The 134,000-nt window shown below is 49.0% G+C and overlaps 1 protein-coding gene across 1 annotated transcript; it reads right to left on the bottom strand.

The window, feature by feature from the left end:
- Positions 1-33,390: 33,390 nt before the first annotated feature.
- LOC134996873 (aldo-keto reductase family 1 member D1-like) lies at positions 33,391-83,115 on the bottom strand. Its single transcript, XM_063951232.1, has 3 exons — positions 82,911-83,115; positions 35,256-35,423; positions 33,391-34,169 (listed from the first exon to the last, which is right to left on the bottom strand). The coding sequence occupies exons 1-3, from the start codon at positions 83,001-83,003 to the stop codon at positions 34,041-34,043; spliced, it is 390 nt and encodes a 129-aa protein (XP_063807302.1). The 5' UTR covers positions 83,004-83,115; the 3' UTR covers positions 33,391-34,040.
- Positions 83,116-134,000: the final 50,885 nt, after the last annotated feature.

Here is a 134,000-nt window from a genome sequence, read left to right as displayed (position 1 = left end):
CCCATGAAATGATGCTACTTTCCTCTAACATGAGCCTACTTTCCCCTAACATGATGCTACGATTCTCCCTGACATGAGCTACTTTTCCCTAACATGAGGCTACTCTCCCCTAACATGAGGCTACTTCCCCCTAGCATGAGGCTAATTTCCCCTAACATGATGCTACTTACCCCCCCCCCACACACACACACACACCCCATCAAAATGAGGCTACTTCCACAAACATAATGTTACTATCCCCTAACATGAGGTTAATTTCACCTAAAATGATGCTACTTCCCCATAACATGATGTCACTTTCCTCCTAACATGATGCTACTTCCCCTTAACATGAGGCTAATTTCCCCTAACATGAGGCTACCTTCCCCTAGCATGAGGCTACTATCCCTCAACATGACGCTGCTTCCCCCTAACATGAGGCTACTTCCCGCTAACATGAGGTTACCTTCCCCTAATATGAGGTTATTTTCCCCTAACATGATGCTACCTTACCTAACATGATGCTACTTTCCCTTAACATGAGGCTACTTTCCTCTAACATGATGTAACTTTCCCCTAACATGAGGCTAATTTCCCCTAAGATGATGCTACTTCCCCCTAACATGATGCTACTTTCCCCTAACAAGAGGCTACCTTCCTCTAACTTGATGCTACTTCCCCTTAACATGAGGCTACTTTTCACTAACATGAGGCTACTTTTCACTAACATGAGGCAATTTTCCCCTAACATGAGGCTATTTTCCCCTAACATGATGCTACTTCGCCCTAACATGAAGCTACTTTCCCCTAGCATGATGCTACTTCCACTAGCATGAGGTTACTTTCCCCTGACATGAGGCAACTTTCCCCTAACATGAGGCTACTGTCCTCTAGTATGAGATTACTTTCCCCTAACATGATGCTACTTCCCTCTAACATGATGCTACTTCCCTCTAACATGATGCTACTTCCCTCTAACATGATGCTACTTTCCCCTAACATGAGGTTACTTCCCTCTAACATGAGGCTACTTCCCCATAACATGATGCTACTTCCTCATAAGGTGAGGATACTTTCCACTAAAATGATGCTAACTTCCCCTAACATGAGACTACTTCCCCCTAACATGATGCTATGATTCCCCCTGACATGATGCTACTTCCCCCTAACATGATGATATTTCCCCATAACATGAGGCTACTTTCCCCTAACATGAGTCTGCTTTCCACAAACATGATGCTACATTTCCCATAAAATGTTGCTACCTTACCCTAACATGAGGCTACTTCCCCCTAACATGAGGCTACTTCCCCCTAACATGAGGCTACTTCCCCCTAACATGAGGCTACTTTCACCTAACATGAGGCTACATTCCCCTAACATAAGGAAACTTCCCCCTAACATGTTGCTACGTCCCCCTAACATGAGGCTACGTCCCCCTAACATGAGGCTACATTCCCCTAATATGAGGCTACTTCCCCCTAACATAATGCTACATTCCCCTAATATAATGCTACTTCCCCCTAACATGATGCTACCTTCCCCTAACATGATGCTAGTTCCCCTAACGTGATGCAAATATCCCCTAACATGAGGCTACTTCCCCCTAACATGAGGCTACTTCCCCCTAACATGAGGCTACTTTCACCTAACATGAGGCTACATTCCCCTAACATAAGGAAACTTCCCCCTAACATGTTGCTACGTCCCCCTAACATGAGGCTACGTCCCCCTAACATGAGGCTACATTCCCCTAACATGAGACAACTTTCCCCTAACATGATGCTACGATTCCCCCTGACATGATGCTACTTCCCCCTAACATGATGCTACTTCCCCCTAACATGATGCTAGTTCCCCTAACGTGATGCAAATATCCCCTAACATGAGGCTAATTTCCCCTAACATGCTACGATCCCCCGACATGATGTTACTTTACCCTAAAATGATGCTAGTTCCACCTAACATGATGCTACGATTCCAACTGACATGAAGCTACTTTCTCCTAACATGAGGCTACTTCCCCGTAACATGACGCTACGATTCTCCCTGATATGATGCTGCTTTCCCTAACATGAGGCTACTCTCCCATAACATGAAGCTACTTCCCCTGCTCAAAATGAGGCTACTTCCCCAAACATGTTACTTTCCCATAACATGAGGCTAATTTCACCTAACATGATGCCACATCCCCATAACATGAGGATACTTTCCTCTAACATGATGCTACTTTCCTCTAACCTGATGCAACTTTCCTCTAACCTGATGCAACTTTCCTCCACCATGATGCTACTTTCCACTAACATGATGCTACTTCCCCCTAACATGATGCTACTTTCCACTAACATGAGGCTAATTTCACCTAACATGATGCCACATCCCCATAACATGAGGCTACTTTCCCCTAACATGAGGCTATTTTCCCTAACATGATGCTACTTTCCTCTAACATGATGCTACTTTCCTCTAACATGATGCTACTTTCCTCTAACCTGATGCTACTTTCCTCTAACATGAGGCTACTTTCCTCTAACATGATGCTACTTCCCCTTAACATGGGGCTAATTTCCCCTAACATGAGGCTACTATCCACAAACATGATGCTATTTCCCCTTAACATGAGGTTACTTCCCGCTACCATGAGGCTACCTTCCCCTCGCATGAGGCTGCTATCCCTCAACATGACGCTGCTTCCCCCTAACATGAGGCTACTTCCCGCTAACATGAGGTTACCTTCCCCTAATATGAGGTTATTTTCCCCTAACATGATGCTACCTTACCTAACATGATACTACTTTCCCCTAACATGAGGCTACTTTCCTCTAACATGATATAACTTTCCCCTAACATGAGGCTAATTTCCCCTAAGATGATGCTACTTCCCCCTAACGTGATGCTACTTTCCCCTAACAAGAGGCTACCTTCCACTAACATGAGGCTACTTTCCTCTAACTTGATGCTACTTCCCCTTAACATGAGGCTACTTTTCACTAACATGAGGCTACTTTTCACTAACATGAGGCTACTGTCCCCTAACATGGGGCTACTGTCTACTAATATGAGGATACTTTCCACAAACATGAGGCTACTTTCCTCTCGTATGAGGTTACATTCCCCTAACATGATGCTACTTCCCTCTAACATGATGCTACTTTCCTCTAACATGATGCTACTTTCCCCTAACATGAGGTTACTTCCCTCTAACATGAGGCTACTTCCCCATAACATGATGCTACTTCCTCCTAAGGTGAGGATACTTTCCACTAAAATGATGCTAACTTCCCCTAACATGAGACTACTTCCCCCTAACATGATGCTATGATTCCCCCTGACATGATGCTACTTCCCCCTAACATGATGCTATTTCCCCATAACATGAGGCTACTTTCCCCTAACATGAGTCTGCTTTCCACAAACATGATGCTACATTTCCCATAAAATGTTGCTACCTTACCCTAACATGAGGCTACTTCCCCCTAACATGAGGCTACTTCCCCCTAACATGAGGCTACGTCCCCCTAACATGAGGCTACATTCCCCTAATATGAGGCTACTTCCCCCTAACATAATGCTACATTCCCCTAATATGATGCTACTTCCCCCTAACATGATGCTACTTCCCCCTAACATGATGCTAGTTCCCCTAACGTAATGCAAATATCCCCTAACATGAGGCTACTTCCCCCTAACATGAGGCTACTTCCCCCTAACATGAGGCTACTTTCACCTAACATGAGGCTACATTCCCCTAACATAAGGAAACTTCCCCCTAACATGTTGCTACATCCCCCTAACATGAGGCTACATCCCCCTAACATGAGGCTACATTCCCCTAACATAAGGAAACTTCCCCCTAACATGTTGCTACGTCCCCCTAACATGAGGCTACGTCCCCCTAACATGAGGCTACATTCCCCTAATATGAGGCTACTTCCCCCTAACATAATGCTACATTCCCCTAATATGATGCTACTTCCCCCTAACATGATGCTACTTTCCCCTAACATGATGCTACTTCCCCCTAACATGATGCTAGTTCCCCTAACGTGATGCAAATATCCCCTAACATGAGGCTACTTCCCCCTAACATGAGGCTACTTCCCCCTAACATGAGGCTACTTTCACCTAACATGAGGCTACATTCCCCTAACATAAGGAAACTTCCCCCTAACATGTTGCTACGTCCCCCTAACATGAGGCTACGTCCCCCTAACATGAGGCTACATTCCCCTAATATGAGGCTACTTCCCCCTAACATAATGCTACATTCCCCTAATATGATGCTACTTCCCCCTAACATGATGCTGCTTCCCCCTAACATGATGCTAGTTCCCCTAACGTAATGCAAATATCCCCTAACATGAGGCTAATTTCCCCTAACATGCTACGATCCCCCCTGACATGATGTTACTTTCCCCTAAAATGATGCTAGTTCCACCTAACATGATGCTACGATTCCAACTGACATGATGCTACTTTCTCCTAACATGAGGCTACTTCCCCGTAACATGACGCTACGATTCTCCCTGATATGATGCTACTCTCCCATAACATGAAGCTACTTCCCCTGCTCAAAATGAGGCTACTTCCCCAAACATGTTACTTTCCCATAACATGAGGCTAATTTCACCTAACATGATGCCACATCCCCATAACATGAGGATACTTTCCTCTAACCTGATGCTACTTTCCTCTAACCTGATGCAACTTTCCTCTAACCTGATGCAACTTTCCTCCACCATGATGCTACTTTCCACTAACATGATGCTACTTCCCCCTAACATGATGCTACTTTCCACTAACATGAGGCTAATTTCACCTAACATGATGCAACATCCCCATAACATGAGGCTACTTTCCCCTAACATGAGGCTACTTTCCTCTAACATGATGCTACTTTCCTCTAACATTATGCTACTTTCCTCTAACCTGATGCTACTTTCCTCTAACATGAGGCTACTTTCCTCTAACATGATGATACTTTCCTCTAACATGATGCTACTTTCCTCTAACATGATGCTACTTTCCTCTAACATGAGGCTACTTTCCTCTAACATGATGCTACTTTCCTCTAACCTGATGCTACTTTCCTCTAAGATGAGGCTACTTTCCTCTAACATGAGGCTACTTTCCTCTAACATGATGATACTTTCCTCCACCATGATGCTACTTTCCTCCACCATGATGCTACTTTCCACTAACATGATGCTACTTCCCCCTAACATGATGCTACTTTCCACTAACATGAGGCTAATTTCACCTAACATGATGCCACATCCCCATAACATGAGGCTACTTTCCCCTAACATGATGCTACTTTCCTCTAACCTGATGCCACTTTACTCTAACATGAGGCTACTTTCCTCTAACATGAGGCTACTTTCCTCTAACATGATGATACTTTCCCCTAACATGATGCTACTTTCCTCTAACATGATGCTACTTTCCTCTAACATGATGCTACTTTCCTCTAACATGATGCTACTTCCCTCTAACATGATGCTGCTTTCCTCCACCATGATGCTACTTCCCACTAACATGAGGCTAATTTCCCCTAAGATGATGCTACTTTCCTCTAACATGATGTTACTTCCCCTAACAGGAGGCTACTGTCCCCTTAACATGAGGCTACATTCCCCTGACATGAGGCTACTTTTCACTAACATGAGGCTACTTTCCCCTAACATGATGCTACTTCTCCGTAACATGAAGCTACTTTCCCCCAACATGAGGCAACCTTCCCCTAACATGAGGCAACCTTCCCCTAACATGAGGCTACTGTCCCCTAACATGAGGCTACTGTCCACTAATATGAGGCTACTTTCCAAAAATCTGAGGCTACTTTCCTCTAATATAAGGCTACTTCCCTCTAACATGATGCTACTTTCCCCTAACATGAGGTTACTTCCCTCTAACATGAGGCTACTTCCCCATAACATGATGCTACTTTCCCCTAAGGTGAGGTTACATTCCCCTAAAATGATGCTACTTTCACCTAACATGATGCTACGTCCCCCTAACATGAGGCTACGTCCCCCTAACATGAGGCTACGTCCCCCTAACATGAGGCTACATTCCCCTAACATGAGGCTACTTCCCCCTAACATGATGCTACATTTCCCTAATATGCTACTTTCCTCCTAACTTGATGCTACTTACCCCTAACATGATGCTACTTCCCCTAATGTGATGCAAATATCCCCTAACATGAGGCTAATTTCCCCTAACATAATGCTACTTCCTCCTAACATGATGCTACATTACCCTAACATGAGGCTACTTCCCCCTAACATGAGGCTACTTCCCCCTAACATGATGCTACATTTCCCTAATATGCTACTTTCCTCCTAACATGAGGCTACTTTCCTCCTAACATGAAGCTACTTCCCTTAACATGAAGCTACTTCCCCTTAACATGAAGCTACTTTCCTATAATATGAGGCTACTTTCCTCTAAGATGAGGCTACTTTCCCATAACATGATGCTACGATCCCCCTAACAAGATGCTACTTTCCCCTAAAATGAGGCTACTTTCCCCTAACATGAGGCTAATTTTCCCTAACATGATGCTACTTCCCCCTAACATGATGCTATTTCATCCTAACATGAGGCTAATTTCCCCTAACATGAGGCTACTTCCCCCTAACATGAGGCTAATTTCCCCTAACATAATGCTACTTTCCCCTAACATGATGCTACTTTCCTCCTAACATGATGCTACTTCCCCCTAACATGATGCTACTTTCCCACAACATGATGCTACTTTCCCATAACATGAGGCTACTTTCCCCTAACATGAGGCTACTTTCCTCTAACCTGATGCTACTTTCCTCTAACCTGATGCTACTTTCCTCTAACCTGATGCTACTTTCCTCTAACATGATGCTACTTTCCTCTAACATGATGCTACTTCCCACTAACATGAGGTTAATTTCCCCTAAGATGATGCTACTTCCCCTTAACAGGAGGCTACCGTCCCCTTACATGAGGCTACTTCCCCTTAACATGAGGCTACTTCCCCTTAACATGAGGCTGCATTCCCCTGACATGAGGCTACATTCCCCTGACATGAGGCTACTTTTCACTAACATGAGGCTACTTTACCCTAACATGAGGCTACATTTCCCTAATATGCTACTTTCCTCCTAACATGAGGCTACTTTCCTCCTAACATGAAGCTACTTCCCTTAACATGAAGCTACTTCCCCTTAACATGAAGCTACTTTCCTATAATATGAGGCTACTTTCCTCTAAGATGAGGCTACTTTCCCATAACATGATGCTACGATCCCCCTAACAAGATGCTACTTTCCCCTAAAATGAGGCTACTTTCCCCTAACATGAGGCTAATTTTCCCTAACATGATGCTACTTCCCCCTAACATGATGCTATTTCATCCTAACATGAGGCTAATTTCCCCTAACATGAGGCTACTTCCCCCTAACATGAGGCTAATTTCCCCTAACATAATGCTACTTTCCCCTAACATGATGCTACTTTCCTCCTAACATGATGCTACTTCCCCCTAACATGATGCTACTTTCCCACAACATGATGCTACTTTCCCATAACATGAGGCTACTTTCCCCTAACATGAGGCTACTTTCCTCTAACCTGATGCTACTTTCCTCTAACCTGATGCTACTTTCCTCTAACCTGATGCTACTTTCCTCTAACATGATGCTACTTTCCTCTAACATGATGCTACTTCCCACTAACATGAGGTTAATTTCCCCTAAGATGATGCTACTTCCCCTTAACAGGAGGCTACCGTCCCCTTACATGAGGCTACTTCCCCTTAACATGAGGCTACTTCCCCTTAACATGAGGCTGCATTCCCCTGACATGAGGCTACATTCCCCTGACATGAGGCTACTTTTCACTAACATGAGGCTACTTTACCCTAACATGAGGCTAATTTCCTCTAACATGAGGCTATTTTCCCCTAACATGATGCTACTTCTCCGTAACATGAAGATACTTTCTCCCAACATGAGGCAACCTTCCCCTATCATGAGGCAACCTTCCCCTAACATGAGGCAACCTTCCCCTAACATGAGGCAACCTTCCCCTAACATGAGGCTACTGTCCCCTAACATGAGGCTACTGTCCACTAATATGAGGCTACTTTCCACAAACCTGAGGCTACTTTCCTCTAATATAAGGCTACTTTCCCCTAACATGATGCTACTTCCCTCTAACATGATGCTACTTTCCCCTAACATGAGGTTACTTCCCTCTAACATGAGGCTACTTTCCCCTAAGGTGAGGTTACATTTCCCTAAAATGATGCTACCTTCCCCTAACATGAGACTACTTTCCCCTAACATGAGGCTAATTTCCCCTAACATGAGGCTACTTCCCCCTAACATGAGGCTAATTTCCCCTAACATAATGCTACTTTCCCCTAACATGATGCTACTTTCCTCCTAACATGATGCTACTTCCCCATAACATGATGCTACTTTCCACTAACATGAGGCTAATTTCACCTAACATGATGCAACATCCCCATAACATGAGGCTACTTTCCCCTAACATGAGGCTACTTTCCTCTAACATGAAGCTACTTTCCTCTAACATTATGCTACTTTCCTCTAACCTGATGCTACTTTCCTCTAACATGAGGCTACTTTCCTCTAACATGATGATACTTTCCTCTAACATGATGATACTTTCCTCTAACATGATGCTACTTTCCTCTAACATGATGCTACTTTCCTCTAACATGAGGCTACTTTCCTCTAACATGAGGCTACTTTCCTCTAACATGATGATACTTTCCTCCACCATGATGCTACTTTCCTCCACCATGATGCTACTTTCCACTAACATGATGCTACTTCCCCCTAACATGATGCTACTTTCCACTAACATGAGGCTAATTTCACCTAACATGATGCCACATCCCCATAACATGAGGCTACTTTCCCCTAACATGATGCTACTTTCCTCTAACCTGATGCCACTTTCCTCTAACATGAGGCTACTTTCCTCTAACATGATGATACTTTCCCCTAACATGATGCTATTTTCCTCTAACATGATGCTACTTTCCTCTAACATGATGCTACTTTCCTCTAACATGATGCTACTTCCCTCTAACATGATGCTGCTTTCCTCCACCATGATGCTTCTTCCCACTAACATGAGGCTAATTTCCCCTAAGATGATGCTACTTTCCTCTAACATGATGTTACTTCCCCTAACAGGAGGCTACTGTCCCCTTAACATGAGGCTACATTCCCCTGACATGAGGCTACTTTTCACTAACATGAGGCTACTTTCCCCTAACATGATGCTACTTCTCCGTAACATGAAGCTACTTTCCCCCAACATGAGGCAACCTTCCCCTAACATGAGGCAACCTTCCCCTAACATGAGGCAACCTTCCCCTAACATGAGGCTACTGTCCCCTAACATGAGGCTACTGTCCACTAATATGAGGCTACTTTCCAAAAATCTGAGGCTACTTTCCTCTAATATAAGGCTACTTCCCTCTAACATGATGCTACTTTCCCCTAACATGAGGTTACTTCCCTCTAACATGAGGCTACTTCCCCATAACATGATGCTACTTTCCCCTAAGGTGAGGTTACATTCCCCTAAAATGATGCTACTTTCACCTAACATGATGCTACGTCCCCCTAACATGAGGCTACGTCCCCCTAACATGAGGCTACGTCCCCCTAACATGAGGCTACATTCCCCTAACATGAGGCTACTTCCCCCTAACATGATGCTACATTTCCCTAATATGCTACTTTCCTCCTAACTTGATGCTACTTACCCCTAACATGATGCTACTTCCCCTAATGTGATGCAAATATCCCCTAACATGAGGCTAATTTCCCCTAACATAATGCTACTTCCTCCTAACATGATGCTACATTACCCTAACATGAGGCTACTTCCCCCTAACATGAGGCTACTTCCCCCTAACATGATGCTACATTTCCCTAATATGCTACTTTCCTCCTAACATGAGGCTACTTTCCTCCTAACATGAAGCTACTTCCCTTAACATGAAGCTACTTCCCGTTAACATGAAGCTACTTTCCTATAATATGAGGCTACTTTCCTCTAAGATGAGGCTACTTTCCCATAACATGATGCTACGATCCCCCTAACAAGATGCTACTTTCCCCTAAAATGAGGCTACTTTCCCCTAACATGAGGCTAATTTTCCCTAACATGATGCTACTTCCCCCTAACATGATGCTATTTCATCCTAACATGAGGCTAATTTCCCCTAACATGAGGCTACTTCCCCCTAACATGAGGCTAATTTCCCCTAACATAATGCTACTTTCCCCTAACATGATGCTACTTTCCTCCTAACATGATGCTACTTCCCCCTAACATGATGCTACTTTCCCACAACATGATGCTACTTTCCCATAACACGAGGCTACTTTCCCCTAACATGAGGCTACTTTCCTCTAACCTGATGCTACTTTCCTCTAACCTGATGCTACTTTCCTCTAACATGATGCTACTTTCCTCTAACATGATGCTACTTCCCACTAACATGAGGTTAATTTCCCCTAAGATGATGCTACTTCCCCCTAACATGGGGTTACTTCCCCTTAACAGGAGGCTACCGTCCCCTTACATGAGGCTACTTCCCCTTAACATGAGGCTACTTCCCCTTAACATGAGGCTGCATTCCCCTGACATGAGGCTACATTCCCCTGACATGAGGCTACTTTTCACTAACATGAGGCTACTTTACCCTAACATGAGGCTAATTTCCTCTAACATGAGGCTATTTTCCCCTAACATGATGCTACTTCTCCGTAACATGAAGATACTTTCTCCCAACATGAGGCAACCTTCCCCTATCATGAGGCAACCTTCCCCTAACATGAGGCAACCTTCCCCTAACATGAGGCAACCTTCCCCTAACATGAGGCTACTGTCCCCTAACATGAGGCTACTGTCCACTAATATGAGGCTACTTTCCACAAACCTGAGGCTACTTTCCTCTAATATAAGGCTACTTTCCCCTAACATGATGCTACTTCCCTCTAACATGATGCTACTTTCCCCTAACATGAGGTTACTTCCCTCTAACATGAGGCTACTTTCCCCTAAGGTGAGGTTACATTTCCCTAAAATTATGCTACCTTCCCCTAACATGAGACTACTTTCCCCTAACATGAGGCTAATTTCCCCTAACATGAGGCTACTTCCCCCTAACATGAGGCTAATTTCCCCTAACATAATGCTACTTTCCCCTAACATGATGCTACTTTCCTCCTAACATGATGCTACTTCCCCCTAACATGATGCTACTTTCCCACAACATGATGCTACTTTCCCATAACATGAGGCTACTTTCCCCTAACATGAGGCTACTTTCCTCTAACCTGATGCTACTTTCCTCTAACCTGAAGCTACTTTCCTCTAACATGATGCTACTTTCCTCTAACATGATGCTACTTCCCACTAACATGAGGTTAATTTCCCCTAAGATGATGCTACTTCCCCCTAACATGGGGTTACTTCCCCTTAACAGGAGGCTACCGTCCCCTTACATGAGGCTACTTCCCCTTAACATGAGGCTACTTCCCCTTAACATGAGGCTGCATTCCCCTGACATGAGGCTACACTCCCCTGACATGAGGCTACTTTTCACTAACATGAGGCTACTTTACCCTAACATGAGGCTATTTTCCCCTAACATGATGCTACTTCTCCGTAACATGAAGATACTTTCTCCCAACATGAGGCAACCTTCCCCTATCATAAGGCAACCTTCCCCTAACATGAGGCAACCTTCCCCTAACATGAGGCAACCTTCCCCTAACATGAGGCTACTGTCCCCTAACATGAGGCTACTGTCCCCTAATATGAGGCTACTGTCCACTAATATGAGGCTACTTTCCACAAACCTGAGGCTACTTTCCTCTAATATAAGGCTACTTTCCCCTAACATGATGCTACTTCCCTCTAACAAGATGCTACTTTCCCCTAACATGAGGTTACTTCCCTCTAACATGAGGCTACTTTCCCCTAAGGTGAGGTTACATTTCCCTAAAATGATGCTACCTTCCCCTAACATGAGACTACTTTCCCCTAACATGATGTTACGATTCCCCTTGACATGATGCTACTTCCCCCTAACATGATGCTATTTCCCCTAACATGAGTCTACCTTCCACAAACATGAGTCTACCTTCCACAAACATGAGGCTACTTTCCCCTAACATGAGGCTACGTTCCCCTAACATGAGGCTACTTCCCCTAACATGAGGCTACTTTCCTCTAACATGATGGTACTTTCCCCTAACATGATGTAACATTTCCCATAACATGTTGCTACCTTACCCTAACATGAGGCTACTTTCCTCCAACATGAGGCTACTTCCCCCTAACGTGATGCTACTTCCACCTAATATGAGGCTACTTCCACCTAATATGAGGCTACTTTCACCTAACATGAGGCTACATTCCCCTAACATGAGGCTACGTCCCCCTAACATGAGGCTACGTCCCCCTAACATGAGGCTACGTCCCCCTAACATGAGGCTACATTCCCCTAACATGAGGCTACTTCCCCCTAACATGATGCTACATTCCCCTAACATGATGCTACTTTCCTCCTAACATGATGCTACTTCCCCCTAACATGATGCTACTTCCCCTAATGTGATGCAAATATCCCCTAACATGAGGCTAATTTCCCCTAACATAATGCTACTTCCTCCTAACATGATGCTACATTACCCTAACATGAGGCTACTTCCCCCTAACATGAAGCTACATTCCCCTAACATGAGGCTACTTCCCCCTAACATGATGCTACATTTCCCTAATATGCTACTTTCCTCCTAACATGAGGCTACTTTCCTCCTAACATGATGCTACTTCCCTTAACATGAAGCTACTTCCCCTTAACATGAGGCTACTTTCCTCTAAGATGAGGCTACTTTCCCATAACATGATGCTACGATCCCCCTAACAAGATGCTACCTTCCCCTAACATGAGGCTAATTTTCCCTAACATGATGTTACTTTCCTCCTAACATGATGTTACTTTCCTCCTAACATGATGCTATTTCATCCTAACATGAGGCTAATTTCCCCTAACATGAGGCTAATTTCCCCTAACATGAGGCTACTTCCCCCTAACATGAGGCTAATTTCCCCTAACATAATGCTACTTTCCTCCTAACATGATGCTACTTCCCCCTAACATGATGCTACTTCCCCCTAACATGAGGCTACTTTCCCCTAACATGGTGCTACTTCCCCCTAATATGAGGCTACTATCCCCTAACATGATGCTACTTCCCCCTAACATGAGGCTAATTTCCCCTATCATGAGGCTACTTCCCCCTAAGATGGTGCTACTTCCCCCTAACATGAGGCTACTTTCCCCTAACATTAGGCTACCTTCCCCTAACATGATGCTACTTTCCTCTAACATGATGCTACTTTCCTCTAACATGATGCTACCTTCCCCTAACATGATGCTACTTCCCCCTAACATGATGCTACTTCCCCCTAACATGAGGCTACTTCCCCCTAACATGATGCTACTTTCCTCTAACATGATGCTACTTTCCCCTAAAATGAGGCTACTTCCCCCTAACATGATGCTAATTGCCCTTAACATGATGCTACATTCCCCTAACATGAGGCTACATTCCCCTAACATGAGGCTACATTCCCTCCTAATATGAGGCTACATTCCCTCCTAACATGAGGCTACATTCCCTCCTAACATGAGGTTACTTTCCTCCTAACATGAGGTTACTTTCCTCCTAACATGAGGTTACTTTCCTCCTAACATGAGGCTACTTCCCCCTACCATGAGGCTACTTCCCCCTACCATGAGGCTACTTCCCCCTACCATGAGGCTACATTCCCCTAACATGATGCTACGATTCCCCCTGACATGATGCTACTTCCCCCTAACATGATGCTGCTTTCCCCTAACATGATGCCACTTTCCCCTAACATAGAGCTATTTTCCCCTAACATGAGGCTACTTTCCCCTAACATGCTACGATCCCCCCTGACATGATGTCACTTTTCCCTAACATGATGCTACTTCCACCTAACACGATGCTACGATTCCAACTGACATGATGCTACTTTCCCCTAACATGAGGCTACTTCCCCGTAACATGATGCTACGATTCTCCCTGATATGATGCTACTTTCCCTAACATGAGGCTACTCTCCCATAACATGAGGCTACTTCCCCTCCTCAAAATGAGGCTACTTCCCCAAACATGTTACTTTTTCATAACATGAGGCTAAATTTCACCTAACATGATGCTACATCCCCATAACATGATGCTACTACCCCTTAACATAAGGCTAATTTCCTCTAACATGATGCAAATATCCCCTAACATGAGAATAATTTTCCCTCACATGATGCTACTTCCCCTAATATGATGCTACTTTCCTCCTAACATGATGCTACTTTCCTCCTAACATGATGCTACATTTCCCCTAACATGATGCTACATTTCCCCTAACATGGTGCTACTTCCCCCTAACATGAGGCTACTTTCCTCTAACATGATGCTACTTTCCTCTAACATGATGCTACTTCCCCCTAACACAATGCGACATTTTCCCCTACCATGATGCGACATTTTCCCCTACCATGATGCTACATTTTCCCCTAACATGAGGCTACTTCCCCCTAACATGTGGATACTTCCTCCTAACATGAGGCTAATTTCCCCTAACATGAGGCTAATTTCCCCTAACATGATGCTACTTCCCCCTACCATGATGCTACATTTTCACCTAACATGATGCTACATTTTCCCCTACCATGATGCTACATTTTCCCCTAACATGAGGCTACTTCCCCCTAACATGAGGCTACTTCCCCCTAACATGATGCTACTTCCCCCTAACATGATGCTACTTCCCCCTAACATGATGCTACTTCCCCCTAATATGAGGCTAATTTCCCCTAACATGATGCTACTTCCCCCTAACATGAAGCTAATTTCTAGAGATAAGAGGATTCGGTTCTCTGAGAACCGAACTCGCCCGAACTTCACCACCCGAGCTCGGATCCGAGTCAGGCTCAAGTTTTCCCGCCTGACTCGGAAACCAGAACGAGGCAAAACGTCATCATTCCGCTGTCAGATTCTCGCTGGGTTTCGATTCCATTTAAGGAGCCGCGCGTCGCCGCGATTTTCACTCCGGCATAGGAGAGTGTAGAGAGAGGACGAGAGAGGACGTGTCTCCGTCCTCAGTGTCATTCATCAGTTCAGGGGTAGTGTCTTGTGCTGTATCAGTCCAGTCACAGTGGTTGTGTCCTCTGCTACCATATGTCAAGTGCTGCTGTATAAATCCAGTCCAGTGGTGCTATCTTGTGCTGCATCAGTCCAGAGGTGGTGTCTTGTGCTGCATCAGTCCAGTCACAGTGGTGGTGTCCTCTGCTGCCATATGTCCAGTGCTGCTGTCTAAGTCCAGTCCAGTGGTGCTGTCTTGTGCTGCATCCGTTCAGTTTTGGTGTCTTGTGCTACATCAGTCCAGTCACAGTGGTGGTGTCCACTGCTGCCATATGTCCAGTGCTGCTGTATACGTCCAGTCCATTGCAGTGGTGCTGTATTGTGCTGCATAAGTACAGTGGTTATGCTGCTGTATATGTTCAGTGGTACTGCCATATATGTCCAGTGATACTGCCATATATGTCCATTGATACTGCCGTATATGTCCAGCGGTACTGTCGTATAAGTCCAGTGGTACTGGCGTATAAGTCCAGTGATCCTGCCGCATAAATCCAGTAGTACTGGCATATAAATCCAGTCCAGTGATACTGCCGTATATGTCCAATGGTACTGCTGTATAAGTCCAATGGTACTGCCGTATAATTCCAGTGGTACTGGCGTATAAATCCAGTGATCCTGCTGTATAATTCCAGTGGTACTGGCGTATAAATCCAGTCCAGTGATACTGCCGTATATGTCCAATAGTACTGCCATATTAGTCCAGGGGTACTGCCATATAATTCCAGTGATCCTGCTGTATAATTCCAGTGGTACTGGCGTATAAGTCCAGTGAACCTGCCGGACAATTCCAGTAGTGCTGGCGTATAAGTCCAGTCCAGCGATACTGCCGTATATGTCCAGTGGAACTGCCGTATAAGTCCAGTGGTACTAGCGTATAAGTCCAGTGATCCTGCCGTATAATTCCAGTAGTACTGGCGTATAAATCCAGTCCAGTGATACTGCCGTATATATGTCCAGTGGTACTGCCGTATAATTCCAGTGATCCTGCCGTATAATTCTAGTGGTACTGGCGTATAAATCCAGTGATCCTGCTGTATAATTCCAGTGGTACTGGCGTATTAATCCAGTCCAGTGATACTGCCGTATATGTCCAATAGTACTGCCATATAAGTCCAGGGGTACTGCCATATAATTCCAGTGATCCTGCCGGACAATTCCAGTAGTGCTGCCGGATAATTCCAGTAGTGCTGGCGTATAAATCCAGTCCAGTGATACTGCCGTATATGTCCAGTGGTACTGCCGTTTAATTCCAGTGATCCTGCCATATAATTCCACTGGTACTGGCGTATAAATCCAGTGATCCTTCTGTATAATTCCAGTGGAACTGGCGTATAAATCCAGTCCAGTGATACTGCCGTATATGTCCAGTAGTACTGCCGTATAAATCCAGTGATCCTGCCGTATAATTCTAGTGGTACTGGCGTATAAATCCATTGATCCTGACGTATAACTCCAGTGATCCTGCCATATAATTCCAGTGGTACTGGCATATAAATCCAGTGATCCTGTTGTATAATTCCAGTGGTACTGACGTATAAATCCAGTCCAGTGATACTGCCGCTTATGTCCAGTAGTACTGCCGTTGAAGTCAAGTGGTACTGCCGTATAAATCCATTGATCCTGCCATATAATTCCAGTGGTACTGGCGTATAAGTCCAGTCCAGTGGTACTGCCGTATAATTCCAGTGATCCTGCCGTATAATTCCAGTGGTACTGGCGTATAAATCCAGTGATCCTGCTGTATAATTCCAGTGGTACTGGCATATAAATCCGGTGATCCTGCCGTATAACTCCAGTGGTACTGGCGTATAAGTCCAGTGATCCTGCTGTATAATTCCAGTGATACTGGCGTATAAATCCAGTGATCCTGCTGTATAATTCCAGTGGTACTGGTGTATAAATCCAGTGATCCTGTCATATAAATCCATTGATCCTGCCTTATAATTCCAGTGGCATTGGCGTATAAATCCAGTGATCCTGCTGTATAATTCCAGTGGTACTGGCGTATAAATCCAGTGATCCTGCTGTATAATTCCAGTGGTACTGGCGTATAAATCCAGTCCAGTGATACTGCCGTATATGTCCAATAGTACTGCCATATTAGTCCAGGGGTACTGCCATATAATTCCAGTGATCCTGCTGCATAATTCCAGTGGTACTGGCGTATAAGTCCAGTGAACCTGCCGGACAATTCCAGTAGGGCTGGCGTATAAGTCCAGTCCAGCGATACTGCCGTATATGTCCAGTGGAACTGCCGTATAAGTCCAGTGGTACTAGCGTATAAGTCCAGTGATCCTGCCGTATAATTCCAGTAGTACTGGCGTATAAATCCAGTCCAGTGATACTGCCGTATATGTCCAGTGGTACTGCCGTATAATTCCAGTGATCCTGCCGTATAATTCCAGTGGTACTGGCGTATAAATCCAGTGATCCTGCTGTATAATTCCAGTGGTACTGGCGTATTAATCCAGTCCAGTGATACTGCCGTATATGTCCAATAGTACTGCCATATAAGTCCAAGGGTACTGCCATATAATTCCAGTGATCCTGCCGGATAATTCCAGTAGTGCTGGCGTATAAGTCCAGTCCAGCGATACTGCCGTATATGTCCAGTGGAACTGCCGTATAAATCCAGTGATCCTGCCGGATAATTCCAGTAGTGCTGGCGTATAAATCCAGTCCAGTGATACTGCCGTATATGTCCAGTGGTACTGCCGTTTAATTCCAGTGATCCTGCCATATAATTCCACTGGTACTGGCGTATAAATCCAGTGATCCTTCTGTATAATTCCAGTGGAACTGGCGTATAAATCCAGTCCAGTGATACTGCCGTATATGTCCAGTAGTACTGCCGTATAAATCCAGTGATCCTGCCGTATAATTCTAGTGGTACTGGCGTATAAATCCATTGATTCTGACGTATAACTCCAGTGATCCTGCCATATAATTCCAGTGGTACTGGCATATAAATCCAGTGATCCTGTTGTATAATTCCAGTGGTACTGACGTATAAATCCAGTCCAGTGATACTGCCGCTTATGTCCAGTAGTACTGCCGTTGAAGTCAAGTAGTACTGCCGTATAAATCCATTGATCCTGCCATATAATTCCAGTGGTACTGGCGTATAAGTCCAGTCCAGTGGTACTGCCGTATAATTCCAGTGACCCTGCCGTATAATTCCAGTGGTACTAGCGTATAAATCCAGTGATCCTGCCGTATAACTCCAGTGGTACTGGCGTATAAGTCCAGTGATCCTGCTGTATAATTCCAGTGATACTGGCGTATAAATCCAGTGATCCTGCTGTATAATTCCAGTGGTACTGGCGTATAAATCCAGTGATCCTGTCATATAAATCCATTGATCCTGCCTTATAATTCCAGTGGCATTGGCGTATAAATCCAGTGATCCTGCTGTATAATTCCAGTGGTACTGGCGTATAAATCCAGTGATCCTGGCGTATAATTCCAGTGGTACTGGCGTATTAATCCAGTCCAATGATACTGCCGTATATGTCCAATAGTACTGCCATATAAGTCCAGGGGTACTGCCATATAATTCCAGTGATCCTGCCGGATAATTCCAGTAGTGCTGGCGTATAAATCCAGTCCAGCGATACTGCCGTATATGTCCAGTGGAACTGCCGTATAAATCCAGTGGTACTAGCGTATAAATCCAGTGATCCTGCCGGATAATTCCAGTAGTGCTGGCGTATAAATCAAGTCCAGTGATACTGCCGTATATGTCCAGTGGTACTGCCGTTTAATTCCAGTGATCCTGCCATATAATTCCACTGGTACTGGCGTATAAATCCAGTGATCCTTCTGTATAATTCCAGTGGAACTGGCGTATAAATCCAGTCCAGTGATACTGCCGTATATGTCCAGTAGTACTGCCGTATAAATCCAGTGATCCTGCCGTATAATTCTAGTGGTACTGGCGTATAAATCCATTGATCCTGACGTATAACTCCAGTGATCCTGCCATATAATTCCAGTGGTACTGGCATATAAATCCAGTGATCCTGTTGTATAATTCCAGTGGTACTGACGTATAAATCCAGTCCAGTGATACTGCCGCTTATGTCCAGTAGTACTGCCGTTGAAGTCAAGTGGTACTGCCGTATTACTGGCGTATAAATCCAGTGATCCTGGCGTATAATTCCAGTGGTACTGGCGTATAAATCCAGTTATCTTGCCGTATAATTCCATTGGCACTGGTGTATAACTCCAGTCCAGTGATACTGCCATATATGTCCAGTGATATTGCCGTATAAATCCAGTGGTACTACCATATAATTCCAGTGATCCTGCCGTATAATTCCAGTGGTACTGGTATATAAATCCAATGATACTGCCATATATGTCCAGTGGTACTGCTGTATAAATCCAGAGGTACTGCCGTATAATTCCAGTGATCCTGCCGTATAATTCCAGTGGTACTGGCGTATAATTCCAGTGATCCTGCCGTATAATTCCAGTGGTACTGGCGTATAAATCCAGTGATCCTGCTGTATAATTCCAGTAGTACTGGCGTATAAATCCAGTGATTCTGCCGTATAATTCCAGTGATCCTGCCGTATAATTCCAGTGGTACTGGCGTATAAATCCAGTGATCCTGCCGTATAATTCCAGTGGTACTGGCGTATAAATCCAGTGATCATGCCATATAATTCCAGTGGTACTGGCGTATAAATCCAGTGATCCTGTCATATAAGTCCATTGATCCTGCCTTATAATTCCAGTGGCATTGGCGTATAAATCCAGTGATCCTGCCGTATAATTCCAGTGGTACTGGCGTATAAGTCCAGTGATCCTGGCGTATAATTCCAGTGGTACTGGCGTATAAATCCAGTTATCTTGCCGTATAATTCCATTGGCACTGGTGTATAACTCCAGTCCAGTGATACTGACATATATGTCCAGTGATACTGCCGTATAAATCCAGTGGTACTGCCATATTATTCCAGTGATCCTGCCGTATAATTCCAGTGGTACTGGCGTATAAATCCAGTGATCCTGCCGTATAATTCCAGTGGTACTGGCGTATAAATCCAGTGACCCTGCCATAGAATTCCAGTGGTATTGGCGTATAAATCCAGTGATCCTGCCGTATAATTCCAGTGGTACTGGCGTATAAATCCAGTGATCCTGGCGTATAATTCCAGTGGTACTGGCGTATAAATCCACTGATCCTGCCATATAATTCCAGTGGTACTGGTATATAAATCCAGTGATACTGCCGTATATGTCCAGTGGTACTGCCGTATAAATTTAGAGGTACTGCCGTATAATTCCAGTGATCCTGCCGTATAATTCCAGTGGTACTGGCGTATAATTCCAGTGGTACTGGCGTATAAATCCAGTGATCCTGCTGTATAATTCCAGTAGTACTGGCGTATAATTCCAGTGATCCTGCCGTATAATTCCAGTGATTCTGCCGTATAATTCCAGTGATTCTGCCGTATAATTCCAGTGATCCTGCCGTATAATTCCAGTGGTACTGGCGTATAAATCCAGTGATCCTGGCGTATAATTCTAGTGGAACTGGCGTATAAATCCAGTGATCCTGCCGTATAATTCCAGTGGTACTGCCGTATAATTCAGTGATCCTGCCATATAATTCCAGTGGTACTAGCGTATAATTCCAGTGATCCTGCCGTATAATTTCAGTGGTACTGGCGCATAAATCCAGTTATTCTGCTGTATAATTCCAGTAGTACTGGCGTATAAATCCAGTGATCCTGCCGTATAAATCCAGTGATTCTGCCATATAAATCCCGTGATCCTGCCGTATAATTCCAGTGGTACTGGCGCATAAATCCAGTGATCCTGCCATATAAATCCAGTGATCCTTCTGTATAATTCCAGTGGAACTGGCGTATAAATCCAGTCCAGTGATACTGCCGTATATGTCCAGTAGTACTGGCGTATAAATCCAGTGATCCTGCCGTATAATTCTAGTGGTACTGGCGTATAAATCCATTGATCCTGACGTATAACTCCAGTGATCCTGCCATATAATTCCAGTGGTACTGGCATATAAATCCAGTGATCCTGTTGTATAATTCCAGTGGTACTGACGTATAAATCCAGTCCAGTGATACTGCCGCTTATGTCCAGTAGTACTGCCGTTGAAGTCAAGTGGTACTGCCGTATAAATCCATTGATCCTGCCATATAATTCCAGTGGTACTGGCGTATAAATCCAGTCCAGTGATACTGCCGTATAATTCCAGTGATCCTGCCGTATAATTCCAGTGGTACTGGCGTATAAATCCAGTGATCCTGCTGTATAATTCCAGTGGTACTGGCATATAAATCCGGTGATCCTGCCGTATAACTCCAGTGGTACTGGCGTATAAGTCCAGTGATCCTGCTGTATAATTCCAGTGATACTGGCGTATAAATCCAGTGATCCTGCTGTATAATTCCAGTGGTACTGGCGTATAAATCCAGTGATCCTGTCATATAAATCCATTGATCCTGCCTTATAATTCCAGTGGCATTGGCATATAAATCCAGTGATCCTGCTGTATAATTCCAGTGGTACTGGCGTATAAATCCAGTGATCCTGGCGTATAATTCCAGTGGTACTGGCGTATAAATCCAGTTATCTTGCCGTATAATTCCATTGGCACTGGTGTATAACTCCAGTCCAGTGATACTGCCATATATGTCCAGTGATACTGCCGTATAAATCCAGTGGTACTACCATATAATTCCAGTGATCCTGCCGTATTATTCCAGTGGTACTGGTATATAAATCCAATGATACTGCCATATATGTCCAGTGGTACTGCTGTATAAATCCAGAGGTACTGCCGTATAATTCCAGTGATCCTGCCGTATAATTCCAGTGGTACTGGCGTATAATTCCAGTGATCCTGCCGTATAATTCCAGTGGTACTGGCGTATAAATCCAGTGATCCTGCTGTATAATTCCAGTAGTACTGGCGTATAAATCCAGTGATTCTGCCGTATAATTCCAGTGATCCTGCCGTATAATTCCAGTGGTACTGGCGTATAAATCCAGTGATCCTGCCGTATAATTCCAGTGGTACTGGCGTATAAATCCAGTGATCATGCCATATAATTCCAGTGGTACTGGCGTATAAATCCAGTGATCCTGTCATATAAGTCCATTGATCCTGCCTTATAATTCCAGTGGCATTGGCGTATAAATCCAGTGATCCTGCCGTATAATTCCAGTGGTACTGGCGTATAAGTCCAGTGATCCTGGCGTATAATTCCAGTGGTACTGGCGTATAAATCCAGTTATCTTGCCGTATAATTCCATTGGCACTGGTGTATAACTCCAGTCCAGTGATACTGACATATATGTCCAGTGATACTGCCGTATAAATCCAGTGGTACTGCCATATTATTCCAGTGATCCTGCCGTATAATTCCAGTGGTACTGGCGTATAAATCCAGTGATCCTGCCGTATAATTCCAGTGGTACTGGCGTATAAATCCAGTGACCCTGCCATAGAATTCCAGTGGTATTGGCGTATAAATCCAGTGATCCTGCCGTATAATTCCAGTGGTACTGGCGTATAAATCCAGTGATCCTGGCGTATAAGTCCAGTGGTACTGGCGTATAAATCCACTGATCCTGCCATATAATTCCAGTGGTACTGGTATATAAATCCAGTGATACTGCCGTATATGTCCAGTGGTACTGCCGTATAAATTTAGAGGTACTGCCGTATAATTCCAGTGATCCTGCCGTATAATTCCAGTGGTACTGGCGTATAATTCCAGTGGTACTGGCGTATAAATCCAGTGATCCTGCTGTATAATTCCAGTAGTACTGGCGTATAATTCCAGTGATCCTGCCGTATAATTCCAGTGATTCTGCCGTATAATTCCAGTGATTCTGCCGTATAATTCCAGTGATCCTGCCGTATAATTCCAGTGGTACTGGCGTATAAATCCAGTGATCCTGGCGTATAATTCTAGTGGAACTGGCGTATAAATCCAGTGATCCTGGCGTATAATTCCAGTGGTACTGCCGTATAATTCAGTGATCCTGCCATATAATTCCAGTGGTACTGGCGTATAATTCCAGTGATCCTGCCGTATAATTCCAGTGGTACTGGCGTATAAATCCAGTGATCCTGCTGTATAATTCCAGTAGTACTGGCGTATAAATCCAGTGATTCTGCCGTATAATTCCAGTGATCCTGCCGTATAATTCCAGTGGTACTGGCGTATAAATCCAGTGATCCTGCCGTATAATTCCAGTGGTACTGGCGTATAAATCCAGTGATCATGCCATATAATTCCAGTGGTACTGGCGTATAAATCCAGTGATCCTGTCATATAAGTCCATTGATCCTGCCTTATAATTCCAGTGGCATTGGCGTATAAATCCAGTGATCCTGCCGTATAATTCCAGTGGTACTGGCGTATAAGTCCAGTGATCCTGGCGTATAATTCCAGTGGTACTGGCGTATAAATCCAGTTATCTTGCCGTATAATTCCATTGGCACTGGTGTATAACTCCAGTCCAGTGATACTGACATATATGTCCAGTGATACTGCCGTATAAATCCAGTGGTACTGCCATATTATTCCAGTGATCCTGCCGTATAATTCCAGTGGTACTGGCGTATAAATCCAGTGATCCTGCCGTATAATTCCAGTGGTACTGGCGTATAAATCCAGTGACCCTGCCATAGAATTCCAGTGGTATTGGCGTATAAATCCAGTGATCCTGCCGTATAATTCCAGTGGTACTGGCGTATAAATCCAGTGATCCTGGCGTATAAGTCCAGTGGTACTGGCGTATAAATCCACTGATCCTGCCATATAATTCCAGTGGTACTGGTATATAAATCCAGTGATACTGCCGTATATGTCCAGTGGTACTGCCGTATAAATTTAGAGGTACTGCCGTATAATTCCAGTGATCCTGCCGTATAATTCCAGTGGTACTGGCGTATAATTCCAGTGGTACTGGCGTATAAATCCAGTGATCCTGCTGTATAATTCCAGTAGTACTGGCGTATAATTCCAGTGATCCTGCCGTATAATTCCAGTGATTCTGCCGTATAATTCCAGTGATTCTGCCGTATAATTCCAGTGATCCTGCCGTATAATTCCAGTGGTACTGGCGTATAAATCCAGTGATCCTGGCGTATAATTCTAGTGGAACTGGCGTATAAATCCAGTGATCCTGGCGTATAATTCCAGTGGTACTGCCGTATAATTCAGTGATCCTGCCATATAATTCCAGTGGTACTAGCGTATAATTCCAGTGATCCTGCCGTATAATTTCAGTGGTACTGGCGCATAAATCCAGTTATTCTGCTGTATAATTCCAGTAGTACTGGCGTATAAATCCAGTGATCCTGCCGTATAAATCCAGTGATTCTGCCATATAAATCCCGTGATCCTGCCGTATAATTCCAGTGGTACTGGCGCATAAATCCAGTGATCCTGCCATATAAATCCAGTGATCCTGCCGTATAATTCCAGTGGTATTGGCGTATAAATCCAGTGATCCTGGCATATAATTCCAGTGGTACTGGTGTATAAATCCACTGATCCTGCCGTATAATTCCAGTGGTACTGACGTATAAATCCAGTGATCCTACCGTATAATTCCAGTGGTACTGGCGTATAAATCCAGTGATCCTGCTGTATAATTCCATTAGTACTGCTGTATAAGTCCAGTGATTCTGCCGTATAAATCCAGTGATTCTGCCGTATAAATCCAGTGATCCTGCTGTATAATTCCAGTGGTACTGGCGTATAAATCCAGTGATCCTGGCGTATAATTCCAGTGGTACTGGCGTATAAATCCAGTGATCCTACCATTTAATTCCAGTGGTACTGCCATATAATTCAGTGATCCTGGCGTATAATTCCAGTGGTACTGGCGTATAAATCCAGTGATCCTGCCGTATAAATCCAGTAATTCTGCCGTATAAATCCAGTGATTCTGCCGTATAAATCCAGTGATCCTGCCGTATAATTCCAGTGGTACTGACGTATAAATCCAGTGATCCTGCCGTATAATTCCAGTGGTACTGGCGTATAGGTCCATTGATCCTGCCGTATAATTCCAGTGGTACTGGCGTATAAATCCAGTAATCCCGCCGTATAATTCCAGTGGTACTGGCGTATAAATCCAATTATCATGCCGTATAATTTCAGTGGTACTGGCATATAAATCCAGTGATCCTGCTGTATAATTCCAGTGGTATTGGCGTATAAATCCAGTGATCTTGCCGTATAATTCCAGTGGTACTGGCGTATAAATCCAGTGATCCTGGCATATAATTCCAGTGGTACTGGCGTATAAATCCACTGATCCTGCCGTATAATTCCAGTGGTACTGGCGTATAAATCCACTGATCCTACCGTATAATTCCAGTGGTACTGGCGTATAAATCCAGTGATCCTGCTGTATAATTCCATTAGTACTGCCGTATAAGTCCAGTGATTCTGCCGTATAAATCCAGTGATTCTGTCGTATAAATCCAGTGATCCTGGCGTATAATTCCAGTGGTACTGGCGTATAAATCCAGTGATCCTGGCGTATAATTCCAGTGGTACTGGCGTATAAATCCAGTGATCCTGCCATTTAATTCCAGTGGTACTGCCATATAATTCGGTGATCCTGCCGTATAATTCCAGTGGTACTGGCGTATAAATCCAGTTATCCTGCTGTATAATTCCAGTAGTACTGGCGTATAAATCCAGTGATCCTGCCGTATAAATCCAGTAATTCTGCCGTATAAATCCAGTGATTCTGCCGTATAAATCCAGTGATCCTGCCGTATAATTCCAGTGGTACTGACGTATAAATCCAGTGATCCTGCCATATAATTCCAGTGGTACTGGCGTATAGGTCCATTGATCCTGCCGTATAATTCCAGTGGTACTGGCGTATAAATCCAATTATCCTGCCGTATAATTTCAGTGGTACTGGCATATAAATCCAGTGATCCTGCTGTATAATTCCATTAGTACTGCTGTATAAATCCAGTGATTCTGCCGTATAAATCCAGTGATTCTGCCGTATAAATCCAGTGATCCTGCCGTATAATTCCAGTGGTACTGGCGTATAAATCCAGTGATCCTGGCGTATAATTCCAGTGGTACTGGCGTATAAATCCAATGATCCTGCCATATAATTCCAGTGGTACTGCCATATAATTCAGTGATCCTGCCGTATAATTCCAGTGGTACTGCCGTATAAATCCAGTGATTCTGCCGAATAAATCCAGTGATTCTGCCGTATAAATCCAGTGATCCTGCCGTATAATTCCAGTGGTGCTGACGTATAAATCCAGTGATCCTGCCGTATAATTCCAGTGGTACTGGCGTATAGGTCCATTGATCCTGCCGTATAATTCCAATGATACTGGCGTATAAATCCAGTAATCCCGCCGTATAATTCCAGTGGTACTGGCGTATAAATCCACTGATCCTACCGTATAATTCCAGTGGTACTGGCGTATAAATCCAGTGATCCTGCTGTATAATTCCATTAGTACTGCCGTATAAGTCCAGTGATTCTGCCGTATAAATCCAGTGATTCTGTCGTATAAATCCAGTGATCCTGCCGTATAATTCCAGTGGTACTGGCGTATAAATCCAGTGATCCTGGCGTATAATTCCAGTGGTACTGGCGTATAAATCCAGTGATCCTGCCATTTAATTCCAGTGGTACTGCCATATAATTCAGTGATCCTGCCGTATAATTCCAGTGGTACTGGCGTATAAATCCAGTTATCCTGCTGTATAATTCCAGTAGTACTGGCGTATAAATCCAGTGATCCTGCCGTATAAATCCAGTAATTCTGCCGTATAAATCCAGTGATTCTGCCGTATAAATCCAGTGATCCTGCCGTATAATTCCAGTGGTACTGACGTATAAATCCAGTGATCCTGCCATATAATTCCAGTGGTACTGGCGTATAGGTCCATTGATCCTGCCGTATAATTCCAGTGGTACTGGCGTATAAATCCAATTATCCTGCCGTATAATTTCAGTGGTACTGGCATATAAATCCAGTGATCCTGCTGTATAATTCCATTAGTACTGCCGTATAAATCCAGTGATTCTGCCGTATAAATCCAGTGATTCTGCCGTATAAATCCAGTGATCCTGCCGTATAATTCCAGTGGTACTGGCGTATAAATCCAGTGATCCTGGCGTATAATTCCAGTGGTACTGGCGTATAAATCCAATGATCCTGCCATATAATTCCAGTGGTACTGCCATATAATTCAGTGATCCTGCCGTATAATTCCAGTGGTACTGCCGTATAAATCCAGTGATTCTGCCGTATAAATCCAGTGATTCTGCCGTATAAATCCAGTGATCCTGCCGTATAATTCCAGTGGTACTGACGTATAAATCCAGTGATCCTGCCGTATAATTCCAGTGGTACTGGCGTATAGGTCCATTGATCCTGCCGTATAATTCCAATGATACTGGCGTATAAATCCAGTAATCCCGCCGTATAATTCCAGTGGTACTGGCGTATAAATCCAATTATCCTGCCGTATAATTCCAGTGGTACTGGCATATAAATCCAGTGATCCTGCCGTATAATTCCAGTGGTACTGCCGTATAAATCCAGCCCAGTGGTGCTGCCATATAAGTTCAGTGGTGCTGTCCTGTGCTGAATATTATTTACTCCAAATAAAGCGGTTATTAATATTTAATCCAAATAATTTTCACAGGGTTTGCCCTGTGTGGTGTAGAGGTACACTCTCCTGTACCGCATATTGTTATATAACTCCCGAAAAAATAATAGAGAACAAAAATTTGGAGGATAAAACAGGGAAAGATCAAGAACCACTTCCTCCTAGTGCTGAATCTGCTGCCACTAGTCATGACATAGACGATGAAATGCCATCAACGTCGTCTGCCAAGGCCGATGCCCAATGTGATAGTAGAGGGCATGTAAAATCCAAAAAGCCAAAGTTCAGTAAAAAGACCCAAAAAAAGAAATTTAAATGGTCTGAGGAGAAACGTAAACTTGCCAATATGCCATTTACGACACGGAGTGGCAAAGAACGGCTAAGGCCATGGCCTATGTTCATGACTAGTGGTTCAGCTTCACATGACGATGGAAGCCCTCATTCTCCAGCTAGAAAAATGATAAGAGTTAAGCTGGAAAAAGCACAGCAACGAACTGTGCGTTCTAAGATGGTATCACAAATCTCCAAGGAGAGTCCAAGTGGTCGGCGGGAAGAGGTGGCTCCTTCCACCATTTGCACGCCCTCTGCAAGTGCTGGAAGGAGCACCCACAGTCCAGTTTTTGATATTCAAATTGAAGATGTCACTGTTGTAGTACACCAGGATGAGGATATGGGTGTTGCTGGCGCTGAGGAGGAAGTTGACGAGGAGGATTCTGATGGTGATGTGGTTTGTTTAAATCAGGCACCAGGGGAGACACCTGTTGTCCATGGGATGAATAAGCCCATTGTGATGCCTGGGCAAAATACCAAAAAAGCCACCTCTTCGGTGTGGAATTATTTCTCCACAAATCCGGACAACAGGTGTCAAGCCATGTGTTGCCTCTGTGAATCTGTAATAAGTAGGGCTAAGGATGTTAACCACCTAGGAACATCCTTCCTTAAACGTCACCTGCAGCGCATTCATCAGAAGTCAGTGTCAAGTTGTGAAACTTTGGATAAGAGCGTAAGCAGTCCACTGACACCTAAATTCCTTCTTCCTCTTGTACCCAAACTCCTGCAAGCCACACCACCAACTCCCTCAACGTCAACTTCCTCCTCAGTCAGGAACGTCAGTAGTCCTGCAGGCCATGTCACTGGCAAGACTGAGTAGTCCTCTCCTAACCGGGATTCCTCCGGAGGATCCTTGAGTGGTACGCTTACTGCTGCTGTTGTTGCCGCTGCTGCTGTTGGGAGTCGATCGTCATCCTAGAGGGGAAGTCGGAAGACCACTTGTACTACTTCAACTAAGCAATTGACTGTCCAACAGTCATTTGTGAGGAAGATGAAATATGACAGCAGTCAAACTTCATTCGCTTTGCCAGGATTCAATCTGTCAATCTGTTGAAATCAGAGCACTACATTTTGGCCACCGTGCTCGATCCTAGGTTTAAAGCCTACGTTGTTTCTTTCTTTCCGGCAGACACAAGTCTGCAGAGGCTCAAAGACCTGCTGGTGAGAAAATTGTCAACTCAAGCGGAACGTGACCTGTCAACAGCTCCTCCTTCACTTTCTCCAGCAGCTGGGGCTGCGAGGAAAAGGATAAGGTTTCCTAGCCCACCCACTGGTGGTGATGCAGGGCAGTTAGGAGCGAGTGCTGACATCTGGTTCGGACTGAAGGACCTGCCACCGATTACTGACATGTCTATTGTCACTGCATATGATTCTGTCACCATTGAAAGAATGGTGGAGGATTATATGAGTGACAGCATCCAAGTAGGCACGTCAGACAGTCCGTATGTATACTGGCAGGAAAAAGAGGCAATTTGGAGGCCCTTGCACAAACTGGCTTTATTTTACCTAAGTTGCTCCCCCTCCAGTGTGTACTCCGAAAGAGTGTTTAGTGCAGCCGCTCACCTTGTCAGCGATCGGCGTAGGAGGTTACTTCCACAAAGGGGGTCATTCCGAGTTGATCGTAGCTGTGCTAAATTTAGCACAGCTACGATCAGGCACTCAGACATGCGGGAGGATGCCCAGCGCAGGGCTAGTCCGCCCCGCATGTCAGTGACTGCCCCTTTCCCCCGCAGAAATGCGAAAGCATCGCACAGCGGTGATGCTTTTGCATTTGAGTAACTCCTCTTCGCTGTCCGGGTCACAGTGGCTTTGTGTGACATCACGCAGCCGCCGCGGCCCGCCCCCCCCCAATGGTCCGGCCACGTCTGCGTTGGCCGGACGCACCCCCTTAACGGCAGCTTAACGCCGCCGTCCAGCCCCCTCCCACCCAGCGACCGCCCTATCAATCAGGCAGAGGCGATCACTACGGTACAACGGCCTTCGGCCGTCCAGCATGCGCCGACGCACTGCGGCGCCGGCGCATGCGCAGATCCAACCCGATCACTGAGCTGCGATAAACTGTAGCGAGCGATTGGGTTTGGAATGACCCCCAAAATGTGGAGAAGATGATGTTCATCAAAATGAATTATAAATTCCTCCCGGAAGACCTTTACCAACAATTGCCTCCAGAAAGTACACAGGGACCTGTGATGGTGGATTCCAGTGGGGACGAATTAATACTCTGTGAGGAGGAGGATGTACACAGTGAAAGGGGTGATGAATCGGAGGATGATTATGAGGTGGACATCTTGCCTCTGTAGAGCCAGTTTGTGCAAGGACAGATAGATTGCTTCTTTTTTTGGTGGGGGCCCAAAAAAACAGTCATTTCAGAGAGTCGTGTGGCAGACCCTGTCGCTGAAATGATGGGTTTGTTAAAGTGTGCATGTCCTGTTTATACAACATAAGGGTGGGTGGGAGGGCCCAAGGACAATTCCATCTTGCACCTCTTTTTCTTCTTTGCATCATGTGCTGTTTGGGGACTAGTTTTTTAAAGTGCAATCCTGTCTGACACTGCCGTACAACTCCAGGGGTACTGCCGTATAAGTCCAGAGGTACTGCCGTGTAAGTCCAGTCCAGTGGTGCTGTCTTGTGCTGCATCAGTCCAGTGGTGGTGTCCTGTGCTGCCATAAGTCCAGTGGTGGTGTCCTGTACTGTATATTATTTACTCCAAATAAAAGGGTTATATACATATTACTTATATTATTATCCAAATCACTTTTACAGGGTTTGCCCTGTGTGGTGTAGGGGTACGCTCGCCTGTGCTGCATATTATTATAATAGCTCCAAATAAAAGGGTTATTATTATCCAAATAAATTTTACAAGCTTTGCCGTGTGTGTGTGTGTGTGTGTGTGTGTGTGTGTGTGTGTGTGTGGTTTAGGAGTACGCTCTCCTGTGCCACCAATATTGTGCGTGTATTACATCTGGGCAAATTCCAGCATGTCCCATGATGTTTGTGCCGCAAACTTGTGTCACTTAGCTTAGTCATACAACTACCTCATTGCACCTCTTTTTCTTCTTTGCATCATGTGCTGTTTAGGGCCTAGTTTTTTTAAAGTGCCATGCTGTCTGCAACTGCAGTGCCACTCCTAGATGGGCCAGGTGTTTGTGCCGCTCACTTGTGTCGCTTAGCTTAGTCATACAGCTACCTCATTGCACCACTTTTACTTCTTTGCATGATGTGCTGTTTGGTGCCTAGTTTTTTTAAGTGCCATCCTGTCTGCCACCGTAGTGCCACTCCTAGATGGGCCAGGTGTTTGTGCCGCAAACTTGTGTCACTTAGCTTAGTCATACAACTACCTCATTGCACCTCTTTTTCTTCTTTGCATCATGTGCTGTTTAGGGCCTAGTTTTTTTAAAGTGCCATGCTGTCTGCAACTGCAGTGCCACTCCTAGATGGGCCAGGTGTTTGTGCCGCTCACTTGTGTCGCTTAGCTTAGTCATACAGCTACCTCATTGCACCACTTTTACTTCTTTGCATGATGTGCTGTTTGGTGCCTAGTTTTTTTAAGTGCCATCCTGTCTGCCACCGTAGTGCCACTCCTAGATGGGCCATGTGTTTGAGCCGCACATCTCGGTGCAACTTTTAGGCCTAAAAACAATATTGTGAGGTGTGAGGTCTTCAGAATAGACTGGAAATGAGTGGAAATGAATGTTATTGAGGTTAATAATACCGTAGGATCAAAATTACCCCCAAATTCTGTGATTTTAGCTGTTTTTATGGGGGTTTTTTTTCAATAAATCATCCAGATCCAAAACCAAAACACGAAAGAGGGGTTTTGGCAAAACATATCCAAAACACGAAAAGTGCCCGCCGCACATCTCTACTAATTTCCCCTAACATGAGGCTACTTCCCCCTAACATGAGGCTACTTTCCCCTAACATGAGGCTACTTCCCCCTAACATGAGGCTACTTCCCCCTAACATGAGGCTAATTTCACCTAACATGATGCTACTTCCCCCTAACATGAGGCTACTTCCCCCTAACATGATGCTACTTCCCCCTAACATGAGGCTACTTTCCCCTAACATGAAGCTACTTTCCCCTAACATGAGGCTACTTCCCCCTAACATGAGGCTACTTCCCCCTAACATGAGGCTAATTTCACCTAACATGATGCTACTTCCCCCTAACATGAGGCTACTTTCCCATAACATGAGGCTACTTTCCCATAACATGAGGCTACTTCCCCCTAACATGAGGTTACTTTCCCCTAACATGAGATTACCTTCCCCCAAATATGAGGCTACTTCCCCCTAACATGATGCTACTTTCCCCTAACATGAGGTTACTTCCCCCAAATATGAGGCTACTTCCCCCTAACATGATGCTACTTCCTCCTAACATGAGGCTACTTTCCCCTAACTTTCCCCTAACATGATGCTACTTCCCCCTAACATGATGCTGCTTCCCCCTAACATGAGGCTACTTTCCCCTAACATGAGGCTACTTTCCCCTAACATGAGGCTACTTCCCCCTAACATGAGGCTACTTCCCCCTAACATGAGGCTAATTTCACCTAACATGATGCTACTTCCCCCTAACATGAGGCTACTTCCCCCTAACATGAGGTTACTTTCCCCTAACATGAGATTACCTTCCCCCAAATATGAGGCTACTTCCCCCTAACATGATGCTACTTTCCCCTAACATGAGGTTACTTCCCCCAAATATGAGCCTATTTCCCCCTAACATGATGCTACTTCCTCCTAACATGAGGCTACTTCCCCCTAACATGATGCTACTTTCCCCTAACATGAGGTTACTTCCCCCAAATATGAGGCTACTTCCCCCTAACATGATGCTACTTCCTCCTAACATGAGGCTACTTTCCCCTAACTTCCCCTAACATGATGCTACTTCCCCCTAACATGATGCTACTTCCCCCTAACATGATGCTACTTCCCCCTAACATGAGGTTACTTTCCCCTAACATGAGGTTACTTTCCCCTAACATGAGGTTACCTTCCCCCAAATATGAGGCTACTTCCCCTTAACATGATGCTACTTCCCCTAACATGAGGCTACTTTCACCTAATATGATGCTACATTTACTCAAATATTTGAATACATTTTGCGCAATTTAAATTATTCTTTTTCATGCATTTTTCATATAGATAAACAGACATGTTTTCAGAGAACCCAGACAATACGATCGACCAATTACATGGTGCATTGATGTATCCAATACTGTGGCGTGATACAGAGGAGTCTTTTGCATGATTTTAGCAAGGCTTGGTAAGGACACATCTGTATCTGCATAAAACACAATCACCCCTTTACAATATCACAGGGATTACTGGCGATAAGGAAAGGAATATCAGGTTTTTGGGCATTTATCGCAATTTCAGTAAATATGCCCCTACAAGGCTTTCTCGTGACAGACACACATCGTAGCAGTGCAGGAATAGTTGTTACAGATCTCTTAGCTCTTTGTCTAGAAGTGTTGTGAGGTTCTAAAGGGGTGCTTCACTTTGGAACGGTTGCTGCCTTCTCTTTACCGTAGGACCTATCCCAAAAAAGGTCCAAAGGAATTCACAGAGAAAATGGGGAATGGCGAAGAGGGTGGCGCTACCATAACTGGGGGGTGAAGAAAGGGTGGGGACCCAAAAAAAGGTTGTTTATATTTATCTAAAAAGATCAGTATAGAGTCTTCTTATCCAAGGGTGATCTTCTTTACTCAATCAATTTGACTCGGTAGAACGTTCCTATTATCCGTGAAGGTACCTGCCCCGTATTCCCCATTTTCTCTTAGCTCTTTACCTTAAAGGCCATTGGCATCTCCACTACATACAAATCCACATAATCCAGTCCTAATGTCTTTAAGGTCTTCTCCAACATTGGTCTGACCAGTTCCGGTGGGTGGCACGTGTTACACAGCTAGGAGCAGGGATAAAACAATAAATCATCAGTGAATATTGTTTCTCAAATTCAAAAGTTCTGTTTCACAAACCCAATATATATATAACTTTTTCCCCCCACAATATTTTTAATCAAACTTTATTCGGACAAGTGAATAACTGTTGGTGGTCTACATCACGCAGGTTCCAGTGAACATTTCATAAGTGAAAGGGGAAATGTTTTGGAAGAACTTTCAGAAACCTCTCGGCTATTTATGTCTGTGTACGGGAGCCAGGCGATGGAACCAAGAGGTGTCTGGTAGGCCCCTAAGGTTCCTGGAAATAAAGGAGAATCTGCCACAGCTTCTTAGGACCAGGAGTCCTTCCAACCAGAAATGGGTTGTGTTCTCTAATCTTGGGAGAGGTCACAACATAGAGCTATCTGCCAGGAGAATATTCAGTTACTCATCCGTTTACTGAAAGGTTTTCTCAAGTTCCAAATAACAGGAGTAATTCCTGGGGGAAAGGGGAGTCACCTTGGCCAAGGACAACGCTACTTATTTTATTTTTAACGTCACTATTAATTTGGAGATATATGAAATCACCAGTTTGTATTATCAGTGTCACATTGAATTATATGCATGGAGAAGGCTTGCAAGGATGTGGCCAACAATCTGGCCTACGGTAAATACAGCGGCTGGTTAGTTCTAGATTTATATTAATGTGGCAGGCAAGCAAGGCAGTACTTACTTTATATTAGCTTGGTGGCTTTTTCCAGAAACCAGTAATGGAAAGTAAGGTTAACGTGCCTAAATGCTTTGTGCCATTTATTCTGGTTATTCATTTAGTTCTCTACATAGGGGCCAGAAGAGCAACAACTTAGAAAGAAGGTGGGAGAGGTGAAATCGGGGGCAAAAAGAGAGGTCGTTTGAAGGTAGTAAGTTGCATTTGTGGTCTCTGTGGTCAGCAGAGAGATCCATTGTATGGGTCAACCAATACTCATGTGAATGCAACCTAGAAATTCTCTAGCCATCAGCATGATTCAACCAACAAAATGGCCACCTCCATAGTGTACACCTGGATTGCAGTCTCGACAACATGGAAAATGTGAGCTTTTTGTGCTTACTTTCCCACAGTAGAAGATATCTTCTCGTTTCACTTTCCCCTCTGCAATCTTCTCTCTGATGGCCTCTCCCACCTCATGCTCGTTATAATATAGGAAGGACCCATCGATGTGACGGTAGCCAATGTCTATGGCCAGTTTTACAGATTCTAGGCAGGTTCCTTTAGTGATCTACAAGATACAAAACAGAGGATATTATTAAGACAAAAAAAAAATCCGTAAATACATTTTAAAAAAACCTCACAAATAAAACAACCCCAAAAAAGTCAGGTCCCATTTTTATTCCAGATACTTTATTTGCCAATGACTCACAGAACTGAGGCCTTGGCTTCTATTCCCACAAAAGGTCCTGTGTGGAATTTATATACAGTACTCCGCCCTTTCTTGTATGGGTTTCCTCTGGGTACTTCGATTTCCTCAAACACACCAAACATATACTGGTAGGTTTATTGGCTTATAACAAAAATTTACTCTAGTGTATATGTGTGTGTACGTGTGGTGGGGAATATAGATTGTAAGCTCCACTGGGACAGGGACTGGTGTGAATGGCCAAATATACTCTGTAAAGCGCTGCGGAATATGTGTGTGCTATATAAATAATTGAGAACCCACTGCCTACAGGGGATTGGAGGAAACCACCCACTGGGCTGAGCCACTTTTCATACAGGTTCTCTCTTCCTTAGGAACCAGGGTCGCCACTGAGGCATGAGGTCTCACTTTCTGCCTCACACCTCAGTGATGCCACTAGTTCCCAATGAATTGATAGGCTACATCTTCAAGGCCATTGGCTCAGTCAGCAACCTGGCTTCCTCCAATGTGTTGGCATATTTTTGTTTTGTTCAGAGACAAATACGCAGAGGGATTCTAAGCGGCAGAATTACCAGTCTTACTTATGGCAATAACACGGCGCGGTGATGTCTATTAAGTGCCGTGGCAGAATGTACAGTACGATGCTGCAATACCCCTTTTGTGATCACCACCTCGGTATAACGATAGATCAAATGCAGTCAAATAAACGCTTTATTATTTGAATAAATCTCTTTTAGTCTCTACAGATTTTTAACAAAATATAAATAATAAATTAAATTACATCTGTTTTTAAACTTTTAAAATCTAATTTATATTTTAAATATAAATTTCTACTTCAGTATGTCAATAAGATAAAAACCCAAATCTATATCATGTGTGCGCTCATCTATTAAGATAACACAGATATGTTTTGTTAAATTACTGAGGTAAAGTCATTGATTTTTTTTTTAAATTGCCGCAATATATGATGGTAAAAGAACGTTATTGCCATTTTTGGGGTCCTAAGAATAAAATAACATTGCCACTGGAAATGAGTGTTAAAAATTTGGTCAATCTATAGAGATGTAAATTTGAGACGTGTTGATGTAAGTAAATATGAATCCATGGTTCTTGGCGTTAGCCGAGGAGCACCCGTAGCAGATATGGTAAACAGTGACAGGACCATTTTTGTAGTTTATTAAATTCTACCCGCCTGGAGGTGCAATCCACATTTTGATCCGATTGTCCGTTTAGGAGTTATCATTCTCGCAACGCAAGCCGCGCATTGGTAATAACATCATTATGTCAAGCCCCCTTTTCATCGCCTTAGGGGAGGTTTATCAAAATTCTAATTATGTAGTTTTCCTATTTCCCACCAGCAGAATACCTATGTTACATTTCATCTTCCTAACATATCGGGAAGTAAGAGAATTAGTGAGTGAGTGAGTGAGTGAGTGAGGGCTTTTACTTTTATATATATAGATATATCTATTAATGCAGTGAGTCGGCACTCCAACCGGTTTCAGTGTAATATAACATTTCCTCAGAGCACGAATCATTCACCAAAGTTTATATAAGTAGAATTATGCTATTTGAAAAACTTACTATAGGCATACCTCCCAACTGTCCCTATTTCAGCAGGATAGTCCCATTTTTCAGACACTGTCCCGTTGTCCCACCCGTGGGCCAAAGTGTCCCGCAGACGGTGGGGGAAGGGGGGGAGGGATTTGGGGGAACATTTACCATCGCTGCTATACACAGCTATGTAGCGGGTTATCCCAGCTGCCCAACTGCTCGGCTAGTGCTGCGCACGCCCCAAAAATAACGAAAGAGAGGGACATGCTGTGAGGCCACGTGCCCAGTGAGGTCACGCCCGGTCCAGCTGATGCCACGCCTCCTTTCCAGGGGGTCCCAATTCTTTTCATCAATTGGCGGGAGTTTGTATGTTCTCCCTGTGCCTGTGTGGGTTTCCTCAGAGTGCTCTGCTGTCCTCCCACATTCCAACAACTCCTGATGTGTCCGCAGACTGTAAGCTCCACTGGGGCATGGACCAATGCGATACTGTCTGCGCTGCATAACGTGTGTGCGCTATATATAAATAACTGGTAATAAATAGCTCGTCTCCTCCAGCAACTGCCAAGTCCCAGGCTGGCGCAGATCTGCGGTTTCCATTGCAAAACGCGATCCAACCGCAAAAGTTTAAAAAAAATGCGGGCGAATGCGCAGCACCCATCCTGCGCATGCACCCACATTTTCTGCGGGGGCTGCAGAAAATGTGATCACCACTGCCTGTCAATCAGGCAGAGGTGTTCATGGGATGGGGGGGAGGATGGCGATCGCAATTTTTGTTTCATCAAGGGGGGGGGGGTGTAGCGGCAGTCAGCATGCTGGGTGGTCTCGCCCTGCGACGGGCGGCCCCCCAGCATGCAAACAAAAGGCCAGCGTTCTGTAGTGTATATCTCTATAGTCGCTGGAGACGGCTATATATGGGGATAGCAGTGCCGGCGTTCTGCAGTGTATATCTCTATAGTCGCTGGAGACGGCTATATATGGGGATAGCAGTGCCGGCGTTCTGCAGTGTATATCTCTATAGTCACTGGAGACGGCTATATATGGGGACTGCAGTGCTGGCGTTCTGCAGTGTATATCTCTATAGTCGCTGGAGACGGCTATATATGGGGACTGCAGTGCCGGCGTTCTGCAGTGTATATCTCTATACTCGCTGGAAACGGCTATATATGGGGATAGCAGTGCCGGCGTTCTGCAGTGTATATCTCTATAGTTGCTGGAGACGGCTATATATGGGGATAGCAGTGCCGGCGGTCTGCAGTGTATATCTCTATAGTCGCTGGAGACGGCTATATATGGGGATAGCAGTGCCGGCGTTCTGCAGTGTATATCTCTATAGTCGCTGGAGACGGCTATATATGGGGATAGCAGTGCCGGCGTTCTGCAGTGTATATCTCTATAGTCGCTGGAGACGGCTATATATGGGGATAGCAGTGCCGGCGTTCTGCAGTGTATATCTCTATAGTCGCTGGAGACGGCTATATATGGGGATAGCAGTGCCGGCGGTCTGCAGTGTATATCTCTATAGTCGCTGGAGACGGCTATATATGGGGACAGCAGTGCCGGCGTTCTGCAGTGTATATCTCTATAGTCGCTGGAGACGGCTATATATGGGGATAGCAGTGCCGGCGTTCTGCAGTGTATATCTCTATAGTCGCTGGAGACGGCTATATATGGGGATAGCAGTGCCGGCGGTCTGCAGTGCATATCTCTATAGTCTCTGGAGACGGCTATATATGGGGATAGCAGTGCCGGCGTTCTGCAGTGTATATCTCTATAGTCGCTGGAGACGGCTATATATGGGGACTGCAGTGCCGGCGTTCTGCAGTATATATCTCTATAGTCGCTGGAGACGGCTATATATGGGGACTGCAGTGCCGGCGTTCTGCAGTGTATATCTCTATAGGCGCTGGAGACGGCTATATATGGGGATAGCAGTGCCGGCGTTCTGCAGTGTATATCTCTATAGTCGCTGGAGACGGCTATATATGGGGATAGCAGTGCCGGCGGTCTGCAGTGTATATCTCTATAGTCGCTGGAGACGGCTATATATGGGGATAGCAGTGCCGGCGTTCTGCAGTGTATATCTCTATAGTCGCTGGAGACGGCTATATATGGGGATAGCAGTGCCGGCGGTCTGCAGTGCATATCTCTATAGTCGCTGGAGACGCCTATATATGGGGATAGCAGTGCCGGCGTTCTGCAGTGTATATCTCTATAGTCGCTGGAGACGGCTATATATGGGGACTGCAGTGCCGGCGTTCTGCAGTGTATATCTCTATAGTCGCTGGAGACGGCTATATATGGGGACTGCAGTGCCGGCGTTCTGCAGTGTATATCTCTATAGGCGCAGGAGACGGCTATATATGGGGATAGCAGTGCCGGCGTTCTGCAGTGTATATCTCTACAGTCGCTGGAGACGGCTATATATGGGGATAGCAGTGCCGGCGGTCTGTGGTGTATATCTCTATAGTCGCTGGAGACGGCTATATATGGGGATAGCGGCGAATCTCTGAAAACCACACAGAACAGCGACCCTTGATTTGCCCTAAATTATTGCCAATAATTGCACAAAACTAGCCGGCTATTACATTTACCCCTATATGTGGCCAGACTAAAGGATAAGTAGTTTCTCAGTGTAATGTGAGAGATTCATGTAAATTAGTAACATTACATAGTACGCTCCAGACAGAGACGACACAACTCTGTACATCTGCAGCACATGAGGGGAAACCGGCAGGAGAACATTCCGCCGATGATTGCATCTATAGGGAACAAGGGTCATACCCGGCATCTGCGCTCACCTACAGACATTCTGCTCGGGGAGGAAATAAAAGGCTATTTGGACAAAAACATAGAATACAACTGCAAAGCCGCAGATTGTGCAAATGATTTACAGCTGAACTGTTACCCCGACAGAACGTTGAGAATTTCCCTGTACGAGAAAGGGGCCAGCGCCAATTTCCATTACCATGGACAAGAAACTAAATGTACGTCTGTGCACACTTTCCATCCTCACTCACTATGATCGGAAGGCCGGGAAAGGTACCAATGTTCCTGACATAACAAAATATCCAGAATTCACAACAACTCCCAATGGTGCCTAACCTTCCCCAGGGGGTGCCTAAACCTAACCTTCCTCCTCGCAGCCTAAACCTAACCCCCCCTTCCCGCAGCCTAACCCTAATCCTCCCCGGAGGTGCCTAACCCTAACTCTCGTTACCCGTAGTCTAACCCTAGCCCTCCCCCGCTGCCTAACCCTCCCCCCCCCCCCCCAGCATGGAGCTGTGAGCTGGAGATTTCAAATTGACTATAATTACATGTCAGATGAACAGTCAGCTGCCCGAGCTCTTACTGCCCCTCACTTTCTCTATCCACACCAAGGTACCTTTCCCAGCAATTTCACACGGTGACATTTAAACTTTGTTGAAACAATGTTGCTGCACTGTGCAAACAGTTCACCTTTACTGCAGGAGAGCAGCTGTAAGTGTAACATTTTGGTTTTTAACCATATATCAGCTGGACAAAAAAAATAAGATTTTACTTACCGGTAAATCTATTTCTCGTAGTCCATAGTGGATGCTGGGGACTCCGTAAGGACCATGGGGAATAGACGGGCTCCGCAGGAGACATGGGCACTTTAAGAAAGAATTTAGATTCTGGTGTGCTCTGGCTCCTCCCTCTATGTCCCTCCTCCAGACCTCAGTTAGAGAAACTGTGCCCGGAAGAGCTGACAGTACAAGGAAAGGATTTTGGTAATCCAGGGCAAGATTCATACCAGCCACACCAATAACACCGTATAACTTGAGATAAACATACCCAGTCAACAGTATGAACAACAACAGAGCAACAGGTCCAACCCTGATGCAACCATAACATAACCCTTATTGAAGCAATAACTATATACAAGCATTGCAGAAGAAGTCCGCACTTGGGACGGGCGCCCAGCATCTACTACGGACTACGAGAAATAGATTTACCGGTAAGTAAAATCTTATTTTCTCTAACGTCCTAGTGGATGCTGGGGACTCCGTAAGGACCATGGGGATTATACCAAAGCTCCCAAACGGGCGGGAGAGTGCGGATGACTCTGCAACACCGATTGAGCAAACACAAGGTCTTCCTCAGCCAGGGTATCAAACTTGTAGAACTTTGCAAAAGTGTTTGAACCTGACCAAGTAGCCGCTCGGCAAAGCTGTAATGCTGAGACCCCTCGGGCAGCCACCCAAGAAGAGCCCACCTTCCTAGTGGAATGGGCCTTAACTGATTTTGGCAGCGGCAATCCAGCCGCAGAATGAGCCTGCTGAATCATGTTACAGATGCAGCGAGCAATAGTTTGCTTTGAAGCAGGAGCACCAAGCTTGTTGGAAGCATACAGGATAAACAAAGACTCTGTTTTCCTGACCCTAGCCGTTCTAGCTACATAAACCTTCAAAGCCCTGACCACACCAAGCAACTCGGAATCCTCCAAGTCAGTAGTAGCCACAGGCACCACAATAGGTTGGTTTATATGAAAGGATGAAACCACTTTCGGCAGAAATTGTGGACGGGCCCGCAATTCTGCTCTATCCGCATGGAAAACCAGATACGGGCTTTTATGTGACAAAGCCGCCAACTCTGACACACGCCTAGCCGAAGCCAAGGCTAATAGCATGACCACCTTCCACGTGAGATATTTCAACTCCACCGTTTTGAGTGGTTCAAACCAGTGGGATTTCAGGAAACTCAACACCACGTTAAGATCCCAAGGTGCCACTGGAGGCACAAAAGGGGGATGAATATGCAGCACTCCCTTTACAAACGTCTGAACGTCAGGTAGAGAAGTCAACTCCTTTTGAAAGAAAATGGATAGGGACGAAATCTGGACCCAATTTTAGGCCCAAATTCACTCCTGACTGTAGGAAGTGAAGGAAACGGCCCAGCTGGAATTCCTCCGTAGGGGCATTCCTGGCCTCACACAAAGCAACATATTTTCGACATATACGGTGATAATGTTGAGCTGTCACGTCCTTCCTAGCCTTTATTAGCGTAGGAATGACCTCCTCCGGAAATGCCTTTCTCCGCTAGGATCCGGCGTTCAACCGCCATGCCGTCAAACGCAGCCGCGGTAAGTCTTGGAACAGACAGGGCCCCTGTTGCAACCAGTCCTGTCTTAGAGGAAAAGGCCACGGTTCCTCTGTGAGCATTTCTTGCAGATCTGGATACCAAGTCCTTCGTGGCCAATCTGGAACAATGAGTATCGTTCTCACTCCTCTTTTTCTTATTATTCTCAGCACCTTGGGTATGAGAGGAAGAGGAGGAAATACATAGACCGACTGGAACACCCACGGTGTCACCAGGGCGTCTACAGCTATCGCCTGAGGGTCTCTTGACCTGGCGCAATACCTCTGTAGTTTTTTTGTTGAGGCGGGATGCCATCATGTCCACCTGTGGCAGTTCCCACCGACATGCAGTCTGTGCGAAGACTTCCTGATGAAGTCCCCACTCTCCCGGGTGGAGGTCGTGTCCCGGGATGAACACTGCTGACAGTGCGCTTACGTGATTTTCCGCCCCGCGAAGAATTCTGGCGGCTTCCGCCATCGCTTCCCTGCTCCTTGTGCCGCCTTGTCGGTTTACATGAGCCACTGCGGTGATGGTGTCTGACTGAATCAGAACCGGTTGGTCACGAAGCAGGGTCTCCGCTTGACGTAGGGCGTTGTATACGGCCCTTAGTTCTAGGATGTTGATGTGTAGGCAAGTCTCCTGACTTGACCACAGACCTTGGAAATTTCTTCCCTGTGTGACTGCTCCCCACCCTCGGAGGCTTGCATCCGTGGTCACCAGGACCCAGTCCTGAATGCAGAATCTGCGGCCCTCGAGAAGGTGAGCACTCTGCAGCCACCACAGGAGAGACACCCTGGCCCTGGGGGACAGGGTGATTAACCGATGCATCTGAAGATGTGACCCGGACCACTTGTCCAGTAAGTCCCATTGAAAGGTCCTCGCATGGAACCTGCCGAAGGGAATGGCCTCGTATGATGCCACCATCCTTCCCAGGACTCGAGTGCAGTGATGCACTGACACCTGTTTTGGTTTTAATAGGTTCCTGACCAGTGTCATGAGCTCCTGAGCTCTCTCTATCGGGAGATAAACCCTTTTCTGGTCTGTGTCTAGGATCATGCCTAGGAAAGGCAGATGAGCCGTAGGAACCAACTGCGACTTTGGAATATTTAGAATCCAGCCGTGTTGCCGTTACACTTCCAGAGAAAGTGCTACGCTGATCAGCAACTGCTCTCTTGATCCCGCTTTTATGAGGAGATCGTCCAAGTATGGGATAATTGCGACCCCTTGCTTCCGCAGGAGTACCATAATTTCTGCCATTACCTTGGTAAATATTCTCGGTGCCGTGGAGAGACCAAACGGCAACGTCTGAAATTGGTAATGACAATCCTGTACCACAAATCTGAGGTACGCCTGATGAGGTGGATAAATGGGGACATGAAGGTATGCATCCTTTATGTCCAGAGACACCATAAAATCCCCCCCTTTCAGGCTTGCGACGACCGCTCTCAGCGATTCCATCTTGAACTTGAACCTTTTCAGGTATATGTTCAGGGATTTTAAATTCAATATGGGTCTGACTGAACCGTCCGGTTTCGGGACTACAACATGGTCGAATAATAACCCCCTCCTTGTTGAAGGAGGGGAACCTTGACCACCACCTGTTGAAGATACAATTTGTGAATTGCAGTTAACACTATTTCCCTCTCGTGGGGGGAAGCCGGCAGGGCCGTCGGTGAGGGGGCATCTCCTCGAAGTCCAGCTTGTATCCCTGAGACACAATATCTATTGCCCAGGGATCCAACAGGGAGTGAACCCACTTGTGGCTGAAATTTCGAAGGCGTGCCCTCACCGGGCCTAGCTCCGCCTGTGGAGCCCCAGCGACATGCAGTGGATTTTGTAGAGGCCGGGGAGGACTTCTGTTCCTGGGAACTAGCTGTGTTGTGCAGCTTCTTTCCTCTACCCCTGCCTCTGTCAAGAAAGGACGCACCTCGGACTTTCTTGTTTCTTTGTGATCGAAAGGACTGCATTTGATAATGTCGTGCTTTCCTAGGCAGTGCAGGAATATAAGGCAAAAGATCAGAATTACCCGCCATACCTGTGGAGACCAGGTCCGAGATCCCTTCTCCACATAATCCTCAGCCTTGTAAGGTAATCCTTCCATATGCCTCTCAAGTCGGCATCACCTGTCCATTGCATGTTCCACAGGACACGTCAAGCAGAAATCGACATAGCGTTGACTCTAGAACCCAGTAGACTAATGTCTCTTTGGGCATGTTTTATATATATATCTAAGACAGCATCTTTTATATATATATCTATATATATACATATATATACATACTAGGGTCTCAATCTCTGCTGATAAGGTATCTGTCCACGCTGCTACAGCGCTATAAACCCATGCCGACACAATCGCCGGTCTGAGTAGTGTACCAGAATGTGTGTAAATGGACTTCAAAGTACTTTTACTGCATGCTATCTGCAGGATCCCTGAGGATAGCTGTTAAGTCAGCGCTACCTTTTGGGCAAACGTGACACCCTAGGGGGAGATTCCCATCGTATCCTGGCCCTAGTAGGGAAAGGATACTCCCTGAGAATTCTTTGTGGGAAACTGCAGTCTCTTGTCTGGAGATTCCCGCTCTTTTTCTTCATGAGAGGAGGGAAATTTACCTCAGCTTTCTTCCCCTTAAACATGTGTACCCTTGTGTCAGGGACAGATGAGTCATCAGTGATATGCAAAACATTTTTTTATTACAATAATCATATATTGAATACTTTCCAGCCATTTTGGCTGTAACTTTGCATTATCGTAGTCGACACTGGAGTCAGACTCCGTGTCGATATCAGTGTCTATTATTTTGGATAGTGATCATTGAGAGACTCTGAAGGTCTCTGCGACATAGGGACAGACATGGGTAGATTCCCTGTCTGTTCTCTAATCTTTTGTGCAATAAATTTACCTTAGCACTTAATTTCACATATCCAAACAGGTGTCGGCGTTGTCGACGGAGACACCACTCACACACACATTTGCTCCATCTCCTCCTTAGGGGAGCCTTTTACCTCAGACATGTCGACACACACGTACCGACACACCACACACTCAGGGAATGCTCATCTGAAGACAATTCCCCCACAAGGCCCTTTGGAGAGACAGAGAGAGAGTATGCCAGCACACACCCCAGCGCTATAAACCCAGGAATAACACAGTAACTTAATGTTAACCCAGTAGCTGCTGTTTATATTGATTTTTGCGCCTAATTATGTGCCCCCCCTCTCTTTTTACCCTCTTCTACCGTGTATCTGCAGGGGAGAGCCTGGGGAGCTTCCTCTCAGCGGAGCTGTGGAGAAAAAATGGCGCAGGTGAGTGCTGAGGAAGAAGCCCCGCCCCCTCGACGGCGGGCTTCTGTCCCGCTTAAATATACATTTTCTTGGCGGGGGCTCACACATATATACAGTGCCCAACTGTATATATGTGTACTTTTGCCAAAAGAGGTCCATATGCTGCCCAGGGCGCCCCCCCCTGCGCCCTGCACCCTTACAGTGACCGGAATTTGTGAGGTGTGTGGGAGCAATGGCGCACAGCTGCAGTGCTGTGCGTTACCTCAGTGAAGAACGGAGTCTTCTGCCGCCGATTTCGAAGTCTTCTTGCTTCTCATACTCACCCGGCTTCTGTCTTCCGGCTCTGCGAGGGGGACGGCGGCGCGGCTCTGGGATCGGACGACGAGGGTGAGATCCTGTGTACGATCCCTCTGGAGCTAATGGTGTCCAGTAGCCTAAGAAGCAGGACCTAGCTTCAGAGAGTAGGGCTGCTTCTCTCCCCTCAGTCCCACGATGCAGGGAGTCTGTTGCCAGCAGAGCTCCCTGAAAATAAAAAACCTAACAAAATACTTTCTCACAGCAAGCTCAGGAGAGCTCACTGAACAGCACCCAGCTCGTCCGGGCACAGTCTCAAACTGAGGTCTGGAGGAGGGACATAGAGGGAGGAGCCAGAGCCCACCAGAATCTAAATTCTTTCTTAAAGTGCCCATGTCTCCTGCGGAGCCCGTCTATTCCCCATGGTCCTTACGGAGTCCCCAGCATCCACTAGGACGTTAGAGAAATAAAAATGTTTCCCAAACATTTTATGCTCAATTGGATGCGATCGTTTTTAATGTGGCTGAACATCAACTTTTATTGCAGCATAAACCGGACTGTACTCTGGAGAGATGGAGACTCATTTACATGTCAATAGAATGTAGAATGGACTGAGGAGGATTAACAAAAAAAAAAGGAAAATAGGTAAACGGATGGCGGGCAGAGCAACGTGTTCTGACCACGGCGAGAGAGGGGATTCGGGTGATGCACTGATAACGTGGAACAATAATCCGCAGGGATTTACTGAAGCCCATTATTCAGACTGTGTCCTACTTCCAGCCTATTCTCTCGGCCTAATGCGCCCACTCTGCCCTAAGCTTACACCAATGTGTTTACTAGCGAGGGAAGCAGACGGGGATCAGCGTGCTGTAGGAGTACCGCACATCTCTATACAGAGCATCTTAGTGAGCTCCACTTAAGGCTAAATAAATCGTTTTGGATGTATCATCATTAAAGAGTAAGGGGGACCATTAATCAAACAAAATTTGCGGCTTTGTCCCCGAAAAAGGAGAGTTACGGTAGACTTACCATTGTTAACTCTCTTTCTGCGAGGTACATTGGGTTCCACAGGGAAACATCAGGGTGTAGAGTGGATCTTGATCCAGAGGCACCAACAGGCTAAAGCTTTAGGCTATCCCAAGATGCATTGCGGCCTCCACTATATCCCCGCCTCCAGGCACTGGAGCTCAGTTTCGTTAACCAGTCCAATGTAGGAGCAGGTAAAAGAGAAGGCAGATGTTAGTCACATAGAACCACATTCTCACGACAGGAGAAAGGACCAGCGGCTAATGCCATACAAGCCCATAGAAGCTAGGTGCGTCAGGGTGGGCACCCTGTGGAACCCAGTGTACCTCGCAGAAAGAGAGTTAACAATGGTAAGTCTACCATAAATCTCCCTTTCTGCAGCAGGTTACATTGGTTTCCACAGGGAAACATCGGGGATGTACTAAAGCAGTTCCTCATGGGAGGGGACGCGCCTTAGCGGGTATGAAAGCCCGGCATCCAAAGGAAGCATCCTGGGAGGCGGAAGTATCGAAGGCATAGAACCTAATAAACGTGTTCACAGAAGACCACGTAGCTGCCTTGCACAATTGTTCTGCGTACACAGCGAGCCGCCCAAGAAGGACCAACAGACCAAGTAGAATGGGCATTAATAGCAGCAGGAGCTGGGAGTCCAGCCTGCGCATAAGCTTGTGCAATCACCATTCTAATCCATCTGGCCAAGGTTTGCTTATTCGCAAGCCAGCCACGTTTGTGAAAACCAAACAAGACAAAAAGGGAATCTGACCTCCTGATAGAGGCAGTCCTATCCACATATATACAGAGAGCCCGTACCACATCCAAAGACCGCTCTTTGGAGGACAAATCAGAAGAGATAAAGGGCGGATCCACAAACTCTTGGTTAAGGTGAAAAGATGACACCACCTTAGGTAAATAACCTGGGCGCATTCTAAGAACTGCCTGGTCACGATGAAATATTAGAAAGGGTGGACTACAAGACAATGCGCCTAAGTTCGACACCCTTCTAGCAGAGGCAATAGCCAGTAAAAGCAAGACCTTGGCCATGAGCCATTTAAGATCCACTGTCTCAAGAGGTTCGAATGGAGACTCTTGCAGGGCATTCAGGACAACAGACAGATCCCATGGAGCCACAGGAGGGACATAACGAGGCTTAATTCGTAAGACACCCTGAGTAAATGTATGACCGTCAGGTATAGACGCAATGTTTCTCTGACACCACACCGACAAGGCAGATATATGAACCTTGAGGGAGGCCAGACGAAAGCCTAAGTCCAGGCCTCTTTGCAGAAAAGCCAGATTCTGGAAGTTCCGAATCTGTATGCATCATAATTCTTATCAGCACACCAGGTGAAGTAAGAATTCCAGACCCTGTAATAAATCTGAGCTGAAGCCAGTTTACAGGCTTTTAACATAGTTTGGATGACCACCTCAGAGAATCCTTTGGCCCTCAGGAGTGATGCTTCCAAAGCCACGCTGTCAAAGCCAGCCTGGCCAGGTCCGGATAAAAACAAGGGCCCTGTACGAGGTGGTCTGGGCCCTGAGGAAGTAGAAGAGAAAGCTCTGTCGATAGACCCTGCAGGTCTGAGAACCATGCCGTCTGGGCCACGCTGGAGCGACTAGAAGTAGAAATCCTCCTTCTTGTTTGAACTTCTGCAGGACCCTGGGCAGGAGTGACACTGGAGGGAACACGTAGGGCAGCCGAAAGTTCCATGGAATTGCCAGTGCGTCCACGAATGCCACGAACGCTGCTTGGGGATCCCTGGTCCTTGATCCGAAGACCGGATTATGTTGAGACGCCATCTGGTCTACGTCTGGTAGGCCCCACTTGTCCACTAGGAGTTGAAAGACTTCTGGATGAAGACTCCACTCTCCGGTGTGCACGTCCTGGCGACTGAGGAAGTCCGCATCCCAGTTTAGGATGCCCGGAATGAACACTGCCGATATTGCTAACAGATGGCATTCCGCCCAACTAAGGATTTTTGACACTTCCATCATAGCCATGCGACTTCGAGTGCCGCCTTGATGGTTTATGTATGCCACCGTAGTGGCATTGTCTAACCGTACTTGGACTGGCCTGTTCTGTACTAGCGAGGGCGAGAGTCAATGCATTTAACACCGCCCGCAACGCCAAAATGTTTATTGGGAGGAGTGACTCCTCTTTGGTCCAGCGACCCTGAAAAGAGTGTTGCTCCAACACCGCACCCCATCCCCTCAGACTGGCGTCCGTTGTCAACAGGACCCAGTCGGGGATCCAGTAGGGATGGCCCCTGCTCAATTGCTGGTCCTGTAGCCACCAGGTCAGCGACAGACAAACCTCTGAAGTCAAAGTGATCATGTGAGATCTGATCCAATGAGGTAGGCCTTCCCACTTGGAAAGGATTACCCTCGCAGAGGGCGAGAATGAAATTGAGCGTACTCTACCATGTTGAATGCCGACACCATCAGGCCAAGTACTTGCATCGCCGAGTGTATCGACACTCTGGGGTGACAAAGGAAGCATCTTATCCTGTCTTGAAGTCTCAGGACTTTTCCTGGAGACAGAAACAGTCGTTGACTGTGTGTATCCAGGAGTGCCCCCAGGTGCACCATGCTCTGAGCAGGCACCAGCAAGGATTTTTTCCAATTGATGAGCCACCCATGTGCTTGTAGGAAGCTTACCGTCAGTTGTAGATGACTGAGGAGGACATCGTGGGAGTTTGCCAGAACCAGCAAGTTGTCCAGATATGGCAGGATCCTGACTCCCTGGCAACGGAGATGGGCTGTCATTACGGCCATGACCTTGGTGATGATCCGAGGAGACGTAGCCAGCCCAAATGGCAGAGCCTGGAACTTATAGTGGAGGTTTCCAATAGCAAACTGCAAATACTGCTGATGCAACATGGCAATAGGTATATGCAGGTACACATCCTGTATATCCAGGGATACCATATAGTCTCCGAGTTCCATAGCCAGTATAATTGAGCGCAGTGTTTCCATACGGAACTTGGACACTCTCACAAACTTGTTCAGTGATTTGAGGTTAAGTATAGGCCGGAAAGACCCATTGGGTTTCGTAACTAGAAACAGGGTCGAGTAGTAACCTCTGCCTCTCTGGGGCAGAGGAACTGGCACTACCACTCCTGTATTCAGGAGAGAACTCACAACCTTTTGCAAAGCTAGCGCCTTTAACGGATCCAAAGGGATAACCGTGGTGCAAAACTGGCGAGGAGGACGTCTCTTGAAGGAGACCGTGAGAGACAACTTCTCGCACCTATGCGTCTGAAGTGGTCATTAACCAGACCTGGGTGAACTGCAGAAGTCGGCCTCCCACCCTATCCGACCCCAGGGGGAGGCCCGCCCCGTCATGCGGCAGGCTTGTCTTGTTTAGAAGCAGGCTGATGGGCCGTCCAGGACTGCTTTACCTTGGGCTTAGTGGTTTGGGAGCACGAAATTGTCTTGGGTATGCCTTACCTTTTGCTTTCCCTTGAGGCCGAAAGGAATGAAAAATGGTAACTTTAGCCTTCTGTGCAGAAGGATTAGTATTTGGGAGAAAGGCAGTCTTAGCAGCCGCCAATTTAGACACAATTTTATTTAGGTCTTCCCCAAACAAAATGTTCCCCTTAAAGGGGAGTATCTCCAAGGTATTTTTGGAGTCTAGGTCCACTGACGATGACCTCAACCACAGAATACAGCGAGCCAGGACAGACGTAGTCGACGCCTTGGCTGCCAACACACCCGCCTCAGAGGATGCCTCCTGAATGTAATAGGCAGCGGTGGTAATATGAGACAGGTATTGTCTGGCATTGTCAGATATAACCTCGGGCAGCTCTTCCTCTAATGCCTGAACCCATGCTTCAATTTCTTTTGCAGCCCAAGAGGCCTCAATAGTGGGTCTATGTACTGCACCTGTAAGGGAGTAAATAGATTTCAGGCATCCCTCCACACGCTTATCTATCGGTTCCTTCGGTAAAGAGACAGTGGTGACAGGCAGAGTGGTTGACACCACTAGGCGGGTGACATGAGAATCCACCGGCTGTGACTTTTCCTACTTGTTACATGACTCTGCAGGGAGAGGATAGCGAGCCAAGGCCCGTTTAGACAGAGGGAATTTCTTCCCTGGTTTAAACCAGGGCTCCTGCCTCATGTCCACCCAATGGTGTTCTGTGATTGAGGTCAAGTGCCAGCTCCCCTATGCTGGACTTCCACCCCAGGTACTAGCGAGCCTTATTAAATGGGGCATTAGTACACCAGACCTGTGCTCTATTGCCCTGGTGGTCTAGTGGGGTCCTTGCTCGGTGACGGTGTCCACTCCAGTGCCGCGACCTAGGGAGTCTCCCTAGGTCGCGGACGGATTGCGATTTAATAGTGGGTCCCTCCTGGAGGACCCTCTTACCTCCTCCCCGTAGCAGCCACGCGAACCATGAGAGCGACTGCGACCGTGTGCTAAAGCCGAAGAGTCTCCGCCGCAAGTACCCGGGAACAGGCCGTGGGAGTATGCAACGCCGCTTGGGAGGTGATGGAATTGCAGCGGTGAAGTGTCACCATGTAATACAGCGCTGACAGCCCAGTTTTGAAGAAATTTTCTGTCAGAAAAAGCTTTTTCAGGGCTGCCCAGTGCAGCCCACCTGTTAAGTGACCTGCTGCTGCAGACACCAACTGAAACTGAGCTCACAGTGCCTGGAGGCGGGGTTATAGAATAGGCCCCAATGCATCCTGAGACAGCCTAAAGCTTTAGCCTGTTGGTGACTCTGGATCAAGATCCACTCCCGATGTTTCCCTGTGGAAACCACTGTAACCTGCTGCAGAAACACCCGTTTTTCGGGAGGTTAGCCGCAATATTAAGTATCCCTGGAATGTATGAAGGGGGGATTGCAGCAGATGCCTGCTTTGTCTTGCCCCTGTATTGCCGCCCGCACCCGCATCCCCCGTATGTTTCTAAGGGGAATGCGATGCTGCCCGACGTATCATTATTGGGAATGCGATATTGGGATATCGGGATATTGTTCCCCGCAGCTACCATAGTCTTTTGATTGCAGTAGCCCGTTGTAGCCTGCGTAGATCTGGCAGGAACCCTACGATGGAAATGAAGCCAGAAATGACAGACACATGACCGCACATTCACAGAGGCCTGGACACTACACTCGGCTTCTTTCGAATCCCCTGTCCCTGCATGTGCCAGGTGATAAACGATACTGTAGGTTCACGTATTGCAATGCGATTCTGGGCTGTAAGATCCCGCGCAGATCGCAGTCAATTTGTGATTCATGATAAATGAGTCCCCCCTTTAAGAATTTATATAAGGTATTTGTAGCTCAGCCTAACGCTGGCCGGTATCCGTTCACATGGTCGACCATGTTATGGTCGACAGTCATTAGGTCGACCACTATTGGTCGGCATTGACATGGTCGACATGGACACATGGTCGACACATGAAAATGGTCGACACATAAAAGGTCGACATATGAAAAGGTCGACATGAGTTTTTTTAACTTTTTTTTCTTTTGGGGAACTTTTCCATACTTTACGATCCACATGGACTACGATTGGAACGGTAAAGTGTGCCGAGCGAAGCGGTAGCGGAGCGAAGGCACCATGCGAGGGGACGCGGAGCACTAATTGGGGTTCCCAGTCACTTTACGCAAAAAAACGACACCAAAAAAAGTTAAAAAACTCAAGTCGACCTTTTCATATGTCAACCTTTCATGTGTCGACCATTTTCATGTGTCGACCATGTGTCCATGTCGACCATGTCAATGTCGACCAATAGTGGTCGACCTAATGACTGTCGACCATAACATGGTCGACCATTCATACCGGAACCACGCTGGCCATACACTAGGTCAATATCGTGTATGAATACATGATATCGACCCATCATTCGATCCATCGCATGCACATCGTGCATGTTTTGGGTGCAAATACAAAGAAATGCGCGACCTCGTGGGTTGTACATCGTATCAACTGATGATATATGTGCTGCACATATACAATAAGCCGATCCCAGCCGCTGGCAATTGGACTGAACAATTGTACCGTACAATCTATTGCACGCCAGGGAGCTGGCGGGATGGAAGGGGGGGTGTTTGTAGGACGGCTTGCATCTAATGCGAGATGTCCTAGTGTATAGGCGGTATAACTTTGCACTGCTTTGTGGTTGTGCAGCCTGATTCTGTGGTGGACAGAGCTAATGCATTGGGCGCCACGTATGCATTAATTCTGTGCATGCATCCCAATGGTTACCGATGGTCTTTGGATGCAGCAGCGGATCAGAGAAGCCGGCATAGTTTAGCACAGCTGCTGAGTACAACGACTGCGCTAATGCGTAAATCTCTGAATCGGGCCCGAATGACTGTAGTTGTATGATTGAGTCTGAATCTAATGGTGCAGATCGCTGTGTTATTTGCTCCTCATTCTGAATGTAACCGGCTTACACGTTCCCAGCAGAATTCTGTTCTACAAGATGTGTGAAGTGACAGCAGCTGGGACTGAATATTTATTACAATGCAAAAAAAAAACTATGAATATCTGCGTGAATGGACAATGTATTACAATACTGAATGTTTGTGTGATCAGGCGCCAATAAACCCTAACAAAGTGTCCCCACGCGTCCATGATGTGTGATCACCAGGCTGCAGTGAGAATGGATATATCAATGTGATGGTGATGTCTACAGATAGTAACAGAAAACGCCAGCACCCAGCATCTAGGAATAAGCCCCGCTGTTGAGGAGAGGCAAGAGAGAGAATGCATCAGCGGGGGAGAATGTATCTGAGGGGGTGACTAGAGAGAGAATGTATATGAGGGGGAGGCTAGAGAGAGAACATATATGAGGGGGGATTATAGAAAGAATGTATATGAGGGGGAGGTTAGGGAGATAATGTATTTGAGGGTAAGGCTAGAGAGAGAATGTATATGATGAGAGGCTATAGAGAGAGAATGTATATGAGGGAGAGGCTAGAGATAGAATGTATATGAGGGAGAGGCTAGAGAGAGAATGTATATGAGGGGGAGGCTAGAGAGAGAATGTATATGAGAGAGAGACTAGAGGGAGAATGTATATAAGGGGGAGGGTAGAGAGGGAATGTATAACTTTCCTGCATACGGGTGGTGTAATAGAAAGCTAAGATCTGCTCTTGGAGTTCCACTGAAAAAAAAAAAAGTTATACAAATAGATAAGCAGCTATACCAGTGATCTGACCATAACCTGCTGTATGGGGCAAAGCAAGAAAAGCCGACAGCAAAGACCATAGGGTTTTCTATCCTTTAACCACTTGCCTGGCATGGTGGTATCAGATGCGACCATGCCTGCAAGTGCTTTTTCTGACCTGGACGCACAGGATGCGACCAGTCAGATAAACTGTTAGCAGCGGCAGGGAAACTTTCCTCCTCTGCTGCTATGAGAGGGACCGGAAGGTCCCTCTGCCTTCCAGCACCCAGCCCCCAGTGTTGCCCTGCTGCCGATCATTACTGATTCGTCAGCACGGCAGGACCCCCCACCCCCAGCGGCTGCAGACAATAGCAGCCACTGGTAGGTGTAAATCATTGCTCCCAAGATCCCCCTTGTGTACATGGCAGCTGTCCGGGCTCTAGAAACTAAAGGCGCGATGGTCGCAATGTTACGGATGTTCCGATGGTCGTGATGTTTCCAATCCATGTTCCGATGTTTGACAAAATGTATTTTAAACATTTTTTATTTCTTTTTTACTAAAATCATTTTGAATAGGGTTAAATTCACGTTCTTCAACTAATTCACTCATTAAAAAAAAAAACGACAATTTCTGATCGTTTTTTTTTTGGGGGGGGGGAATCGTCAGTTAAGTGGTTAATTAAGCAGGCCCTCAATGCAAGCAAATATACCAACGACAGAGGCGCAGAGGAGCCGTCGGCGCTTACACAGATTCCTACTTTGCTTGTTGTCTGACAGACACATGTAATAGCCCCGGGCAAGAGGACAGTGTTGCATAACAGGTGAATATAGGGGAGTACACACGGAGAGGTACGTGCTTAAATTCTAAGCAATCTAAGCACATCGCTCATTTCACTGCTGGGTGTAATGAGCGCCCCCCTCCCCCCTGTCACCCCTCCCCTTGCTCAGCACACATCACGCTGTGCTGAGTGGGGGGAGAGATGTGTGCTGAGCAGTCTGTGATAGCTCGCTCAGCACACATCTCCCCCGTGTGTACGGCCCTTTAGGGTAGAACTGTAATCGCCGACACAAAGTGTACCTACAGCCAAGCCTGTAGTTATTGATAGACACGTCAATCAATAAAAAGCTGTGCCACTGAGCTACAGATTTACTATTCTCCCTATTTATCCTCACTGATCACCATTCTGTTTAGTCTTAAAATGATTTAAGAATATATCACCCAATTCCCTATAACCGTATTCCCTATCCAGGGTCCTCAAGGCACACTAAAGAGGCCTGCACACTGAGCGATGTTTTCGACCATCGATATTATCGATGGTCGATTTTACCTACACGCTGGACGATATCGATGGTGAATTTGGACGATATGATAGTACATAGGCCCTCATTCCGAGTTATTCGCTCGCTAGCCGCTTTTCGCAGCATTACACACGCTAAGCCGCCGCCCTCTGGGAGTGTATCTTAGCTTAGCAGAATTGCGAACGAAGTATTCGCAATATTGCGAAAAGATTTTTCTGTGCAGTTTCTGAGTAGCTCGAGACTTACTCTTCCAGTGCGATCAGTTCAGTGCTAGTCGTTCCTGGTTTGACGTCACAAACACACCCAGCGTTCGCCCAGACACTCCCCCGTTTCTTCAACCACTCCCGCGTTTTTCACAGAAACGGTAGCGTTTTTTCACACACTCCCATAAAACGTCCAGTTTCCGCCCAGAAACACCCACTTCCTGTCAATCACACTCCGATCACCAGAACGAAGAAAAAACCTTGTAATGCCGTGAGTAAAAATAAGAATTTACTCACCGGTAATTCTATTTCTCATAGTCCGTAGTGGATGCTGGGGACTCCGTAAGGACCATGGGGATTAGCGGCTCCGCAGGAGACTGGGCACAACTACAAAGAAAGCTTTTAGACTACTGGTGTGCACTGGCTCCTCCCACTAAGACCCTCCTCCAGACCTCAGTTAGGATACTGTGCCCGGAAGAGCTGACACAATTAGGAAGGATTTTGAATCCCGGGTAAGACTCATACCAGCCACACCAATCACACCGTATAACTCGTGATACAATACCCAGTTAACAGCATGATAACAACTGAGCCTCTCAACAGATAGCTCAACAATAACCCTTTAGTTAAGCAATAACTATATACAAGTATTGCAGACAATCCGCACTTGGGATGGGCGCCCAGCATCCACTACGGACTATGAGAAATAGAATTACCGGTGAGTAAATTCTTATTTTCTCTAACGTCCTAAGTGGATGCTGGGGACTCCGTAAGGACCATGGGGATTATACCAAAGCTCCCAAACGGGCGGGAGAGTGCGGATGACTCTGCAGCACCGAATGAGAGAACTCAAGGTCCTCCTCAGCCAGGGTATCAAATTTGTAGAATTTAGCAAACGTGTTTGCCCCTGACCAAGTAGCAGCTCGGCAAAGTTGAAGAGCCGAGACCCCTCGGGCAGCCGCCCAAGAAGAGCCCACTTTCCTTGTGGAATGGGCTTTTACTGATTTAGGATGCGGCAGTCCAGCCGCAGAATTTGCAAGCTGAATCGTACTACAGATCCAGCGAGCAATAGTCTGCTTAGAAGCAGGTGCACCCAACTTGTTGGGCGCATACAGGATAAAAAGCGAGTCAGTTTTCCTGACTCCAGCTGTCCTGGAAACATAAATTTTTAGGGCCCTGACTACATCCAACAACTTGGAAGCCTCCAAGTCATTCGTAGCCGCAGGCACCACGATAGGTTGGTTCAGATGAAAAGCTGATACCACTTTGGGAAGAAACTGGGGACGAGTCCTCAATTCTGCCCTATCCATATGGAAAATCAGATAAGGGCTTTTACATGACAAAGCCGCCAATTCTGAAACCCGCCTGGCCGAAGCCAAGGCCAACAACATGACCACTTTCCACGTGAGATATTTTAAATCCACGGTTTTCAGTGGATCAAACCAATGTGACTTTAGGAAATCCAACACCACGTTGAGATCCCAAAGTGACACTGGAGGCACAAAAGGGGGCTGAATATGCAGCACTCCCTTAAAAAAAGTCTGAACTTCAGGTAGTGAAGCCAATTCTCTCTGGAAGAAAATCGACAGAGCCGAAATCTGGACCTTAATGGAACCCAATTTAAGGCCCATAGTCACCCCTGACTGTAGGAAGTGCAGGAACCGGCCCAGCTGAAATTCTTCCGTTTGGGCCTTCCTGGCCTCACACCACGCAACATATTTTCGCCATATGCGGTGATAATGGTTCGCGGTTACTTCTTTCCTAGCTTTTATCAGCGTAGGAATGACTTCCTCCGGAATGCCCTTTTCCTTCAGGATCCGGTGTTCAACCGTCATGCCGTCAAACGCAGCCGCGGTAAGTCTTGGAACAGACAGGGCCCCTGCTGCAGCAGGTCCTGTCTGAGCGGTAGAGGCCATGGGTCCTCTGACATCATTTCTTGAAGTTCCGGATACCACGCTCTTCTTGGCCAATCCGGAACAATGAGTATAGTTCTTACTCATCTTCTCCTTATTATCCTCAGTACCTTTGGTATGAGAGGAAGAGGAGGGAACACATAAACCGATCGGTACACCCACGGTGTTACCAGAGCGTCCACAGCTATCACCTGCGGGTCTCTTGACCTGGCGCAATATTTTTCTAGCTTTTTGTTTAGGCGGGACGCCATCATGTCCACCTGTGGTTTTTCCCACTGGTTTACAATCATTTGAAAGACTTCTGGATGAAGTCCCCACTCTCCCGGGTGGAGGTCGTGCCTGCTGAGGAAGTCTGCTTCCCAATTGTCCACTCCCGGAATGAACACTGCTGACAGTGCTAATACGTGATTTTTCGCCCATCGGAGAATCCTTGTGGCTTCTGCCATTGCCGTCCTGCTTCTCGTGCCGCCCTGTCGATTTACATGGGCGACCGCCGTGATGTTGTCTGACTGGATCAGTACCGGCTGGTTTTGAAGCAGGGGTTTTGCCTGACTTAGGGCATTGTAAATGGCCCTTAGTTCCAGAATATTTATGTGCAGGGAAGTCTCCTGACTTGACCATAGTCCTTGGAAGTTTCTTCCCTGTGTGACTGCTCCCCAGCCTCGAAGGCTGGCATCCGTGGTCACCAGGACCCAGTCCTGTATGCCGAATCTGCGGCCCTCTTGAAGATGAGCACTCTGCAGCCACCACAGCAGAGACACCCTTGTCCTCGGAGACAGGGTTATCAGACGATGCATCTGAAGATGCGATCCGGACCACTTGTCCAACAGGTCCCACTGAAAGGTTCTTGCATGAAACCTGCCGAATGGAATCGCTTCGTAGGAAGCTACCATTTTTCCCAGGATCCGCGTGCAGTGATGCACCGACACCTGTTTTGGTTTTAGGAGGCCTCTGACTAGAGATGACAGCTCCTTGGCCTTCTACTCCGGGAGAAACAATTTTCTCTGTTCTGTGTCCAGAACCATCCCTAGGAACAGCAGGCGTGTCGTAGGGACCAGCTGTGACTTTGGAATGTTTAGAATCCAGCCGTGCTGTTGTAGCACTTCCCGAGATAGTGCTACCCCTACCAACAACTGCTCTCTGGACCTCGCCTTTATCAGGAGATCGTCCAAGTACGGGATAATTAAAACTCCCTTCCTTCGCAGGAGTATCATCATTTCCGCCATTACCTTGGTAAAGACCCTCGGAGCCGTGGAGAGACCGAACGGCAACGTCTGGAATTGGTAATGACAATCTTGTACCACAAACCTGAGGTACTCCTGGTGAGGATGGTAAATGGGGACATGTAGGTAAGCATCCTTGATGTCCAGCGATACCATGTAATCTCCCTCGTCCAGGCTCGCAATAACCGCCCTGAGCGATTCCATCTTGAACTTGAATTTTTTGATATATGTGTTCAAGGATTTCAAATTTAAAATGGGTCTCACCGAACTGTCCGGTTTCGGTACCACAAACATTGTGGAATAGTAACCCCTTCCTTGTTGAAGTAGGGGCACCTCTACTATCACTTGTTGTGAATACAGCTTTTGAATTGCCTGTAACACTGCCTCCCTGCCTGAGGGAGTGGTTGGCAAGGCAGATTTGAGGAAACGGCGGGGGGGAGACGTCTCGAATTCCAGTTTGTACCCCTGAGATACTATTTGAAGGATCCAGGGATCCACCCGTGAGCGAGCCCACTGCTTGCTGAAATGCTTGAGACGGGCCCCCACCGTACCTGGCTCTGCCTGTGGAGCCCCAGCGTCATGCTGTGGACTTAGAGGAAGCGGGGGAGGACTTTTGCTCCTGGGAACTGGCTGTATGCTGCAGCTTTTTCCCTCTACCTCTGCCTCTGGGCAGAAAGGACGCGCCTTTAACCCGCTTGCCCCTATTGGGCCGAAAGGACTGTACCTGATAATACGGTGCTTTCTTAGGTTGTGAGGGAACATGGGGCAAAAATGTAGACTTCCCAGCTGTTGCTGTGGAAACGAGGTCCGAGAGACCATCCCCGAACAATTCCTCACCCTTATAAGGCAGAACTTCCATGTGTCGTTTGGAATCTGCATCACCTGTGCACTGCCGAGTCCATAACCCTCTCCTGGCAGAAATGGACATTGCACTAATTTTGGATGCCAGCCGGCAAATATCCCTCTGTGCATCCCTCATGTATAAAAGTGCGTCTTTTATATGCTCTACGTTCAGCAAAATAGTGTCCCTGTCTAGGGTATCTATATTTTCTGACAGGGAATCTGACCACGCAGCAGCAGCGCTGCACATCCAGGCTGAAGCTATAGCCGGTCTCAGTATCACACCTGTGTGTGTATATATAGATTTCAGGATAGCCTCCTGCTTTCTATCAGCAGATTCCTTCAGGGCGGCCGTATCCGGAGACGGTAGTGCCACCTTCTTCGACAAGCGTGTGAGCGCTTTATCCACCCTAAGGGATGTTTCCCAGCGTGACCTATCCTCTGGCGGGAAAGGGTACGCCATTAGTAACCTCTTAGAAATTACCATCTTTTTATCAGGGGAAGCCCACGCTTCTTCACACACTTCATTTAACTCTTCAGATGGAGGAAAAGCTACTGGTAGTTTTTTCTCTCCAAACATTATACCCTTTTTTGTGGTCCCGGGGGTAACATCAGAAATGTGCAACACATTTTTCATTGCCTCAATCATGTAACGTGTGGCCCTACTGGAAGTCACATTAGTCTCTTCGTCGTCGACACTGGAGTCAGTATCCGTGTCGACATCTGTGTCAACCATCTGAGGTAGCGGGCGTTTTAGAGCCCCTGATGGTTTTTGAGACGCCTGGGCAGGCACAGGCTGAGAAGCCGGCTGTCCCACATTAGGTATGTCGTCAAACCTTTTATGTAAGGAGTCGACACTATCACGTAATTCCTTCCACAGCACCATCCACTCAGGTGTCGACCCCGCAGGGGGTGACATCACATTTACAGGCATCTGCTCCGCCTCCACATAAGCCTCCTCATCAAACATGTCGACACAGCCGTACCGACACACCGCAAACACACAGGGAATGCTCTGACAGAGGACAGGACCCCACAAAGCCCTTTGGGGAGACAGAGAGAGAGTATGCCAGCACACACCAGAGCGCTATATAACACTGGGATCCCACTATCAATGAGTGTTTTCCCTATAGCTGATTTTTTATATATATTACATATATATATATATCTATACTGCGCCTAAATTTAGTGCCCCCCCTCTCTTTTTTACCCTTCTGTAGTTTCTCAGACTGCAGGGGAGAGCCAGGGAGCTTCCTTCCAGCGGAACTGTGAGGGAAAAATGGCGCCAGTGTGCTGAGGGAGAAGCCCCGCCCCCTTTTCGGCGGACTTTCTCCCGCTTTTTCTGTGATACTGGCAGGGGTAATTTTACATCTATATAGCCTCTGGGACTATATATGATGCATATTTTGCCAGCCAAGGTGTTATCTATTGCCCTCAGGGCGCCCCCCCCCAGCGCCCTGCACCCATCAGTGACCGAAGTATGAGGTGTACATGAGGAGCAATGGCGCACAGCTGCAGTGCTGTGCACTACCTTGGTGAAGACTGAAGTCTTCTGCCGCCGATTTTCCGGACCTTCTTCGTGCTTCTGGCTCTGTATACCCAATTTAAGGCCCATAGTCACCCCTGACTGTAGGAAGTGCAGGAACCGGCCCAGCTGAAATTCTTCCGTTTGGGCCTTCCTGGCCTCACACCACGCAACATATTTTCGCCATATGCGGTGATAATGGTTCGCGGTTACTTCTTTCCTAGCTTTTATCAGCGTAGGAATGACTTCCTCCGGAATGCCCTTTTCCTTCAGGATCCGGTGTTCAACCGTCATGCCGTCAAACGCAGCCGCGGTAAGTCTTGGAACAGACAGGGCCCCTGCTGCAGCAGGTCCTGTCTGAGCGGTAGAGGACATGGGTCCTCTGACATCATTTCTTGAAGTTCCGGATACCACGCTCTTCTTGGCCAATCCCGAACAATGAGTATAGTTCTTACTCATCTTCTCCTTATTATCCTCAGTACCTTTGGTATGAGAGGAAGAGGAGGGAACACATAAACCGATCGGTACACCCACGGTGTTACCAGAGCGTCCACAGCTATCACCTGCGGGTCTCTTGACCTGGCGCAATATTTTTCTAGCTTTTTGTTTAGGCGGGACGCCATCATGTCCACCTGTGGTTTTTCCCACTGGTTTACAATCATTTGAAAGACTTCTGGATGAAGTCCCCACTCTCCCGGGTGGAGGTCGTGCCTGCTGAGGAAGTCTGCTTCCCAGTTGTCCACTCCCGGAATGAACACTGCTGACAGTGCTAACACGTGATTTTTCGCCCATCGGAGAATCCTTGCGGCTTCTGCCATTGCCGTCCTGCTTCTCGTGCCGCCCTGTCGATTTACATGGGCGACCGCCGTGATGTTGTCTGACTGGATCAGTACCGGCTGGTTTTGAAGCAGGGGTTTTGCCTGACTTAGGTGGCCCTTAGTTCCAGAATATTTATGTGCAGGGAAGTCTCCTGACTTGACCATAGTCCTTGGAAGTTTCTTCCCTGTGTGACTGCTCCCCAGCCTCGAAGGCTGGCATCCGTGGTCACCAGGACCCAGTCCTGTATGCCGAATCTGCGGCCCTCTTGAAGATGAGCACTCTGCAGCCACCACAGCAGAGACACCCTTGTCCTCGGAGACAGGGTTATCAGACGATGCATCTGAAGATGCGATCCGGACCACTTGTCCAACAGGTCCCACTGAAAGGTTCTTGCATGAAACCTGCCGAATGGAATCGCTTCGTAGGAAGCTACCATTTTTCCCAGGATCCGCGTGCAGTGATGCACCGACACCTGTTTTGGTTTTAGGAGGCCTCTGACTAGAGATGACAGCTCCTTGGCCTTCTACTCCGGGAGAAACAATTTTCTCTGTTCTGTGTCCAGAACCATCCCTAGGAACAGCAGGCGTGTCGTAGGGACCAGCTGTGACTTTGGAATGTTTAGAATCCAGCCGTGCTGTTGTAGCACTTCCCGAGATAGTGCTACCCCTACCAACAACTGCTCTCTGGACCTCGCCTTTATCAGGAGATCGTCCAAGTACGGGATAATTAAAACTCCCTTCCTTCGCAGGAGTATCATCATTTCCGCCATTACCTTGGTAAAGACCCTCGGAGCCGTGGAGAGACCGAACGGCAACGTCTGGAATTGGTAATGACAATCTTGTACCACAAACCTGAGGTACTCCTGGTGAGGATGGTAAATGGGGACATGTAGGTAAGCATCCTTGATGTCCAGCGATACCATGTAATCTCCCTCGTCCAGGCTCGCAATAACCGCCCTGAGCGATTCCATCTTGAACTTGAATTTTTTGATATATGTGTTCAAGGATTTCAAATTTAAAATGGGTCTCACCGAACTGTCCGGTTTCGGTACCACAAACATTGTGGAATAGTAACCCCTTCCTTGTTGAAGTAGGGGCACCTCTACTATCACTTGTTGTGAATACAGCTTTTGAATTGCCTGTAACACTGCCTCCCTGCCTGAGGGAGTGGTTGGCAAGGCAGATTTGAGGAAACGGCGGGGGGGAGACGTCTCGAATTCCAGTTTGTACCCCTGAGATACTATTTGAAGGATCCAGGGATCCACCCGTGAGCGAGCCCACTGCTTGCTGAAATGCTTGAGACGGGCCCCCACCGTACCTGGCTCTGCCTGTGGAGCCCCAGCGTCATGCTGTGGACTTAGAGGAAGCGGGGGAGGACTTTTGCTCCTGGGAACTGGCTGTATGCTGCAGCTTTTTCCCTCTACCTCTGCCTCTGGGCAGAAAGGACGCGCCTTTAACCCGCTTGCCCCTATTGGGCCGAAAGGACTGTACCTGATAATACGGTGCTTTCTTAGGTTGTGAGGGAACATGGGGCAAAAATGTAGACTTCCCAGCTGTTGCTGTGGAAACGAGGTCCGAGAGACCATCCCCGAACAATTCCTCACCCTTATAAGGCAGAACTTCCATGTGTCGTTTGGAATCTGCATCACCTGTGCACTGCCGAGTCCATAACCCTCTCCTGGCAGAAATGGACATTGCACTAATTTTGGATGCCAGCCGGCAAATATCCCTCAGTGCATCCCTCATGTATAAAAGTGCGTCTTTTATATGCTCTACGTTCAGCAAAATAGTGTCCCTGTCTAGGGTATCTATATTTTCTGACAGGGAATCTGACCACGCAGCAGCAGCGCTGCACATCCAGGCTGAAGCTATAGCCGGTCTCAGTATCACACCTGTGTGTGTATATATAGATTTCAGGATAGCCTCCTGCTTTCTATCAGCAGATTCCTTCAGGGCGGCCGTATCCGGAGACGGTAGTGCCACCTTCTTCGACAAGCGTGTGAGCGCTTTATCCACCCTAAGGGATGTTTCCCAGCGTGACCTATCCTCTGGCGGGAAAGGGTACGCCATTAGTAACCTCTTAGAAATTACCATCTTTTTATCAGGGGAAGCCCACGCTTCTTCACACACTTCATTTAACTCTTCAGATGGAGGAAAAGCTACTGGTAGTTTTTTCTCTCCAAACATTATACCCTTTTTTGTGGTCCCGGGGGTAACATCAGAAATGTGCAACACATTTTTCATTGCCTCAATCATGTAACGTGTGGCCCTACTGGAAGTCACATTAGTCTCTTCGTCGTCGACACTGGAGTCAGTATCCGTGTCGACATCTGTGTCAACCATCTGAGGTAGCGGGCGTTTTAGAGCCCCTGATGGTTTTTGAGACGCCTGGGCAGGCACAGGCTGAGAAGCCGGCTGTCCCACATTAGGTATGTCGTCAAACCTTTTATGTAAGGAGTCGACACTATCACGTAATTCCTTCCACAGCACCATCCACTCAGGTGTCGACCCCGCAGGGGGTGACATCACATTTACAGGCATCTGCTCCGCCTCCACATAAGCCTCCTCATCAAACATGTCGACACAGCCGTACCGACACACCGCAAACACACAGGGAATGCTCTGACAGAGGACAGGACCCCACAAAGCCCTTTGGGGAGACAGAGAGAGAGTATGCCAGCACACACCAGAGCGCTATATAACACTGGGATCCCACTATCAATGAGTGTTTTCCCTATAGCTGATTTTTTATATATATTACATATATATATATATCTATACTGCGCCTAAATTTAGTGCCCCCCCCCTCTCTTTTTTACCCTTCTGTAGTTTCTCAGACTGCAGGGGAGAGCCAGGGAGCTTCCTTCCAGCGGAACTGTGAGGGAAAAATGGCGCCAGTGTGCTGAGGGAGAAGCCCCGCCCCCTTTTCGGCGGACTTTCTCCCGCTTTTTCTGTGATACTGGCAGGGGTAATTTTACATCTATATAGCCTCTGGGACTATATATGATGTATATTTTGCCAGCCAAGGTGTTATCTATTGCCCTCAGGGCGCCCCCCCCCAGCGCCCTGCACCCATCAGTGACCGAAGTATGAGGTGTACATGAGGAGCAATGGCGCACAGCTGCAGTGCTGTGCGCTACCTTGGTGAAGACTGAAGTCTTCTGCCGCCGATTTTCCGGACCTTCTTCGTGCTTCTGGCTCTGTATACCCAATTTAAGGCCCATAGTCACCCCTGACTGTAGGCAGTGCAGGAACCGGCCCAGCTGAAATTCTTCCGTTTGGGCCTTCCTGGCCTCACACCACGCAACATATTTTCGCCATATGCGGTGATAATGGTTCGCGGTTACTTCTTTCCTAGCTTTTATCAGCGTAGGAATGACTTCCTCCGGAATGCCCTTTTCCTTCAGGATCCGGTGTTCAACCGTCATGCCGTCAAACGCAGCCGCGGTAAGTCTTGGAACAGACAGGGCCCCTGCTGCAGCAGGTCCTGTCTGAGCGGTAGAGGCCATGGGTCCTCTGACATCATTTCTTGAAGTTCCGGATACCACGCTCTTCTTGGCCAATCCGGAAAAATGAGTATAGTTCTTACTCATCTTCTCCTTATTATCCTCAGTACCTTTGGTATGAGAGGAAGAGGAGGGAACACATAAACCGATCGGTACACCCACGGTGTTACCAGAGCGTCCACAGCTATCACCTGCGGGTCTCTTGACCTGGCGCAATATTTTTCTAGCTTTTTGTTTAGGCGGGACGCCATCATGTCCACCTGTGGTTTTTCCCACTGGTTTACAATCATTTGAAAGACTTCTGGATGAAGTCCCCACTCTCCCGGGTGGAGGTCGTGCCTGCTGAGGAAGTCTGCTTCCCAGTTGTCCACTCCCGGAATGAACACTGCTGACAGTGCTAACACGTGATTTTTCGCCCATCGGAGAATCCTTGTGGCTTCTGCCATTGCCGTCCTGCTTCTCGTGCCGCCCTGTCGATTTACATGGGCGACCGCCGTGATGTTGTCTGACTGGATCAGTACCGGCTGGTTTTGAAGCAGGGGTTTTGCCTGACTTAGGGCATTGTAAATGGCCCTTAGTTCCAGAATATTTATGTGCAGGGAAGTCTCCTGACTTGACCATAGTCCTTGGAAGTTTCTTCCCTGTGTGACTGCTCCCCAGCCTCGAAGGCTGGCATCCGTGGTCACCAGGACCCAGTCCTGTATGCCGAATCTGCGGCCCTCTTGAAGATGAGCACTCTGCAGCCACCACAGCAGAGACACCCTTGTCCTCGGAGACAGGGTTATCAGACGATGCATCTGAAGATGCGATCCGGACCACTTGTCCAACAGGTCCCACTGAAAGGTTCTTGCATGAAACCTGCCGAATGGAATCGCTTCGTAGGAAGCTACCATTTTTCCCAGGATCCGCGTGCAGTGATGCACCGACACCTGTTTTGGTTTTAGGAGGCCTCTGACTAGAGATGACAGCTCCTTGGCCTTCTACTCCGGGAGAAACAATTTTCTCTGTTCTGTGTCCAGAACCATCCCTAGGAACAGCAGGCGTGTCGTAGGGACCAGCTGTGACTTTGGAATGTTTAGAATCCAGCCGTGCTGTTGTAGCACTTCCCGAGATAGTGCTACCCCTACCAACAACTGCTCTCTGGACCTCGCCTTTATCAGGAGATCGTCCAAGTACGGGATAATTAAAACTCCCTTCCTTCGCAGGAGTATCATCATTTCCGCCATTACCTTGGTAAAGACCCTCGGAGCCGTGGAGAGACCGAACGGCAACGTCTGGAATTGGTAATGACAATCTTGTACCACAAACCTGAGGTACTCCTGGTGAGGATGGTAAATGGGGACATGTAGGTAAGCATCCTTGATGTCCAGCGATACCATGTAATCTCCCTCGTCCAGGCTCGCAATAACCGCCCTGAGCGATTCCATCTTGAACTTGAATTTTTTGATATATGTGTTCAAGGATTTCAAATTTAAAATGGGTCTCACCGAACTGTCCGGTTTCGGTACCACAAACATTGTGGAATAGTAACCCCTTCCTTGTTGAAGTAGGGGCACCTCTACTATCACTTGTTGTGAATACAGCTTTTGAATTGCCTGTAACACTGCCTCCCTGCCTGAGGGAGTGGTTGGCAAGGCAGATTTGAGGAAACGGCGGGGGGGAGACGTCTCGAATTCCAGTTTGTACCCCTGAGATACTATTTGAAGGATCCAGGGATCCACCCGTGAGCGAGCCCACTGCTTGCTGAAATGCTTGAGACGGGCCCCCACCGTACCTGGCTCTGCCTGTGGAGCCCCAGCGTCATGCTGTGGACTTAGAGGAAGCGGGGGAGGACTTTTGCTCCTGGGAACTGGCTGTATGCTGCAGCTTTTTCCCTCTACCTCTGCCTCTGGGCAGAAAGGACGCGCCTTTAACCCGCCTGCCCCTATTGGGCCGAAAGGACTGTACCTGATAATACGGTGCTTTCTTAGGTTGTGAGGGAACATGGGGCAAAAATGTAGACTTCCCAGCTGTTGCTGTGGAAACGAGGTCCGAGAGACCATCCCCGAACAATTCCTCACCCTTATAAGGCAGAACTTCCATGTGTCGTTTGGAATCTGCATCACCTGTGCACTGCCGAGTCCATAACCCTCTCCTGGCAGAAATGGACATTGCACTAATTTTGGATGCCAGCCGGCAAATATCCCTCTGTGCATCCCTCATGTATAAAAGTGCGTCTTTTATATGCTCTACGTTCAGCAAAATAGTGTCCCTGTCTAGGGTATCTATATTTTCTGACAGGGAATCTGACCACGCAGCAGCAGCGCTGCACATCCAGGCTGAAGCTATAGCCGGTCTCAGTATCACACCTGTGTGTGTATATATAGATTTCAGGATAGCCTCCTGCTTTCTATCAGCAGATTCCTTCAGGGCGGCCGTATCCGGAGACGGTAGTGCCACCTTCTTCGACAAGCGTGTGAGCGCTTTATCCACCCTAAGGGATGTTTCCCAGCGTGACCTATCCTCTGGCGGGAAAGGGTACGCCATTAGTAACCTCTTAGAAATTACCATCTTTTTATCAGGGGAAGCCCACGCTTCTTCACACACTTCATTTAACTCTTCAGATGGAGGAAAAGCTACTGGTAGTTTTTTCTCTCCAAACATTATACCCTTTTTTGTGGTCCCGGGGGTAACATCAGAAATGTGCAACACATTTTTCATTGCCTCAATCATGTAACGTGTGGCCCTACTGGAAGTCACATTAGTCTCTTCGTCGTCGACACTGGAGTCAGTATCCGTGTCGACATCTGTGTCAACCATCTGAGGTAGCGGGCGTTTTAGAGCCCCTGATGGTTTTTGAGACGCCTGGGCAGGCACAGGCTGAGAACCCGGCTGTCCCACATTAGGTATGTCGTCAAACCTTTTATGTAAGGAGTCGACACTATCACGTAATTCCTTCCACAGCACCATCCACTCAGGTGTCGACCCCGCAGGGGGTGACATCACATTTACAGGCATCTGCTCCGCCTCCACATAAGCCTCCTCATCAAACATGTCGACACAGCCGTACCGACACACCGCAAACACACAGGGAATGCTCTGACAGAGGACAGGACCCCACAAAGCCCTTTGGGGAGACAGAGAGAGAGTATGCCAGCACACACCAGAGCGCTATATAACACTGGGATCCCACTATCAATGAGTGTTTTCCCTATAGCTGATTTTTTATATATATTACATATATATATATCTATACTGCGCCTAAATTTAGTGCCCCCCCTCTCTTTTTTACCCTTCTGTAGTTTCTCAGACTGCAGGGGAGAGCCAGGGAGCTTCCTTCCAGCGGAACTGTGAGGGAAAAATGGCGCCAGTGTGCTGAGGGAGAAGCCCCGCCCCCTTTTCGGCGGACTTTCTCCCGCTTTTTCTGTGATACTGGCAGGGGTAATTTTACATCTATATAGCCTCTGGGACTATATATGATGTATATTTTGCCAGCCAAGGTGTTATCTATTGCCCTCAGGGCGCCCCCCCCCCCAGCGCCCTGCACCCATCAGTGACCGGAGTGTGAGGTGTACATGAGGAGCAATGGCGCACAGCTGCAGTGCTGTGCGCTACCTTGGTGAAGACTGAAGTCTTCTGCCGCCGATTTTCCGGACCTTCTTCGTGCTTCTGGCTCTGTAAGGGGGACGGCGGCGCGGCTTCGGGAACGAACACCAAGGTCGGGTCCTGCGGTCGATCCCTCTGGAGCTAATGGTGTCCAGTAGCCTAAGAAGCCCAAGCTACCACCTGTTAGGTAGGTTCGCTTCTTCTCCCCTTAGTCCCTCGCTGCAGTGAGCCTGTTGCCAGCAGATCTCACTGTAAAATAAAAAACCTAACATATACTTTCTTTCTAGGAGCTCAGGAGAGCCCCTAGTGTGCATCCAGCTCAGCCGGGCACAAGAATCTAACTGAAGTCTGGAGGAGGGTCATAGTGGGAGGAGCCAGTGCACACCAGTAGTCTAAAAGCTTTCTTTGTAGTTGTGCCCAGTCTCCTGCGAGCCGCTAATCCCCATGGTCCTTACGGAGTCCCCAGCATCCACTTAGGACGTTAGAGAAATACCAAACTTCTTAGCAAATTTACATGGCGCAGTCGCAGTGCGAACATTGCGCATGCGCAATTAGCGGAAAATCGCTGCGATGCAAAGAAAATTACCGAGCGAACAACTCGGAATGAGGGCCATACATCTGTATCGTCCAAATTGACTGGCATGTATCAACGATGATCGATCAACGAAGAACGACTGCGGGCACGCGCATTGCTCATCGTTGATGAATCCACACTGAAAGATATGAACGATTTATATCGTTCATATCTTTCAAGATATCGCCCAGTGTGTAGGCCTTATAACAGTCCATGTCTTGGCGATATCCATGCTTGAGCACATATGCTTAAATCAAAATAACTGAGGTACTAATTAATTCACCTGTGTTCAAGTATGGTTACCCATGAAGCCTGGATGGCTAGTGTGCTTGAGGACAGTGGTTGGGAATCGCTGCTCTATAAGGTTCCTATGAAACGATTCTGCGTGCACAGCCTTAGGGGGGTATCCAATTAGCGATGAAACAACATCGGGTGCGAAGAAAATGCAGTTTGTTGCACTTTTTCCCCGATGTATCAGCAATATTTTTTTTACAGGCTTTCCAATTTGGATTGCCCATAAAAAATAGCTTTCCTGCCAAAAACACACAGGTTCAGTGAAACCTGTGTTTTCGCGAAGACATTGCCCCGTATTCGCATGAAAATGGGGCTGTTTCCGGGGATTTGGTTTTGCCTACCTAAAGGCAGGTGAAACAAAATCCCTGATAAGCCGTTTCTCACACCGGTTTATCGGGGCTAATTGGATAGCCCCCGGTGTGACAATTAGCTGCTGTTGTGCTGACTGTAGAGTCATTATATTTTCTCAGCCTGGCACTGCATTTGAAGGAAGTACAGCCGCTACTGTGCCCGCCACAAGATGGTGCAAACGCCATTACTGGGCCCTCCTCCAACTTTTACAATACTGCCCTCCAAAATCCGTGTTCTGCCCCGCCACTATTAAACCATTTTTCTGATGCAGAAAATACTTTTGCGCTGCGCATGCTCCGTAACCGAACGTACGGGTGACGCCAAGTGGTACATATTTCGATCACATCTACTGACTACTGAAGAGGCTGGGATGCCGGCCAGGCTCAGTGAGGGCGCGCAGATGTACCTGCAGGCAATGCAGAACTTGGTAGAAGCAAAACTATGGGGTCTATTTATTAAGCCTCGGAGTAAAGAGATAAAGTGGAGAGAGATAAAGTGCCAGCCAATCAGCTCCTAACTGCCAAGTTACAGGCTGTGTTTGAAAAATTACAGGAGCTGGTTGGCTGGTACTTTATCTCCTTCTACGTTCTCTCGCCAAGGCTTAATAAATGGACAGCATGGAGAGAGATAAAGTACCAACCAACCAGCTCCTAACTGATAATTTACAAACACAGCCTGTAACGTGACAGTTAGGAGCTGATTGGTTAGAGCTTTATCTCTTACGGTCTCCTCTGTCATAATGGCGCTTATGTCTGCGTATCCCCTTTCAGTAATGCATAGAGTACAACTAAACCCCAAATCATACACACGTTATAGCAAAGACAACTGACAAGGTACCCTACAAGGCACTGCCATTATGCCAAACCAGGCAGCTGGCTAGGGGCACCACGGTTAGGGGGCACCTAATTCACTAAATAAGTAATTAATTCAGGGTTACAAGAGCAGATGATGCTTTGCTCCTGCTTTCCATGGTAATAATAGGGGGAGGTGGGTTAGGGCACAATCGCCAAGGGGAGGGTACATCTGTAGAGTGGCACATATGGACCCCACAGACCTTCGCCTGCCCTGGCCCTACTCCTCCCATATGCAGATCAGCTGATCACATTGAAAAAAAAAGTGAAACCAGCATGTGATTCTATTAAATAGGACAATAAGTGAATAGTGAAGGAGCACAAGCACAGCTAAACATTCGGTATGCTGGGTGCAGCTGGGCGACCAATCACAGGCTCAGGAAGAAATATAGGACGCATACCCGGCCAGTAACACGAGGAACAACTCACATATTGTTACATCACAGTACGGACAAGCAATGGTTCTGGTGTCACATAATGAGTCAGTGTCTTTTTGGGGTTCTAGTTACTGATGACATCAGGCAGGAACCACATGAAGCTGACAGTGGCACCGTGTACCTGCGGGTGACACAGCTACGGTACAGTAATCACCAGGTGATAGCCCAGGCTATGCAGGCTATGACACAACACTGTGCAATGCAATCTGCAGCGCTATATAACACACAGCTAAAACATAATACATATATATATATACATACTAGGCGATTCATCGCGCCCTACGGGCGCACTTCACACCGTCGTTTGTGGCTACGCCCCGTTAACCCCTGCACTCCTTTGAACATACGCAGGCCGGTAGAGAACAGATGCAGAAATGCAGGGCAATATAGCGGGCATGCAGAAAAGAGAGAGGCGTAGGGGGGAAGGGGGGGGGGGGGAGGGAATGTACAGAAACGCTGTGCGATGGGTAAAGGATAGGGAGAGGCAGGGTGGTAGGGAGAGGACAAAGAGAGGCAAGGTGTTACAAAACAAAATACCGTTGCAAAAGGCTACGACCCGTTAACCCCTGCACGGGCTTCAGCTGTGCTATAATTGTTATTATATGGAGTATTACCTGCCAAAAATTTTATGCTAATGGGTAAATATTGCAAGGGGGAAAGGCGTGCGATTGTCAAGGGGGCGTAGGCCTTTGTGAGGGCGTGAAGAGTGGCCGCAGGGCACAATGAATAACATAGTGTAGTATATACTGCTAGTGTATGCAGCGCAGCTTATACACACAGTGGGCACAGGTAATGGAGCCGCGTATACACACAATGGACACAGGTAGCAGCGCAGCTTATACACACAGAGGCCACAGGTAATGGATACGTGTATCCACACAGTGGGCAGAGGTAGCAGCGCAGCTTATACACACAATACCCAAAGGTAGCAGAGCCGCTTATACACACAATACCCACAGGTAACAGAGCCGCTTGTACACACACAGTGCCCACAGGTAGCAGAGGCGCTTATACGCACACAGTGCCCACATGTAGCAGAGGCGCTTATACACACAGTGCCCACAGGTAGCAAAGCCGCTTATACACACAGTGCCCACAGGTAGCAGAGCCGCTTATACACACACAGTGCCCACAGGTAGCAGAGGCGCTTATACACACAGTGCCCACATGTAGCAGAGGCGCTTATACATACAGTGGCCACAGGTAGCAGAGCCGCTTATACACACACAGTGCCCACAGGTAGCAGAGGCGCTTATACACACAGTGCCCACATGTAGCAGAGGCGCTTATACACACAGTGCCCACAGGTAGCAGAGCCGCTTATACACACACAGTGCCCACAGGTAGCAGAGCCGCTTATACACACAGTGCCCACAGGTAGCAGAGCCGCTTATACACACACAGTGCCCACAGGTAGCAGAGCCGCTTATACACACAGTGACCACAGGTAGCAGAGCCGCTTATACACACACAGTGCCCACAGGTAGCAGAGGCGCTTATACACACAGTGACCACAGGTAGCAGAGCCGCTTATACACACACAGTGGCCACAGGTAGCAGAGCCGCTTATACACACAGTGACCACAGGTAGCAGAGCGGCTTATACACACACGGTGCCCACAGGTAGTGGCCACAGGTAGCAGAGCCGCTTATACACACAGTGACCACAGGTAGCAGAGCCGCTTATACACACAGTGACCACAGGTAGCAGAGCCGCTTATACACACACAGGGGCCACGGGTAGCAGAGGCGCTTATACACACAGTGGCCACGGGTAGCAGTGGTGCTTATACACACAGTGACCACAGGTAGCAGAGCCGGTTATACACACAGTGACCACAGGTAGCAGAGCCGCTTATACACACACAGTGCCCACAGGTAGCAGAGGCGCTTATACACACAGTGGCCACGGGTAGCAGAGGCGCTTATACACACAGTGGCCACGGGTAGCAGTGGTGCTTATACACACAGTGACCACAGGTAGCAGAGCCGGTTATACACACAGTGACCACAGGTAGCAGAGCCGCTTATACACACACAGTGCCCACAGGTAGCAGAGGCGCTTATACACACAGTGGCCACGGGTAGCAGAGGCGCTTATACACACAGTGGCCACAGGTAGCAGTGGTGTTTATACACACAATGACCCCCGGTAGCAGCGTCACTTCTAGACACAATTCCCATAGGTAACAGAGGCGCTTATACACACAGTGGCCACAGGTAGCAGTGGCGTTTATACACACAGTGCCCACAGGTAGCAGCGCCACTTATACACAATGGCCACAGGTAGCAGTGTCGCTTAGACACATAATGGACACAGCATTAGTGTTTCTTATGAATCCAATGTCCATTGGTAGCAACTATACTCACAGAAGTTCAGTGAGTGTGTGGGGGGAGGTTTGGAAAGGGGGTGGGTTCAGTGAGGTGGAGGTGCGTATCCGTGCCGCTGATCACCGCGATTCAGGGAATCGCTTGTAGCGGCTGCGGATGGTGTCCGAGGTGCTACGTGTGGTGGTGGGGTGGGTGCGGGAGGGGGGTATGGGGGTGGTGTGAGAGTGCAGTGGGCGGGGAGGGGAGTCTGTGGTGGGTGCTGTGGGTGCCACGGGTGGGGGAGGGGCGGGTGGGTTGTAGGGTGCAGGGGCGAGAAGTGGGTATAAGGGTGGTGCGGGGTTGCCGCAGGTGGGGTGGAGGGTGCGTGGGTGTAGGAGGGGGGGGAGGTGCAGGGGTGCCACCGGTGGGGGAGGGGGGGTTTGTGGGTTGTAGGTGCTACGGGTGGGGGAGGGGGCGTGTCCCGCGGGTGAGGGACGGATGTGGTGGGTGCTGTGGGTGACACGGGTGGGGAAGGGGTGTTGCGGTTGGGGGAGGGAGTGCTGCGGGTGGTGGAGGGGTGGGGGTGCTGAGGGTGTGGGTGCTATGGGTGGGGGAAGGGGCAGGAGTGCCGCGGGTGGGGGAGGGACGTGTGCCACGGGTGGGGGGCGTCTGTGGTGGATGCCGCGGGTAGGGTGGTGGGTTGCAGGGGGGAGAGGTAGGTATGGGGGTGGTGCGGGGTTTTTGGGGTTGGGCCGGTGGGTTTTGCTGGTTGTGGGTGTTACGGGAGGCGGCGGGAGTGCCGTGGGTGGGGGAGGGGTGTGTGCCGCGGGTGGGGGGCGGATGTGGTGGATGCTGTGGGTGGGGTGGAGGGTGCAGGGGTAGGTAGAGGTAGGTGTGGGGTGGGGGGGGGTGCTGCGGGTGGGGGAGGGGTGGGTGGGGTGGAGGGTGTAGCGGGGGGAGAGGTTGGTATAGGGGTGGGGGGGGGTGCGGGGGGGGGAAGGGCATGGGGTTTTGCGGGGTGTGGGTGTTACGGGTGGGGGAGGGGGCGGGAGTGCAGCGGGTGGGGGAGGGGTGTGTGCTGCGGGTGGGGGAGGGGTGCTGCGGGTGGGGGAGGGGGTGGGAATGCCGCGGGTGGGGGAGGGGGTGGGAGTGCCGCAGGTGGGGGAGGGGTGTGTGCCGAGGGTGGGGGAGGGGGCGGGAATGCCGCGGGTGGGGGAGGGGGCGGGAGTGCAGGGGGTGGGGGAGGGGTGTGTGCCGGGGGTGGGGGAGGGGTGCTGCGGGTGGGAGAGGGAGTGCCGCAGGTGGGGGAGGGGTGTGTGGCGCGGGTGGGGGAGCGGCGGGAGTGCTGCGGGTGGGGGAGGGGTGCTGCGGGTGGGGGAGGGGGCGGGAGTGCCGCGGGTGGGGGAGGGGTGCTGCGGGTGGGGGAGGGGTGCGTGCCGCGGGTGGGGGAGGGGTGTGTGCCGCGAATGGGGTGCTGCGGGTGGGGGAGGGGTGCGTGTCGCGGGTGGGGGAGGGGTGCCGTGGGTGGGGGAGGGGTGCGTGTCGCGGGTGGGGGAGGGGTGCGTGCCGCGGGTGGGGGAGGGGTGCCGCGGGTGGGGGAGGGGTGCGTGCCGCGGGTGGGGGAGGGGTGTGTGCCGCGGGTGGGGAGGGGTGCCGCGGGTGGGGGAGGGGTGCGTGTCGCGGGTGGGGGAGGGGTGCGTGCCGCGGGTGGGGGAGGGTGCGGGAGTGCCGCGGGTTGGGTGGATGCCGCGGGTGGGAGGGTGTGGGATGCCGCGGGCCGTGTGCCGTGGTTGGGTGGGGTGGATTCTGTGGGTGGCGCGGCCCGTGTGCGGCGGGTGGAGGTGTTGGGTGGTGTGTGTGCCGCGGGTGCGGCTGTCAGCGTTGGTTCTCCTCCACACTGTGCGGCAGGCAGCGGTGAGAGCGCCGCTTACAGTCCTCGGCTGCAGTGTCACCAGGTGCAGGGAGTGTACGGGGAGGGGGGAGAGAGGGGAAGGGGCGGAGATGGGGAGGGGACTGGGCGGGGATGGGTGGACAGAGGGAGGAGACTGTTCCTGCCCTGCATCCAGCCGCCCAGATCTGTGCCTGTGACTCCGCCCAGCGTTACGGCCAGCACAGAGTCACAGATTTGGGCTAATATATAGGAGATAGTCAGAGAACACAATAGGAATAGTGGAAATGGGAGATGAATTAATTGTACACTGCAGACAGGGGAATATATACAGGGGTGACTACAGGGGAATATATACAGGGGTGAATACAGGGGGGCAGATAGGGGAATAAATACAGGGGGCAGACAGGGGAATATATACAGGGGTAAATACAGGGCGGCAGACAGGGGAATATATACAGGGGTGAATAAAGGGGGCAGACAGGGGAATATATACAGGGGTGAATACAGGGGGGCAGACAGGGGAATATATACAGGGGTGAATACAGGGGGTAGACAGGGGAATATATACAGGGGTGAATACAGGGGCAGACGGGAATATATACAGGGGTGAATACAGGGGGGCAGACAGGGGAATATATACAGGGGTGAATACAGGGGGTAGACAGGGGAATATATACAGGGGTGAATACAGGGGCAGACAGGGGAATATATACAGGGGTGAATACAGGGGGGTAGACAGGGGAATATATACAGGGATGAATACAGGAGGGCAGACAGGGGAATATATACAGGGGTGAATGTAGGTTGGCAGACAGGGGAATAGATACAGGGGTGAATACTGGGGGGGCAGATAGGGGAATATATACAGGGGTGAATACAGGGGGGCAGACAGGGGAATATATACAGGGGTGAATACAGGGGGGCAGACAGGGAAATATATACAGGGGTGAATACAGGGGGGGGGGGGGCAGATAGGGGAATATATACAGGGGTGAATGCAGGGGGGCAGACAGGGGAATATATACAGGGGTGAATATAGGGGGGGTCAGATAGGGGAATATATACAGGGGTGAATGCAGGGGTGCAGACAGGGGAATATATACAGGGGTGAATGCAGGGGGGCAGACAGGGGAATATATACAGGGGTGAATACAGGGGTCAGGCAGGGGAATATATACAGGGGTGAATACAGGGGGGGCGGACAGGGGAATATATAGAGGGGTGAATACAGGGGGGCAGACAGGGGAATATATACAGGGGTGAATACAGGGGGGGAGCAGACAGGGGAATATATACAGGGGTGAATACAGGGGGGGCAGACAGGGGAATATATACAGGAGTGAATACAGGGGGGCAGACGGGAATATATACAGGAGTGAATACAGGGGGGCAGACAGGGGAATATATACAGGGGTGAATGCAGGTGGCAGACAGGGGAATATATACAGGGGTGAATACAGGGGGGCAGACGGGAATATATAAGGGATGAATACAGGGGGGCAGACAGGGGAATATATACAGGGGTGAATACAGGGGGTAGACAGGGGAATATATACAGGGGTGAATACAGGGGCAGACAGGGGAATATATACAGGGGTGAATACAGGGGGGCAGACAGGGGAATATATACAGGGGTGAATGCAGGTGGGCAGACAGGGGAATAGATACAGGGGTGAATACAGGGGGGGGCAGATAGGGGAATATGTACAGGGGTGAATACAGGGGGGCAGACAGGGGAATATATACAGGGGTGAATACAGGGGGGGCAGACAGGGGAATATATACAGGGGTGAATACAGGGGGGCAGACAGGGAAATATATACAGGGGTGAATACAGGGGGGGGGGGGCAGATAGGGAAATATATACAGGGGTGAATGCAGGGGGGCAGACAGGGGAATATATACAGGGGTGAATACAGGGGGGGCAGATAGGGGAATATATACAGGGGTGAATGCAGGGGGGGGCAGACAGGGGAATATATACAGGGGTGAATACAGGGGTCAGGCAGGGGAATATATACAGGGGTGAATACAGGGGGGCAGACAGGGGAATATATACAGGGGTGAATACAGGGGTCAGGCAGGGGAATATATACAGGGGTGAATACAGGGGGCAGACAGAGGAATATATATACAGGGGTGAATACAGGGGGCAGACAGGGGAATATATACAGGGGTGAATACAGGGGGCAGACAGGGGAATATATACAGGGGTGAATACAGGTGGCAGACAGGGGAATATATACAGGGGTGAATACAGAGGGGCAGACGGGAATATATAAGGGATTAATACAGGGGGGCAGACAGGGGAATATATACAGGGGTGAATACAGGGGGTAGACAGGGGAATATATACAGGGGTGAATACAGGGGGCAGACAGGGAAATATATACAGGGGTGAATACAGGGGGCAGACAGGGGAATATATACAGGGGTGAATACAGGGGGGCAGACAGGGGAATATATACAGGGGTGAATACAGGGGGCAGACAGGGGAATATATACAGGGGTGAATACAGGGGGCAGACAGGGGAATATATACAGGGGTGAATACAGGGGGCAGACAGGGGAATATATACAGGGGTGAATACAGGGGGCAGACAGAGGAATATATATACAGGGGTGAATACAGGGGGCAGACAGGGGAATATATACAGGGGGTGAATACAGGGGGCAGACAGTGGAATATATACAGGGGTTGAATACAGGGGGCAGACAGGGGAGTATATACAGGGGTGAATACAGGGGCAGACAGGGGAATATATACAGGGGTGAATACAGGGGGGCAGACAGGGGAATATATACAGGGGTGAATGCAGGTGGGCAGACAGGGGAATAGATACAGGGGTGAATACAGGGGGGGCAGATAGGGGAATATATACAGGGGTGAATACAGGGGGGCAGACAGGGGAATATATACAGGGGTGAATACAGGGGGGTAGACAGGGGAATATATACAGGGGTGAATACAGGGGGGCAGACAGGGGAATATATACAGGGGTGAATACAGGGGGGGGGGCAGATAGGGGAATATATACAGGGGTGAATGCAGGGGGGCAGACAGGGGAATATATACAGGGGTGAATACAGGGGGGGGCAGATAGGGGAATATATACAGGGGTGAATGCAGGGGGGGGCAGACAGGGGAATATATACAGGGGTGAATACAGGGGTCAGGCAGGGGAATATATACAGGGGTGAATACAGGGGGGCAGACAGGGGAATATATACAGGGGTGAATACAGGGGTCAGGCAGGGGAATATATACAGGGGTGAATACAGGGGGGCAGACAGGGGAATATATACAGGGGTGAATACAGGGGGGGAGCAGACAGGGGAATATATACAGGGGTGAATACAGGGGGCAGACAGGGGAATATATACAGGGGTGAATACAGGGGGCAGACAGGGGAATATATACAGGGGTGAATACAGGGGGGCAGACAGGGGAATATATACAGGGGTGAATACAGGGGGCAGACAGGGGAATATATACAGGGGTGAATACAGGGGGCAGACAGGGGAATATATACAGGGGTGAATACAGGGGGCAGACAGGGGAATATATACAGGGGTGAATACAGGGGGCAGACAGAGGAATATATATACAGGGGTGAATACAGGGGGCAGACAGGGGAATATATACAGGGGTGAATACAGGGGGCAGACAGGGGAATATATACAGGGGTTGAATACAGGGGGCAGACAGGGGAGTATATACAGGGGTGAATACAGGGGGTAGACAGGGGAATATATACAGGGGTGAATACAGGGGGCAGACAGGGGGAATATATACAGGGGTGAATACAAGGGGCAGATAGGGGAATATATAAAGGGGTGAATAATACAGGGGGGCAGACAGTGAGTGACATGGGGAGATGCAGGAGGATTGGGGTGCAGTATAGAAAGGAGAGAACAGATGAGGTGACGGCTATACGAGGAGGTCAGGGTGCAGGTTGGAGTGAGATGAAGGATATATTCTGGTCACTTGGAGATTGGAATAGGTGAGACGGGGAATATTACCATGCTGGAGTGCAGTACAGGGGGGCAGGGTGCAGTGTAAGGGATTGGGGCAGTACGGGGGGTAAGGGTGCAGTATAAGGGATTGGCGTAGTATAAGGGGGGCAGTAGAGTGTGGCAGGGAGCAGTATAAGGGGGTAAGAGTACAGTATAGAAGGTGAGAGTGCAGTATAGAAGGTGAGAGTGCAGTATAGGGGGTCAGAGCTACAGTACAGGGGTCAGGTCACATATAGGAGGTCAGGTGTGCAGTACAGGGGGTCAGGTCTGCAGTACAGGGGGCAGAGGCGTAACTAGGGTTTTTGGAGCCCAGGGGAAGATGTAAAATGGCACACACACACCCCCCCCCCCCCCCCCCCCCCCCCCCCCAAAAAAAAAGCAAAATAAAGAGGCATGTGCGCGCGTCGAAGGCGCGTGCGTCTAAAAAAAATGGGCGTGGCCACACTCCAGAAGGAATGTGGTCACACACCAGAAGGGGTGTGGCCACGCTCCAGAAGGGGTGTGGACACTGAAAATGGCCCACAGTGCCAGTTACATTGCCTCACAGTGCCAGATACAATGCCCCACAGTGCCGGATACATGCCCCGCAGTGCCGGATACATGCCCCACAGTGCCAGTTACATTGCCCCACAGTGCCAGATACAATGCCCCATAGTGCCAGATACAATGCCCCACAGTGCCGGATACATGCCCCGCAGTGTCGGATACATGCCCCACAGTGCCAGTTACATTGCCTCACAGTGCCAGTTACATTGCCCCACAGTGCCAATTACATTGCCCCACAGTGCCAGTTACATTGCCCCACAGTGCCAGATACAATGCCCCACAGTGCCGGATACATGCCCCACAGTGCCAGTTACATTGCCCCACTGTGCCAGATACATGCCCCACAGTGCCAGTTACATTGCCCCACTGTGCCAGATACATGCCCCACAGTGCCAGTTACATTGCCCCACTGTGCCAGATACATGCCCCACAGTGCCAGTTACATGCCCCACAGTGCCAGATACATGCCCCACAGTGCCAGTTACATGCCCCACAGTGCCAGACACATGCCCCACTCAGTGCCAGTTACATGCCCCATTTGGTGCCAGATACATGCCCCACTGTGCCGGTGCCCGTGCCCCCCCCCCCCCCCCCCCCCCCGTTCACTCACCGGCCGCTTATGTTCGGCCCCCCGTTCACTCACCGGCCCAGGGCACGTGCCCCACTCGCCCTACCCTAGATACGCCTCAGGTATGTAGTACAGGGGGTCGTCAGGTCACATATAGGGGGTCAGGTATGCAGTACATGGTCAGGTCACAGAGGTTAGGGGGGCAGTACAGATGGTTGGGGGCAGTACAGAGGGTCTGGGGCAGTACTGGGTGTCAGGTCACAGAGGGTCGTGGCAGTACAGGGGGTCAGGTCACAGAGGTTAGCGGGGCAGTACAGGGGGTCAGGTCACAGAGGGTCGGGGGCAGTACAGGGGATCAGGTCACAGAGGGTAGGGGGCAGTACAGGAGGTCTGGGGCAGTACAGAGGGTCAGGGGCAGTACAGGGTGTCAGGTCACAGAGGTTAGAGGGGCAGTACAGAGGGTCTGGGGCAGTACAGGGGGTCAGGTCACAGAGGGTAGGGGGCAGTACAGGGGATCTGGGGCAGTACAGAGGGTAGGGGGCAGTACAGAGGGTCGGGGCAGTACAGGGGGTCAGGTAGCAGGTTAGGAGGGCAGAATAGGGGGTCTGGGGCAGTGCAGAGGGTCGGGGGCACTACAGGGGGTCAGGTCACAGAGGTTAGGGGGCAGTACAGAGGGTCAGGTCACAGAGGGTCGGGGGCAGTACAGGAGGTCAGGTCACAGAGGGTTGGGGGCAGTACAGGGGGTCTGGGGCAGTACAGAGGGTCGGGGGCAGTACAGGGTGTCAGGTCACAGAGGTTAGGGGGGCAGTACAGAGGGTCAGGTCACAGAGGGTCGGGGGCAGTACAGGAGGTCAGGTCACAGAGGGTAGGGGGCAGTACAGGGGGTCTGGGGCAGTGCAGAGGGTCGGGGGCAGTACAGGGTGTCAGGTCACAGAGGTTAGGGGGGCAGTACAGGGGGTCTGGGGCAGTACAGAGGGTCGGGGGCAGTACAGGGGGTCAGGTCACAGAGGTTGGGGGGGTAGTATAGGGGGTCTGGGGCAGTACAGAGGGTCGAGCAGTATAGGGGGTCTGGGGCAGTACAGAGGGTCGGGGGCAGTACAGGGGGTCAGGTCACAGAGGGTAGGGTGCAGTAAAGGGGGTCTGTGGCAGTACAGAGGGTCGGGGGCAGTACAGGGTGTCAGGTCACAGAGGTTAAGGGGGCAGTACAGGGGGTCCTGGGCAGTACAGAGGGTCGGGGGCAGTACAGGGGGTCAGGTCACAGAGGTTAGGGGGGCAGTACAGGGGGTCTGGGGCAGTACAGAGGGTCGGGGGCAGTACAGGGAGTCAGGTCACAGAGGTCAGGGGGGCAGAATAGGGGGTCTGGGGAAGTACAGAGGATCGGGGGCAGTACAGGGGGTCAGTTCACAGAGGTTATTGGGGCAGTATAGGGGGTCTGGGGCAGTACAGCGGGTCGGGGGCAGTACAGGGGGTCAGGTCACAGAGGGTAGGGTGCAGTAAAGGGGGTCTGTGGTAGTACAGAGGGTCGGGGGCAGTACTGGGGGTCAGGTCACAGAGGTTAGGGGACAGTACAGGGGGTCAGGTCACAGAGGGTCGGGGGTCAGGTCACAGAGGGTCGGGGGCAGTACAGGAGGTCAGGTCACAGAGGGTAGGGGGCAGTACAGGGGGCTCTGGGGCAGTACAGAGGGTCGGGGGCAGTACAGGAGGTCAGGTCACAGAGGGTAGGGGGCAGTACAGGGGGTCTGGGGCAGTACAGAGGGTCGGGGGCAGTACAGGGTGTCAGGTCACAGAGGTTAGGGGGGCAGTACAGGGGGTCTGGGGCAGTACAGAGAGTCGGGAGCAGTACAGGAGGTCAGGTCACAGAGGGTAGGGGGCAGTACAGGGGGTCTGGGGCAGTACAGAGGGTCAAGGGCAGTACAGGGTGTCAGGTCACAGAGGTTAGGGGGGCAGTACAGGGGGTCGGGGGCAGTACAGAGGGTCGGGGACAGTACAGGGGGTCAGGTCACAGAGGTTAGAGGGGCAGTACAGAGGGTCGGGGGCAGTACAGGGGGTCAGGTCACAGAGGTCAGGGGGGCAGAATAGGGGGTCTGGGGAAGTACAGAGGATCGGGGGCAGTACAGGGGGTCAGTTCACAGAGGTTATTGGGGCAGTATAGGGGGTCTGAGGCAGTATAGAGGGTCGGGGGCAGTACTGGGGGCAGCGGCTGTTCCGGCGGAGTCACTTACAAAGCGAGGGGGGATATAGGTGCCCAGCCCCAGGACCGGGATGCTGTTGCCGTCGCTCAGGGGCAGGCGGTGATTCTCCGCTGTCAGCTCCATGCCGGGACCCGGAGACACACACTCGCCGGAGACTGCACCGGGCTCATAACGGGCTCTCCGGGAGGCGGCCAGCGGGGAGGAGACGGAGCCCGGGGAGGCGGGAGGGGAGGAACGGGCGGAGACCCGGCAGCACCGGGGGCTCAGTCACACAGATACATATACTTTACTCTGCCCCCTGTACAGATACATATATATATACTGTATATACTGTGCCCCCTGTACAGATACATATACTGTATATACTGTGCCCCATGTACAGATAGATAGATAGATAGATATATACTGTGCACCCTGTACAGAGATACATATACTGTATATACTGTGCCCCCTGTACAGATAGATAGATAGATAGATAGATAGATAGATAGATAGATAGATAGATAGATAGATAGATATTTCTCTGACATCCTAGTGGATGCTGGGGACTCCGTCAGGACCATGGGGATTAGCGGCTCCGCAGGAGACAGGGCACAAAAATAAAGCTTTAGGATCAGGTGGTGTGCACTGGCTCCTCCCCCTATGACCCTCCTCCAAGCCTCAGTTAGGTTTTTGTGCCCGTCCGAGCAGGGTGCAATCTAGGTGGCTCTCCTAAAGAGCTGCTTAGAAAAAGTTTTTAGGTTTTTTATTTTACAGTGAGTCCTGCTGGCAACAGGCTCACTGCAACGAGGGACTTAGGGGAGAAGAAGTGAACTCACCTGCGTGCAGGATGGATTGGCTTCTTAGGCTACTGGACACCATTAGCTCCAGAGGGATCGAACACAGGCCCAGCCATGGAGTCCGGTCCCGCAGCCGCGCCGCCGACCCCCTTGCAGATGCCGAAAAGTGAAGAGGTCCAGAAACCGGCGGCAGAAGACTTTTCAGTCTTCATGAGGTAGCGCACAGCACTGCAGCTGTGCGCCATTGTTGTCACACACTTCACACCAGCGGTCACGGAGGGTGCAGGGCGCTGCGGGGGGCGCCCTGGGCAGCAATGAGAATACCTTGTTCTGGCTAAAAAAATACATCACATATAGCCCCTGGGGCTATATGGATGTATTTCACCCCTGCCAGGTCTCACAAACACCGGAGAAGAGCCCGCCGAAATAGGGGGCGGGGCCTATCTCCTCAGCACACAGCGCCATTTTCCTGCTCAGCTCCGCTGCGAGGAAGGCTCCCAGGACTCTCCCCTGCACTGCACTACAGAAACAGGGTAAAACAGAGAGGGGGGGGGGGGCACTTTTTTGGCGTTTTTTGATATATTAAGCTGCTATAAGGGAGACAACACTTCTATAGGGTTGTTCCTATACATTTATAGCGCTTGGGTGTGTGCTGGCAAACTCTCCCTCTGTCTCCCCAAAGGGCTAGTGGGGTCCTGTCTTCGATAAGAGCATTCCCTGTGTGTCTGCTGTGTGTCGGTACGTGTGTGTCGACATGTATGAGGACGATGTTGGTGTGGAGGCGGAGCAATTGCCGGTAATGGTGATGTCACCCCCTAGGGAGTCGACACCGGAATGGATGGCTTTGTTTATGGAATTACGTGATAATGTCAGCACATTACAAAAATCAGTTGACGACATGAGACGGCCGGCAAACCAGTTAGTACCTGTACAGGCGTCTCAGACACCGTCAGGGGCTGTAAAACGCCCTTTACCTCAGTCGGTCGACACAGACCCAGACACGGACACCGAATCTAGTGTCGACGGTGAAGAAACAAACGTATTTTCCAGTAGGGCCACACGTTATATGATCACGGCAATGAAGGAGGCTTTGCATATCTCTGATACTGCATGTACCACAAAAAGGGGTATTATGTGGGGTCTAAAAAAACTACCTGTAGTTTTTCCTGAATCAGACGAATTGAATGAAGTGTGTGATGAAGCGTGGGTTAACCCCGATAGAAAACTGCTAATTTCAAAGAAGTTATTGGCATTATATCCTTTCCCGCCAGAGGTTAGGGCGCGCTGGGAAACACCCCCTAGGGTGGATAAGGCGCTCACACGCTTATCCAAACAAGTGGCGTTACCGTCTCCTGAAACGGCCGCCCTCAAGGATCCAGCGGATAGGAGGCTGGAAACTACCCTGAAAAGTATATACACTCATACTGGTGTTATACTGCGACCAGCCATCGCCTCTGCATGGATGTGCAGTGCTGGGGTGTTTTGGTCGGATTCCCTGACTGAAAATATTGATACCCTAGATAGGGACAGTATTTTATTGACTTTAGAGCAATTAAAGGATGCTTTTCTTTATATGCGAGATGCTCAGAGGGATATTTGCACTCTGGCATCGAGAGTAAGTGCGATGTCCATATCTGCCAGAAGAAGTTTATGGACGCGACAATGGTCAGGTGATGCGGATTCCAAACGGCATATGGAAGTATTGCCGTATAAGGGGGAGGAATTATTTGGGGTCGGTCTATCGGATTTGGTGGCCACGGCAACAGCCGGGAAATCCACCTTTTTACCTCAGGTCCCCTCCCAACAGAAAAAGACACCGTCTTTTCAGCCGCAGTCCTTTCGTTCCTATAAGAACAAGCGGGCAAAAGGACAGTCATATCTGCCCCGAGGCAAAGGAAAGGGTAAGAGAGGGCACCAAGCAGCTCCCTCCCAGGAGCAGAAGCCCTCCCCGGCTTCTGCAAAGCCCTCAGCATGACGTTGGGGCTTTACAAGCGGACTCAGGGGCGGTGGGGGGTCGACTCAAGAGTTTCAGCGCACAGTGGGCTCACTCACAGGTGGACCCCTGGATCCTGCAGATAGTATCTCAGGGTTACAGGTTGGAATTCGAGAAGTCTCCCCCTCATCGGTTCCTGAAGTCTGCTTTGCCAACGTCTCCCTCCGACAGGGCGACGGTATTGGAAGCCATTCACAAGCTGTTTTCTCAGCAGGTGATAGTCAAGGTACCCCTCCTACAACAGGGAAAGGGGTATTATTCCACGCTATTTGTGGTACCGAAGCCGGACGGCTCGGTAAGACCTATTCTAAATCTGAAATCTTTGAACCTGTACATACAAAAATTCAAGTTCAAGATGGAGTCACTCAGAGCAGTGATAGCGAATCTGGAAGAAGGGGACTTTATGGTGTCCCTGGACATCAAGGATGCTTACCTGCATGTCCCAATTTGCCCTTCACATCAAGGGTACCTCAGGTTCGTGGTGCAAAACTGTCATTATCAGTTTCAGACGCTGCCGTTTGGATTGTCCACGGCACCTCGGGTCTTTACCAAGGTAATGGCCGAAATTATGTTTCTTCTGCGAAGAAAAGGCGTATTAATTATCCCTTACTTGGACGATCTCCTGATAAGGGCAAGGTCCAGGGAACAGCTGGGGGACGTAGTAGCGCTAACCCAAGTAGTGCTGCAACAGCACGGGTGGATTCTGAATTTTCCAAAATCTCAATTGACCCCGACGACACGTCTGCTGTTCCTGGGAATGATTCTGGACACGGTTCAGAAAAAGGTGTTTCTTCCGGAGGAGAAAGCCAGGGAGTTATCCGAACTTGTCAGGAACCTCCTAAAACCAGGGAAAGTGTCTGTGCATCAATGCACAAGAGTCCTGGGAAAGATGGTGGCTTCTTACGAAGCGATTCCATTCGGCAGATTCCACGCACGAACTTTTCAGTGGGATCTGCTGGACAAATGGTCCGGATCGCATCTGCAGATGCATCAGCGGATAACCTTATCGCCACGGACAAGGGTGTCTCTTCTGTGGTGGTTGCAGAGTGCTCATCTGTTAGAGGGCCGCAGATTCGGCATACAGGACTGGGTCCTGGTGACCACGGATGCCAGTCTGACAGGCTGGGGAGCGGTCACACAGGGAAGAAACTTCCAGGGAGTATGGTCAAGCCTGGAGATGTCTCTTCACATAAATATACTGGAGCTAAGAGCGATTTACAATGCTCTAAGCCTGGCACAACCCCTGCTTCAGGGTCAGCCGGTGTTGATCTAGTCGGACAACATCACGGCAGTCGCCCACGTAAACAGACAGGGCGGCACAAGAAGCAGGAGAGCAATGGCAGAAGCTGCAAGGATTCTTCGCTGGGCGGAAGATCATGTGATAGCACTGTCAGCAGTGTTCATTCCGGGAGTGGACAACTGGGAAGCAGACTTCCTCAGCAGACACGATCTACACCCGGGAGAGTGGGGACTTCATCCAGAAGTCTTCCACATGATTGTGAACCGTTGGGAAAAACCAAAGGTGGATATGATGGCGTCTCGCCTCAACAAAAAACTGGACAGGTATTGCGCCAGGTCAAGAGACCCTCAGGCAATAGCTGTGGACGCTCTGGTAACACCGTGGGTGTTCCAGTCAGTGTATGTGTTTCCTCCTCTGCCTCTCATACCAAAAGTACTGAGAATTATACGGCAAAGGGGAGTAAGAACGATACTCGTGGCTCCGGATTGGCCAAGAAGAACTTGGTCCCCGGAACTTCAGGAGATGCTCACGGAAGATCCGTGGCCTCTACCTCTAAGACGGGACCTGCTTCAGCAGGGACCGTGTCTATTCCAAGACTTACCGCGGCTGCGTTTGACGGCATGGCGGTTGAACGCCGAATTCTAAGGGAAAAAGGCATTCCGGAAGAGGTCATTCCTACACTGGTAAAAGCCAGGAAGGAGGTGACTGCACAACATTATCACCGCATTTGGAGAAAATATGTTGCGTGGTGTGAGGCCAGGAAGGCCCCCACGGAGGAATTTCAATTGGGTCGATTCCTACATTTCCTGCAAACAGGATTGTCTATGGGCCTCAAATTGGGGTCCATTAAGGTTCAAATTTCGGCCCTGTCGATTTTCTTCCAGAAAGAATTGGCTTCAGTTCCTGAAGTCCAGACTTTGTAAAAGGAGTACTACATATACAGCCCCCGGTTGTGCCCCCAGTGGCTCCGTGGGACCTTAATGTAGTTTTGGATTTTCTCAAATCCCATTGGTTTGAGCCACTCAAATCGGTGGATTTGAAATATCTTACATGGAAAGTAACCATGCTACTGGCCCTGGCTTCAGCCAAGAGAGTGCCAGAATTGGCGGCTTTATCGTATAAAAGCCCATATCTGATTTTCCATTCGGACAGGGCAGTACTGCGGACGCGTCCTAAGTTTCTGCCTAAGGTGGTGTCAGCGTTTCACCTGAACCAGCCTATTGTGGTGCCTGCGGCTACTAGCGATTTGGAGGATTCCAAGTTGCTGGACGTTGTCAGGGCATTGAAAATATATATTTCAAGGACGGCTGGAGTCAGAAAATCTGACTCGCTGTTTATACTGTATGCACCCAACAAGCTGGGTGCTCCTGCTTCTAAGCAGACGATTGCTCGTTGGATTTGTAGCACAATTCAACTTGCACATTCTGTGGCAGGCCTGCCACAGCCTAAATCTGTCAAGGCCCATTCCACAAGGAAGGTGGGCTCATCCTGGGCGGCTGCCCGAGGGGTCTCGGCGTTACAACTCTGCCGAGCAGCTACGTGGTCGGGGGAGAACACGTTTGTAAAATTCTACAAATTTGATACCCTGGCTAAAGAGGACCTGGAGTTCTCTCATTCGGTGCTGCAGAGTCATCCGCACTCTCCCGCCCGTTTGGGAGCTTTGGTATAATCCCCATGGTCCTGACGGAGTCCCCAGCATCCACTAGGACGTCAGAGAAAATAAGATTTTACTTACCGATAAATCTATTTCTCGTAGTCCGTAGTGGATGCTGGGCGCCCATCCCAAGTGCGGATTGTCTGCAATACTTGTACATAGTTATTGTTACAAAAAAATCGGGTTGTTATTGTTGTGAGCCGTCTGTTCAGAGGCTCCTACGTTTGTCATACTGTTAACTGGGTTCAGATCACAAGTTGTACGGTGTGATTGGTGTGGCTGGTATGAGTCTTACCCGGGATTCAAAATCCTTCCTTATTGTGTACGCTCGTCCAGGCACAGTATCCTAACTGAGGCTTGGAGGAGGGTCATAGGGGGAGGAGCCAGTGCACACCACCTGATCCTAAAGCTTTATTTTTGTGCCCTGTCTCCTGCGGAGCCGCTAATCCCCATGGTCCTGACGGAGTCCCCAGCATCCACTACGGACTACGAGAAATAGATTTATCGGTAAGTAAAATCTTATTATATATTTCTCTAACGTCCTAAGTGGATGCTGGGGACTCCGTAAGGACCATGGGGAATAGCGGCTCCGCAGGAGACTGGGCACATCTAAAGAAAGCTTTAGGACTATCTGGTGTGCACTGGCTCCTCCCCCTATGACCCTCCTCCAAGCCTCAGTTAGATCTTTGTGCCCGAACGAGAAGGGTGCACACTAGGGGCTCTCCTGAGCTTCTTAGTGAAAGTTTTAGTTTAGGTTTTTTATTTTCAGTGAGACCTGCTGGCAACAGGCTCACTGCATCGAGGGACTAAGGGGAGAAGAAGCGAACTCACCTGCGTGCAGAGTGGATTGGGCTTCTTAGGCTACTGGACATTAGCTCCAGAGGGACGATCACAGGCCCAGCCATGGATGGGTCCCAGAGCCGCGCCGCCGGCCCCCTTACAGAGCCAGAAGGCAGAAGAGGTCCGGAAAATCGGCGGCAGAAGACGTCCTGTCTTCAACAAGGTAGCGCACAGCACTGCAGCTGTGCGCCATTGCTCCTCAGCACACTTCACACTTCGGTCACTGAGGGTGCAGGGCGCTATGGGGGGGCGCCCTGAGCAGCAATAAAAATACCTTGGCTGGCGAAAATACATCACATATAGCCCCCAGGGCTATATGGATGAATTTTAACCCCTGCCAGAATCCATAAAAAAGCAGGAGAAAAGTCAGCGAAAAAGGGGCGGAGCCTATCTCCTCAGCACACTGGCGCCATTTTCCCTCACAGCTCCGTTGGAGGGAAGCTCCCCTGGCTCTCCCCTGCAGTCACTACACTACAGAAAGGGTTAAAAAAGAGAGGGGGGGCACTAATTACGCGCAGTATTAAAGATACAGCAGCTATAAGGGGAAAAACACTTATATAAGGTTATCCCTGTATATATATAGCGCTCTGGTGTGTGCTGGCAAACTCTCCCTCTGTCTCCCCAAAGGGCTAGTGGGGTCCTGTCCTCTATCAGAGCATTCCCTGTGTGTGTGCTGTATGTCGGTACGTTTGTGTCGACATGTATGAGGAGAAAAATGATGTGGAGACGGAGCAGATTGCCTGTAATAGTGATGTCACCCCCTAGGGGTTCGACACCTGAGTGGATGAACTGTTGGAAGGAATTACGTGACAGTGTCAGCTCTGTATAAAAGACAGTGGTTGACATGAGACAGCCGGCTACTCAGCTTGTGCCTGTCCAGACGTCTCATAGGCCGTCAGGGGCTCTAAAGCGCCCGTTACCTCAGATGGCAGATATAGACGCCGACACGGATACTGACTCCAGTGTCGACGGTGAAGAGACAAATGTGACTTCCAGTAGGGCCACACGTTACATGATTGAGGCAATGAAAAATGTTTTACACATTTCTGATAATACGAGTACCACCAAAAAGGGGTATTATGTTCGGTGAGGAAAAACTACCTGTAGTTTTCCTGAATCTGAGAAATTAAATGAGGTGTGTGATGATGCGTGGTTTTCCCCCGATAACAACTGATAATTTCTAAAATGTTATTGGCATTATATCCTTTCCCGCCAGAGGTTAGGGTGCGTTGGGAAACACCCCCTAGGGTGGATAAAGCGCTCACACGCTTGTAAGGGCTCTACCCTCTCCTGAGATGGCCGCCCTTAAGGATCCTGCTGATAGAAAGCAGGAGGGTATCCTAAAATTTATTTACACACATACTGGTGTTATACTGCGACCAGCAATCGCCTCAGCCTGGATGTGCAGTGCTGGGTTGGCGTGGTCGGATTCCCTGACTGAAAATATTGATACCCTAGATAGGGACAGTATATTTTTGCCTATAGAGCATTTAAAAGATGCATTTCTATATATGCGTGATGCACAGCGGAATATTTGCCGACTGGCATCAAGTCTAAGTGCGTTGTCCATTTCTACCAGTAGAGGGTTATGGACACGTCAGTGGTCAGGTGATGCGTATTCCAAACGGCATTTGGAAGTATTGCCTTAATAAGGGGAGGAGTTATTTGGGGTCGGTCTTTCAGACCTGGTGGCCACGGCAACAGCTGGGAAATCCACGTTTGTACCCCAGGTCGCCTCTCAACATGAGAAGACGCCGTATTATCAGGCGCAGTCTTTTCGTGGACAAGCGGGCAAAAGGTTCCTCATTTCTGCCCCGTGACAGAGGGAGTGGAAAAAGGCTGCAGAAAACAGCCAGTTCCCAGGAACAGAAACCCTCTCCCGCCTCTGCCAAGCCCTCAGTATGACGCTGGGGCTTTACAAGTAGAATCAGGCACGGTGGGGGGCCCGTCTCAATGAATTTCAGCGCGCAGTGGGCTCACTCGCAAGTAGACCCCTGGATCCTTCAGGTGATATCTCAGGGGTACAAATTAGAATTCGAGACGTCTCCCCCTCGCCGTTTCCTAAAGTCGGCTTTACCGATGTCTCCTTCTGACAGGGAGACAGTTTTGGAAGCCATTCACAAGCTGTATTCCCAGCAGGTGATAATCAAGGTACCCCTCCTGCAACAGGGAACGGGGTATTATTCCACACTGTTGTGGTACCGAAGCCGGACGGCTCGGTGAGACCGATTCTAAATCTAAAATCTTTGAACACTTACATACAGAGGTTCAAATTCAAGATTGAGTCACTCAGAGCAGTGATTGCGAACCTGGAAGGAGGGGACTACATGATGTCTCGGGACATCAAGGATGCTTACCTTCATGTCAAAATTTACCCTTCTCACCAAGGGTACCTCAGGTTTATGGTACAGAACTGTCACTATCAGTTCAGACGCTGCCGTATGGATGGTCCACGGCACCCCGGGTCTTTACCAAGGTAATGGCCGAAATGATGATATTCCTTCGAAGGAAGGGAATTTTAGTTATCCCTTACTTGGACGATTCCCTGATAAGGGTAAGATCCAGGGAACAGTTGGAGGTCGGTGTAGCACTATCTCAGGTAGTGTTGCGGCAGCACGATTGGATTCTCAATATTCCAAAATCGCAGCTGGTTCCGACGACTTGTCTTCTGTTCCTAGGGATGATCCTGGACACAGTCCAGAAAAAGGTGTTTCTCCCGGAGGAGAAAGCCAGGGAGTTATCCGAGCTAGTCAGGAACCTCCTAAAACCGAGCCAAGTCTCAGTGCATCAATGCACAAGGGTTCTGGGTAAAATGGTGGCTTCCTACGAAGCAATCCCATTCGGCAGATTCCACGCAAGAACTTTCCAGTGGGACCTGCTGGACAAATGGTCCGGGTCGCATCTTCAGATGCATCAGCGGATAACCCTGTCACCAAGGACAAGGGTGTCCCTCCTGTGGTGGTTGCAGAGTGCTCATCTTCTAGAGGGCCGCAGATTCGGCATTCAGGACTGGGTCCTGGTGACCACGGATGCCAGCCTGCGAGGCTGGGGAGCAGTCACACAGGGAAGGAATATCCAGGGCTTATGGTCAAGCCTGGAGACATCACTTCACATAAATATCCTGAAGCTAAGGGCCATTTACAATGCTCTAAGCTTAGCAAGACCTCTGCTTCAAGGTCAGCCGGTGTTGATCCAGTCGGACAACATCACGGCAGTCACCCACGTAAACAGACAGGGTGGCACAAGAAGCAGGAGGGCAATGGCAGAAGCTGCAAGGATTCTTCGCTGGGCGGAAAATCATGTGATAGCACTGTCAGCAGTATTCATTCCGGGAGTGGACAACTGGGAAGCAGACTTCCTCAGCACAACCTACACCCGGGAGAGTGGGGACTTCACCCAGAAGTCTTCCACATGATTATAAACCGTTGGGAAAAACTCGACAGGTATTGCGCCAGGTCAAGGGACCCTCAGGCAATAGCTGTAGACGCTCTGGTAACACCGTGGGTGTACCAGTCAGTGTATGTGTTCCCTCCTCTGCCTCTCATACCCAAGGTACTGAGATTGATAAGATGGAGAGGAGTAAGCACTATATTCGTGGCTCCGGATTGGCCAAGAAGGACTTGGTAACCGGAACTTCAAGAGATGCTCACGGAGAATCCGTGGCCTCTACCTCTAAGAAGGGACCTGCTCCAGCAAGGACCCTGTCTGTTCCAAGACTTACCGCGGCTGCGTTTGACGGCATGGCGGTTGAACGCCGGATCCTGAAGGAAAAAAGGCATTCCGGATGAAGTCATCCCTATCCTGATCAAAGCCAGGAAGGATGTAACCGCAAAACATTATCACCGCATTTGGCGAAAATATGTTGCGTGGTGCGAGGCCAGTAAGGCCCGACGGAGGAAATTCAACTGGGTCGATTCCTACATTTCCTGCAAACAGGAGTGTCTATGGGCCTGAAATTGGGGTCCATTAAGGTTCAAATTTCGGCCCTGTCAATTTTCTTCCAAAAAGAACTAGCTTCAGTCCCTGAAGTTCAGACGATTGTAAAAGGGGTACTGCATATACAGCCTCCTTTTGTGCCTCCAGTGGCACTTTGGGATCTCAATGTAGTTTTTGGGTTCCAAAAGTCACATTGGTTTGAACCACTTAAATCTGTGGAGTTAAAATATCTCACATGGAAAGTGGTCATGCTGTTGGCCCTGGCCTGGGTCAGGCGCGTGTCAGAATTGGCGGATTTATCCTGTAAAAGCCCTTATCTGATTATCCATTCGGACAGGGCGGAATTGAGGACTCGTCCTCAGTTTCTCCCTAAGGTGGTTTCAGCGTTTCACCTGAACCAACCTATTGTGGTGCCTGCGGCTACTAGGGACTTGGAGGACTCCAAGTTGCTAGACGTTGTCAGGGCCCTAAAAATATATGTTTCCAGGACGGCTGGAGTCAGGAAATCTGACTCGCTGTTTATCCTGTATGCACCCAACAAGCTGGGTGCTCCTGCTTCTAAGCAGACTATTGCTCGTTGGATTTGTAGTACAATTCAGCTTGCACATTCTGTGGCAGGCCTGCCACAGCCAAAAATCTGTAAATGCCCACTCCACAAGGAAGGTGGGCTCATCTTGGGCGGCTGCCCGAGGGGTCTCGGCTTTACAACTTTGCCGAGCAGCTACTTGGTCAGGAGCAAATACGTTTGTAAAATTCTACAAAATTGATACCCTTGCTGAGGAGGACCTGGAGTTCTCTCATTTGGTGCTGCAGAGTCATCCGCACTCTCCCGCCCGTTTGGGAGCTTTGGTATAATCCCCATGGTCCTTACGGAGTCCCCAGCATCCACTTAGGACGTTAGAGAAAATAAGAATTTACTTACCGATAATTCTATTTCTCGTAGTCCGTAGTGGATGCTGGGCGCCCATCCCAAGTGCGGATTGTCTGCAATACTGGTACATAGTTATTGTTACCAAAAAATCGGGTTATTGCTGTAGTGAGCCATCTTTTCTAGAGGCTCCTCTGTTATCATGCTGTTAACTGGGTTCAGATCACAAGTTGTACGGTGTGATTGGTGTGGCTGGTATGAGTCTTACCCGGGATTCAAAATCCTTCCTTATTGTGTACGCTCGTCCGGGCACAGTATCCTAACTGAGGCTTGGAGGAGGGTCATAGGGGGAGGAGCCAGTGCACACCAGATAGTCCTAAAGCTTTCTTTAGATGTGCCCAGTCTCCTGCGGAGCCGCTATTCCCCATGGTCCTTACGGAGTCCCCAGCATCCACTACGGACTACGAGAAATAGAATTATCGGTAAGTAAATTCTTATTATATATATATATATATATATACTGTGCCCCCTGTACAGAGATACATATACTGTATATACTGTGCCCCCTGTACAGAGATACATATACTGTATATACTGTACCCCCTGTACAGAGACATATATACTGTATATACTGTGCCCCCTGTACAGAGATACATATACTGTATATACTGTGCCCCCTGTACAGATACATATACTGTATATACTGTGCCCCCTGTACAGATACATATACTGTATATACTGTGCCCCCTGTACAGATAGATAGATAGATAGATAGATAGATAGATAGATAGATAGATAGATATATATACTGTATATACTGTGCCCCCTGTACAGAGATACATATACTGTATATACTGTGCCCCCTGTACAGATACATATACTGTATATACTGTGCCCCATGTACAGAGACATATATATATACTGTATATACTGTGCCCCCTGTACAGAGACATATATATATACTGTATATACTGTGCCCCCTGTAAAGATACATATACTGTATATACTGTGCCCCTGTACAGAGATACATACATATACTGTATATACTGTGCCCCCTGTACAGAGATACATACATATACTGTATATACTGTGCCCCCCTGTACAGATACATATACTGTATATACTGTGCCCTCCTGTACAGATACATACACATACTGTATATACCGTGCCCCCTGTACAGATACATATACTGTATATACTGTGCACCCTGTACAGAGATACATACATACATATACTATATTTCTCTGACGTCCTAGTGGATGCTGGGGACTCCGTAAGGACCATGGGGAATAGACGGCTCCGCAGGAGACTGGGCACACTAAAAGAAAGATTTGGTACTACCTGGTGTGCACTGGCTCCTCCCTCTATGCCCCTCCTCCAGACCTCAGTTAGATTTCTGTGGCCGGCCGAGCTGGATGCACACTAGGGGCTCTCCTGAGCTCCTAGAAAGAAAGTATATATTAGGTTTTTTATTTTACAGTGAGACCTGCTGGCAACAGGCTCACTGCAACGAGGGACTAAGGGGAGAAGAAGCGAACCTACCTGCTTGCAGCTGGCTTGGGCTTCTTAGGCTACTGGACACCATTAGCTCCAGAGGGATCGACCGCAGGACCCGTCCTTGGTGTTCGTTCCCGGAGCCGCGCCGCCGTCCCCCTTACAGAGCCAGAAGCAAGAAGATGGTCCGGAAAATCGGCGGCAGAAGACTTCAGTCTTCACCAAGGTAGCGCACAGCACTGCAGCTGTGCGCCATTGCTCCTCATACACACTTCACACTCCGGTCACTGAGGGTGCAGGGCGCTGGGGGGGGGGCGCCCTGAGCAGCAATAATATCACCTTGGCTGGCAAAATAACCACAATATATAGCCCCAGAGGCTATATATGTGGTAATTACCCCTGCCAGAATACAGAAAAAAGCGGGAGAAAAGTCAGCCGAAAAAGGGGCGGAGCCATCTCCCTCAGCACACTGGCGCCATTTTCCCTCACAGTTCCGCTGGAAGGAAGCTCCCTGACTCTCCCCTGCAGTCTACACTACAGAAAAGGGTAAAAAAGAGAGGGGGGGCACAGATTTGAGGCGCAGTAAATATTACAGCAGCTATAGGGGACATAATTCAGTTAGTCCCTGCATTATATAGCGCTCTGGTGTGTGCTGGCATACTCTTTCTCTGTCTCCCCAAAGGGCTTTTGTGGGGTCCTGTCTCCTTTAAGAGCATTCCCTGTGTGTGTGTGCGGTGTGTCGGTACGACTGTGTCGACATGTTTGATGAGGAGACTTATGTGGAGGCGGAGCAGATGCCTATAAATGTGATGTCACCCCCTGCGGGGCAGACACCTGAGTGGATGGACTTATGGAAGGAATTACGTGCAAGTGTCGACTCCTTACATAAAAAATTTGACGACATGCCAAATGCGGGACAGCCGGCTTCTCAGCTCGTGCCTGCCCAGGCAATTCAAAGGCCATCAGGGGCTCTAAAACGCCCACTACCTCAGATGGCAGACACAGATGTCGACACAGATACTGATACCAGTGTCGACGACGATGAGTCAAATTTAATGTCCACTAGGGCCATTCGTGGCATGACTGAGGCAATGAAAGAGGTTTTACACCTTTCTGATATAAACCCAGGTACCTCAAAAAAGGGTATTATGTTTGGGGAGAAAAAACTACCAATAGTTTTTCCCCCATCTGAAGAATTAAATGAAGTGTGTGAAGAAGCGTGGGCTTTCCCTGATAAGAAATTGGTGATTTCAAAAAAATTACTAATGGCGTTCCCTTTCTCGCCAGAGGATAGGTCACGTTGGGAAACTCCCCCTAGGGTGGATAAAGCGCTCACACGTTTGTCTAAAAAGGTGGCATTACCGTCTCCGGATACGGCCGCCCTAAAGGAACCTGCTGATAGAAAGCAGGAGGCTATCCTAAAGTCTATATATACACACACTGGTGTTATACTGAGACCAGCTATTGCTTCAGCGTGGATGTGCAGTGCTGCTGCTGCTTGGTCAGATTCCCTGTCAGAAAATATTGACACCCTAGACAGGGACACTATATTGCTAACCGTAGAGCATATAAAAGACTCAGTCTTGTACATGAGAGATGCACAGAGGGAGATCTGCCGGCTGGCATCTAGAATAAGTGCATTGTCCATTTCTGCTAGGAGAGGCTTATGGACTCGGTAGTGGACAGGGGATGCAGATTCTAAAAGGCACATGGAAGTTTTGCCTTATAAGGGTGAGGAGTTATTCGGGGATGGTCTCTCAGACCTTGTTTCCACAGCAACAGCTGGGAAGTCAGCATTTTTACCCCATGTCCCCTCACAGCCTAAGAAAGCGCCGTATTATCAGGTACAGTCCTTTCGACCCCAGAAAAACAGGCGGGGAAAAGGCGGGTCCTTTCTGTCTAGAGGCAGAGGAAGGGGAAAAAAGCTGCACCACGCAGCAGGTTCCCAGGAACAAAAGTCCTCCCCCGCTTCTTCCAAATCCGCCGCATGACGGTGGGGCTCCACAGGGGGAGCCAGGTACGGTGGGGGGCCGCCTCAAAAATTTCAGCGATCAGTGGGTTCGCTCACGGGTGGATCCCTGGATCCTTCAAGTAGTATCTCAGGGGTACAAGCTGGAATTCGAGGCGCCTCCCCCCCGCCGTTTCCTCAAATCGGCCTTATCGACAACTCCCTCGGGCAGGGAGGCTGTACTAGAGGCAATTCACAAGCTGTATTCCCAGCAGGTGATAGTCAAGGTACCCCTACTTCAACAAGGACGGGGTTACTATTCCACACTGTTTGTGGTACCGAAACCGGACGGTTCGGTGAGACCCATTTGAAATTTGAAATCCTTGAACACATACATAAAAAAGTTCAAGTTCAAGATGGAATCGCTCAGGGCGGTTATTTCAAGCCTGGACGAGGGGGATTACATGGTATCCCTGGACATCAAGGATGCTTACCTGCATGTCCCCATTTACTCTCCTCACCAGGAGTACCTCAGATTTGTGGTACAGGATTGCCATTACCAATTCCAGACACTACCGTTTGGACTGTCCACGGCACCGAGGGTGTTTACCAAGGTAATGGCAGAAATGATGATACTCCTTCGAAAAAAGGGAGTTTTAATTATCCCGTACTTGGACGATCTCCTAATAAAGGCGAGGTCCAGGGAGCAGTTACTGGTCGGAGTAGCACTATCTCGGGAAGTGCTACAACAGCATGGCTGGATTCTAAACATTCCAAAGTCACAACTGGTTCCTTCCACACGCTTACTGTTCCTGGGGATGATTCTGGACACAGAACAGAAAAAAGTGTTTCTCCCGCAGGAGAAAGCCAAGGAGCTGTCATCTCTAGTCAGAGACCTCCTAAAACCAAAACGGGTATCGGTGCATCACTGCTCACGAGTCCTGGGAAAAATGGTGGCTTCGTACGAAGCAATTCCATTCGGCAGGTTCCATGCAAGGACCTTCCAGTGGGACCTCTTGGACAAGTGGTCGGGATCGCATCTTCAGATGCATCAGCTGATAACCCTGTCTCCAAGGACCAGGGTGTCTCTACTGTGGTGGCTGCAGAGTGCTCATCTTCTAGTGGGCCGCAGATTCGGCATACAGGACTGGGTCCTGGTTACCACGGATGCCAGCCTTCGGGGCTGGGGCGCAGTCACGCAGGGAAGAAATTTCCAGGGACTTTGGTCAAGTCAGGAATCGTCCCTGCACATAAACATTCTGGAACTGAGGGCCATTTACAATGCCCTAAGTCAGGCAAGGCCCCTGCTTCAAAACCAGCCGGTTCTGATCCAATCAGACAACATCACGGCAGTCGCCCATGTAAACCGACAGGGCGGCACAAGAAGCAGGGTGGCCATGGCAGAAGCCACAAAGATTCTCCGATGGGCGGAAAATCACGTACTAGCACTGTCAGCAGTGTTCATTCCGGGAGTGAACAACTGGGAAGCAGACTTCCTCAGCAGACACGACCTACACCCGGGAGAGTGGGGACTTCATCCAGAAGTCTTCCTACTGTTGGTAAACCGCTGGGAAAGGCCACAGGTGGACATGATGGCGTCCCGCCTCAACAAGAAGCTAAAGAGATATTGCGCCAGGTCAAGGGACCCTCAGGCGATAGCTGTGGACGCTCTAGTGACACCGTGGGTGTACCAGTCGGTCTATGTGTTCCCTCCTCTGCCCCTCATACCAAAAATACTGAGAATAATAAGAAGGCGAGGAGTAAGGACGATACTCGTGGTTCCGGATTGGCCAAGAAGAGCTTGGTACCCGGAACTTCAAGAAATGTTATCAGAGGACCCATGGCCTCTACCGCTCAGACAGGATCTGCTACAGCAGGGGCCCTGTCTGTTCCAAGACTTACCGCGGCTGCGTTTGACGGCATGGCGGTTGAATTCCGGATCCTAAAGGAAAAGGGCATTCCGGAGGAAGTCATTCCTACGCTGATAAAAGCTAGGAAAGAAGTAACTGCAAACCATTATCACCGCATTTGGCGAAAATATGTTGCGTGGTGTGAGGCCAGGAAGGTCCCTACAGAGGAATTTCAGCTGGGTCGTTTTCTGCACTTCCTACAGTCAGGAGTGACTATGGGCCTAAAATTGGGTTCCATTAAGGTCCAGATTTCGGCTCTGTCGATTTTCTTCCAGAAAGAACTGGCTTCACTGCCTGAAGTTCAGACTTTTGTAAAGGGAGTGCTTCATATTCAGCCCCCTTTTGTGCCTCCTGTGGCACCTTGGGATCTCAATGTGGTGTTGAATTTCCTAAAATCACATTGGTTTGAACCACTTAAAACCGTGGATCTCAAATATGGAAAGTGGTCATGTTATTGGCCTTGGCTTCGGCCAGGCGTGTGTCAGAACTGGCGGCTTTGTCGTGTAAAAGCCCTTATCTGATTTTCCATATGGATAGGGCAGAATTGAGGACTCGTCCCCAGTTTCTCCCTAAGGTGGTATCAGCTTTTCACTTGAACCAACCTATTGTGGTGCCTGCGGCTACTAAGGACTTGGAGGATTCCAAGTTACTGGACGTAGTCAGGGCCTTGAAAATTTATGTTTCCAGGACGGCTGTAGTCAGGAAAACTGACTCGCTTTTTATCCTGTATGCACCCAACAAAATAGGTGCTCCTGCTTCTAAGCAGACTATTGCTCGCTGGATTTGTAGCACAATTCAGCTGGCGCATTCTGCGGCGGGATTGCCGCATCCTAAATCAGTGAAAGCCCATTCCACGAGGAAGGTGGGCTCATCTTGGGCGGCTGCCCGAGGGGTCTCGGCTTTACAACTTTGCCGAGCTGCTACTTGGTCAGGGGCAAACACGTTTGCTAAATTCTACAAATTTGATACCCTGGCTGAGGAGGACCTTGAGTTCTCTCATTCGGTGCTGCAGAGTCATCCGCACTCTCCCGCCCGTTTGGGAGCTTTGGTATAATCCCCATGGTCCTTACGGAGTCCCCAGCATCCACTAGGACGTCAGAGAAAATAAGAATTTACTCACCGGTAATTCTATTTCTCGTAGTCCGTAGTGGATGCTGGGCGCCCATCCCAAGTGCGGATTGTCTGCAATACTTGTATATAGTTATTGCCTAACTAAAGGGTTATTGTTGAGCCATCTGTTGAGAGGCTCAGTTGTATTTCATACTGTTAACTGGGTTAAATATCACGAGTTATACGGTGTGATTGGTGTGGCTGGTATGAGTCTTACCCGGGATTCAAAATCCTTCCTTATTGTGTCAGCTCTTCCGGGCACAGTATCCTAACTGAGGTCTGGAGGAGGGGCATAGAGGGAGGAGCCAGTGCACACCAGGTAGTACCAAATCTTTCTTTTAGTGTGCCCAGTCTCCTGCGGAGCCGTCTATTCCCCATGGTCCTTACGGAGTCCCCAGCATCCACTACGGACTACGAGAAATAGAATTACCGGTGAGTAAATTCTTATTATACTGTGCCCCCTGTACAGATATACATATACTGTATCAGGGGCGGATCCAGGAAAAAGTGACAGGGGGGGCACCTTGTGCACGCCTTCGGTGTGTGGTCCCATGTAGGTGCGTGTGGCCTCACAACAAGGGCATGACCTAGCAACAAGGGTCATGGCCTCAAAGAGAATGTCATATTCATAAGACGGGAAGAGGGTGACACTTTGGAGAGGCAGAGGGTGACAGGAGAGACAGGGTGATGGGTTTATAGTGATGCAGGGGAGAGGAAGAGGGTGAGGCAGTGGGTGAAGGAGACATAGTGGGAGACGCAGAGGCAGTGGGTGACAGAGAGAGGCAGTGTGGGTAACATCGGGGGAAAGGGTGACAAGGAAAAAGTGGGTGATGCCAGGGGGAGGTGTCAGTGGGTAACAAGGAGAGGGGGACAGGGAGAGACAGTATGGTGAGTGCGATTCATGAAGGAACGGAAAGCTCAGCTTTCCACTTCTCCATGGAGTTCAGGTTCGCCATCTCAGGATGGCATAACCTGAATGTAGGTGCAGAGATAGCCTTCCCTGCTCTCTGCCCGGCACCAGCTGCTGGCTCTGCCCCCCTGACCTCCCAGCAGAGGCGTTTCCTTCAGAGGCGATGGCAGCAGAGAGGGGGTCTCCTCCATATGGGAGGGCAGCAGTGGGAGGAGGGATATGGAGGGTAGGGCAGAAGTGAGGGGAGTCTCCTCCATATGGGAGGGCAGCAGTGGGAGGAGGGAAGGGGCATATGGAGGGTAGTGCAGCAGTGAGGGGGGGTCTCCTCCATATGTGAGGGCAGCAGTGGGAGGAGGGAAGGGGGGATATGGAGGGTAGGGCAGCAGTGAGGGGGGGGGGGGGGATCTCCTCCATATGTGAGGGCAGCAGTGGGAGGAAGGAAAAGGGGATATGGAGGGTAGGGCAGCAGTGACGGGGGGGATCTCCTCCATATGGGAGGGCAGCAGTGGGAGGAGGGAAGGGGCATATGGAGGGTAGTGCAGCAGTGAGGGGGGGTCTCCTCCATATGTGAGGGCAGCAGTGGGAGGAGGGAAGGGGGGATATGGAGGGTAGGGCAGCAGTGAGGGGGGGGATCTCCTCCATATGTGAGGGCAGCAGTGGGAGGAGGGAAGGGGGGATATGGAGGGTAGGGCAGCAGTGACGGGGGGGGATCTCCTCCATATGGGAGGGCAGCAGTGGGAGGAGGGAAGGGGGTATATGGAGGGTAGGGCAGCAGTGAGGAGAGGGGGGGAAATCTCCTCCATATGGGAGGGCAGCAGTAGGAGGAGGGAAGGGGGGATATGGAGGGTAGGGCAGCAGAGAGGGGGTCTCCTCCATATGGAAGGCCAATAGTGAGGGGATGGGGGTTATTCTACAGAGGGGAGGGAAGCACCATTAATACAGTTACATACATACACGTTGAATTAAGCATCTCCACCTGAACTGGAAGCCCTCTGACATCAGACCCACTTCTGCTGTGTAGCCAGGTGCCCAGGAGTACAGTCCAGTCGAGTACCCACTGCTACTGATAGGTACCCGCAGGTCCCCTCCACCATTTCCGCAATTAAAAGCATTCTTTGCTAAGCTCTTTTGTGCGGAGTTATGGCTGAGGAGCTTCCACGCTTTGTCTCTGCCCGTCAGGGGAACGCAGCAATAAGGGAGGTGGGGGGGGGGGGGGGGGCGCTCCTGTGCAGAGATCCCCAGCACACGGCGCTTCTGTATGAGGGAGGCTTGGCCGGGCCGTGCGGTTGTGGGAGGCTCAATCTCCTGTCTGGCGCTGTATGCGTCCTGTGCCTCTCTCCTCTCAATGGTGTAATCGGCTAACTGGGGGGTTCGTCCGCTCTGCTCACCTCCCACTGGCTCCCAGCTACTAACACACTGGCCGCGGCTGCAGCGCAAGCTGCGGGTGCCCGGGGGTGGCGGCTGTTACCAACTGCGGCAGCAAGGTACGGGGTGGGGGCGGCCCAGTGTGGAGGGTCTCCTAGTGTGCCAGACATGACAGGGGGGGCACGGGCCCGCGTGCCCCTCCCCTGGATCCGCCACTGCGCAACAGCATATACCAGCGCATCCCAAACTTGGTCCCCTAGGAGCACTAACAGGTCAGCCGGCAGGTGCACTGCAACAAGGCATTTCAGGGAGATTGTGAAAGCAACTCTGCGCTTAACTGGATACGTAGGTAATGCTTCGTCTGAGCCTTGTTACATTGCTGCTCAGTAAGATCTACTTGTTGACGAAAAGTCATTGATACATTTCAGGGCTTGTACATGTATTGTCTTCTACTGTATTCACATGTGGTTTTATATATATATATATATATATATATATATGTGTGTGTGGCCACGAGAAATCCTTTTAGAAAATGCATGTAGCCATAGGAATCGTTGGGGCAGATGTATTAAGCCTGGAGAAATGATAAAGCAGTGCTAAGTGTAAGGTGATAACGCACCAGCCAGTAAGCTCCTAACATTCAATTTACATATTGGAGCTGATTGGCTGGGGCATTATCACCTTGCACTTATCACTGCTTTATCACTTCTCCAGGCTTAATACATCTGCCCCATTGGGCCTTATAGACAATGAAGGGAATTTGGAAATTAGGAGGCAATGTGAAAACCTTGTCTCTGCTTCTGTAAGATGGGGACATATTTATTAACATTATTTTTACTAAAATAATGTGAAAAAGTTTTTTTCCCCTCTGTTTTCACACCCTTTTTCACATTATTTTAGTATCACCTGAATGTATTAAAGGGCAATTGGAGCAGATTTTATGAAAAATTGCTCCAAACCCTTTAATTCACCTTTTCTTAGTAATCCACATCGCATTCTCCATACTTATAATGGGAAATGTGATGTGGCCGAATTTACAAAAAAAAATATGTGAAAAAATACCGTACTGTGCCCCGTGATAATCTCTACAGCTCAGGCTGGTGAGATCACATGGCAACACTGCGATAGGCAGGCATTTGCCCAGCTTTCTCTGCTGTGCGGGGACCCGGCTCCAGAGATCAGCTATGTGTGTCTGATGGACACACAAGCTGATCAAAGTGTAAAAAACAAAAAGTAAAAAAAAAAAAAACATACTCACCTGTCCAGGGAGCCGGTGTCTGCAGCTCTGGTTAGTGCTGCTGGGCGCCTGGTCCCCCATATGCCTTACTGTGACCCCGGTGCAGTAAAGAGCAGCAGCAGCACACTTTACAGCACTGGGGGTCACCGCAGCACACAGGATCCGGCGGGCCGGCAGCCCAGCAGGAGCAACTTGGACCGGCTCCCTGTACTGGAAAGTATATTACACTGCGGTGGGGCTCCGTGGCACAGAGGGGGGTGTCAACCATGCGGTGCCGGCGGGGGCGGTGCATGCGCAACAGAACATTGCGGTATTTTTTACAAAAAATACCCTGATGATGCTGCGGAGTGTCATCACAGGGACAGAGCTTGACCGCAATCTCTGTCCCTGCATGCGATAATTGATACATCCCTCTTGGGAGTAATACAAGAGTACATATAAAGGAGGAGGGGGGAGGGGCAGGAGATAAGTGTGTATGACAAAAAGGCAGATGATCACGACACAACACAGATCACACGTCTGGAAAATGCCAGTGGGAGACTATAACCTACATGGGACAGTCATCACAAGTGGGACAGACTGCCGGAAAGAAAGGGGCCAGCTAAGAAACTAGCGGACACAATGGGCAGTACGGATGGTGTCATGGTCAGCATTACTGCCTCACAGCACTGAGGTCATGGGTTCAATTCCCACCATGTCCCTATCTGTGTGGAGTTTGTATATTCTCCCCATACTTGCGTGGGTTTCCTCTGGGTACTCCGGTTTCCTCCCACAATCCAAAAATACTGTATACTGATAGGTTAATAGGATACCAACAAAAATTAACCCTAGTATGTGTGTACATGTGGTAGGGAATATAGATTGTAAGCTCCACTGGGGCAGGGACTGATGTGGATGGACAAATATTATCTGTAAAGCGCTGCGGAATATGTGTGCGCTATATACATAACTGGTAATAAATAAATGCGTGTATAAGCCCTATTAGTGGCTATAGAGTTTTCCCTCAGTACACTCTATGGGGTGTGTTTATAATTAATTTTCTCTGACATCCTAGTGGATGCTGGGACTCCGTAAGGACCATGGGGAATAGCGGCTCCGCAGGAGACAGGGCACAAAATAAAAGCTTAAGGATCAGGTGGTGTGCACTGGCTCCTCCCCCTATGACCCTCCTCCAAGCCTCAGTTAGATTTTTGTGCCCGGCCGAGAAGGGTGCAATCTAGGTGGCTCTCCTGAGCTGCTTAGAATAAAAGTTTAGTTTAGGTTTTTTTATTTTCAGTGAGTCCTGCTGGCAACAGGCTCACTGCATCGTGGGACTAAGGGGAGAAGAAACGGACTCACCTGAGTGCAGAGTGGATCGGGTTTCTTAGGCTACTGGACATTAGCTCCAGAGGGACGATCACAGGTTCAGCCTGGATGGGTCACCGGAGCCGCGCCGCCGTCCCCCTTACAGAGCCAGAAGAGACGAAGAGGTCCGGTGAAATCGGCGGCAGAAGACATCCTGTCTTCAGTCTAAGGTAGCGCACAGCACCGCAGCTGTGCGCCATTGCTCTCAGCACACTTCACACTCCGGTCACTGAGGGTGCAGGGCGCTGGGGGGGAGCGCCCTGAGACGCAATATAACAGTATATACCTTAGGTGGCAAAAAGAATACATCACATATAGCTCCTGGGCTATATGGATGTATTTTAACCCCTGCCATTTTTTACACAAAAAAGCGGGAGATAAGGACGTCGTGAAGGGGCGGAGCCTATCTCCTCAGCACACAAGCGCCATTTTCCCTCACAGCTCCGCTGGAAGGACGGCTCCCTGACTCTCCCCTGCAGTCCTGCTTCAGAATCAGGTTAAAAAAGAGAAGGGGGGGCATTTTTGGCAGCAAATAACGATAATAACAGCAGCTATAAGGGAATAACACTTATATAAGGTTATCCCTGTATATATATATAGCGCTGGGTGTGTGCTGGCAGACTCTCCCTCTGTCTCTCCAAAGGGCTAAGTGGGGTCCTGTCCTCTATCAGAGCATTCCCGGTGTGTGTGCTGTGTGTCGGTACGCGTGTGTCGACATGTATGAGGAGGAAAATGATGTGGAGGCGGAGCAGTTGCCTGTGTTGGTGATGTCACCCCCTAGGGAGTCGACACCTGACTGGATGATTGTATTTAAACAATTAAGTGATAATGTCAGCAATTTGCAAAAAACTGTTGACGACATGAGACAGCCGGCAAATCAATTAGTGCCTGTCCAGGCGTCTCAGACACCGTCAGGGGCGCTAAAACGCCCGTTACCTCAGTGGGTCGACACAGACCCTGACACAGATACTGAGTCTAGTGTCGACGGTGACGAGACAAACGTAATGTCCAGTAGGGCCACACGTTACATGATCACGGCAATGAAAGAGGCATTGAACCTTTCTGACACTACAAGTACCACAAAGAAGGGTATTATGTGGGGTGTGAAAAAACTACCAATAGTTTTTCCTGAGTCAGAGGAAATAAATGAGGTGTGTGATAAAGCGTGGGTTTCCCCCGATAAAAAACAGCTAATTTCTAAAAAATTATTAGCATTATATCTCTTCCCGCCAGAGGTTAGGGCGCGTTGGGAAACACCCCCTAGGGTAGATAAGGCGCTCACACGTTTATCTAAACAAGTAGCGTTACCGTCTCCTGATACGGCCACCCTCAAAGAACCAGCTGATAGAAGGCTGGAAAATATCCTAAAAAGTATATACACACATACTGGTGTTATACTGCGACCAGCAATCGCCTCAGCCTGGATGTGCAGTGCTGGAGTCGCATGGTCGGATTCCCTGACTGAGAATATTGATACCCTGGATAGGGACAATATTTTGTTAACTATAGAACATTTAAAGGATGCATTACTATATATGCGTGATGCACAGAGGGATATTTGCACCCTGGCATCAAGAGTAAGTGCTATGTCCATCTCTGCCAGAAGAGCGTTATGGACGCGACAGTGGTCAGGGGATGCGGATTCCAAACGGCACATGGAAGTATTGCCGTATAAAGGGGAGGAGTTATTTGGGGCTGGTCTATCGGACCTGGTGGCCACGGCAACGGCTGGAAAATCCACCTTTTTACCCCAGGTCACTTCACATCAGCAGAAAAAGACACCGTCTTTTCAAACTCAGTCCTTTCGTTCCCATAAGTACAAGCGAGCAAAAGGCCACTCTTTTCTGCCCCGGGGCAGAGGAAGAGGAAAAAGACTGCACCATGCTGCCGCTTCCCAGGAGCAGAAGCCCTCCCCTGCTTCTGCCAAGTCTTCAGCATGACGCTGGGGCTTTACAAGCAGACTCAGATATGGTGGGGGCCCGTCTCAAGAATTTCAACGCGCAGTGGGCTCACTCGCAAGTGGATCCCTGGATTCTACAGGTAGTATCGCAGGGGTACAAACTGGAATTCGAGGCGTTTCCCCCTCGTCGGTTCCTGAAGTCTGCTTTACCAAAGTCTCCCTCCGACAGGGAGGCAGTTTTGGAAGCCATTCACAAGCTGTATTCCCAGCAGGTGATAATCAAGGTACCCCTCCTGCAACAAGGAAAGGGGTATTATTCCACGCTGTTTGTGGTACCGAAGCCGGACGGCTCGGTGAGACCAATTTTAAATCTGAAATCCTTGAACACTTACATAAAAAGGTTCAAATTCAAGATGGAGTCACTCAGAGCAGTGATAGCGAACCTGGAAGAAGGGGACTATATGGTGTCTCTGGACATCAAAGATGCTTATCTCCACGTCCCAATATACCCTTCTCACCAAGGGTACCTCAGGTTTGTAGTACAAAACTGTCATTATCAGTTTCAGACGCTGCCGTTTGGATTGTCCACGGCACCTCGGGTCTTTACCAAGGTAATGGCCGAAATGATGATTCTTCTACGAAGAAAAGGCATTTTAATTATCCCTTACTTGGACGATCTCCTGATAAGGGCAAGATCCAGGGAACAGTTAGAAGTCGGAGTAGCACTATCTCAGGTAGTGTTACGTCAGCACGGGTGGATTCTAAATATTCCAAAATCGCAGCTGATTCCAACGACACGTCTACTGTTCCTAGGAATGATTCTGGACACAGTCCAGAAGAAGGTGTTTCTCCCGGAGGAGAAGGCCAGGGAGTTATCCGAGCTAGTCAGGAACCTCCTAAAACCAGGCCAGGTCTCAGTGCATCAGTGCACGAGGGTCCTGGGAAAAATGGTGGCTTCTTACGAAGCGATTCCATTCGGAAGATTCCATGCAAGAACGTTTCAGTGGGATCTACTGGACAAATGGTCCGGATCGCATCTGCAGATGCATCAGCGGATAACCCTGTCGCCAAGGACAAGGGTGTCTCTCCTGTGGTGGCTGCAGAGTGCTCATCTACTAGAGGGCCGCAGATTTGGCATTCAGGATTGGATCCTGGTAACCACGGATGCCAGCCTGAGAGGCTGGGGAGCAGTCACACAGGGAAGGAATTTCCAGGGCTTGTGGTCAATCATGGAAACATCTCTTCATATAAACATTCTGGAACTAAGGGCCATTTACAATGCCCTAAGTCAAGCAAAACCTCTGCTTCAGGGTCAGGCGGTGTTGATCCAATCGGACAACATCACATCAGTCGCCCACGTAAACAGACAGGGCGGCACGAGAAGCAGGAGGGCAATGGCAGAAGCTGCAAGGATTCTTCGCTGGGCGGAAAATCATGTGATAGCACTGTCAGCAGTGTTCATTCCGGGAGTGGACAACTGGGAAGCAGACTTCCTCAGCAGACACGACCTTCACCCGGGAGAGTGGGGACTTCACCCAGAAGTCTTCCACCTGATTGTAAACCGTTGGGAAAAACCAAAGGTGGACATGATGGCGTCACGTCTAAACAAAAAACTGGACAGATATTGCGCCAGGTCAAGGGACCCTCAGGCAATAGCAGTGGACGCTCTGGTAACGCCGTGGGTGTACCAGTCAGTGTATGTGTTCCCTCCTCTGCCTCTCATACCAAAAGTACTGAGAATCATAAGAAGGAGAGGAGTAAGAACTATACTCGTGGTTCCGGATTGGCCAAGAAGGACTTGGTACCCGGAACTTCAAGAGATGCTCACGGACGAACCGTGGCCTCTACCTCTAAGAAAGGACCTGCTACTGCAGGGGCCTTGTCTGTTCCAAGACTTACCGCGGCTGCGTTTGACGGCATGGCGGTTGAACGCCGGATCCTGAGGGAAAAAGGCATTCCAGAAGAAGTCATTCCTACTCTGGTCAAAGCCAGGAAGGACGTAACCGCAAAACATTATCACCGCATTTGGCGTAAATATGTTGCGTGGTGTGAGGCCAAGAGGGCCCCTACAGAGGAATTTCAACTGGGTCGTTTCCTTCATTTCCTGCAAACAGGACTGTCTATGGGCCTAAAATTAGGGTCCATTAAGGTTCAAATTTCGGCCCTGTCGATTTTCTTCCAGAAAGAACTGGCTTCAGTACCTGAAGTTCAGACATTTGTAAAAGGGGTGCTGCACATACAGCCTCCTTTTGTGCCTCCAGTGGCACCTTGGGATCTCAATGTGGTGTTGAGTTTTCTAAAGTCACATTGGTTTGAACCACTTTCCACTGTGGACTTAAAATATCTCACATGGAAGGTGTCGATGCTGTTAGCCTTGGCTTCAGCCAGGCGTGTGTCAGAATTGGCGGCTTTATCATATAAAAGCCCTTACTTAATTTTTCATTCTGACAGGGCGGAATTGAGGACTCGTCCTCAATTTCTACCTAAGGTGGTTTCTGCATTTCACATGAACCAACCTATTGTGGTACCTGCGGCTACCAGGGACTTAGAGGACTCTAAGTTGCTTGACGTTGTCAGGGCCTTGAAAATATATGTTTCCAGGACGGCTGGAGTCAGAAAATCTGACTCGCTGTTTATCCTGTATGCACCCAACAAGCTGGGTGCTCCTGCTTCTAAGCAGACGATTGCTCGTTGGATTTGTAGTACAATTCAGCTTGCACATTCTGTGGCAGGATTGCCACAGCCAAAATCAGTAAAAGCCCATTCCACAAGGAAAGTGGGCTCATCTTGGGCGGCTGCCCGAGGGGTCTCGGCTTTACAACTTTGCCGAGCAGCTACTTGGTCAGGGGCAAACACGTTTGCTAAATTCTACAAATTTGATACCCTGGCTGAGGAGGACCTGGAGTTCTCTCATTCGGTGCTGCAGAGTCATCCGCACTCTCCCGCCCGTTTGGGAGCTTTGGTATAATCCCCATGGTCCTTACGGAGTCCCAGCATCCACTAGGACGTCAGAGAAAATAAGATTTTACTTACCGATAAATCTATTTCTCGTAGTCCGTAGTGGATGCTGGGCGCCCATCCCTAGTGCGGATTGTCTGCAATACTTGTATATAGTTATTGTTACAAAAATTCGGGTTATTATTGTTGTGAGCCATCTTTTCAGAGGCTCCTTTGCGTTTATCATACTGTTAACTGGGTTCAGATCACAAGTTGTACGGTGTGATTGGTGTGGCTGGTATGAGTCTTACCCGGGATTCAATATCCTTCCTTATTATGTACGCTCGTCCGGGCACAGTATCCTAACTGAGGCTTGGAGGAGGGTCATAGGGGAAGGAGCCAGTGCACACCACCTGATCCTTAAGCTTTTATTTTGTGCCCTGTCTCCTGCGGAGCCGCTATTCCCCATGGTCCTTACGGAGTCCCAGCATCCACTACGGACTACGAGAAATAGATTTATCGGTAAGTAAAATCTTATTATTTGCGGCATATTCCCCTAAAACACTGGTTTTGTGCATATCTGCAAGTATTTATTATCACCCTAATCCAGAGGTTCCCAAACGCAGACCTCAAGCCACCCCAACAGTCCAGGATTTAGGTATATCCATGGCTCAGCACAGGTGGTTAAATCAAAATGACTGAGGTGCTAATTAAGTCACCTGTGACCAAGCATGGATACATTTAAAACCTGGACCGTCGGGGTGCCTTGAGGACTGCATTTGGGAACCTCTGCCCTAATCTATGATGGATGGACTGCAGTCCCTCCATTCCTGACAGAAGATGCAAGCCCCATAGGTTTCTATGAAGGATGCAAAGTTGTCAGATTAACCAAGCTTCACATATCAGAGTTTGGCCCCCGCAGCTAACGCTATCTGAAGATGGCATTGTGCTGCTGTTGCCTATGGACTACACTTTGTAAACGTATAACTACGCTTAGACATATGAATATCCTTACAAAGAGCTAAGCATCAAATAGAGGCCTAGAGGTTCTTATCTGCCGTCACATTCTATGTTTTTATGGGGTCTATTCATAAAAATAACAAAAAGCGAATTGTTACTTATCACTATACATCACACGGGTTTCGGTGCAATAGATAGCTGTGATAAGTAGCAATTCGTGTATACTCACCCTTCCGGAGAAACGATGAGGTATCCCAGGCTCCCGCAACGCTGTCTCCTCCAGCGGTGCTCCACTGCGGTCTTGAAGTCAGCCGTCTCGTCCTTCTGCGCATGCACCGCCGGCTAACCTCCCGGGAGGCCGCAGTGGCTGTTCTGAGGTCAGGGGGCGGAGCCAGTTCCGGGTGCAGACAGAGAGGAGGGAAGCATTGAGCTTCCCTGCAGTTACCGCACCACAGTTCAGGTTACGTCATCCTGAGATGGCGGACCTGAACTCCATGGAGAAGCGGAAAGCTGAGCTTTCTGCTCCTTCATAAATTTCACTCACCATAAAATATTTGTTAAAAACGTTCAATCTTTTTAACGAATATTTGAATTATTATTTGAATAATTATTATTATTATTATTTTTTTTAAAAAAATTTCATTCTTATTAACTAGTGACACTAAATGACATGCTGTAATCTGGGCTTTCAGCTCCCTCCGCGCATGTAAAATTAGGGGGGGTCACAAAATAATATAGAGGTGTCTGCACAGATCCTAGGAGGTCATTCCGAACTGATCGCACACTAGGTTTTTTCGCTGCAGTGCAATCAGGTCAAAAATCGGCAAAACTGCGTATGCGCCGCAATGCGCACGCACGTCATACGGGTACAAAGCGGTTCGTTGCTGTGCGATGGAATTAACGAAGAATCCATTCGCACAGCCGATCGCAAGGAGATTGACAGGAAGAAGGCGTTTGTGAGTGTTACTGACCGTTTTCTGGGAGTGGTTGGAAAAATGCAGGCGTGTCCAAGCGTTTGCAGGGAGGGTGTCTGACGTCAATTCCGGGACCAAAAAGGCTGAAGTGATCGCAGCGGCTGATTAAGTTCAGACCTACTCAGAAACTGCACAAAATAATTTTGCAGAGCTCGGCTGCACAGGCGTTCACACACTTGCAAAGCGAAAATACTCTCCCCTGTGGGCGGCAACTATGCGTTTGCACGGCTGCGAAAACCAGCTAGCGAGCGATCTACTCAGAATGACCCCCTAGTACCTTTCAGAGGTAACTTTTTTTTTTATTCCTAGTGTCAAAGTCAGAAAAATATCACGCTACACACTGCCATATTTGCACCTCGTGCGAGTGCCTGTTGCACGTTCATGAGCCCTGCCGTGCGTGCGCATACTCGCTGTTGCGTGCACCCGCGGGCGCACAGTGTGCGCATTTACGGTAAAGTTTATGTGCGTCTGGCGGGCGACTCGTTCGTAACATATTTTAACTATATAATGTATTTTGTAGATTATGGTCCCTTTGATAGAATCTGAAAGTTTAGTTAAGGTAGCATGTTCATAGACAGAGAGATCCCTCTTTGTTTGATACGAAGGGTCAGACAAGGGTTATACAGTGGTGTTTAGTATCCATCGGAAGAGTATTTAATTAGCAATATTCCGGTGTTGGTTTGAAGCAGATTAATCGCTCGTGCGAATAGTTATGGACATAAGAAGTTTATGTACTTTTACTATTATTTGCACTTACTTATCCATGCGGCGGGAAACCTAGTTTCCCACCCACCTGAGCAGTTGGAAATAGTCACAGCCCACCTGTATGAATCAACCTATGACCTTTTGTTATAATGCGAAGACGAATTCCTGTGTCCAATGAACAATGAGATTGTAGGGACCATTGAATTGTATTGTGTGTGGGGCATAAATAGACAAGCCGATCATATCCAGCTCTCACTCTTTAACGGTTCTCATTGCTGATAATCGGGAGCTGGATATCCAGAGGCGCATGCGATTGTTTCCCTTGAGCGTAAGTTTTCTCCGCAATCATATTGTCTTGATTGGTATTGTGGGCCATATCTCTCTCTCTCTCTCTCTCTCTCTCTTCTCCTCTTTCTCTCATTTTCCCTTAAACGTACTTGTATTGTATTGTATTTCCTGTGTAGTTATCTGGTTAGTTAGTCTATGTTATATTGGTAGTGTATGACTTGTATGGTATTATTCTTTTGCAAGTATAACATTCATATAAGGCATTAAACCCTAAGCCCGGTATTTGTGTATTTCTTATAGTGTTAAGTATTCTCAGAGCGTCGGAGACGCTCGAACAGCTTTAAGTTAATAAGGTTACATTGTGTTGCATCTACACCCCACCATTACACTAAGGTTTTTTTGTATATTACATTGTTCATGGTTTACATGTAAAGGTTTAACGTTGTGAGCGTCTGCGCCGCTGGTGATCTCCTCGTGGTCCCGAGCGTCCGCTACGCTATAGCGAACCATAACGTTAGTCGGCAGCCAATAGCGGGCCTGCCTGTGATCTCTTGGCCATGAGCGAACGTAACGCGTGAGCGTCTCGACTACGGCTAAGCGATTGTTACGCAACGTGCGTACCCTTACGGTACTCCAGACGTCAATAGCGTACAGTGTTCTTAGGCCTCTTAAAGGGTTTTAAGTAAGATAAATATTTAGCTTTATCAATTGGCGGCTCGTCCGTCCTTCACATATCTATACTAGGTAATTTCAGCAGACATTATCCATCAGCAAAGGGCGGGAGATCATATTCCTCGTAGTGCTGTCTGGATAAGCGTCTGCTTCGCTTAGTAAAGGGTGCTGAGGGAATCCGGAACAGGAGGTAAGAACAAAACGCTAGTGTCTTTTAAAACTTTATTTTCTGTCTTGCGTACGTACACACGCATATCTGCATTTCTTTTTATTCGTGTATTTTCATATATCACTCTCCTGTTTGCCATTTTATAATTGATAAACGTGCTAAGAGAGATTTGTCGCTATTTCATAGTTAAAGTATAAAAGTAATACATTAAGGGATAAATTGCAAAGCACGCACGCAGCTCTACCTAAAGATACAAGGAGAGAGTGGTGTGGTGTTCGGTAGATGATCAAGGATCATCTACATTGATAAACGTGTAAAATTGTGTTACGGTGGATATTTGCTTTGTGTACACGTGTCTCTAACAAAAGGTGAGACTCGCGTACGCAACTCAAAGGCCGACGCACGCAGCGTATATTACGCAACGGAGCGTCCGGGTACGCCCACGTAACTCAAATCACACGCTAGTGTTATTGTAACAGGCGAAAAGGTGGCAACGCGATAAATAGCGCAAATCTATTTTAGTGTCCGAAATTTAGACTAACAGATCCTTCTCCAAATTTACAACACATCTGGTCTAAAGGAAAGAAAATTTCTGCGCAGAAATAGAAATAGAAATAGAAACAAAAGTGTACATGTGGTGAGTGAGTGTTTGCATATATAAGTTTATACAATTTTTTGAGGTTGAACCACAAGAAGTCGAGTTCTCGCAGGGTACATACATGTAAGTGACGTGCATGGTGGCTAGGGAGGCATCCCTTGTTAAACATAAAATCTGAGCATTAGAGTATAGCAGACCAGGAGGTCATACTGTAGCACAGACCAGGAGGTCCAGAACAGACCAGGAGGTCCAGGTACAGCAGACAAGGAAGTCCGCTATAAATAGAGAAAAGAGCACAACCCAGGGGGTTGGTGCAGAACCCATATAGGCCAATAAAGCTCATGCTGAAGGAATTCGCAGCCGTAATTTTCGATTCCACTGGTCGCTCTGCACATAAGATTAGTTGCTTATGTGCAGACTGATTGTACCGCACGTAATTGTGTGCATTAGTTAATCTGACCAGTACCATTTGTGTACGAAACGGGTCATAAACACTATTTGTACATTCTGACGTGATTTGTGTAATTTTTTATTTTCTAAAGGGAAGTTCGCTGGTCACTCAGGAATTATCCAACAACCAACAGTTACTGGAAAGGGTTAATGCTCTGCGGATCACACTCACATGTTCCAGTAAACAAAGGTTCATAGGGGCCCTGGGTCGAGTACGCCAGCACTAGGGCAGTGTGTAGGTCGTATTGGTCGGCGTGGGCGAGTGAGTGGGGTACTCGGTAAACCGCCACCGTCAGCCTATCTTGAACATTTTGGTTTTTGTAAGGGTTCGCTGAAGACCCTGATTGAAGGTCAGAGGTGGTGAAAGCAACACCTACAGGTATGGGGGCCAATTGTTCAGGTAGGGGGCGATCAACCTCGGTTCGGGTTGATTCAGTAAACCGACCAATCGGGTCGGCAAGGTACGTAATGTGTGAAAAAAACGGTTCACACACAGAGGTTTTATGTGATGAATGGGAGAGAATGACGGTACATGACGGGGAGAAGTTCCCAAGAGTAGGCAGCTTTAGCCCAGAAGTGTTACAAAATCTAAGGAGGAGGATATGTCTCATTAAATCAACAAAGAGACGAATCAAACATTATGATTATTTGCAGTTATGGCAACAGGAGGGTGAAATACAGAGAGGATTGGCTAAGGCGGCGGGATCTAATCCTATCAGGAAACTGATAGCCACGGCCCCGCCGCCACCATACATATCAGGAGAGAAATTGGTTGCGGAGAATGACGCATTAGGGTGTAACAAACAAACACTTAGCAACTGTGTAAATGTTAATAAGTTAACCAATGCAAGTATTAACCCATGCAAGTTGTACCCTGTTTTGAACTTTCCCCAGGAGTGTGATCAAGAGGACGAATTGGCAACAATATCGGCGCTCTCTCTAGCAGCCACCATATCAGAAACAACAGTAGGCACGGCCCAACCCTTAAGATTAGTAACAAAGGCCCCTAGCGGAGGGACAGGTGAGGTCGTATCTACGGGTAAGTACGGCACCATACACTATGCTGAAACCATTTCACCACAGGCTGTAGAATCTACACAGAATGATGTTGCTATACTAAATCCTGTTAGGGTAATAGCAGTGCCAAATGGGAAAACTGACACGTCAGGAGTCACTCCTGTTAGGAACATTGCCATGTACAGCCCATTTTCCCGAATGGAATTAAGAACCATAGTGTCTGAATTCCCTGACCCTAGGAAAGACTTAGTTGCTAGCCAGAAATACATCAGAGACCTAGGGAACACTTTAGAGCCCAATAACAAAGACTGGCAGGTATTGCTGAGGGCTTGTTTACCCTCCAATGTCGACTCGGCTCAATTTTTAGCTGACTGTGGATTGGATCAGGATGTACCTCTTACAGATGTGTACAACAAAGACAATGTAAAAAGGATAAGTTTACAGTTAAAGGACTATTTTCCAGCTGTAGTTAAATGGAACAAGATTTTCTCCATTAAACAAAAAGAGTCAGAAACTGCTGCAGAATATTTTCACAGGGCATTACTAGATATGGCAAAATACACAGGCATAGAGGACATTAAAACAAACATAAACCATCGAGAAGTAGCACTATCTGTACTAATGGATGGTTTAAAAGAGGCATTAAAGACAAGGGTACAGACCACGCAACCATGTTGGCGAGGTCTGTCGGTGGCTACTTTGAGAGAGGCAGCTGTGGATCACGATCGGAATATCACCAGACACAGGGAATTACAAGGTGATAAGTTAATGGCCGTAAGTATACAGGCCCTGACCACAAGGCAGCCTTTGTATAAATCACCAAACCCTGTGGGTAAGTCGAATGTGGTAACCTGTTATTCCTGTCAAAGAGAGGGACACTTTGCACGAGACTGTAAATCGAGAAACATACAAAAGTCTTATCAACCCCCTAGACAACGACACGACACACGACATTGGGAGCAGGGTCCGCAGAAACGGAGTTATGAGCCACATGCAGGGGAAACAAAAAGATACCCCCCGAACAGAGACTGGCAAGCCTCTGGTAGTTCCCATTTAACCCCTTCACAAGTAGTTGCTGCCAGCGGGATTCAGGGAGGTCACCATACCCAATAGGGGTGTGGCCATACCTGTAATCTGCAGCCAGTAAAATTGATTGCAAGTCTTGGAAGTGAACCCGAAATTGCAATTAATGTAGCTGGTAAATCATTAAACTTTCTTGTAGATACGGGGGCGGCCAAATCAGTGATAAATTCGACAGTGGGCATGAGAACCACTGGTAAGACAATTCCAGCCATGGGAGTAACGGGAGTAGTCCAGCACTACCCTGTTAGCAAACCAGCCGAGATTACAATAGGGCCTTTACATACCAAGCATTCCTTTTTGCTGGCTGCATCGGCACCAACAAATCTCCTGGGAAGAGACTTATTGTGTAAAATGGGGTGCGTCATTTATTGTACTCCTGAAGGTGTATTCTTGGACATACCTGAGAATCACGCTCAGGAAGTGCGAGACATGTTAGACTCCCCATCAAAATTAATGTCACATACCATTATGACAAATAGGACTCCATCCCAAGTAGAAGAAATGACATCCCAGATACCAGAGTCACTGTGGACTAAAGACGGACAAGACACTGGATTGATGGCAAACGTAGCTCCAGTAGTTGTGCAAGTAAAAGATGGTAGGATAGCTCCAAAAATCCCACAATACCCTCTGAAGCCAGAGGTGGAGTTAGGAGTATACCCAGTAATAGAGCACTTGCTACAACAGGGCATTCTGGTAAGAACATCCAGCACAGCCAATAGTCCCATCTTCCCTGTTAAAAAGAGTGGGGGGAGGGGTTACAGGCTAGTGCAGGATCTAAGGGGGATTAACAAAATAGTTGAGAGTCAGTTCCCCGTAGTGCCAAATCCAGCTGTCATCCTTATGCAAATCCCTCCCACTGCGAAATTTTTCACTGTTATTGACCTCTGCTCCGCTTTCTTTTCGGTACCTCTGCACCCTGACAGCCAATATTTGTTTGCATTTACATACAGAGGAGTCCAATACACATGGACTCGATTACAACAAGGTTTCATAGACAGTCCAAGTATATTTTCCCAGGCTTTGCATGATTGTTTACAGTCTTTTCAACCAGAGAGTGGATCAGTATTGATACAGTATGTGGATGATTTACTACTGTGTTCACATTCATTGGAAGCGTCCCTGAAAGATACGAAACAGCTCCTGTTTCATCTTTCAGACACAGGACACAAGGTTTCCAAAGACAAGTTGCAATTATGCCAAACTAAAGTAAAATATTTGGGACACTGTCTAACACAAGGACTGAGACACCTGACCGCTGATAGAATTCAAGCAATTAGAGACATGACTCTGCCACAAACCCAGCAACAGATCAGAACGTTTTTAGGAATGTGTGGGTATTGCCGTAACTGGATCCCAGGATTTTCCATTCTAGCATTACCTTTGCAGGAGATGGTTTCCTCAAACAAGCCTGATCGGATTTCGCACACAGACGAGTCCGAGATGGCATTTGAGAGACTTAAACAGTGCCTAACGCAGGCACCAGCATTAGGTATGCCAGACTATGGGAAACCCTTTGAGCTGTACGGAACAGAAAGTGCTGGTTGCGCAGCAGGCGTCCTAACCCAAAAGCACGGTGATGCCAGCAGGCCGGTAGCATACTACAGCGCTCAGCTAGATACGGTAGCGCGATCCCTCCCCACATGCTTGCGAAGCGTTGCTGCGATAGCATTGCTAGTAACGAAAAGCGAAGATGTAGTGCTAGGTCACAACCTCACAATTCATACACCACATGCAGTGTCAGCCTTGCTAAATTCTGCCCAAACCAGACACGTCTCATCAGCGCGGTTTACAAGATGGGAATTGGCACTAATGGCCCCCGTAAACATCACCATAAGGAGATGCAGTGCATTAAATCCTGCAACATATCTCCCAGGTGTGCCTGGACAGGCACAAAGGGTGGAGGATGAGAGTGGTGGGGAAGGAGAATTTAATACAAAGGAGGACACACATGATTGTATGGAATATTTGACCCAAAATTTTACCGCAAGGCCTGACATCAGTGACAACCCACTGGAAGATGTAGATCTTACCTTCTACACGGATGGTAGTTGTCACAGACAGTCGGACTCGGGAGACTTGTGTACTGGATACGCAGTCGTAGATGACCAAGGCACCATAGAAGCAGAACCGCTAGGCCCACCTCACTCAGCCCAGGTTGCTGAACTGGTCGCCCTAACCAGAGCATGTGAATTGGCTAAGGGCAAATCAGCCAATATCTACACCGACTCTAGAGACGCATTCGGGGTAGTCCATGATTTCGGAGCCCTATGGCGCCTCAGAAATTTCATGACGGCAGCTGGTACACCGGTAGCGCATGCAGCTCACATAAAAAGGCTTCTAACAGCGATACAGGAACCCGACAGAGTGGCTGTTATCAAGTGTAAAGCACACACATATAGCCAGGACCCAGTATCACTTGGTAACAGCCGAGCAGACGAAGCTGCTAAGTTAGCAGCTGGTACCCCCAGACAGACAGACACCACACAACTGATGGCATTTAATACCATCAACACACAGAAGCTGTGTGAAATGCAAAATTTGTGTTCCACACAGGAAAAGGCAGTCTGGAAGGCAAAGGGATATGGCCAGGAGTCCTCAGGACTCTGGACGGATGGACAAAGTAAACCAGTGGCCCCCAGAGCATATCTTCCATGTTTAGCTGAGGCAGCACACGGGCTGACTCATCTGGGCAAGGAGGGAATGTGCAAGTTGGTAAGAGCATATTGGTGCGCCCCAGGATTTTCATCTCATGCAGGTAAGAGAGCAATGTCATGCCTTACCTGCTTGAGAAAGAATATCGGAAAGGCAATACCAACAGAACCATCTCATATCCCACCTACAGGCGGCCCTTTCCAGGTAATACAGATTGACTTTATACAATTACCCCCTTGTCGAAATTTGAAATATGTACTTGTTTGTATAGATGTATTCTCAAATTCGGTCGAAGCATTTCCGGCGGCCACAAATACCGCTATGTTCACTGCTAAGAAAATTGTGCAGGAATTTGTATGTAGATATGGTATCCCTAGAATTATCGAAAGTGATAGGGGTACCCATTTTACAGGTGATGTCTTTCAAGGAATGTGTAAGTTGATGGGAATTGATAGCAAGCTGCACACTCCATACCGTCCACAGGCGAGTGCGAAGGTGGAAAGAGTGAACAGCACTATTAAAAATAAACTGAGCAAAGTTATGGCAGAAACAGGATTGACATGGCCAGAAGCTTTACCCATTGTACTATACAGCATCAGAACCACTCCCAGGTCCCCTCTTAATCTATCTCCCTTTGAAATCTTGTTTGGTCGACAACCGCATGTTATGATTAACCCTCAGGATGATTTGAAGTGTAACAATGAAGTGACTGTAAAGTACCTGATTAACATGAGTAAACAGCTAAGGAATCAAAATGATAATTTGAAGTTAGTGATTCCTGATTTACCAGATAGTAATTGTCATGACATTGAACCTGGGGATTATGTAATGATACGGAATTTTCTACGCTCAGGTTGCCTTATTGACAGATGGGAAGGACCATACCAAGTCTTATTGACTAGCACTACAGCATTGAAGGTTGCCGAGAGAGAGACTTGGGTTCATTCGTCCCATTGTAAGAAGGTTGCTGATCCAGAGAGGTCCCGTGATAAGGAACAGACGGTAGAGGAAGTTGTATCACTGGAGTGTCTGTTCCAGGAGGACTGAGGCGGCACCTGAGCATTGAAAATCACAAGATCAAAAGCAGTTGTCGATTCCCTGTTCCCTTTTATTGTTTTTCTCCACTTCCCATCCCCTCTCCCTCAAATTATTTTTTTCCCCCTTCTCATTCTTCTTCGTTTCCTCCTATAAGATGGACTTGCCCCAAGAGACTGTGATCCGGATTTTCCTGTTGACCATGATGTTGACCAGAGCAGTCTGTTCCGGCGAGAGTACCATGGAGGTCGAGAAAGGTTCTGGAATGGGTTCTGATGACAAAGATGGAGGCGTAGTTTTCCAAGAACAACTTAACCAACAAGTAAAGGCGAGTATCAGAAAACGATCCGATAGCATTGACAATAGAAGGAATTGTGAAGGATTGTTAGCTGAAGAAAACTGTATCTGTAGGCTCTGTGACAATGTAGTTGAGGATGGGTGCATCAAGAAATGCCAATCCAGTTTTAATATCCACATGGACCGGCACCCCTTGAGTGACTATCACTCCTTAGTGGGTAGTGTGTTAAATCAAACAGATTGTTGGGTATGCTCTCAAGTACCTCAAGGTCATAGCAAATCAGGACTAGTACCATTTCCTTTAACGGTAGGGGAGGTACTTGAGCTAAAGGGTGGGAGACCGGTGGACAGGAGGTTTAATATCTCCAGTCCTCCTAGTTTGAAGCTCCACCAATATCATGTGGATAGATCCCTAATATGTTTTAACATTTCCAATCCCCGAAAGCCGGGAAATTGGGAAGTGTCATGGAGTAACCAAACCATGACCTTTTCATATAGAGCAGATAGAATGCCGACAGATACAGAGCTTATACGCCACATAGCCAGTAGTGGAAAATATTTCCGATATAGGTATACCCTAGGAAGTAGGATTACGAGAGTTGGAGAGGTATCACCAGGATACTGTGCACATATCGTACAAACTGATACGTGTACCAGACAGATGGGAGAATTAGGGTTAGGAGATTTCACATGGAAGATGTGTAATATGGTTATGTCCTACTCCGTCCCATATGTTCTCCCCGATGATGCATATTTCATATGCGGGAGGAAGGCGTATAAGTGGCTTGCCCCAAACTCTGAAGGATTGTGTTATATTGGAAAAGTACTGCCTGAAGTAATGACTGTATCACATGCCAAAATGAAAGATATACACCGTGGTGCCCAAGCTCCTTATACTCACACCCACTACGAGCACGTAGTTAAAAGGCAACTGACAGAAAGGACAGAGCATTTGGCCTCTGACATGATCCATGAATCCACCGGGATTCAGGTCCTACTTGCGTTAGATTTCACTCGCACCGCTAGAGGAGTGCTGAACTATAGATATATCTCTGCGCTTGCAAATTTGTTAGACAATATCACAGAAATGTATGATGACACGTTTAGGTATACTGGAAGAGAACTTCAAGCTTATAAAATAGAACTGGTTCAGCATAGAATGGTTCTTAATTATCTCACAGCAGTAACAGGTGGATATTGTGTCACACTGGCAACGCAGTACGGCGTGAAATGCTGCACATATATAACGAATAGTACTGAGGATCCGGTCGAGGTCATAGACCAAAAGATGGACGATATTCTCCAATTAAAGTGGGAATTTCGCAGGAGACACAATCTCACCCTTGCTGCTGTGGGTAATGAGCTGACTGGTTGGGTGTCATGGTTGAACCCGCGAAATTGGTTCTCTGGTTTAGGAGAATGGGCTCAAGGAGTCATAATGGATGTAGGGAAGTTTCTCCTATGTATCTTAGGTGTTGTCATAACGATTGGCTTGATATTTAGATGCGGTCAGGCTTTAATGAAGTGCAAACGTAGTACCAGGGTAATGAGTCTAAGGAGTGAGGGAATTGTAATTCCAATGGATTTGATTTATGACCCAACTGTAGAAACAATGATGTGATGAAAATGCGATTATACGGTCCATTTCTTTCACCTGTTTTTCCGGTTTTTCCAAGGTAAAAAGACCCACTTTTGACGAGGAATTTGATGACCCTGTATACAGACAACTGATGGATTAAAGAAGAAGTTTTGACAACCTTATACACAGATATTTGATGAACTATGCCATAGACCCCCAGTTTCCCTAGAAATTTTAAAATTACGCTAGCCCAACACTTTTGTAAGTCTTTGGACATTGACAAAGCTTTTTGCCCACACCTTTTGGCAAAAGCCCAAAGAAGACTGCATTCAACAGACACCGAACAAGACTTCAACCGACAAATGTTCATTAACCTGACATAGAATACCACTGCATTTACCATAATTGTGTCTTATCTTCATCTCTACAACCTTCAGGTAATTACACACATAGTCGATAGGGAATACCCGCACAGATATCAGCAATCACATATTCCCCCATTCATGTATCATCAACTAAAATGTGCTCCCCCATTTTGTTACAACCACAGCCGAAAAGAGCTCGGTAAAGTTTGACAGCCCATCCACAGACCCGTACCACGGGATAAGAAGGAATTCGAATGTATACTTCGCAATACCTCGAAGCTTGATTTAAAACACGTACGGCACGATGATACATGATCCCCCCCCAAACATGGATTCATACACACATGCTTCTGCTATCTCAATAGGTCATACCCTTTTCCTACCTTCTCCTCCCCTACCCAATCATAGAAATGTATTTACACTTGACATATATTTTTCTCTTTTTGAAATGTTTTAGGAAGTGGCAGTTATTGTTGACTGCCAAAGGGTGGACTGTCAAAGTCAGAAAAATATCACGCTACACACTGCCATATTTGCACCTCGTGCGAGTGCCTGTTGCACGTTCATGAGCCCTGCCATGCGTGCGCATACTCGCTGTTGCGTGCACCCGCGGGCGCACAGTGTGCGCATTTACGGTAAAGTTTATGTGCGTCTGGCGGGCGACTCGTTCGTAACATATTTTAACTATATAATGTATTTTGTAGATTATGGTCCCTTTGATAGAATCTGAAAGTTTAGTTAAGGTAGCATGTTCATAGACAGAGAGATCCCTCTTTGTTTGATACGAAGGGTCAGACAAGGGTTATACAGTGGTGTTTAGTATCCATCGGAAGAGTATTTAATTAGCAATATTCCGGTGTTGGTTTGAAGCAGATTAATCGCTCGTGCAAATAGTTATGGACATAAGAAGTTTATGTACTTTTACTATTATTTGCACTTACTTATCCATGCGGCGGGAAACCTAGTTTCCCACCCACCTGAGCAGTTGGAAATAGTCACAGCCCACCTGTATGAATCAACCTATGACCTTTTGTTATAATGCGAAGACGAATTCCTGTGTCCAATGAACAATGAGATTGTAGGGACCATTGAATTGTATTGTGTGTGGGGCATAAATAGACAAGCCGATCATATCCAGCTCTCACTCTTTAACGGTTCTCATTGCTGATAATCGGGAGCTGGATATCCAGAGGCGCATGCGATTGTTTCCCTTGAGCGTAAGTTTTCTCCGCAATCATATTGTCTTTATTGGTATTGTGGGCCATATCTCTCTCTCTCTCTCTCTCTCTCTCTCTTCTCCTCTTTCTCTCATTTTCCCTTAAACGTACTTGTATTGTATTGTATTTCCTGTGTAGTTATCTGGTTAGTTAGTCTATGTTATATTGGTAGTGTATGACTTGTATGGTATTATTCTTTTGCAAGTATAACATTCATATAAGGCGTTAGACCCTAAGCCCGGTATTTGTGTATTTCTTATAGTGTTAAGTATTCTCAGAGCGTCGGAGACGCTCGAACAGCTTTAAGTTAATAAGGTTACATTGTGTTGCATCTACACCCCACCATTACACTAAGGTTTTTTTGTATATTACATTGTTCATGGTTTACATGTAAAGGTTTAACGTTGTGAGCGTCTGCGCCGCTGGTGATCTCCTCGTGGTCCCGAGCGTCCGCTACGCTATAGCGAACCATAACGTTAGTCGGCAGCCAATAGCGGGCCTGCCTGTGATCTCTTGGCCGTGAGCGAACGTAACGCGTGAGCGTCTCGACTACGGCTAAGCGATTGTTACGCAACGTGCGTACCCTTCCGGTACTCCAGACGTCAATAGCGTACAGTGTTCTTAGGCCTCTTAAAGGGTTTTAAGTAAGATAAATATTTAGCTTTATCACTAGCAATACAACCTGATGCATTGCAAATAAACCCCCAGCTCCCTCAACTGTAACAACGGCCATTTTCTTGTAGCCCGTCTGCATACCTCCCAGTTTTATGTAAGTTAGGATTTGGCTATCATTTTCTATTGCTATAGTTCTTTTTCTTTTCATGTGGGTGACACATGTCACTGTTATATAGTGTAACGTAGGCTGCCAGGGAGTCAGAGGGTGATGTGGGCATTGGTACCACTAGGTATTGCCGTAGTCACTCCGACGGCAGATACAGTCTCTGCTTCTGTACCAATACATACTTACACATACAGCCGGGTGGGTGTCTCATTATTTCACTTTTCACCCTCGTCCCACTTATGGTGACAGTCGTTCTGAATGATCTTGTTCATTGCTGATCTATCTGAACATGAAACTTGTTTGTCTGCATTTTCCAAGGGTAACATCTGTGTAATGTGCGGTTTGAGGGCATTACAGTCAGTTGTTTTCAATTTTGACAATGAGGAGAAATCAGCTTCTCGTGGATAGTTTTCTGATTACAGCTATATCTCCTATATATTAGCCCTGTGACTCTGTGCCTACATTTCTAACGCTGGGCGGAGTCACAGGCACATATCTGGGTGGCTGGATGCAGGCCAGGAACAGTCCCCTCCCTCGGTCCGCCCATCCCTGCCCAGTCCCCTCCCCGTCTCCGCCCAGTCCCCTCTTTCCCTCCTCCCCGTACACTCCCTGCACCCTGGTGAGTTGTGACACTGCAGCCGGTGAGTCTTGCTAGACACTGCGGCTGAGAATGCTGTGGACGACCTCGGCCATCTGCACCCGCCCCCCTCCCACCCGCGGCACCCACAGCCTCCACAATATACGCCCCCCACCCGCGGCACATGCCCTGCGCCACCCCGCTCCCTCCCACCCGCGGCACCCACACCTGCAGCGCACCTCACCCACCCGCGGCACTCCCTCACCCACCAGCGGCACTCCCGCCCCCTCCCCCACCCATTGCACCCACATCTGCAGCACCCCCCGCCCTTCCCCCACCCGCGGCACTCCCGCCCCTCCCCCACCCGCGGCAGACGCCCCTCCCCCACCCGCGGCACTCTCGCCCCCTCCCCCACCCATTGCACCCACACCTGAAGCACCCCCCGCCCCTCCCCCACCCGCGGCACTCCCGCCCCTCCCCCACCCGCGGCAGACGCCCCTCCCCCACCCGCGGCACTCCCGCCCCCTCCCCCACCCGTATAACCCACACCTGAAGCACCCCCCGCCCCTCCCCCACCCGCCTCACTCCCGCCCCTCCAGCACCCGCGGTACATGCCCCTCCCCCACCCACGGCACTCCAGCCCCCTCCCCCACCCGTAGCACCCACACCTGCAGCACCCCATCCCCCACCCACGGCACCCCCCGCCCCTCCCCCACCCGTAGCACCCTCAAACCCGGCACCCCCCGCCCCTCCCCCACCCGCGGCACCCCCGCCCCTCTCCCGCCCCCATACCCACCTCTCCCCACGCTACACCCTCCACCTCACCCCCACCCGCGGCTCCCCCACCTTCGGCACCCACAGTATCCACCACATCCGCCCCCAACGTCGGCACTCCCACCCCCTCCCCCAGCCGTACCACCCACACCCGCAGCACCCCCTGCCCCTCCCACACCCGTGGCACTCGCGCCCCCACCCGCAGCACCCCCCGCCCCTTCCCCACCCGCCGCACACACCACATCTATCCCCCACCCCGGCACACGCTCCTCCCCCACCCGAGGCACTCCCACCCTCTCCCCCACCCGTATAACCCGCAAAACCCCTGCCCCTCCCCCACCCGCAGCACCCCGCACCTCCCCCACCCCCATACCCATCTCTCCCCCCAGTACACCCCTGCACCCTCCACCCCACCTGCCCCTACCCCACCTCCATACCCACCTTTCCCCCCCCGCACCTCCCCCGCCCACGACACCCACAGCATCCACCACATCTGCCCCCCCACTCGCACCACACGCCCACCCCCGCCCGCTGCACTCCCTCCCCCACCCGTAGCTCCCCCTACCCCACCCGCACCACCCCGGCACCTCCCCCACCCTGCTACACCCCCGCACCCTACACCCCACCCGCCCCTCCCCAACATGCGGCACCCACAGCATCCACCACATCCGCACCCACCCGCGGCACACGCCCCTTCCCTGTGCGCTGCACTCCTGCCCACCCCTAGCACCCCCGCACCTCCCTCACCCCCATACCCACCTCTCCCCTCCGCTACACCCCCGCACCCTCCACCCCACCCGCAGCACCCAACACATCCCTCCCCCACCCACGGCACACGCCCCTTCCCCACCTGCAGCACTCCCGCCCCTCCCCCACCCATAGCACCCACAACCCGCGGCCCCCCCGCCCCCCCATACCCACCCACCCCTCTACACCCCCGCACCCTCCATCCCACCCGCCCCGCGCCACCCCGCACCCTCCCACTGGCGGCACCCACACCTGCAGCACCCCCCGCCCCTCCCCCAGCCGCGGCACTCCCGCCCCCTCCCCCACTTGTTGCACCCCCGCACTTCCCCCACCCGCGCCACCCACAGTATCCACCACATCCGCGGCATCCACCACATCCGCCTTGCGTCCCCTACCCCACCCGTAGCACCCACACCCGCAGCACCCCCCATCCCTCCCCCATGCACGGCACTCCTGCCCGCAGCACCCCCCGCCCCTTCCCCACCCGCGGCACCCAACACATCCGGCCCCCACCCCCGGCACTCCCGCCCCCTCCCCTACCCGTATCACCCGCAAAACCCCCGTCCCTCCCCCACCCGCGGCACACCCGTACCTCCCCCACCCCCATACCCACTTCTCCCCCCGCTACACCCCCGCACCCTCCACCCCACCCTCCCCCAACCAACCTCCATACCCACCTCTCCCCCCCCTCACCCTCCACCCCACCCGCACCTCCCCCACCCGCGGCACCCACAGCGTCTACCACATCCGCCCCCCACCCGCTGAACACATCCCTCCGCCACCCGTAGCACCCACACCTGCAGCACCCACCACCCCTCCCCCACCCACGGCACCCCCATACCCACCTCTCCACCCCGCTACACCCCCACACCCTCCACTCCACCCACCCCTCCCCCACCCGCGGCACCATCAGCATCCACCACATCTGCCCCCACCCGCAGCACACGCCCCCCCATCCACAACATCCCCCTCCCACCCACTGCACTCCCGCCCCCTCCTCCACCCGTAGCACCCACACCCACAGCACCCTCCACCCCTTCCCCTGCCCACAGTGCATCCGGACCCCCACCACGCCCCCGCTGCCGCCACTCCCCCAACCCCAGCCCCTCGGCCCCCTCCCCCACCCACATCATCTATAGACACCTTCCCCCATTCATGGACCTACCACACCTCCCCCACCCGCAGCACCTCTGGACCATCTCCCACAGCACCTCCGGACCCCATCCACGGCTCCCCTGCAGCCACCCCTCCTCCACCCGCAGCACTTCTAGAACCCAACCTCACCCCCCCTGCAACCCCACCTCCCCAAACACACTCCCACTACATCGCCCCTCCCCCACGCACACCACCTCCAGACCCCCTCCTTCATCCACAGCCCCCCGCACCCACCCCTCCCCCACCAACAGCATCTACACTCCCCTTCCACACCCACACCTCCCCCACCCGCACCCCCTCCCCCATCCGCGCCCCCTCCACACCTCCCCCACCCACAGCACCTCTGCACCCTTTCCGCCATCCGTGCCACTGCACCCACCCCTCCACCACCCGCAACACCTCTGGACCCCCTCCCGCACCCACACCTCCACCACACGTAGCACCTCGGACACCATCCGCAGCCGCTACAAGTGATTCCCTGAATCAGGGTGATCAGTGGCACAGATAGGCACCTCCACTTCACTGAACCCACCCTCTTTCCAAACACCCCACACACACACTGAACTTCTGTGAGTATAGATGCCACCAGTGGACATTGGATTAATTAAAAAAAGTAATACTGTGGCCATTATGTGTCTAAGCGACACTGCTACCTGTGGCCACTGTGTATAAGTGGCGCTGCTACCTGTGGGCACTGTGTGTATACGCGGCTCTGCTACCAGTGGCCATTGTGTGTATAAATGACACTGCTACCTGTGGCCATTGTGTGTATAAGTGGTGCTGATACCTGTGGCCATTGTGTGTATAAGTGATACTGCTACCAGTGGCCATTGTGTGTATAAGCGGTGCTGCTAAAAGTGGCCATTGTGTGTATAAGTGGTGCTGCTACCTGTGGCCATTGTATGTATAAGCGGCTCAGCTAGCTGTGGCCACTGTGTGTATAAGCGCCTCTGTTACCTATGGGAATTGTGTGTAGAAGTGGCACTGCTACCAGGGGCCATTGTGTGTATAAGCAACACTGCTACCTGTGCTCATTGTGTATATAAACTGCTTTGCTACCTGTGGGCACGTTGTGTATAAACGTCTCTGTTACCTGTGGGCACTGTGTGTATAAGCGGCTCTGCTACCTGTGGCCATTGTGTGTATAAGCGTCTCTGCTACCTGTGGGCGCTGTGTGTATAAGCGGCTCTGCTACCTGTGGGCGCTGTGTGTATAAGCGGCTCTGCTACCATTGGGTATTGTGTGTATAAGCTGCCCTGCTACCTCTGGCCACTGTGTGGATACGTGGCTCTGATACCTGTGGCCACTGTGTGTATAAGCTGCGCTGCTACCTGTGGGCGCTGTGTGTATAAGCTGCGCTGCTACCTGTGGGCCCTGTGTGTATAAGCGGCTCTGCTACCTGTGGTTATTGTGTGTATAAGCGGCTCTGCTACCTGTGAGTATTGTGTGTATAAACTGGCCTGCTACCTCTGGCCACTGTGTGGATACGCGGCTCCGTTACCTGTGGCCATTGTGTGTATAAGCGGCTCAGCTACCTGTGTCCATTGTGTGTATATGCGGCTCTGATACCTGTGGCCACTGTGTGTATAAGCTGCGCTACATACACTAGCAGTATATACTACACTATGTTATTCATTGTGCCCTGCGGCCACTCTTCACGCCCTCACAAAGGGCTACGCGCCCTTGACAATCGCACGCCCTCCCCCTTGCAATATTTACCCAATAGCATAAACTTTTGTGAAGGTAATACTCCATAAAATAACAATTATAGCACAGCTGAAGCCCGTGCTGGGGTTAACAGGTCGTAGCCTCTTGCAACGCTATTTTCTGTCTAACACCTTCCCTCTCTTTTATCCTCTCCCTACCACCCTGCTTCTCCCTATCCTTTACCCATCGCACAGCGTTTTTCTGTACATTCCCTTTCTCCCCCCCTACACCTGTCTACCTTTTCTCAACCGGAACCCATTTCTGTATGCCCTCTATACTGCCCTGCATTTCTGGTTCTGTTATCTACCGGCCTGCGTATGTTCAAAGGCGTGCAGGGGTTAACGGGGCGTAGCCCCTAACGACGGTGTGAAGAGCGCCCGTAGGGCACGATGAATCACCTAGTAATTATATATATATACAGAGTTGTGTTTATTACTGTAGTTACAGAGTTGTAAATATGGCTATTACCAGAAGGAGAAAAGTGCCCGGTGTATACCCTGTGACTATTGTCAGCTCAGAGTATACTATCTATGTGTCCTTCATTATCCCGATTATAGTATCATGTATACAGCCAGGGGTGTAGTATGGTATGCCGGCGGCCGGGCTCCTGGCGACCAGCATAACGGTGCCGGGATCCCGACCGCCGGCATACCGACAGCGTGGCGAGTGCAAATGAGCCCCTTGCGGGCTCGCTGCACTCGCCACGCTGCGGGCATGGTCGCGCGCCATGCTATTTATTCTCCCTCCAGGGGGGCCGTGGACCCCCAAGAGGGAGAAAAAGTGTCGGTATGCCGGCTGTCGGGATTCCGTTGCCGGTATACTGTGTGCCGGGATCCCGACAGCCGGCAAACTGAAGACCACCCTGCAGCCAGGGCCGGACTGCACATCTGGCACATCTGGCAGATGCCATAAGGGCCGATGTGATGGTGGGCCGGTACGGTCCACAGAGAGCCGGGAAGGCCGCGCGCAGCGCAGCTTCTGGCTCTCTGGTTTGTCCCCTGCTGCCGCCAGACGTAGTGCCCCGTTGCTAAGCAATATGTGCGGATGACTCTGCAGCACCGAATGAGAGAACTCCAGGTCCTCTTTAGCCAGGGTATCAAATTTGTAGAATTTTACAAACGTGTTCTCCCCCGACCACGTAGCTGCTCGGCAGAGTTGTAATGCCGAGACCCCTTGGGCAGCCGCCCAGGATGAGCCCACCTTCCTTGTGGAATGGGCCTTGACAGATTTAGGCTGTGGCAGGCCTGCCACAGAATGTGCAAGTTGAATTGTGCTACAAATCCAACGAGCAATCGTCTGCTTAGAAGCAGGAGCACCCAGCTTGTTGGGTGCATACAGTATAAACAGCGAGTCAGATTTTCTGACTCCAGCCGTCCTTGAAATATATATTTTCAATGCCCTGACAACGTCCAGCAACTTGGAATCCTCCAAATCGCTAGTAGCCGCAGGCACCACAATAGGCTGGTTCAGGTGAAACGCTGACACCACCTTAGGCAGAAAATGAGGACGCGTCCGCAGTTCTGCCCTGTCCGAATGGAAAATCAGATATGGGCTTTTATACGATAAAGCCGCCAATTCTGACACTCTCCTGGCTGAAGCCAGGGCCAGTAGCATGGTTACTTTCCATGTAAGATATTTCAAATCCGCCGATTTGAGTGGCTCAAACCAATGGGATTTGAGAAAATCCAAAACTACATTAAGGTCCCACGGAGCCACTGGGGGCACAATCGGGGGCTGTATATGTAGTACTCCTTTTACAAAAGTCTGGACTTCAGGAACTGAAGCCAATTCTTTCTGGAAGAAAATCGACAGGGCCGAAATTTGAACCTTAATGGACCCCAACTTGAGGCCCATAGACAATCCTGTTTGCAGGAAATGTAGGAATCGACCCAATTGAAATTCCTCCGTGGGGGCCTTCCTGGCCTCGCACCACGCAACATATTTTCTCCAAATGCGGTGATAATGTTGTGCAGTCACCTCCTTCCTGGCTTTAACCAGTGTAGGGATGACCTCTTCCGGAATGCCTTTTTCCCTTAGAATTCGGCGTTCAACCGCCACGCCGTCAAACGCAGCCGCGGTAAGTCTTGGAATAGACACGGTCCCTGCTGAATCAGGTCCCGTCTTAGAGGTAGAGGCCACGGATTTTCCGTGAGCATCTCCTGAAGTTCCGGGTACCAAGTTCTTCTTGGCCAATCCGGAGCCACGAGTATCGTTCTTACTCCCCTTTGCCGTATAATTCTCAGTACTTTGGGTATTAGAGGCAGAGGAGGAAACACATACACTGACTGGAACACCCACGGTGTTACCAGAGCGTCCACAGCTATTGCCTGAGGGTCTCTTGACCTGGCGCAATACCTGTCCAGTTTTTTGTTGAGGCGAGACGCCATCATATCCACCTTTGGTTTTTCCCAACGGTTTACAATCATGTGGAAGACTTCTGGATGAAGTCCCCACTCTCCCGGGTGTAGATCGTGTCTGCTGAGGAAGTCTGCTTCCCAGTTGTCCACTCCCGGAATGAACACTGCTGACAGTGCTATCACATGATCTTCCGCCCAGCGAAGAATCCTTGCAGCTTCTGCCATTGCTCTCCTGCTTCTTGTGCCGCCCTGTCTGTTTACGTGGGCGACTGCCGTGATGTTGTCCGACTGGATCAACACCGGCCGACCCTGAAGCAGGGGTTTTGCCAGGCTTAGAGCATTGTAAATCGCTCTTAGCTCCAGTATATTTATGTGAAGAGACATCTCCAGGTTTGACCATACTCCCTGGAAGTTTCTTCCCTGTGTGACCGCTCCCCAGCCTCTCAGACTGGCATCCGTGGTCACCAGGACCCAGTCCTGTATGCCGAATCTGCGGCCTTGTAACAGATGAGCACTCTGTAACCACCACAGAAGAGACACCCTTGTCCGTGGCGATAAGGTTATCCGCTGATGCATCTGCAGATGCGATCCGGACCATTTGTCCAGCAGATCCCACTGAAAAGTTCGTGCGTGGAATCTGCCGAATGGGATTGCTTCGTAAGAAGCCACCATCTTTCCCAGGACTCTTGTGCATTGATGCACGGACACTTTTCCTGGTTTTAGGAGGTTCCTGACAAGTTCGGATAACTCCCTGGCTTTCTCCTCCGGAAGAAACACCTTTTTCTGAACCGTGTCCAGAATCATTCCCAGGAACAGCAGACGTGTTGTCGGGGTCAACTGAGATTTTGGGAAATTCAGAATCCACCCGTGTTGTTGCAGCACTACTTGGGTTAGTGCTACTCCGTCCTCCAGCTGTTCTCTGGACCTTGCTCTTATCAGGAGATCGTCCAAGTAAGGGATAATTAATACGCCTTTTCTTCGTATAAGAAGCATCATTTCGGCCATTACCTTGGTAAAGACCCGAGGTGCCGTGGACAATCCAAACGGCAGCGTCTGAAACTGATAATGACAGTTTTGCACCACGAACCTGAGGTACCCTTGATGTGAAGGGCAAATTGGGACATGCAGGTAAGCATCCTTGATGTCCAGGGACACCATAAAGTCCCCTTCTTCCAGATTCGCTATCACTGCTCTGAGTGACTCCATCTTGAACTTGAATTTTTGTATGTACAGGTTCAAAGATTTCAGATTTAGAATAGGTCTTACCGAACCGTCCGGCTTCGGTACCACAAATAGTGTGGAATAATACCCCTTTCCCTGTTGTAGGAGGGGTACCTTGACTATCACCTGCTGAGAATACAGCTTGTGAATGGCTTCCAATACCGTCGCCCTGTCTGAGGGAGACGTTTGCAGAGCAGACTTTAGGAACCGGCGAGGGGGAGACTTCTCGAATTCCAACCTGTAACCCTGAGATATTATCTGCAGGATCCAGG

The sequence above is a fragment of the Pseudophryne corroboree genome, unplaced genomic scaffold (assembly GCF_028390025.1).
Source record: "Pseudophryne corroboree isolate aPseCor3 unplaced genomic scaffold, aPseCor3.hap2 scaffold_1439, whole genome shotgun sequence".
NCBI classification, from domain to species: Eukaryota; Metazoa; Chordata; class Amphibia; order Anura; family Myobatrachidae; genus Pseudophryne; species Pseudophryne corroboree.
The sequence above is the reverse complement of the archived record's forward strand: the minus strand, read 5'-3'. Positions and strand labels throughout refer to the sequence as shown.

Excerpts from the sequence above, each read along its gene's own strand:
- LOC134996873 (XM_063951232.1), bottom strand. The coding sequence starts at position 83,003 with ATGGAGCTGACAGCGGAGAATCACCGCCTGCCCCTGAGCGACGGCAAC. Across the intron at positions 35,424-82,910 it reads CCTATATCCCCCCTCGCTTT|ATCACTAAAGGAACCTGCCT; the intron begins GTAAGTGACTCC and ends TGTATCTTGTAG. Across the intron at positions 34,170-35,255 it reads ATATCTTCTACTGTGGGAAA|CTGTGTAACACGTGCCACCC; the intron begins GTAAGCACAAAA and ends CCCTGCTCCTAG.